At 40.7% G+C, this 144,179-nt stretch overlaps 2 protein-coding genes and 1 non-coding gene across 4 annotated transcripts in view; 1 reads left to right on the top strand and 2 right to left on the bottom strand.

Annotated features, from left to right (window-relative positions):
- The window catches only part of traf1 (TNF receptor-associated factor 1), a 34,371-nt gene extending 20,848 nt beyond the window's left edge, over positions 1-13,523 (bottom strand). The window contains exons 1-3 of one of the 2 annotated variants that reach the window (XM_017716094.2): positions 12,970-13,523; positions 7,058-7,142; positions 4,064-4,162 (exon numbers count right to left, since the gene is read on the bottom strand). In XM_017716094.2, coding sequence (XP_017571583.1) covers positions 4,064-4,162; positions 7,058-7,142; positions 12,970-13,142 — 357 coding nt within the window. In that variant the 5' untranslated portion in view covers positions 13,143-13,523. The remainder of the gene's footprint in view (positions 1-4,063; positions 4,163-7,057; positions 7,143-12,969) is intronic. The other variant, XM_017716092.2, reaches the window with a different exon arrangement.
- Positions 13,524-29,173: 15,650 nt separating this feature from the next.
- Positions 29,174-131,696, bottom strand: LOC108438350 (fibrinogen C domain containing 1). Its single transcript, XM_017716091.2, has 7 exons — positions 130,949-131,696; positions 107,898-108,377; positions 90,496-90,661; positions 90,044-90,180; positions 66,207-66,303; positions 41,096-41,275; positions 29,174-31,371 (listed from the first exon to the last, which is right to left on the bottom strand). Exons 1-7 carry the CDS (start codon positions 131,018-131,020, stop codon positions 31,109-31,111), a joined length of 1,395 nt encoding a protein of 464 aa, XP_017571580.1. The 5' UTR covers positions 131,021-131,696; the 3' UTR covers positions 29,174-31,108.
- LOC119262759 lies at positions 49,157-49,211 on the top strand. The gene has a single exon (XR_005129882.1). It is a non-coding gene; the product is annotated as a U7 small nuclear RNA (small nuclear RNA).
- Positions 131,697-144,179: the final 12,483 nt, after the last annotated feature.

Here is a 144,179-nt window from a genome sequence, read left to right as displayed (position 1 = left end):
ATTTCTAGTACTGCCATCTGTGTTTGCACACGTGCAGATTGAGAAATCCGAAGGAAATCAGTGAGCTCACTGAGAAATTACTGATCTAAAATCCAGCTCCCTTTATCGGATTTCTAGACCTTAGTCCAATCTAAGAAATCAGAGTGTGCTGTTTACATGAGCACTTGACTAATCAGGTAACTGCAGAAATCTGATTACAACTGGATTATTGAGTGCATGTAAACACACTGAGCCAATAAGCATGCTCATTCCAAATTCTAGACTTCTGCTTGGCTGTCTAAAATGCATACCGCATACATGTTATTAACATAAGCATTTCAAAATTAGTCTGTAGTTAATCTCAAATGGCTTAAAAAGTCTCCTGCACCCAAACAGCACATCTAACAAGGAGCCATTTGGGATCCAGCCATGTGTACACAATTCCCTACTGGACATATCAGCCCCATTTGGGTGCAGAAGCCAAATGTTTGTAATTGCACATTGTACACTAGGTAGAGAGCAGGTAGCAGTTCGACATTAAGCTTGTGAGGCACTGTGGTCAGTAAAAGTACCCACTTCCTGTGACTCATTTCTGGTTTAAGCAACACCCACTTTCGTTTTGTACATAAAAGAAAGCATCAAATAAAGTCTCATTCGAGAATCAGTATCAAAGTCAAGGTATTACTGTTGATCCGGGTATCGACTGGTATTAAGCGGTACTCTGCCATAACCACAACCACCACAGTCTTAAAGCCCTACAAGGGTTTTTCTATTGTTTGTTAGCAATGTGATGAAAAACATGCCTTTTCTATTCACAGTGGTACTGATTTGTTCAGAAGCTTCAACAGGTGTCACTATCCAAACTAGGTCCTATGCTTATGCGATTTGCACCTGATTTGACCACTGTTTTCACTTTTATACACTACATTGCTTTTTAAAATCATTTCCAGTCCATACACTGTTAGAAGTAAAAGTTCTGTGCATGTACATTTTTCATTTGTCAAAGTACAAACAATGTAAATGTTGCCTCAAAAGGTACTACAGTGGTTTTAAGGCCCAACTGTGCACCTTAAATAAGTTTTTCCTAGAGGAAAATCAAACATGTACATCTTTCCACAACCTAATGTTTTAAAACAGAACAGTAAAATAAAAAGCCGGGATATCAAACGGGGTGTGTGGAGTAACTACAGCTTAGAAAATATAATTTCAGTGGATTATGCTTCAGTTATGTTCCCTCACTAAAGGTACTGAGATGTACCCTTGAGGGTCCCACCCCAGTGACTAGAGGGGTCCAGCCCCAGTGACTGTTCTGGGAGTATACTGCAAACACATGCCATAGCTTTAATCACAGCATATTTTTAAATTTTCTTGTTTATTTCAATGAGTTTCCATTATAATGTGTATTGCGCAACACAGTGTAAATGTGACGTGGGACAAATAACATTTTGAGATGAATAACCTTTATAATATTGCAACATCTTCCAAAGTGTCCACAGAGGCTAAGCTGCACTTTAAAAGTTCTCTGCACAAACGTATCACAACAGGCAATTCTCCGCAGACTTTTCAAGCAAGCTCAAAAAGACAGATTAGCAGATCAGTCTTAAAGACAACCTCTGTTGCCTTTTCAAAACGTCTTCGTGATTCAATCATTAAGATGTAAGCAAAGTCATTCAGTGTGAAATGCTCCATTCTAGGGAAATGAGTCAGAATTGTTCACAGTGGTGGCGATAGGAACCAGGCGTCTGAAGATTTTAACCTCTAAAGGTTGCCTCATGGAAAGCTTTTAGAAGATTTTTTAAATCTGTTCATGGCAGAAAGATGTGTGCATTTAGGTTTACCACTATTTTACCAGCAACAACGTTACATATAAAACTCAGACACAGGAAGGTTCACTGGTCATTAAGGATAGTAAGTATATTGGCTACATTAGTGTTGTAGATATTGCGACCCCTGGTTCCCATCACCTGTAAAGAAAATATATAAAACATCAATTCACATTAAAACAGTCTGAATGACTGAATTACATAAAAATTTGGAAAAAAAAAAAAAAAAAAAAAAAATCAGTGGAATGCCCCTTAAGACGTCCTTACTGCTTACTCACACTTAAGTCCCCACAACACACTACAAAACGACCCAAGTAAAAGTGAAAGTATCGTTGCTGAAAACAACTTACATAGACAAACATACCAGGAAAGCAATAGTTACTGAGTAACTCACAGCATCAGAACTTATCGATCAGGAACTGAGGCCTGTTATGCTCTATTCCTGTTCTTCTATTTTGAGATTCTTTTGATCTAAAATAAAATGACACTGCGAGTCAGAGTGCAAACGTCACCAATAACAGGATAAAATGAAGAGAAAGAACTTAATGTTAATGACTGAAATGTAAAGGAGCAGAAAGAAGATTCCTGTTTCCACAAGCATGTGAGTGGATGTAAACGTATAAATTTGAAATACTCAAAAAAGTGTTTCCCAAGCTTTACTTAAAGGGCCCACATCATGCTAAATGGATTTCTCATTTTTTGAAGTGAAATAGTTTAGATTGTAGAACATAATCACTGCTAAAGCTTCTAAATCCATTGTTCACTGCCCAGTCAAACGGTTCATATAAGCAAAAACAGCCTATTTTAAATTCACTAAGACCAACACATTCACACACATCCATCTACTCAGCCTACAGCTCCACTCATTCACACTGAAGCTGTAAGGATTGTTTCAGCCTATGAATGAGCTATAAATGAGCTCTGTTTTGAATGCGGTCCTGATTTGTGACACAAAACAGAGCTCATTTATACATATTGGACTTAAAGGTACAGTAAGAAAGATTTGTTGATTCTAAGGTATAATAGAGGTTGTAAAACAGTCATGTAAAAATAAATTCTGATTGTCTGTAGTACATAAACTAGTAGAAATGTCAGAAGTGGCCATCAGAAAAACAAAGAAATGAAAAGAAATGAGTCACTCACCATTTGGAGTGGCAATTCTGGTGGATAGATTTTTTACAAATCAGTTTCTTTCATCCCAAAACAAAATAATATGTCCTTTAATATCTCCTATTATCATATGTGCAAAAAGGAGAGCATAATTCCAAACATATTTTACAGTCAGTGGTGTTCTATGAATATGGTGTAACACCAGTGACTGACTTCAGTTGCATCCTGGATAAAACTGAGGATTATGTAAATTAGCCGACTCATTTGTGGTCAGGTGACCTAGCACAACTGTTAAAAATCAGAAGAAAATGGTATTTGCCATTATTCTGAGAAAACAGACACAAACAGAAGTGATGAGCTGCCTGATAAAGAAACGACCCATAGAAGCAGTTTAATAGAGCTAAAAATGCTGCGTTAAAATGTGATGTGAGAATCCTGATAACACCAGTGGGCAAAATCTCTGCGACAAATGAATTATTTAAAATAAAACATATATTTTTTTAAATGTATAATGATATCAAAAGTAAACATGAATCTGTTTTATACAAATCCCGAAGTTAAACCTCTTAAAAATGTTGTTGGTTTCTCAAATGTTGAAAACATGTTTGACATACGCAGAGCGACTATGAAACAGGATTAAAAAAAGAAAAACAAGAGAAATCATGAGGGAAAAGGATTATTTAATCTTAGGTCAACTGTGTGAACGTGCATACTGACTTTTGGAGCTATGTCTGATATTTTAAGCATCTTTGTAAGCCCTGCAACCTTTGTGACATGGTTTCCCACTCCAAATGGGGAATGACCTAAATATGTAGGATATAGGCCCTTTAACTCCATGGAATTGAGTGTTACCGCCCACCTCTGAGAGGGATTATTGTTAATATAATAAATAATGAATTAAGTATTGGTGTATTTTATCATGTTGTATTTTGCTGTTGTTTTATAAAAGCAATAAGCACAAAGACTGGGCAGCTGGACAGGTAGTGATAACAGGTTTCCTACAGGCTATAAATGTTAAATTATTATAGCCAACATGGCCTTAAACATCTCCAGTTCCGTCTTTAATCGTGGTCAAGTCAACCCTTGTTTTTGTACTGGAAAGCAGTTTAGGCGTGACTCTGTGGTTTCCACTTGTGATGGAAGGAAAGTACCTCAAAGTCCTTGAGGGTGCTCCTCCAGGGACAGCCTTGGTTAACACAGTGCACCCTCAGCTCCTGAATCTCTTTATTGATGGCCATGTCGTTGAAGAACTGCAGTGAAAAAGAGGGGAAATTATGAATGCTTTCCTGTCAAAGCCTGTGAGTCATGACCTTATTGGTGTGATCAAACCTGCTTTCATCTACGTTGCTAGACCAAAGGTCAGGCTAGTGTTTTAGGGTCTAAGAACTCAACAGCTTCTTCACCTGCTGGCTCTTCTACACTCACCTTCCTCTAACTGGAATGTGAGTCATAACCTTGTCAGTTCATACAGTCTACTGAAATAAGTCATGCATGGACCTTGATTGATTCATCTTCCACGTGAACGAAATACATTAAATCAACACAAAAACTATTATTAATACATTATTAATATTTGTTGATACAAATTTTATGCATGTGGAGATCATGTACAAATGAATTAATGTGTTACACAGTAAATGAGAGGCAGTTGAACATCAACTGCAATAAGCAAAACCTTTTGTATGAATATATATATTAGGGATGCACTGATATGCAAACTGTGGGCCGATGCCAAGGTTGGATACATAGGCAGTATGTGTACCTACCTTTGTACCACTGCAGAGAAATATTTATTTCTGTCAGGTTAAACGAACAAACATTTGTAATATGAATCCCGAAATAATGCATATATATACACACATATACAAACCTTGTAATCCCTCCTAAGTGGTAACTTTATAGGAGGAACCAGACTTTTCTCCAAGCCATTCATCATGCAATTAACACAATGTACAGGGCAATGGGCATTTTCAAATTCTGCCATATATATATATATATATATATATGTATATGCGCCTCGAATCTCCATTTTTGCCGTATTATAGTTTTTGGCAGAGTTTGAAAGTACCTGTTACCCTTTACATTGTGTGTAAATTTCATGATTAATGGACTAAAGGAAATGACACAAAATGACTTGGAAAAAATTCTAGTTCCATTTACTTAGAGTAAGAGTAAAGTAAGTTTTTTCCTTCTCCTGTAAAGTTCAAAATTTGGAGATATGAGGTTTTCTTTTGACAATAATATATATATACATATATGTGTGTGTGTGTGTGTATGCATATGTAGTATCATACACTGGTTTGAAACAGCATAGATGAGGAAACAGCAAAATAGTAAAAATAGTCAAAAAAGTGTTTTAAAGTTTTACTTAACGAAATATCACGCTAATTTTTCACATCTGTCTGATGCCTGATCATAATTTTAATGCATCATCTGACATCCCTTATTTATTTATTACTACTATCATACACACTGATTTATTACACATGTGGCTACATTCAGACTGTGTTTCAATGGTCACTATGGTGACAAACTTTATTTCGTTTGAACTTATAGCAAACAGGCCAGCAGGCTGGATAACTCTAGCAACCAATGTTAGAAACTCAGAGAACTCACTGACTACTAACTTGAACAGCATCACTAAATCTGCAGATGGTGGTCGTGTGCATGAACTATCTGACTGAATTTTGCCCTTTTAAATGTTCAATGTTCACTTGAACACCTTAATACCTTAAGTGCGTTAATTGGAAATTGTTTAAGTGGAAAGTAAAAAAAATAAAAATCCATGAAGTTTTGGCACTTTAGTTCTCAGCGGTTCTAACGGTTACATTTACAGCTTTACATGTGTCTCTTCAGCATTTAACTTTTAGCTATATTTAAGATGCACGCGGTCAGGTGTCCAAGCACTAATAAGCTCGAACATCCACCACTGACATTTGGAAGGCCCCTTTTTCATTTTGTGAGATTTGTATCTGGATTGTAACGTGACATGCATGACATGAATGTGACATTCGTATACAGTCAGTAGTCAAACATGTCTCTGGTTAGTCAGATTGAAATCCTATTGTTATGAGGCACAATATGCAAGTCAGCTCTCATGCGGTAACTAACTGTTCATTTCCTCACACCAGCAGTCAGTGTTTACATGAATAAGGCAGTTCATAATGATTACTGTCCTCTACTCATCATCATCATATGGTCAAAGTACAGTAGTGAGATGATGAAAAACACTGAGGTGACGAAACATGCGAGCTAATAAAAATTGACTATCTGCCAATTTGGCTGTGATCTGTGCATCTCTAGCAAATGTAATTCAGCATAACTGTCACAGGGCTGGTTTCTCAGGCAGATTAAGTCTAGGCCTAAACTAAAAAGGCTGGGAAATTCTTATTGACACTACAATTTAGTTCTAGACTAGGCTTAGGCTTAATCCATGTATAAAAAACTGTCTGAAAAAGTAGCCTCTTAAACTCCTTGGAACCACTGGTGGTTCCAAAACACACTTTGTCATATTCATCATAACTTTCATATTTCATAAGATACACTCAGAAGGAGGGGGTCGTATGAGACTGTAACTGTCTTCTTTCCAATCAAAGAGATGGGTGATGTCATTTTAAACCCTTATAATAAAAGAAGCTGAACTCACAACTCTTTTTTTCTACTGAAAGTCGACCCATTATTCTTTTTTAAGAGGTTAATGACATTCTCGTCCTGGAAGATCCGTTAAGGCCCAAGACCAGGTTTACGCTCTCGTATGTCCGGTAAACCAGGGCAGAGTTTTGTGGTGCCCTTTACAAACTCCTTCTTCTTTAAACAGAATTTCCCTCTCTGTTCACTGTTTTGTGCGCACGTGTGGGTGTAGGTGAGTGAGTGTGCATATGAATAGGGATGACATGGCTGTGATGTCATATAAGTAAAACACCACCTCCACTTAAAGTCAAAGGGAAATTCTGAAGAAGCTCTAGAGCTCACTCTATAAGCTCTTGTGAAAGCACTGATGCACAATAAAGGTCGTTTTCATGAGGTCATCTGTTTGTCATCTTTAATACTTATTAGACAGGTGGGTGCTGCCCTTCTCAGTTCAACACATGCAAATCTGACAGTAAATAAGCTCATCTCGCAAGCGTAATAAAGAAGTTACTTACATGGTCCAGCGTCAGCATCATGCTGGAGTCACTCTCACTGCTGGGGTCTTGTTTACACTTTGTACACACCAGATCCTTATTGTTCCTGTAGTTTAAAAGCACAAAATATGAACATTACTTGTAAAAAGCTACAAAAATACAAAATATAGGAAAGTAAAGGATAAAATAATGGATAAAAAATCTGTTGATTTATACATATATAAATATATATGTTTTATACATAAAATGCAAAAACTAAGTTTGTGAGTGAGTCTGTGAACTGATCTGATGACTGAATGAGTGAGTCTGTAAACTGATGTGATGACCAAGTGAATGAGTCTGTAAACTGATCTGATGACTGAGTGAGTGAGTCTGTGAACTGCTAGTGAGTCTGTAAACTGATTTGATGACTGAGTGAGTGAGTCTGTGAACTGTTAGTGAGTGAATGAGTCTGTAAACTGATCTGATGACTGAATAAGTGAGTGTGAACTGTTAGTGAGTGAATGAGTCTGTAAACTGATCTGATGACAGAGTGAGTGAGTCTGTAAACCGATCTGATGACTGAGTAAGTGAGTCTGTGAACTGTTAGTGAGTGAATCTGTGAACTGATCTGATGACTGAGTGAGTCTGTGAACTGAATTAATGACAGAGTAAGTGAGCGAGTCTGTGAACATAGCTGATGACTGAATAAGTGAGTGAGTGAGTCTGTGAACTGAATTAATGACAGAGTAAGTGAGCGAGTCTGTGAACATAGCTGATGACTGAATAAGTGAGTGAGTCTGTGAACTGAATTAATGACAGAGTAAGTGTCTGTGAACTTATCTAATGACTGAATAAGTGAGTGAGTCTGTAAACTGATCTGATGACCGAGTGAGTGAGTCTGTGAACTTATCTGAGGACCGAGTGAGTGAGTGTACATCTTCTATCCATATCCTGTACAGTCTGGAAGATTGCTATATCAGTATCCTACACCTGAGTACCTGCATCACATTTATTACATACCTCAGACTAACTGCACATACAGAATGTGTACAGCAGCTCATTTCATAGTTTTATTTCATAAGTTATTACTATACAACTGTACATTGGCATAGTACAATACTAGTGTATATTGTGTATATGTATATATTCGGAGTCAGTGTATATATACAGGGTGGGTCAAAAGTCACAGGACACCGTTTTATTTTATTTTATTTTTTTATGCTGGCACAAGCCTCCACAATGCGGTGCTGAAGGTGGTGTTTGTTACAGATTTTCTCAGCATACACAATTTGTTTGAGATGACCCCAGAGATAAAAGTCAGTAATAAAATAAAAAACAAAATAAAATGGTGTCCTGTGACTTTTGACTCACCCTGCATATTGCTTTTTCTTATATATATATATATATATATATATATATATATATATATATATATATACACAGTATATATGAATATACTGACTGACCTGATGAATGAGTGAGTGTACTGGCCTGATGAGTGAGTGAGTGAATGCACTGACCTAATAAGCGAGTGAGTGTACTGGCCTGATGAGTGAATGTACTGACTGACCTAATGAGTTAGTGAGTGTGCTGACCTGATGAGTGAGTGAGTGTACTGACCTGATGAGTGAGTGAGTGAACTGACCTGATGAGCGAATGTACTGACTGACCTGATGAGTGAGTGAGTGAACTGACCTGATGAGTGAGTGAGTGAACTGACCTGATGAGTGAGTGTACTGACCTGATGAGTGAATGTACTGACTGACCTGATGAGTGAGTGAGTGAATTGACCTGATGAGTGAGTGAACTGACCTGATGAGTGAGTGAACTGACCTGATGAATGAATATACTGACTGACCTGATGAGTGAGTGAACTGACCTGATGAGTGAATGTACTGACTGACCTGATGAGTGAGTGAGTGAACTTACCTGATGAGTGAGTGAACTGACCTGATGAATGAATATACTGACTGACCTGATGAGTGAGTGAGTGTACTGGCCTGTTGAGTGAGTGAGTGAACTGTCCTGATGAGTGAGTGAGTGTACTGACCTGATGAGTGAGTGAGAGTACTGACCTGATGAGTGAATGTACTGACTGACCTGATGAGTAAGTGAGTGAACTGACCTGATGAGTGAGTGAACTGACCTGATGAGTGAGTGAGAGCACTGACTGACCTGATGAGTGAATGTACTGACTGACCTGATGAGTGAGTGAGAGTACTGACCTGATGAGTGAGTGAGTGAACTGACCTGATGAGTGAGTGAGTGTACTGACTGACCTGATGAGTGAGTGAGTGTACTGACCTGATGAGTGAGTGAGTATACTGACTGACCTGATGAGTGAGTGAGTGTACTGACCTGATGAGTGAGTGAGTGAACTGACCTGATGAGTGAGTGAGTGAACTGACCTGATGAGTGAGTGAGTGTACTGACCTGATGAGTGAGTGAGAGTACTGACCTGATGAGTGAGTGAATGTACTGACCTGATGAGTGAGTGAGTGTACTGACCTGATGAGTGAGTGAGTGAACTGACCTGATGAGTGAGTGAGTGAACTGACCTGATGAGTGAGTGAGTGAGTGTACTGACCTGATGAGTGAGTGAGAGTACTGACCTGATGAGTGAGTGAATGTACTGACCTGATGAGTGAGTGTACTGACCTGATGAGTGAGTGAGAGTACTGACCTGATGAGTGAGAGTACTGACCTGATGAGTGAGTGAATGTACTGACTGACCTGATGAGTGAGTGAGTGAACTGACCTGATGAGTGAGTGAGTGTACTGACCTGATGAGTGAGTGAGTGTACTGACTGACCTGATGAGTGAGTGAGTGTACTGACCTGATGAGTGAGTGAGTATACTGACTGACCTGATGAGTGAGTGAGAGTACTGACCTGATGAGTGAGTGAGTGAACTGAGCTGATGAGTGAGTGAGTGAGAGCACTGACCTGATGAGTGAGTGAGAGCACTGACCTGATGAGTGAGTGTACTGACTGACCTGATGAGTGAATGTACTGATTGACCTGATGAATGAGTGAGAGTACTGACCTGATGAGTGAGTGTACTGACTGACCTGATGAGTGAATGTACTGACTGACCTGATGAGTGAGTGAGAGTACTGACCTGATGAGTGAGTGAGAGTACTGACTGACCTGATGAGTGAGTGAACTGACCTGATGAGTGAGTGAGTGAACTGACCTGATGAGTGAGTGAGAGCACTGACCTGATGAGTGAGTGAGTATACTGACTGACCTGATGAGTGAGTGAGTGTACTGACCTGATGAGTGAGTGAGTGAACTGACCTGATGAGTGAGTGAGTGAACTGACCTGATGAGTGAGAGCACTGACCTGATGAGTGAGTGAGTATACTGACTGACCTGATGAGTGAGTGAGTGTACTGACCTGATGAGTGAGTGAGTGAACTGACCTGATGAGTGAGTGAGTGTACTGACCTGATGAGTGAGTGAGTGTACTGACCTGATGAGTGAGTGAGAGTACTGACCTGATGAGTGAGTGAATGTACTGACCTGATGAGTGAGTGAGTGTACTGACCTGATGAGTGAGTGAATGAACTGACCTGATGAGTGAGTGAGTGAACTGACCTGATGAGTGAGTGAGTGAACTGACCTGATGAGTGAGTGAGTGTACTGACCTGATGAGTGAGTGAGAGTACTGACCTGATGAGTGAGTGAATGTACTGACCTGATGAGTGAGTGTACTGACCTGATGAGTGAGTGAGAGTACTGACCTGATGAGTGAGAGTACTGACCTGATGAGTGAGTGAATGTACTGACTGACCTGATGAGTGAGTGAGTGAACTGACCTGATGAGTGAGTGAGTGTACTGACCTGATGAGTGAGTGAGTGTACTGACTGACCTGATGAGTGAGTGAGTGTACTGACCTGATGAGTGAGTGAGTATACTGACTGACCTGATGAGTGAGTGAGAGTACTGACCTGATGAGTGAGTGAGTGAACTGAGCTGATGAGTGAGTGAGTGAGAGCACTGACCTGATGAGTGAGTGAGAGCACTGACCTGATGAGTGAGTGTACTGACTGACCTGATGAGTGAATGTACTGACTGACCTGATGAGTGAGTGAGAGTACTGACCTGATGAGTGAGTGTACTGACTGACCTGATGAGTGAATGTACTGACTGACCTGATGAGTGAGTGAGAGTACTGACCTGATGAGTGAGTGAATGTACTGACTGACCTGATGAGTGAGTGAACTGACCTGATGAGTGAGTGAGTGAACTGACCTGATGAGTGAGTGAGAGCACTGACCTGATGAGTGAGTGTACTGACTGACCTGATGAGTGAATGTACTGACTGACCTGATGATTGAGTGAGAGTACTGACCTGATGAGTGAGTGAATGTACTGACTGACCTGATGAGTGAGTGAGTGTACTGACCTGATGAGTGAGTGAGTGTACTGACCTGATGAGTGAGTGAGTGTACTGACTGACCTGATGAGTGAGTGAGTGTACTGACCTGATGAGTGAGTGAGTATACTGACTGACCTGATGAGTGAGTGAGAGTACTGACCTGATGAGTGAGTGAGTGAACTGACCTGATGAGTGAGTGAGAGCACTGACCTGATGAGTGAGTGTACTGACTGACCTGATGAGTGAATGTACTGACTGACCTGATGATTGAGTGAGAGTACTGACCTGATGAGTGAGTGAATGTACTGACTGACCTGATGAGTGAGTGAGTGAACTGACCTGATGAGTGAGTGAGTGAACTGACCTGATGAGTGAGTGAGAGTACTGACCTGATGAGTGAGTGTACTGACTAACCTGATGAGTGAATGTACTGACTGACCTGATGAGTGAGTGAGAGTACTGACCTGATGAGTGAGTGAATGTACTGACTGACCTGATGAGTGAGTGTACTGACTAACCTGATGAGTGAATGTACTGACTGACCTGATGAGTGAGTGAGAGTACTGACCTGATGAGTGAGTGAATGTACTGACTGACCTGATGAGTGAGTGAGTGAACTGACCTGATGAGTGAGTGAGTGTACTGACCTGATGAGTGAGTGAGTGTACTGACTGACCTGATGAGTGAGTGAGTGAACTGACCTGATGAGTGAGTGAGAGTACTGACCTGATGAGTGAGTGTACTGACTAACCTGATGAGTGAATGTACTGACTGACCTGATGAGTGAGTGAGAGTACTGACCTGATGAGTGAGTGAATGTACTGACTGACCTGATGAGTGAGTGTACTGACTAACCTGATGAGTGAATGTACTGACTGACCTGATGAGTGAGTGAGACTACTGACCTGATGAGTGAGTGAATGTACTGACTGACCTGATGAGTGAGTGAGTGAACTGACCTGATGAGTGAGTGAGTGTACTGACCTGATGAGTGAGTGAGTGTACTGACTGACCTGATGAGTGAGTGAGTGTACTGACCTGATGAGTGAGTATACTGACTGACCTGATGAGTGAGTGAGAGTACTGACCTGATGAGTGAGTGAGTGAACTGACCTGATGAGTGAGTGAGTGAACTGACCTGATGAGTGAGTGAGTGTACTGACCTGATGAGTGAGTGAGTGAACTGACCTAATGAGTGAGTGAGTGAACTGACCTGATGAGTGAGTGAACTGACCTGATGAGTGAGTGAGTGAACTGACCTGATGAGTGAGTGAGTGTACTGACCTGATGAGTGAGTGAGTGAACTGACCTGATGAGTGAGTGAGTGTACTGACCTGATGAGTGAGTGAGTGTACTGACCTGATGAGTGAGTGAGTGAACTGACCTGATGAGTGAGTGAGTGTACTGACCTGATGAGTGAGTGAGTGTACTGACCTGATGAGTGAGTGAGTGAACTGACCTGATGAGTGAGTGAGTGTACTGACCTGATGAGTGAGTGAGTGAACTGACCTGATGAGTGAGTGAGTGAACTGACCTGATGAGTGAGTGAGTGAGTGTACTGACTGACCTGATGAGCCAGAGCACGCAGGCTCTGCAGTATCTGTGTCCGCACTGAGTCTGGAGCGCCTCGTTCAGCACGTTATTGCAGCTGCTGCAGAGGTAATGTAGAGGAGGCAGCTCGTCGCAGATGCTCTGAGGGAAACCGCAGGGAAACTCGTTCTCGCCGGGGCAAGACGCCATGGACACGGTTCACTTCACCTCCACCGAGGCCGAGAGCGTCTGGAGCGCTCACACAGAGAGCGGAACACTTATAAACCCGAGCGGAGGTGAATTTCAGCCGGGTTTCCCCTCAGAGCACCCGGAAACAGACGGCTCTTTACCACCAGTTACCCACATTCAGAGAGAGAGAGGGAGAGGGAGGGAGAGAGAGAGAGAGAGCGAGAGACTCACTCACTCACTCAGCGGTTAAAGTACATTGTTATTATCTCATTACTTCTCTCGTTTTGTTTTCGATTTCTTTCTTCTCTCTTATTTCCTGCGTCTATTTCTTTCTCTTTTCACTCAAATAAATTGACTTTCCTTTTGTCTACTCCTCTTGTCTTCGCACTCTCTATTTTCTCTATCAGCTGTTCTCGCTTTCTTTCTTTTTCTATGTGTTTTCTCTTTCTCCGCCTGTCTTCTGTCACTCTTTCTCTCGTTTTCCTCTCTCTCCGCCCCCCCGCCCCCCTCTGTTTTACACAGAATAATTCTCTGCTTGCTCCGTCATATCCGTGTGTGTGGAAAGTCCCAGTGTGAATGTACCTGCTGCCCTCTTTCCTTCATCTCTTTCGTACTGATTCTCACTGTATTTACTGCTCAGTTCATGATCTTTAACCAGTCTGTTTACAGTAGACTTACAGTAGTTACCTGCATAGCCTCATAATGTGTACGTGTTCCAGTTAAACTGCATTTACATTTACAGCATTTAGCAGAAGCTCTTATCCAGAGAGACTTACAAGAAGTGCTTTGTCAATCTAGAGAAAGAATCTTTGCTAGTTACCAATAGATTAGAGAGAAAGACAGTCCTGAGCTCAGATACTGCTAGAAACAAATATGTCACTGCAGACACCAAGAGAAAAAGAAACAGAGTTGAACGCAGAACTCTGTGCCATTCAATGCAATACAATAACAATAAGATACAATACAATACAATAAACTACAATACACCGTGCAGTACAATAAAAATAAGTGCAGCTTATAATTCAGTGCTCATTTATGTGCTGTGTAAAGAGACGTGTGTTCAGTCTACGTTTGAAGACAGCAAGAGACTCTACTGTTCTGACAGTCAGTGGGACTTCATTCCTCCACCTGGGTGCCAGTACAGAGAACATTCTCGACACTTGTCTTCCGTGCTCCTTGAAGGATGGCGGGTCAAGCCGAGCTGTACTCGAGGCTCGGAGGGCTCGTGGTACAGCTCGAGATGTCACCATTGCCATCAAGTAGATAGGGGCTGGTCCATTTTTGGCTTTGTAGGCAAGCATTAGGGTTTTAAATCTGATGCGTGCAGCTACAGGAAGCCAGTGAAGGGAGTGCAGCAGTGGGGTGACGTGGCTGAACTTGGGCAGATTGAAGACGAGTCGTGCTGCCACACTCTGGACGAGTTGCAGAGGCTTGATGGTCTGCATGGGAAGACCAGCCAAGAGTGAGTTGCAGTACTCAAGCCTTGAGATGACCAGAGACTGCACTAACACCTGGGCGGCCTCTCGGGTGAGGAAGGGTCGGATCTTAGGGATGTTGTACGGGAGAAATCTGCATGACCGAGTTAGTTTTGCGTTGTGAGTCGAAAACGATAACTGGCCATCCAGAGTCACATCAAGACATCTTGCCTCTACAGATGGAACAATCAGGGAGTTCTCATGATGATGGCAAGATCATGATGAGGACCTGTAGTTGCAGGGATGAATATCAGCTCAGTCTTGCTGGGATTGAGCTTCAGGTGGTGAGCTGCCATCCATGTAGAAATGCGACTGGAAACCTGTGTGTCAGAGGGAGAGAAAAAAAACATTAGTTGAGTGTCATCAGCATAACAGTGATAAGAGAAGCCATGAGAAGATATTACATCACCAAGAGAGCTAGTGTAAAGAGAAAAGAGAAGAGGACCCAGGACAGAGCCTTGGGGGACACCAGTGGAGAGCCTGCATGGAGAGGACGTGAACCCTCTCCATGTTACCTGATAAGAGCCACCCTCCAGATAGGACTTGAACCACTTCCACGGATAACCAGTGATTCCGAGGTTGTTGAGGATGTCCAGAAGGATTGGATGACTGTGTCAAAAGCTGCAGAGAGATCAAGAAGGATCAGGACAGATGACAATTTTGCTGATCTTGCAGATTGGAGGTTCTCAGTCACTGCGATGAGGGCAGCTTCTGTGATGAGTGTGCTGGTTTGAAGCCAGACTGGTTGGGGTCTTGGAGTTGGTTCTGTGTGAGAAAGAGAGAAAGCTGATTATACACTGCACGTTCAAGAAAGAAAAAAGTGATAACGGTCTGTAGTTGTTGACATCAGAGCTGTTAAGCATGGGTTTCTTCAAGATGGGGAGTACTCTTGCAGTCTTGAAAGTTGATGGAACTTCACCTGATGCCAAGGATTTGTTGACTGCACTCAGAGCTCTGGAGCCATGTGCAGCACAACTGAATCCAACTGCAGGCATTAAAAAGACACATTGTTTAAAATACATTTATTCTGGTAATAACTTTATTGCTATCTTTAGAATATATAGAAATAAACCTAAATACTGTAAAAAGTCACATTGAGTGCGTTTACAGGCATTCAATAATCTGATGATAGTCAGATTTCTGCAGTTATCTGATTATTCCAAAAGTCATGTAAACAGCATAATCTGATTTCTCGGATCAGAGTAAGATCTCCAAATCAAAGTTTGAGTTTTACATCACATTTATGTCACGCCTTCTTCTGTGAGTTTATCGGCTGGTTGCAAAGCAGAAATCCAATTACTGCCCGACTCATGTAGACCTGGAGTTTCACATTATCTGATTTCTCAAGTGCATGGAAACATGTTGATTGGATTACTGACAAAATCTGATTTTCTGCAGTTATCAGATTATTAAGTTATCAGATCATTAAAACAGTAGGTGATATATTGTGAGCCAGATAGGCCTGATATATTGATTAGCCCAACCAGATATCAGATGAACACCATAAATAACACTGGACTTCCTTGAGGAGAGGTCTGGAAATGGGTAAAAGAACACGCTAGGCCTCAATCACACATGAAGACATTCCTTCTTAAAACTCACACAGCTTTCATGAAGATTCTGACATTCACCAGTGTTTAAGAACATGCCATGAATCTGAAGCAGGCTTTTTCTTAGGACCTTTCTCAAGACCAAATTTAAGAAGGACTTGAGATTGGTCCACTGACATGTAAACTCACTACTTGTATTAACGTTATGTGCATTTATTATAATATACAGGTATTTCTGAGCAAATAAATGCATACAGACCAGATAAATGGCATTTTAATTGTATTTTTTGCACCGTGATCACTTTTTCCTTAAGAACCTGGCTTGCTGGTGCAGAGTTGGAGACTTTAGCCCTTCTGCTGAATTAATGGTCAGTTTCCAGCCACCGAGCCACTCTTCAGGCGACATTCCATTCCATCCAAGCCCTGTTTGATTACTGATAACTGCACTGTACACTGTACGCTCGTGAGGCTCTGCACAAATCCATCAAGATAGATAAAGGCTGTGAAAGTGCAGGGAACCGCTCTGCCTTTTCTCAGGAGAGCGGTCAGAAACCCCAGCAGTGCTCGTTTCTCTTTATGATAACTCTGAAGAAAGTAAATAAGACAGCCAGCGGTGATGCAACTTCGGATAAATGATGCAGAAGCCTGCAGTGAAGCTACAAGGTTTCTCCTTAAGTGTACCTCTTAGCCTATAGAGGCTTATTGTTATTGAGGCTTTAATCGACTGCCTGACCTTTTCTTCAAAGCTTCAAAGCACTTATTCAACCACATATTATTCTCTATTTGTACTACAGATGGCTGCATACATTAGTGATGGTAGAACTTTTAGAGCTCAGGTTAGATTTACGAGGTTTACAGGCCAGACATACAATGTTAACTCTGGAATTTTGGAGCCTTTCTGAAATCTGTTTGATGGAGTTCTGATGCACTGTTTTTCCCACTTATTACTCAAGACTTTACAAAACCTCAAGCTGATGTCCTGATAAAGCCTTGTTTGGCTTCCTGCTTCTTAAAGCAGTCTTGCTACAAGGCCACGTCTTTACAAAGCTGGTTTTACAGAATCGTCTTTAAATATCATAGAAATATCTTTTCTATTTTATTTATCATTTTCACTGGCATCAATATATGTCTGCGTACTGTTGCTGTTCCAAGAAAACCATGTATCTCTTTAACCATGAACACTCAAAGAAGCATTTGCGTGCGTATGTGGTTCTTTGCATGGTGAAGTTGACTTCAGATTGCTGGAGAATATGTTGTCTGTTGCTCTGTAAATAATTTTTCTGAAAGTGCTTCTACATAGCACAGAAAGCGTTCTGCTATTTTTATGATGGCAAGCTTGTAACAGTAGAAGAACCCTTTTTGGTACTATAAAGAACCATACACAACACGTTCACTATCAATCTGAAGAACCACTATGCAAAGAACCATTTAAGCATCTTTTTAAGAGTATGTTAATGTTAACAAAATTATTTTCCAAGTAATTTTGAACTATATCTCTTGGGCTAGCCGTTATAAATTGCTCACACAATGTAAAGAGCAGCTGCTGTGCCCAGATGATGTAGGAACATAAGAATGGGGAACAAGCACAGCTATGTGGTTTTGATATGATATGTAAAGTGTGTGTGTAAATGTGTAATGGGCTTTTGCTAATGTGATAAAAGCTTAAAGCCATAATATTTGCACACCTCGCTATCTACCACCTCCTTTAATGGGAATTACATTGACTACTGATTAATTCAGCCTTTAAGATGTAAACAGTTCTGAGTGGTTTGGTGTGAAATGCTCCAATTTAGAAATATTTTTCGTGCACAGAATTGTTCATAGTGGTGTTTTTTCATGTTCATTCTTATTGTGTAATTACAGACATCACAGAAATACCGTGCAAAAGTCAGAGACCACCATTCGTTCATTTAATTTCCAGTCAGACATTAAGCATCAGCAAAAAAATAGAACAGAAAATCACAAAGAAGCCTCAACAACTAAATATAATAGGAATTTTTTCAGCATTTATTGCGTCCACTCTACCTTTATCACAGCTTCCTTTCTTTTCAGGAGACTTGGGCCCAATCCCTTGCCCCTTGGAACTGAGTTACAAGGTTAAGTGGTTGAAATCTTCCCTATGAAATAGGACAACCCTCAAATAAAGAGAACAGTACTGCATTATCAGGCTACTAGCGCTGCTCTGTAGGTGACTGTGCCAGTCTGCAGTGATAGCAGAGGAGGGTAAAGTTCCCTCACTGTTGGGCATTTAGGGAATCATATACCTTCAAAAAAGGCAGGATGCCATAATTATTTATCACCCCTAATTCTTCAGTGAATATGAAGCTGAAGTCAGATTTTATACCAGCTTCTTGTTTAAATTTTCCTGTTCCACCTTAAATGGAGCAGCAGTTACATTCTGGAGCTTCAGGCGTCAGAACTGCTGGACTATTTAAGGTGGAACACTAAATTCAGCTAGCTAGCTACCTAGACATTAGCATACTAGTAGTGTTTTTTATGCTTATTAGGATCATAATACATTAAAAGACATTAAACTAAGACAATATAATGGTTATTGTAATTTTTAACAGAAAATACTGACATTTCTTGGTTTCTTTAGTCTCTTGCGCTGCCATCTTGTTGGTTTTTCTTCTCATAGCACTCGGTTTGGAGTGTGCCTCTAAAAAACTCTGTTTGGAGCACATGTCAGTCCATGTGGCCCAAAACACTGCAGACCTCAGCACACTGCCTCATTAAACAACACCTGATTCAGTTCATCAGCTAATTAGCAAGGCCTGAATGAACTGAATTCAGAGTGTTAGATGAAGGTAAACACTGACCCCCACATTGGCCTGGAGAGTCCCCAGTTTGACATGCCTGGTTTGGTGGGTCACATAGGCCTAACATACCTTATCCCTCCCATATCTTAACAGAAATCGGATGCCCTAACCCTAGACGTGAATGTGCAAAACAGGGGGCACAGGGCTAAGTGGTAGGGGTGAGGGATGACCTGGGATTGGGCCTTACTTTCAGTTATTTAGAGAAAACTGCAGGTGTTTTTATCCACAACTCCAAAGATCAGTCCTGGAAAATGGTTGCATTTTCTGCTTCATGAGATTTAAAAAATTCCAAATACAATTAATAATGTTGAGGTCTAGACTGTGGGATAGTCAATCCATTGTTTGAGAACATCTCCTAACAAATAAGTAGAATTTCTTGTTCTATACTTTTTTAAAAGTGCCAAAAGCAAGCAAGCAAAATGTATTTATATAATGCTTTTTACAACAGATGTTGTCACAAAGCAGCTTTACAGAACAATCAGTATTACAGAAAGAAAAGAAAAGGAAAGAAAATCGGGGTCCGAGCCTCCATGAGCAAGTCAGTGGCGACGGTGGCAAGGAAAAACTCCCTAAAAGAGGAAGAAACCTTGAGAGGAAACAAGACTCAGAAGGGGAACCCATCCTCCTACGGTCGACACCGGATAGCAAACATTATTATGCGTCCTGAACGATAATCCATTTCTTAATTTAGCGATATTGCAAAGATGCAGGAAAGCTGTTCTAGTAATATGAGTTATTTGGGTGTCGAAGGACAGATAAGTGTCTATCACGACACCAAGATTTTTAACAGATGAGCTTGATGCAACTGAGAAATTGTTTAGTTTAATTGTTTAATTGTTTAATTGTTAAGTTAGACCGTTTGTTTCTAGCTGCTTTTGGACCTAAAGGAGGACTTCTGTTTTTATCTGAGTTAAGTAGCAGAAAGTTACTTGACATCCAGTCTTTTATGTCTTTTACACAGTCCTCAATCTTGCTAAGTTTAATTTTATCATCTGCTTTGCTTGATATATATAACTGAGTGTCATCGGCATAGCAGTGGAAATTTATACTGTGTTTACTGATAATGGTGCCTAATGGTAGCATATATATTGTGAATAATATAGGTCCTAAAACAGAGCCTTGTGGAACACCACACTTTACTTTTACATGGACAGATGATTTGCCTTTTACATTAACGAACTGATAGCGATCATTGGGGTAGGACCTGAACCAGGAAAGAGCTATTCCTGTTACCCCTACAAGGTTTTCTAGTCTATCTAGTAAGATAGAGTGGTCTATTGTGTCAAATGCTGCACTAAGGTCAAGGAGGACTAGCAAAGACACATTTCCTTTGTCAGAGAATAATAGATCATTTACAATTTTTAAAAAAAATTATAAAAACAGAATACGATGATTTGCAAATCCTTTTCAACCTATATTCAATTGAATACACTACAAAGACAAGATATTTAATGTTCAAACGGATAAACTTTATTGTTTTTTGCAAATATTCACTCATTTTGAATTTGATGCCTGCAACACGTTACAAAGAAGTTGGGACAGGGGCGTGTTTACCACTGTGTTACATCACCTTTCCTTTTATGAACACTCAATAAGCCTTTGGGGACTGAGGACACCAATTGTTGAAGCTTTGTAGGTGGAATTCTTTCCCATTCTTGCTTGATGTACAACTTCAGTTGTTCAACAGTCCGGGGTCTCCGTTGTCGTATTTTGTGCTTCATAATGCGCCACACATTTTCAATGGGAGACAGGTCTGGACTGCAGGCAGGCCAGTCTAGTACCCGCACTCTTTTACTACGAAGCCACGCTGTTGTAACACGTGCAGAATGTGGCTTGGCATTGTCTTGCTGAAATAAGCAGGACGTCCCTGAAAAAGACGTTGCTTGGATGGCAGCATATGTTGCTCCAAAACCTGTATGTACCTTTCAGCATTAATGGTGCCTTCACAGATGTGCAAGTTACCCATGCCATGGGCACTAACACACCCCCAGACCATCAGAGATGCTGGCTTTTGAACTTTGCACTGATAACAATCCAGACAGTCCTTTTCCTCTTTGGCCCGGAGGACACGACGTCCATGAGTTCCAAAAACAATTTGAAATGTGGACTCGTCAGACCACAGGACACTTTTCCACTTTGCGTCAGTCCATCTCAGATGAGCTCGGGCCCAGAGAAGCCGGCGGCGTTTCTGGGTGTTGTTGATATGTGGCTTTCACTTTGCATGGCACAGTTTTAACTTGCACTTGTAGATGGAGCGACGAACTGTGTTCACTGACAGTGGTTTTCTGAAGTGTTCCTGAGCCCATGTGGGAATATCTGTTACAGAATGATGTCGGTTTTTAATGCAGTGCCGCCTGAGGGATCGAAGGTCACGGACATTCAATGTTGGTTTTCTGCCTTGCTGCTTACTTGCAGAGATTTCTCCAGATCCTCTGAATCTTTTGATGATATTATGGACTGTAGATGATGAAATCCCTAAATTCCTTGCAATTTTATGTTGAGAAACGTTGTTCTTAAACTGTTGGGCTCACGCAGTTCACAAAGTGGTGAACCTCGCCCCATCCTTACTTGTGAACGACAGATGCTTTCAGAGATGCTCCCTTTATGCCCAATCATGACACTCACCTGTTTCTAATTAATCTGTTCAGCTGTGGAATGTTCCAAATAGGTGTTTTTTGAGCATTCCTCAACTTTCCCAGTCTTTTGGTGCCCCTGTCCCAACTTCTTTGGAACGTGTTGCAGGCATCAAATTCAAAGTGAGTAAATATTTGTAAAAAACAATAAAGTTTATCTGTTTGAACATTAAATATCTTGTCTTTGTAGTGTATTCAATTGAATATAAGTTGAAAAGGATTTGCAAATCATCATATTGGTTTTATTTATGTTTTACATAACGTCCCAACTTCATTGGAATTGGGGTTGTAGATGATTCCTATGCAAATAGCTTACTTGTTTTGCTACCGCTTTTTCCAGGATCTTAGATATAAAGTGGAGATTCGAGATAGGTCTATAGTTTGATAGTTCACAGGGATCGAGGTTAGCTTTCTTAATCAGCGGTCTAATTACTGCAAGTTTAAAAGTTTTTGGGTTGTATCCAAGGCTAAGAGAGGAGTTTATTATTGACAGAATAGGCTTGGTTATTTCTGGTAAGATTTCCTTGAGTAGACCTGTAGGAATTGGGTCCAAAATACAGGTAGATGATTTTGCAGAAGAAACTATTTTAACTAGTTCATTTTCTTGAAGTAAGGTAAATGATTCCAGCCCATCTGCAGTGACTGTAATATTCTCAGGGTCTAGACTGGCATTATAAGCCAGCAGGTTTGTGGAGTTTAACTGTGTGTTCAGAATTTTTGGTCTATTTTTTTAGATTTTATCACTACAGAAATTCAAAAAAGGATTGCTGCTATAGGCTGATGGCATCTGGGTTTCAGTGACTGTTTTGTTCTCTGTTATTTTAGAAATTGTGCTAATCTAGGATTGTTCTTATTGTTTTCTATGAGAGAGGAGAGATAAGCTGAGCGTGCTGCAGTAAGAGCTCTTCTATAGTCTATAAGGCTCTCCTTCCAGGCGGACTGGAACACTTCTAATTTAGTCAGACGCCATTTTTGCTCTAGTTGCCTGGCCGTCTGTTGTAAAGCTCTGTTTCAAAACTCCCCTCACAGAAGTATCATACACGAGTGCATCTGGTGTTACTAGACATCATAACTGTTTTGACTGAACAAACCGTTCTCATTGTCAGTTCAACTACAGTGCCATTATATTTAACACTTTAAAACGTTTAACTCTCCCCTCAGGGTTCATGATGAATCAGCACATCTGCAGCACAGCGCATTTCAAACAGCACTCATGTCGACTTGTGGGCAATCATTTGCTCCGATAACACAGCTCTGCTCTTATTGCACTCTACCTCACTGCTCACGTATGATCATCATGATTCTGCAGGACTCATTAAGACTAATTATCACGTCATGCTAATCCGTTCTTTTACATGCAGTTTAAGAAATGAGCTTTTATAAGGAAAACCAGCGCTGTAAAATCTGTAAGGGCTGTGTTTCAGCAGTAGAGTATAGACATTCGGCACATGAACAGCTGCCTGAAACTGAGAGAAGAAGAGGCACAGATGGAAATTCAAACTGTTTGTGATCAAAATCAGTGGAGAAAGAGATACTCGGAGAAGAAGAAAAAGAACAAAGGAATGAAGAAGAAGATGAAAAAGAAAAAGAAATGAAGGAGGAAGAGAAGGAGACTGGAGGAGAAAACAGAAAAAGGTGAAGGCCATAAAGAAGAAGCAGGACCAAGAGGAAGACAAAAGTAGAAAGAAGAGGGGGAGAAAAAAAATAATAAGAGATTGCTGTCAATGCTGATGAAGGAAGAAGAAGAAGAAGGAGAATAAGGAGAAGGTAAGGAGCAAAAAGAATAAAAAAGAAGAAAAGCAATAAAATATGAAGAAGGAGGGAACGAAAAGTGTGGAGGAGAAATGAACAAGAATAACAAGAACAATAAAAAGATAGGGAGAAAAAGGAGAAAGCAGAAGAAAAAGGAATAGAACATGACAGAGGAGGAGGAGGAGTAATGGGGAGAAAAAAGGATGAGGGAATAATAAGAAGAGAAAAGAAGCAAGCGGGGGAAAAAAGAAAGAGTAGAAAAAAGAAGATAGAAAAAGGAATAGAAGAAGGAGGATGAGGAGAAGAAAAAGGTGGAGGGATAGGAGAGAGAGGAGGAGAAGAAAAAGAGGATGAGAAGGAGGGAATTGGGAGAAAAGAAGGAGCAGGAACAAAAGGAGAAGAAAAAGAAAGAGGAGGGGGAAGTGGACAGAAGGGTACAATAATAAGGAGGAAGAGGAGAAGAAAATCAAAGAGGAACAGGTTGAGGAGGAGAAAATTATAGGATGAAGGAGGAGGATGAAGGAGGAGGAGGAAATGGGAGGTAAAAGAATAAGAAGTAGGAAGAGGAATAGAAGAAGATCTAAAGAGGAGGAGGAGAAGAAAATAATAGAATGAAGGAGAAGGAGGAGGAAGAGGAGGGGAAGAAAGAAGAGAAGGAGGAGGAAAGGGGAGACAAAAAGTAGAATAGAAGAAGAATAGAATGAAGAAGAAGGAGGAGGAGGAAGAGGAGGGGAAGAAAAAAGAGAAGGAGGAGGAAAGGGGAGACAAAAAGTAGAATAGAAGAAGAATAGAATGAAGAAGAAGAAGGAGGAGGAAGAGGAGGGGAAGAAAAAAGAGAAGGAGGAGCAAAGGGGAGACAAAAAGTAGAATAGAAGAAGAATAGAATGAAGAAGAAGGAGGAGGAGGAAGAAGAGGAGAAGAAAAGGGTGAAAAAGAAGTATAAGGATGAGGAGGAAGAGGAGGAGAAGAAGAAAGGAATAGAATGAAGAAGAAGGAAGAGGAGGAGAAGAAAAAGAAAGAGGGAGGAGGGAAGGGGAGAAAAAGAAGTATAAGGAGGAGAAGGACGAGGAGAAACTAATAGAATGAAGAAGAAGGAGGAGGAAGACGAGGAGAAGAAAAAGAAAGAGGGAGGAGGGAAGGGGAGAAAAAGGAGTATAAGGAGGAGAAGGACGAGGAGAAAATAATAGAATGAAGAAGAAGGAGGAGGAAGAGGAGGAAGAGGAGGAGAAGAAAAAGAAAGAGAGGGAGGAGGGAAGGGGAGAAAAAGGAGTATAAGGAGGAGAAGGAAGAGGAGAAAATAATAGAATGAAGAAGGAGGAGGAGGAAGAGGAGGAGAAGAAAAAGAAAGAGAGGGAGGAGGGAAGGGGAGAAAAAGAGGTTTGAGGAGGAGAAGGAAGAGGAGAAGAAGGGAATAATATAAAGAATAAGGATGAGGAAGAGGAGGAGAAGAAAAAGAAAGAGAGGGAGGAGGGAAGGGGAGAAAAAGAAGTATGAGGAGGAGAAGGAAGAGGAGAAGAAAGGAATAGAATAAAGAATAAGGAAGAGGAAGAGGAGGAGAAGAAAAAGAAAGAGAGAGGAGGGAAGGGGAGAAAAAGAACAATAAGGAGGAGGAAGAGGGGGATGAGGGGAAAAGAACATCAAGGAGGAGCAGGAGGAGGAGGAGAAGAAGAACATGGAGAAGAAGAGCAGTAAAGGGGGCTAATCTAAGTGAAGGGGGGTCAGGAGGGTTTCAATATCAGGTTGAAGGGATTAATGACTTGAGCCAAAGCGCTCAGCTCAATGGGAGCATTCTTCACCACAAATCAATTACTGTGTAATAGGAGAGCCGCGCCATGCCTGCCTGTTTTTCATTAAACTGCAATCACAGCAGAGCTCAGTGCATCAGAATTACTGTTGCAGGTCGAGCAGGAGCGGGAGGTGAGGAGAGACCCTCAAGCCCTCCTAAATCACCATGCAAACATGCAAACCCAGTAATGGATCCATACAGCAAGGCTGTGACGCAAAAGCCTAAACCGCGCTGCAGGTTATCGATTGGCCCAGGCAGAAGGCCCGAAAGATATTCCGCAGGTGGGACGCAGGCCCTCTGCGAATTCCTCTCTCTTGTAAATCTAGCCCTCACTGGGGCTGGATAAGCGCTGGCGTGAAGAATGAAGGCCGCAGGAGAGAGGGGATGAGGGACGAGTTTGTGATTTGCTGAGTGTCGGATATTTAAAGTGGTCCGGCGGAACTGCTTTGCCCGTGATTGAACGGCCGACCTCACTCTGAACGGGTACAGTGAGCGCTGCCTCATGGCGTGTTGCATTAACACCTGCCTCCTACACGTACTCTGCTCATAGAGAACATGACAGTTTAGCAGGAAACGTTCTCATCACATTCAGCTCGCTGCACTAACCAACCCACGAGAAAGAGAGGGTAAGCAGAGCAAGAGAGAGAAAGAAAAAAGGACAGAACTTCTCCTCTGGTGTTACTGAAGTGAAGGAGTCACTTATTCTTGTAGGAACAGTGCTCTGCCAAAGTCAGAGACCACCCTTCATTTGAAACAGTGAGTTCATGGTATTCATTTTTCAGGCGATATTTCTGAGGAGAACAGATAGAAGATGATCCACTCGTACAAGGAAGGAGAAAATCAAAGAATGACTCCAAACAAAATGATTGCAATACCTGCAAGACCTGGTCGACTGTCAAAACTGTCCAGCAGATAAACAGTATTTTCATCTTTGAGAGAGAGGAGAAAATCAAGCTCACCCTTCCACTGTGAGAAGGAGGAGAAGGAGAAAAAGAAGGAGGAGGAGGAGAAGGAAATAATAACAGCAGTCATAAGAAGAAGCTGTAAGAGAAGGAGAAGAGGAAAAAGAAGAAGAAAGGGGTGCAAGACGGGAAAAAAGAAGAAATAAGGAGGAGGATATAGAGGAGAAGGAGGACGAGAAGGAGGAGTAATGGGCAGAAAAAAGAAAAGGGAATAACAGAAGAAGAAAAAAGTAGCAAGCAGGAAAAGAACAGAAAAAAGTCAAATGAATAGGAGAAGGAAGATGAGGAAGAGCAAAAAAAGGGACAAATCGAAGAAGGGTAGGAGGAGAAAAACGAGTGGAGGAGAAGGAAATAAGCGGGAGGATATAGGATCAAAAAGAGAAGAATAAAAAAGAAAGAAGAGGGAAAAGAGGAGGGGAGAAAAAAGACATACGGAGGAGGAGAAGGAGGGTGATTTTGAAGGTTTTGGTCATTTCTTTAAAAAACTGAAATCCCTTAAACACAAGTGGACACACTTAATCTGTATAGCACCAGAAATGGACTCCTCTTTTGCTGCAATGTCAAGCTTGTAGCAGGGGCAGAACCCTTTCTGGTGCTGTATAGAACCCCTTTAAAAAAACAATGTTATGTGGAACCATTTACAGCACATTCTCCATCAATCTGAAGAGCACTTTCACGATGCAAAGAACACTTTAATCATGCAAAGGGTTCTTTGAGAGTTCATGGTTCTATACATAACCATTTATTTTCTCGAAGAACCTTTTTTTTCAGTGTGTAGAGCTACGAGACTAATATAGCTGGCAAGTCTATATCACCCGAAATCACTTAATAGCCAATAACATCAGCCTCATAGCTCCAGTGCAGAAGTAAAGAAGCAAACATCTACATTTGAGGCAGAGAAGCTTGTGTAAACTTGTGTAAAATGTTTTCGCGGACCCACTCAAGCAACAGGATTGGTAGGATAATAAACTCATACCAGGACTAAAGGTGCAGGACAGACGTGGATTTTCCACCACGATAGGCCAGTGAAAGTTCCTTGGCCCACTTAAGAAAGCCCCACTGTTCCACTGAGTCAAATGTATTGACCTCCATTTAGCCTACCAAGACTAAGTTTCCCAAGATCATGTACTGAATAAGTGAAAACAACATTACCGAAACCACTTGAGAGTCTTTCAGGTATTTTCCAAACTCAATGCAGTCATTCACTACCATGCTGGAGAAGCAGCACTGTCATTGCAGGGTAAGAACTGCCTTCATGGACAGTTACAGCAAGGACAGCAACTCTTCAGAACATTCCCTGAGGCTGAGGGCATCAGCATTCATGGGAATTGATTTGACTGGCGCACCTGACTGGAACTATTCAGAGCTACTGATTGTAACTTAGGGTCATTGTGAATAATCATGACATTGTATTTAAACAGTGCTTATCACTTGCGTGACTGTAAAGCAGGATCAATAAGAACACGGCGTAGCTGTCGTCGTTATGATGTAAGGGGACATTTACCTGATACAATGTAAATATCTGAGAAATCTAAGGGGGTTTCCAGAGGCGTGTAGCAGGTCTGTGATTCAAACGCTGCCCTTTACTATTTTCTGACAACATCTGAGCACTATTCTCTTATAATTACAACATAAAAATGTCAAAAATGGTGAGGTTTGTCCTATTTTATACCTGGTTCTTCAGGGAGGCTCTGAGTGCTCCTTTGTCATGTTGAAATATGGCTCGTCGCTTGAAACGAGGCAGTCACATTGACTTCAAGTGGCTTTCATAGCTACATGAATGTTTTATGCCTACGGATTTTTAATGAGCCTCATCGGTCCCCATCCATCCTTACACAGCAACAGAACAGACCAAAAAAATCCCCCCGTTTCTCTTTCTGTCATCTTTAATGTCAAGCGCTGTGCCATTTCAAACAGCGCTCACCTGAAAGACATGACTGCAGTGCTCCTCAGTGGAACCTGAACTCTGCTTCGCTGGACTTTTCTCTGTAAACGGCAAACAGAACTGACTGACTAATATAGAAGAGGAGGCGATATGTCCACAACGTCTACAGAAGAGGCTTTGGCTAATGATCTATGCCTGGCCGATCTAGTCAATTACTTACTAATGAGCTGACCCACAGCCTCTGTGTGCTGGCTGACCACGGAAGAGTAATTACCACACACTGATATGCTTACCTCAGCCTCGGAAACACACCAGACGCATTACGCGGGGGTAGTTTAGAAATTCTGAAGGTTTATTAAATGTCACTCAGAACACTGAAACACATTTTATAGATTAAAACAAAAAAGAAAGAAGGAACAGAAACCCAAAGAAAGGAAGAAAGAAAGAAATGTAGGCTTATAAAATAAGAAAAAATCTTAAGCTGGGATATGAGAGCCTGTATTGGAGCATGCCGAATGCTGAATGATTGAATTCCCTCTAAGAAAAAAAGTGCTGATCTGGTTCTCATCCTGGTCCATTCATTTCCAAAGCTCAGCATCCCTCTTTTATTTGGTCATAGAGATGGAGGGGTTTCTGTTCAAGAAGGTGAAGGAAAAGCAAAAGCACCCGTTCATATTTCTGCAAAGCAAAGACAGGGGCAATTTCATGCTCAGGGAATTTGCATGGATGAGTGCTAAAAGCCTATGGGAGACTGGTGCAGCGTGAGACACCAGTAGGGGGTCCTGAGGCCTAGGGAGTCTCAGAGCTCAGCCGTTCCCTGGAAAGACTGTGTTCTCTAGCTTTACATGGTGAAGTGACTATAAGCTTCTGCCTATTTGGGCAGCTTAAATTAGCTGCAAACTACTCTCATCTTTAGCAGTCAAAAGCAAGGTAAGGAGACTGAAGCGAGCTGGTCTGTGAAAATCTTTTCCCGCGCCGCTAAACCTGGTGAAATAGTCCAGGTAATGGCATTAGGTTTGTTGTCGCATGCTAGAATATGAGAACACTTGTACCACAAAAAGCCCTCCACTCATGTCTGAGGGGAATATTTTAGCTGTCAAACCCATTCCATCTATAGAGCATCATCCTCTGTAAAAAATCATTTCATCTTGCCAGCAATGACTGCTAGCTGAGGCCCCAGGCTCTGCTTATTCAGAGAGTTAATGTGTCATAATTTTGAAGAAAAAAAAAAAAAAAACGTCAGCTTGCCTGAGTGCATTACTTTTGAAGGGCCACTGACAGTTATTCATTCGACTGTAGTTCTGAGTTCCTCTGACAGTGAGTTAGCTTTTCAACACATAAATACTGGTCTTTTACCAGGAATAAGCACAAATTTCTTCTTCAATTTTCAGTGTTTGCAAAAATAATGTGACTGAAATTGCAGGGCTTCTTCATTTCCACTATGAACAATGAACCTTTCTCACTTTTTCAATAGAAATATAAAGGTGACACATTGCTATGGAAACACTGGGTTTTTAAGTTTAAAGTGCAGACACCTTCCATCTCAGACAATAATCATTTTACAATTACATCAAATATCATCATAACAAACAGCTAAAATAAGAAAACAGACGTACACGTTTCTCAGACTGTAACACTGAACTGTGCGCCATAACCCATTCAGTATGAGCTGAATTCAATCAGGGAGAATTTACAGTGAAATCAGCAGTAATGTCTTCAGTACCAAGGTACAAAAGCAAACTGGTTGTTTTAAGTACTGAAACTGACAACCAACTGCTTATAAATTAACTACGAAATAAGTAAATGGCTGGGTGGAAGCTGTAAACTCGCTTTGATTAAGAGAAGCATTTCTTTGCCAAGAGAGGGGTGGTTGTAACTGCCCAAACTTTATGAGGCATAGGTAGTTTGTATTTGAGCAATATTGCACATGTCTCTACCAGCCCGGGGAACCGAAGAGCTGAACACTATAGTAGACCTCCTGATCTCTCCTTATTAGATGCAGCTGAAAAAACAAGACATACGCCTCTCATTGACCTGATGTATGCGGGTAATATACAGCGGATGAGATGCGATGGACATTTTTGCTTTACAGTGTAAATAAAGACAAGCCCAGTAGACTCTAAGGGCTAGTTTCCCAGACCTAGATTAAGCTTAAGCCTCAAAATGATTTAAATACTGATATCTCCAGTCTGCTGTGCTCTGTCAGCCATCTAGTAGTACAGTCATAGCATTCCACCACAAACTAGTATTATGAGAACATTTTGATAAATTCCAGTATCTTCAACTCCATAAAATGCTACAGTGATGCATCCACATTTTCAACCTTTGTCAGCATGACGAAACGAACGCTCCATGAATAGTGGCATTGTATCTTTGGAGCACCTCACCGCTCCATTGATAAGCCTCGCAGTAACCGTGCTGTACGCTTTATGGTGCCATTGAGTTGTCAGAGTGAAAAATTGCTCTGATTGGACCCATCGCTCTGAGAGTCTCCTTCGACTGTCTTCCTTCTCAGCATCCCTGCAGGTCAATTATGCATTTTGGTCGACGTGGGGGCAGCCGGTTTTCTCCTAGTTATCAAAGCAGGGGTGGTATGCAGTGGCGCAAACCTGACACACCCAGCTACCTGACAAAGCGTTGGCTGAAAAGATGACAGAATAAAACAGAATAGAAAAGCTTGTCTTCGGTCTTTAAGACAACCCTGGATCTCTGTGGGTAAGAGGGATAATTCTTTGTCTTTTGAAACAAAAGGCTACACATATTCCTTGCTAAATTCCACAGCTACTGATTTTTTTTTATTTATAAATTTTATCAACAATTATTTTTTTTTAAAGGACAAGAACTTTATTTCATAATAATATTCAGAGAGGTGACCAGGAGAGCGAGAGCAAAACAGTTGCCTAATGCGCTTCAGCACTAACACTGCACTACAAGATGGGTCGGGATGGGGTACTTTGGAAAGAGGGCTTAAAACAGAACCACGCAAAATTGGAGGGGTCGGGGGGATACTACATCATCACACAGTTCTCACACGTTTCTGTAGTTAGTGTCTCTAACACCTACAGGCCTGCTCTCCTCCGTTTCTTTTGCATGGTTGCCTTTGTTTAGTCCATCCAGTGGTCCCCTCATTTATTCTCCTCCCGGGTGGGCCTGATCTTCATCTCGGTGAATTTGAGTGAGTACTGCCACCCTGTCCAGGAGGACCACTCAATGCCATCAGCGTAGGACGTGTGCTGTCCGCGCAGGTACTGTCCGTTCAGGTTGGACGTGTGGCAATTGCGATACCACCATGCTCCATGATAGAAGGAGGCACAGTTGTTCTCCGAGTGATCGTTGTCCTTGTCCTTTGTAGTGAACTTCATGCCATTGTGTTTGAGCAATGAGTCACCTAAGACATGGGAGAGAGAGAGAGAGAGAGAGAGAGACGATAGGGGTGTGAGAGAGTGACACAAGGTAGGGAAGAAAAGGTAAAAACACTACTGAATCACAGGGTCCAATTACATTTTATTATGCAATTTAATGACTGAATAAATGAGATTGATTCAACAGCGGAAACAGAGCTGAATGTAATTCACTGTGTCAAAGCACACATAATCCTCATAGGGTCTTTGCTTTGTTGCACACAATCTGCTGATACAATGTTAATTAGCTTATGAGTACTTAAAACATGCCAACACAGCTTAATCTACTAGTCACAAACTTGTACTGCATTTATATTATGATAGTAGACAAACAATCGCAAACCAAATACTCCCTATTATTGAATGGAGCAGCGAAAGAGAATTCTGCCATGACAAAAGCAACATATCACAGCAGACAAGAGCTCTATTTTCCCAACTTTTGCCCTCAGCCACAGCAAAGGAATAGAACAAATGTTGATGTTTGTGGAAACGTGGGCTCCCTTACTCGAAGTCTGGATGAACCAGTTCATCAGCAAAATGCAGCATTAGAAACATTTGCATGTGTTCAAAACAATTTTTGCATAAAACAGGGCTCCAACGTCCAACACAGAGGCAGGAACACAGAGATGTGCATTCTGAGTAATTTTAACATCTGAGTGTCTGTAATCAAATCAAATCAAATTTATTTGTATACTGTCACAAAGCAGCTTCACAGAATTCCAGGAAAGACAAAGGTTTAACAAGAATGTAAAAACCTCCAAGAGAGCAAGCCAGGGGCGACGGTGGCGAGGAAAAACTCCCTTAGAGCTGAGGAAGAAACCTTGGGAGGAACCAGGCTCACCAGGGGGGGACCCATCCTCCTCTGGTCAGACTACCTACAAGTGATTATACTACTAATATTAATAGTAGTAGTATTAGTAGTAGTAATAGCTAGGAGTCTATGAAAACATCAGTGTAGGGTGGGCAGCTAGTCCAAGGTAGGTGGCGGTAGCTGGTCTGAAGTGGGTAGCAAGAGGGCTCGACAGTCAGTCATCCTTCAGTGTCTGGCCGGACACGTGGGCGGTTGTATACTCGGAAAAAAGGCAGGGAGAGGGAATTAGTTTTATTCTATATGTTTGTATGTAAAACAAGAAATGCGAACATTTCCAGAGTGCGGCTAATGACTCCGGCAGATCTGACTATGACAGATTAACTAAAAGGATAGAACCAGAAGGACACAGACACAGGAGCACTCTGAATGGCATCCCTCCGCTCCACGGTCCCCATCCTGAGTGACCACGGGAGAGCAGCAGGACGACAGCACCAGCGTCTCAGTTTACTATAATTCCGTGTGTCTATGGACCCCTGGATCTGCTGCCTTTATCTAAGGGGGAACAATACCTTCCAAAATCTAAACTGAACAAGTGAATTTTCAGCCTAGTTTTAAAGATTGAGACTTTTTCTGGAAGATCATTCCAGAGTTTGGGGGCTTTATAAGAAAAAGTTCTTCCCCCAGCTGCAGCCTTATGAATTCTGGGGACTATTAATAAGCCAGCACTCTGGGATCTGAGTAGTTGTGATGGCTCGTAATAGGAAATCAGGTCTTGCAGGTACTCAGGAGCGAGCACATGTAGGGCTTTATACGTCAATAAAAGAATTTTATAATCAATATGGAATTTAACAGGCAGCCAATGAAGTGATGATGGCACTGGACTGATATGATCAAATTTTCTAGTTTTAGTGAGGACCCTGGCTGCAGCATGTTGGACTAGTTGAAGTTTGCTTAGATTCCTGCTCGTACATCCTGACAGTAGTGCGTTATAGTAGTCTAGCCTGGAAGTAATAAAGGCATGTACTAGTGTTTTAGGGCATTTCTTATCTTGGCAATGTTGTGAAGATGTAAAAAAGCTGTTCTAGTGATGCTGCCTATGTGTTATTCGAATGATAAATCTGAATCAATTATGACACCAAGATTTTTTGCTGCTGAGCCAGGTGTAACTGGAAAGTCAGCAAGATTTAAAATTAAATTAGGTAGTTTATTTCTTGCCAATTTTGGACCCAGAAGGAGAACCTCCTTTTTGTTACTGTTTAGTAGGAGGAAATTAAGTAACATCCGGCCTTTCACATCTTTTACACAGTCCTCTATTTTCTTTAATCTGTATTTGTCATCAGGCTTGGCTGATATGTACAGTTGCGTATCGTCTGCGTAACAATGAAAGTTAATGCCATGGCTACTTGGCATAACTGTGCCTAACGGTAACATGTATAGAGTAAATAATAACGGTCCTAAAATAGAACCCTGTGGAATTCCAAATCTTACTTTTGAATAATTGGAAAATAAATCGTTTACACTGACGAACTGATGACATTCTGTTAGGTAAGACTTGAACCATGATAGGACTGTCCCTGTGATTCCAACCATGTTTTCTAACCTTTCTATGAGAATATTGTGGTCTATTGTATTGAAAGCTGCGCTGAGGTCAAGTAGCACTAACAGGGATATGTAGCGTTGATCAGAGGCAAGAAGCTCTTAACTAGAGCGTCTCAGTGCTGTGATGTGGCCTGAATCCAGTTGTTGGGCCACAGCTTTTTCTAAGGTATTAGATATAAAAGGTAAGCTAGAAATAGGCCTGACATTACACTAACATCAAGATTTGGTTTCTTGATCAGAGGTTTGATAACTGCTGGTTTAAAAGCTTTGGGCACATGGCCGAGGTTAAGGGATGAGTTTACTACAGTTAAAAAAGGGTTTATAATAACTGGCAGTACTTCTTTGAGTAATTTTGACGGATTTGCATCGAGTGTGCAGGTTGTGAAATTTGCAGAGGAGATAATCTTCTCTAGCTCTAGCTGTGGGAGTGGGTAAAAAGTTTCTAGCCTTTTTTCTACAACTGTGTTTTGTTTTATATCAGCCAAGTCAGATGACAGCCAAGTTGGATTAAACACTGTGGGTTGAATTTGTTGTCTAATATTTTCAATTTAATTATTAAAGAAGTCCATAAAAACTTCACTGGTGAGAGTTGCCAGAATTTGTGGCTCAGTTACCTGCCTGATTTTTTGTGATTCTGGAAATCACACTAAACAGAACTCTAGGATTATATTTATTATTCTCGATCAAAGAGACCAGATATGCTGAGCGAGCTTTAGTGAGAGCATTTCTATACTCTATAAAGCTGCCCTTCCAGGCAGAGTGGAACACTTCCAGCTTGGTTTGTCGCCATTTCCGCTCTAGTTTCTGAACTGTTTGTTTTAAGGTGCGGGTTTTATCGTTGTACCATGGGGAGAGCTTTTTCTGTCTTATTCTTTTTATTTTAAGTGGCACCACATTCTCTAAAGGAGATCGAAAGGTATTTTCTAAATAATAGAAGCAAATCTAGTAAATCTAGCTCCATTGGGTCTGATGGAGTGGAAACTGGGGTTGATAGTTCTCTTAATCACCATTTAAAAACAACTACCCCTTACATTGTGTTCAGAATGTACAATGAGTGGGAAACAGAAACTGTGTAAAACCCTTTCAGATTTGTTTATGTTAATAACGTTTTTAATGTAAGATATTTTTTTAATTAAAGAGTTGGATGTTAATACACAAACTATAAACTTTCAAAACAATTCATCCCTCAGTCCATACAGCTCATACATGGAAGCTAAACTGCAAATGTGTTCAAATTTTGGTTGTTTTGGTTAGTCATGAAAATCAAGGAAACAGAGGTCGGAAAATGGTCAAAAAAATGAATTAGGACTGTTTTAGGGACACAAGGCCACACAAAAATGGACATCAGCAAACAAATAAAATACAATAAAAATGTAGGACATAGCCACTTAAACTTTTTTCTTTCTTTTCCTATAGACATATCCTGTCTAAGCTTTTCATATGAATGCAACAAAATGAGAGAAGAATATAGGATGTGTGCAGCAGGAAGACAACACTTCAAGCCTGAAGAGGAAGAAGAGAAAGATGGAGAGAGCAGAGCGGTTAATGTGCCCTTTTTAAGCGGTGTGATGGACTGCATGGCTCGTGAATGTAATGTTGCTGTGAGCGCTCAGGCTAATCTAATCCCGGCTCTCTGCCTGCACACTGCCAGGCTCTGCTGAACCCAGGCCCTGCTGATGAGATCAGCTTTTATTGCCAGCGTTACAGTGAAGCCATGACTCTGCGCTCCACAGATGCTGATTCCATTCTGCAGCAGCATGGATCACACTAGCCCTTTTATTTCAACCAAGGAGATCCCATTGATATAGTTATGTCATATCATAAAGCAGAGTTACACGTCATAAATTCGTTTCAGGTGCCTCGTGGATTCATCAGCGTGTTCTATGAGGTGATGAATGACCAAAGTGATGGTACCAGTAAAACAACTGAATGCTGGGATGTAAAAAGGGATTGCATTTTTTTTAAGTAATGAGAGTGACTAAGGGTCTTTTGGTTGAAATATGGTACCGTCTGTCTCACCCTGGCATGCTGTCCACCTAATCTACTTCCACTATGTAAAACCCCATTAGTGCTGGGTGATACTGGTACAATATCACGGTATTAGAGGATATTTAAATTTGCACTAACACAGTGCATTAAGCCATCCTGAACACTCCATCCAAGAGAATGTCTTATAAACCTGACATACAGTATGATGAAAAAAGCCAGAGACTACCCTTCATTTATCTAACTTAGTCAAAACAGCTATTAAGTACAAGTTATTCCTTTCAAAGGATTTCTGGGGAGATTCAGTATAAGATTATCCAGGATCTTATCTTAGGAAAATGGATTCCTAAAAAACATAGAAGACCTGGTAAACCACCAAAACCATCACCATCAGATAAACAGCACTTAAAGCTTTCATCTTAGAGAGAGAGGAAATAGTCAAGCTCCACTGTTGCTTCAGTCTAAAAAAATCTCACAGATGTTTCTATCCATCCTTCCACTATACGAACAACTCAGCGCTATGAGTCTGAAAGGATGTGAAGCTGTCATGAGGCTGTAAACTGAGTGAAGGAAATAGAAATTTGCAAATCAAGCAAAGAAGCTGCTGGTGTTCTCAGAACAATGACCTGACCACTCCAGAGGCCAGACCTCAGTCTCATGGGGTATGTTTGGGATTGCTTGGATCATGAGAAGCAGAAAATCCAACCAACTTCTAAGACTAAACTTTGGAGATGTGAAAAAAATCTCCCTGCAGATTTCTCTGAAGAACTGGAAGGAAGTCTCCTGAAATTAATGGAAGCTGTAAAAAAGTAAATATAAAAAAAATATAAAATATGTTACACCAATATTGCTATACAAGTATAGACATCATGGCTTCCCTGCAGACTAAAATTATTTTTTCACTTTTCCAAGACTTTTATTTCAAGACCAGGCGTGATGGCACAATAACCCACCTGAGCTGATGGCTACTGCCCTAAGCAAGATGGCTAACCTGTGGCTAACCTCCTGCTGTGGGAGGCTATCCTAAATTTGCTCCAGGCAAAGCATTAGGTAGGTTCTCCATATTGGAAAGTATGATGCAGTTACATTCTTTTTCCTTCTCAACATGCTGCACTTTTAGGTGGAATCCTGCTTTAAACTCCCTCAGGAGCAAACTCAACTGTAGGTGGGTATTCACGAGGCAGCGCATTTCAAAGCATAACACATCTTTGATCGTGTACAAATTGATACCAGAATATTCTACACATACACCGAGTCAATCATTTTACCAAAACATTTTCTCTCAGTAGAACAGCCTTCAAAGCTCCAGCACCTGAAAGGCTGGGTGAAGCGTGTTTGCACGAAGGTAGGCCACAAAATTCAAATCAAACGTCTTGGGATGGACCCACCTACCCATGAAAGCAATACGAGTCATTAGGCATGCACAAGAATCCATAAACAGGCTTGCGATGAATATATTAGAACATCAGAGGAGAATTATGCATGCCTTCACTCGGACAAGCATTGTTACAAAATTATCAAAAGCTGGCGTATAATTCAGTTCCTCTTTTCCTGGCCTTCCTAATGGCAGAGAAAACATTTGCGTGTGGCAACAAAACTGTCATTAACACTACCTATGAGGTTGGAGTAGCTGAAGCAACTCAAGATGTTTGCTAAGAATGATCTATGGAGGTTTAGAACCCATATCTCACATTTTCACACACCTTCTGCTTCTTCTCTCTCTCTCTCTCTCTCTCTCTCTCCACTCCTGCATCATATGGGTGCTTCATTAACGAGCACATCATTAAAGATTGTGAACACACATACTGTTTGCTCAGAACGGAATTATGACTCAGTGGTCCCATCGCAGCAGAACAGTGTGTGATGTACAACAAAAGACATTTATGCAGACAAAAGGCACCTATTATCTGTCCTGACATCATGGATTAATGGGCAAATTACACCAAGTTTAAGAGAGTCAATCTAGTGGAGTTAATGTACAGGCCTAGTGCACACCCCACCAATATCTTTATTGGAGGTCTTTCAACGAAACTACTGCCACTTTCTATTACTTTGGGCAGCCGCTAGTGCCTGGTTGGCCCACACAGAATTGCACATGCAAGTACGTCCTTCCAAACAATAAGCCTGGGGGGACGGTTGGTGAATAACTCCCATATGCTGAACTGCTGCCTGCCATTGGCAGCTCCAGCAGGCCTCATCCCCTCAACCCCCTGTCGGGACTTTTCTTTTCTCATTTCAGTGATGGCTGAGCTCTCTGGAGCGGCGGCCTTCCATTTGCTGGACAGACTATTATTCAAGTTGTCGAGGGTACAGGGCTTTTCGCCCCAACATAACCTTAATCTGCCTTTTAGAAAAGTTGCTTCATGGGTTTGTGTTTGTTCTTTTTTCTATGATCCCATTTTAGTCATCCAGCATTTTAAAAAGCAACGTAGAAACCCTGAAGTTTGGCAGTTAAGTTGAAATATGTGTAAAATCGAAATGAAGCATTTCACTGAAATGACCTTTTCTATTATAGCCTTACTTACACTTCTTGTATTTGATAAAATCTCCCTCTCTCTTGCCTCCTAAGTTTGGCTATATTAATACTTAATTAATACAACCATGTGGTAGGATGATCATTATGCCATATTTCCTTACATTTTATTATATATGGCATTTGATGACTGTGACAGAAGCTAGTAGACAAGACCTTTAGACTGACTCAGACATTTATAAGCATGAAAAATGACCATTATTTTAAAATATTTTCCCCCTCTGTGCTGCTTAACAGCCCTGTGGATCTAAAAACAGTGTTTTTGCATGTACCACCTAAAAGGAACTCACAAAGGCACTCCTCTTTCTAACTTAATTAGCATTCCCACATAAACAGTTATATTTATGTTTACATTTAGCTTTTAGCATGCATTAAATGTTTAGCACATGCAACTTTAATGACTTTAAAGATCAGTGACTAGATCTTGATAAATGTCTTGCCAGTACCAAGCTTTGTTAGAGTTTCAGCACAGTCTGTGCAGGACTTCACCATTAATACATGCCTTCAGAGTGCTCAAGTGTACTCTTCCAGATCAGAAAACTGAAACAGCACTCAGCTGTTAAACAGAGTTTTAAAATGTGAGGATTATTAACTGCATGGCTTGTTGGCATTTCAGCACAACAAATAATTAATAAATTCCAGTGTGTTCCAGATACGTGGAGAGCAACATAAGCTTGCATAACATATGTTAATCAGCCAAGACAAAATTTAGCTTCTTTAGCTTAGTGCTGGAGCTACTAGGTTAATGTTGCTAATAATCACCAAAAGTCATTGGTCACCCAAATTGTTTCCTTAAATACACCCCTAAAACTTACCTCAACCTGCCTAAGCCGCATACAGGCCTTCATCAAGGCAAAGCAGACTTGGCATTGTGGTTTACGGTGAAATATGACTTGTGAACAAATCAACAGATCCAATCATTGATCACATCAGTGTCTGACCTCACAGATGCTCTATGACTGAATGAGCACAAGGCTTCCCAGAAGAGGCTGTTAAAGCTGCAAAGTGGCTGCCTGCTTCATATTAATGCCCATGTTTTTTTAATGGGATGTCCAAAAGGCTCATATAGCAGTGATGGTCAAGTGTTCACATACTTTAGACCATATAGTGTATGAGTTTAAAACTGAAACGTTTATATGCCTGTGTGAAATGCTGGCACGTAAATGGGAATCAGATTCTGCAGGACAGTCTGAATTTGGCACAAAACACAGTTGTCTAATATGGCTGCCCTCTGCGTTCAGCTACACACTGAATGTGGTTTGTTTCACAGGTCACAGTACGTCATGCTGTGCTGTAAAATCTGTGTGACTTCAATGAAGTCCTGAATGCGGTTAAGTGGACTGAGAGATGTTTTGGGGTTGTATTTATGAAAAATATTTTTAGGGATTGTTGATATTTAGTGTTTGTAAGCAAAGTTAGCCGTGTAGTTCCAGCATTAAATTTAAGAAGCAAAATTTGGACACCAAAGATGACAGCTTATCTGGTGTGGAAAACTGTGTAAATGTATTGTTTATGCCCTTCTTCCATTTGAGTGCACAATGCTAACCAACAAAGTGAGAATTACATGTGTTGTGAGCACACCTTGAATTAAAATGCAAAAAAAAAAAACAAGCTTGAATGCTTGAATGGATAAAAAAGAATTTAATGCTGTGTATGTTGTGACGCAGGAACCTAAAGGCATCCTGGCTAATTAGACCAGACCGGAAGCAGCATTCTTGCCCTGATTTATGTTAATAGGACTGTTTGTTTATGTCTCCCATAATAAGCAAACTGCCCACTTTATTGGGATGCCACAGATGTATTCGGCCGCTTCATTATCCCTGGCCTTTCTGGCACACCCCGAAGGTCAGCTGTGAGCCCTGGCCCGGTGAGAAGGCCAGCAGCAGGGGAGCAGAACCCGGGGATGACAGAGTGCGGGGACCCAATTAATGTTAAAAAGAGGTCCTGGCGGCAGCGCAGGTGAAGCATGGAGAATCGCTCCTCTCTCTGCCTCGCCACAGACTGAGATAACCAGCACCCACATGCATGTATGCAACACAGCAGAAATATGTACCTTATTGTACCAGCATTGACAGGGATGGAGGCTTTAAATGAATCTATGGATTTTTATTATACTTTCTATTCTTAGGTTTCTGTTCTGAGCAGAGGAAAATTAAAGCTCAGTCTCTTCTGAATGTAAAAACTCATTCTTTCTTGAAACAAATGCCCAAATAGGCTGAACAGAGAATGGATACCACATCAATATCCAGTGAATTTTAGAATATCCTCACACTACTCACTCTTTCCAGTAAAGCGTTCACACTTTATGAAATATGACCCTTCTAGGCACTGTACTAAACTTCCCGTCGATAGAAAGAAGCAAATTTCCAGAGAGCCTGAACTGCTCTTGCTCAAAGCCGTGTACTGTTTCAAATTCACAAAACAGACTTTGACGGAACATAAGGTAATGTATTATTCTGAATTCCATTTTAGCCCTTTAGCCAATATTCCCTTTTCCATCTCATAATGACAGATGGTCTAAAAATAAACCACTTTTGACTCCAGATTTTTCCTTACAAACAAATGTTGGCCTATACTTAAAATCTTTGTTCCAGAGGAAAAAAAGCTGTACAGAGTGCAGTTTGGTTTTACCGTGTGTGACTTTAGAATAAAGAATGCATCTCTGAAAGGGTTCCTCCTTCCCCATAAATCTAATAGATGCAGTCTGGAATATAGAGCTCTCAGCACAGCAGCTGAACACTAAAACTCTTGGACAAAGAGGGACAAGGGGAGTGTACCATACCGGCTGTGCCAGAGTAGTCTGTTACGCTCAACGGGTAGCCATCCTCGTCTGGGTCGACCGAGAACAAACCCACTCCAAAGGATCCGTACTGCGCGAAGGAAGTGCTGTTCTCGAAGTCCTCCAGGTCAATCCTCAACTCGTAGTTAGCTTGAATGGTGAGAGTGTGGATCCGCTTCAAACCTGAAAAACAATAGTTAGTTCAGGTCAGAACCTGCTAGGCTGGATATAAAAAGGAAATAATACATGTTTAAGTGAAAGTACTTGTCGATACAATTTACAAAGTTAGTCTGTGTTATGTGGTGTCAGGCAGTGATCCCCAACCCCAGACCTGGAGATCCACCTTTTTGCAGAGTTTAATTCTATACATGAACTAATCGATATCTTTAGATGGCCCTGATTAGTTGTATCAGATGTGTAATAGTATCACTAAAGCATGTAAGTCTTTTGATATTAATTATTTTTCAGCAGATTCTGAACATTTAATGGGCACCACATAAATGTTTGTAAATACAAGAGGAGACTAGTTCACCTGATTCATCCTGTTCACAGCTGCTAGTGATGGTTTCAATTAAAACGAGGGCGACTCCTGTTTAACAGTGAACAAAACAGCACTCCAAAGAACTCAGGCCTTCCTGGGATCATTACTTCCATAGCAGACTCTGATTCCAGTAAGTTTTCACACTTAATATGCTTGACCCTGGCTTCATGGAGAGGAGGTAGGGCATCTGACAGGAAACTAATGTACTTGCCTACATATGAATTCCCTTTGAAGACCATGCAGTGGTCTGAGAGTGTATGTGTGTTACAACAACAGGACAGAAAATCGATATGGCCGAGTTTTGTTGGGCATAATCGAGATTTGCTGTTGCTGTGGAGTTGTTGTATACAGTAGCATAAACTCAGCCGGAGTGCAGGGGAAGGTGTCAGGTAAGTGTGCTCCATCTGCAGGGGGCCAGATTTGCTAACTGGAGAGTTTCTCATTTCAAAAACAACATATTGAGCTGAGCAGATGCTACAGAGACGCCAGGAAGAGCTGAGTCATTATTAGCATTAATTGTAGAATTACTAAGAAGGGTGTCTTTGGGGCCAAATAACTTTCTGAAACACTCTTTAATTTAAAAAAAAAAAAACCCTCCACAGTATTCCAAGCACATTTTCAGATTGGTGATTCGCACCAGTGGAGGCCCCAGATCGATTTCAGATTAACGAAAATTCCTGTAAAATGACCTCAATAATAAGAGACTCCAACTGAGTGAAAACACACAGACCGCATTTCTATTCTAGCCCAAGGTTTGTGCTGAGTGAGCAATGCTTGGTGAAACTATGGCTGTGCCTGAAATGGATCCATATTTGCAGTTCAGGGACACATTTACATTCAAAAAATGAAATGACTGAAACAGAACCAACAGAACTTACAGTTCTAGCTCTAGCTTATTTTCCACCTGCTTGAGAGACAGCTGGAACCACCATAATAACCACAATTAACAATTTAGTTGTCTTTTTCATCATGTAGTTTGGTAAGTTAGCTACCTAGCTTGCTTGTGAGCTTAACTTATTGGCTGACATGAAATATTATAATCCATCTTTCTGCACTTGTACTCACACAGACGTCTACACACATGGAATCACACACAGCTTTTATTTTTCTTTGTTGAGTTAAAAAAAATCAAACAAAAACCCTAATTTTGTTGAGGCTAGCATGATATTAGCATTAGCATCACCTTCTTCTAAAATTCTATCCATATCAAGTAGCAATCAGCACATCAATATGCCATTCTAGTTTACAGTCTAGGGCACTTTCTGATCAGGTGATAGTGATTTATCTTCACCTGGAGGAGTAAAGAATTTGATAAAATGTCATTGGCTGCAGCTTCACAACAGCCTTAAGAACTATTAGGTCCCTTTGTTCTTGAGCAGGTGCCAAAAGCCATAAAACTGCAACCTCTGGTACGTGACCAAAGGAAAAAACACAGCTCCAATTTTCTGGTGCCAAATGTTTTGGTACTCCTGGAAAAATTCCATTAGTGTCCAAATTTTAAGATAAAATTTCACAGTGACTTTTCACAGAGATTTCCAAAATGTACTCGTAATTTCAAGTGAATACTGTAGATCACCAGCTGAATGTGCGCCAAAGTGCACTGCGAGTCTCAGACAGAGTAAAGTCATCTAATGTTAATGACAGCTGCTGAGCCACTAAAAACTAAACCCACTGACACCGGATGATAATGCGAAAGTTCATTCATTCACCCCTGTATGACATAATACTAATGAGGGCCTGGGATCTGTTTTGCTCACAGAAAGATGGTCATAATCTTTCTTATCAGTAAGAAGATGAGTGTGGCAAGTCCAACCAGCAGCTGAGCATGTTGGTGGAAACTGCCAAGCATAAATGCCACCCTAATGACCTCTGCATGGAGTAAATGGATGGGTCATTCACACTGGAAGGTCACTACTGTTTCGACCCAGGCACCCGCAAATGGAGCACAGTGCCAGTCCAAGGTTTAGAGGGATAATACATCAGAATCACCAGCCGGCATGCTGTTTTGATTTTATGTGATTTTTTATACATCTCTTTAAGACTGTAAAATTTGATTTGTTGTGTGTTTGTGTGGAAAAGCTGTTTACAGAACACAACCGGGTGAATCACTGCCGTTGCCTTGCTGATTGAACATCAAACACGGTCTGTTTATGGTATTACCATACAGCTATATATTCAGAACCGCTGTCATCAACTGGATTACGAGGATGTAATGAAGTCATAGAGGAATAGTTCACTCCCTGACTGAGCTGTCCATATCAACACACCTATATATCAGTGGTTCAGTTTTGTTTGGCTAATATTTTCAAAACATTTTCAGATCTTTGATAAAGCAGTGTCAAGGAGAATGACTTGCAGGATTTCTTTAGCATAAAGAAAAATGCAATATCATGAAACAACCCTGGAGAGGTTATACCATATCAATTATACCATATTTATAGCCTTAAGACATTTACTGCTATACTGGGAGCGTTGCAGTTTCAAATGGGTATTTCTGAACTTTAAGACTTTGCATGTGGAAACATGCCCCATTATCTTGAAGTCTCACTGCTGCTGTAAATTATTTATTACAGATTCCGACACAGAAATTAGTGCCTGTGATGAAAGACAGACAACATGCTGCAGACACCAAGATATAGGGATGTAGTTTAAAAATACTGAAACTAGCCTTTAAATATATGTCTCAGCCATTCTGCTTTTGGCAGAAGTTTGAGCTTTACGGGAAGTTAATGAAAAGTCATGTCTTTCAGTCAGTGTCCTCTCCACACAGCCAGCGTTGTTGACACAAAGCCAGTTTGAAATCTGCTGTTTTGGGCATTGATTGCTTTCCCTGACAGGCTGCTTTCTCCTATCATTCTCCTGGGCCTACAAAGCACCCAGCAAAATCAAACACAAACCTTTTGCCCTTTAATATTCTCCGATTTGTAATGTTTATAAACCAAAGAGCTCCTCTGAATTCCTGCCATTATTCAATAAAAGAGAGGTTCTATTTTTTTTCTTCACAGAGAGCGATGACCTTAAGAGCTGGGCCTTGTGTGCATTCCCAATATGAACGCTGTCTCTCTGGTAAAAATAACTTATTTCAGTGAAAGAAGTTTGTTAATTTCTTCAATCCAGAATAACAGCAGGCAAAGCTTTTCCGAAATGAAGCTATGTTGCTGCCTGCTCTCCACTGAATGGAACTAAATTATAGACAAGGCACCACAGGAAAAAAAACGGTTACATTAAAACTAATCCTACTTTAAGCTAATTAGGAAATTCGTCATAATTGGATAGCTTAATGACAATGACAAAGGGTAGTCTCAGGACCCCTTCATCTAATGAACGCTCGCCAAGACTTGCTTACGTAAATGGAAGCTGAAAGCTTGGTCTCTGAAGCGGAGTAGTCTAATGATATTAGATAACATAGGCAACTCGAGGTCATTAAAACTGCTAGCTCACTTGATCAAATGTAAAAGTAACCTTACTCAAGCCGCTTCTGCAATAATGGAAGTCTGGCATACATAAAGTCAGGCATATTTTAAGGGAATGCTTAAAAACTACATGATTTTGAAAATGAACTACCATGAGAAGGTGGAGTTAAACCCTAATAGTGTGTAAACGTCTATATATGCAGTATACAGTTCTAAATTTGACTAATAGCAGCTCAAAAGCATGACGAACAGGTTAAAATGTTAATACTGATTCTATATAAAACAAACCCCACAAAAAGATAAGAATCCTAAGAAATTACAAACGATGGCGCTACACTTGTTTTGTTGTTTTTTTTCTATATAAATCACAGTTATATATAAGAGTTTCAGTCCAAAATGTTGTGTATCCATTTCGGATATTGGTCATTCTACAGAAATGTCCATTTTTGTGTCCCTAGCTAGATATATTACGATAAAAAAACATGTTAGGGTTGCAATTTATTTATATTTTAAAATAAAACAATAAGTTATTTTAGCAATTACACCTTCTTCAGCCATCAATTTAGCAAGAATGTCTATTAAATCAATTATCTAGAATTCCAAGCACCACAGGAGTGCTTGTCCTCACAGTCATGTTTCTTGAAGAAAAAAAAAAATCAGCAACACATTTTTCTGCCATTCTAACTACAAATTAAATGACATAAAGAAAACAAATGCCAAATAAACATTATAAAGTATATAAAGAAAGTTGTTGTCCTCAAGAGTCGTGTCACTGGTGTTACCGCATTTTTAAAATATAAATCAAATAGATGACATCACGTCCTTTTACCTATTTTCTGAGGATCTGTGAAGAAAGTGCATAGTAAGGCTATTTTTCATTTAGCTCAGGATTTCATATGAAGCTTTTAGTTGAAGTCTTTAGTGTGATCTACTTTATTCTAAGGTAATTGTAAAAAAATAGAATACAAATATATCAAAGTAAAAATGACATATTTTTGTGGATGTTCCATGATTGACAACATGTGGTTTGATGGTCTGTAGCAGTCATTTTCAAAACTGTATTTTTTTTATTTTTGTTAAATCAAAAATGTCTCTGGTGTTACCTTTCTTATGTGCAACACCAATGAGGATTGGTAACACCAGTGACAACTATGGGTAGATAGAAAAGTAGATGTTTCTGTAGAGTGACCCATATCTCAGGTTTCTGAAAAGAATCACAGCTGATGTAGAATTCAAAACATGTTTTTGATCTCTAATAGGTGGTACTGATTGTAATACACCATTAATATTTTTTGCATGTGTAAAGCCCACTTCTTCTTGAAAATGGTCTATAATGTGTTCTAATCTAGAATCACTAACGTGCCTCTGCAGCCATAATCTAAGGCCGCTCTCATTTAATGATGTAACTTTATGGAATAAAATTTTACTATACGCGCCAATTTTAAAGACTTCTGCTACGGCTGTGCTTAGCCAATTATAGAGCACTCTCAGCCAAGTGCAAGTGAGGATGGCTCTTGGCTATTGAGTTGGAAGAATACACATCTGTAGGCAAATCATTTAAAATTCAAAGGTATCAAAAAAAGAAAAAAATTAAGTGCGCTGCTTATATTTAAATAGTCAGTTTCCTCAGAATTTACATAATTTAAAGGTTTAATTAAATCTCCAGAGGATCTCTCACTTCATGAAGTGAAGCAATTTCTTGGAGGAGATAAATCAAAATGTGAGCCATTTTTCTGAATTAAAGCTGAGTGTCAGGTGTAGTAGCAATAACTACCTTTACAGTACTTAATTAACTTGTCTGTAAAAGCCACTTTAATATTGCATTTTAACTTCAAAACACTCAGAAGTAGAGTGAAAGGCGACAATCGCCTACTATGATTATAGCATAAATCATGACAGTCAAGGATGTGTCATTAAGGCTTTCCACATAAATAAAGTGCATGAATGAAGGGGGGTATGTTACGGCCTAAAATGGCTGATTAAAATGACTGTTTTGTGCATGCATATAGGCATAAACAATATGACAGACTTAATTATGTGCGAAGGACTCAAGGACTACCTAGACTGCTATGAAACGAATTTTGGTATGTGTGGTATATGGTCTGGCGGTTAATAGAATAAAACTGTTTTAGAAAAAGAGACGAGTCTATCTTTTTGCATCACGGTAGCGAAGCAGTCTGGCGTAGTCAGGGCTACTCTCCGTTTCTCCCCATGCAACAAGGCTTTGCCATTAATTTTTAATCAGGCTTCTCCATCTGTGTAGCAGGAGGGGCTCTGCTGCACATTTAGGAGGAAGAGGAGGAGGAGGAGTGGGAGTAGACATGAGCTAGAATGATATAGAAATGCTTCACTTGGATTAACAAGTAAGATACAATAATCATAACAAGACTCAAAGGTTGTTTAGTGCCATTACAGGACTTAAGACTCTGCCCACATGGCGCACGCTTTTTACCAGATGCACATTAAAAACACGCTACTGGTTACAGTGCTTTCTCCAAATAGACAAGCTGGCCCTGATAGCCAGTTGTTTAGCCTTTTTCTTCTCCTGCCCAGTAATCCATAAACCACACACATGCGTACATGTTCAAAGCTACAAAGCTTCCTGCCACTGTGCCAGTGTAACCAGATGTGTTCAGTTTTGAGCTGATATTTTAAATCTACTGTGAAAATGGACCCTCTGAGCAACACATTTTCAAACACATTTTCCACGCATTGCAATGATTCTGACACTGTTTAAACAGGCACAACGTGAATTATGAATAACTATTATATAATATATTATATAATAATCGTTATAAGATTGTCCCATCAAGTTGTGTGATTTGTTCACAGTAGATTTCAGATTTTAGAAATATTTTGGACAGTTTTCAAACAGCAGTTTTAGCAGTTTCATTAATGTCTGTATTAACTACTGACTGTTTTTGTAATATAAAACCAATACAGTGACTCATAAACATAAAAATGATTCTAATATATGAATCTTGTATATCTTCACTGTTTCAAGTAGTTAGTACAACGCTACAAAGCTGTAAATAAAAACTGCAAAATGTTAAATGTGTCCACAATGAATGGTGAGTTGCAGACGATTCTAAAGTAAAAGCAGTCTAGCACTGAAAATGAAGTTATAATAAAATTCACCAAGAATGAATAAAATGAATCTAGAATTCATTATCTTTCAAAGACGGGTCAAATCTCAAGGCAGATAATATAACAAAAACATTACATTCACTTCATTTCATTCCTGAAATATGAAATAATATATATAATAATACATAACCGACCATTGTACAGGTTAGCATTGTATTTAACCCCTTAAAACCCAGGCTTATTATATAATAAGGCTAATTATTAAGTAACTACAGGGACTTCAGTACAAACCGGTTGCACTGTTTTTACGTTATAGATGTGTGTCTGGCCATTTAAGGGGTTAAATTGCTGAAAAATTTTTCCTGCAAGTGATTCCAAATTTTTTAACACAGGTATATATCAGAGTTTAACGGAATGAATGTTTACATGGAAGATGAAAGTTGAAAAACAGCCTGTTTTAATAACAATGTTTATCCTACCCAGTAATAACAGCACAAAGAATCTTGATGTCTGTTAAGGGCCCTTTGAAACAAAAAGAAACACTTCAATTTGGAAGAGCACTTCAAATGGCTACTGCATTCATTCTCCGTTCAAAGTCCACTAAGGAGCCTTTATTTGTGCTGTTTTGACCACACAGGGTATCAATCTATAATCGGTTTGTCACTGACTTCCTCCAGCTGCCCCTTTCCACTAGTCCAGCTCAGCTATATGTAAGCGCTGCTGCAGAGGTTGTTTAGCTCAAACAGAGCAGTCTGGCTACTCCATTACCATTTGCATATTCTACCACTTTCTAAGGATGCCTTAAAGGAGCATCTAAAGCTAGAGTTTAATATATTATTTCTTGTGTTATGTAGCACAGAATTGCATCCTTCAGCCTCATCGATTTGACAGAATTCAGTTTTATATTGTTTTCAGACTTTTGCTTGCTCATCAATGATTTCTCATCACAGTAAATACATGATCAACCATTGGGAATCCCTGTGGTGCCATCATGACTCCTAGCCCAGCCACTGACCTAGAGGCTAATAATTTGCTTTTAGAATTTGTCTAGTAGGTTTCTTCAAAAGAAGAAGTCCTCCAAGGGGGCAGTCGTGGGCTAGAGGTTAGGGAAGCGGCCCTGTGACTGGAAGGTCACAAGTTTGATCCCCAGCCAACAGTACATGACTGAGGTGTCCCTGAGCAAGGCACCTAACCCCCAACTGCTCCCTGGGCGCTGTGGATAGGGCTGCCCACCGCTCCAGGTAAGTGTGCTCACTGGCCCTAGTGTGTGTCTTCACTAGCATGTATGTGGTGTTTCACTGCACAGATGGGTTAAATTTCACTGAGGTGAAATTTCACCGTTGTGGGACTAATAAGGGTCCCTTAAATTTAACCGAGTTAACATTAGTGTAACTCTTTCCTCAGCTAACAAACAAAATAATAAAGAAAACAAATATTCTATCTTTATTCAGCACAAAACCTACACCAGTTATTTTAGACAGAGTAAAGAGGTCAAACTCAGCTGAGGTATCTAGATAGCCAGGTATCTTGCTAACTTTGTTGTCCTCCTCATCTAGCGAGCAAAGTCCACTGTAAGGATGAAAGTTCATGCAGCTATGTGGCTGCAATAAGATATTTGGCTGCCTAGTTGAAATTTTAGCCATCTGCTTTCTGTCTGCATTCACCAGCTAGCAAAAAAGCCTGCTCCACCCCAAAGCCGTTGTAGCTCTTCAAAAGATCCTGCCACCTTCAACATGCACCAGAAAGGGTTTTTCCGAGTGTGTAAACCAGAAAATCTCACTCTGAGGACTACTGCGCACCACTGTAGGATGCAAGTGAGCATGTTTACAACAAATGTAGGAAAAGTTTAAACAGTTTCATTTTGGCTGAAGTGTCTCAGACTTTAATGTGTTGACTTTACTGAAAAAGGTGATGCAATGAATTTCCTTGCCACAAATCTGCAACACTCTTATTGGCAAAACCCAGTAAACCCAAAGAAAAAATGGTGTTAATGTCAAATGTTTCACTGGTGTGGAAATTAGGTAAACATTTAAACCAAGTACATTCAATGCTTCACTTTTTCATTATGAGAATCATTCCTAAGGTTGCCATAATGCAGTCTTCATGTTGCAGATAAGACAGGTCAGGTTTAGAAACCTGTCTTCAGTGCAGTGTATCAACATTCGCAGGTGGCATATCGCCTACACAAACACATATGACAAGCTTATACACACACACACACACACACACACACACACACACACACACACACACACACACACACACACACACACACCAGCCTCCATGAACGCATACAAAGTCATTCGCCCTCCAGCACTCAACACACTCCTCTTTAGTATACACATGCATGCACTGTGGAGGTGACTATGCTGTCCCTCTGAGCTCTCAGGTCTTGGTATGGGGTCTCTGAACACCTGGCATCTGAGTGACAGTAACTTTCCAGAATGAATCATCCTCCATAACAAGCCTGGCCCCACCCGCCTAAACCTCCCCACACATCACAGCCACCTCTGGACCAATATTGATTTCACTCATTTTCTGAGGCTCCACATGAATTAAAAATGCTCAGCACATGCATTCCTTGCTCTGAGCTGTCTTGGCAAATACATTGTCTGCCTTGAGCTCAATTATATGCAAATCAGGAGAGAGAGATTTAATTAGGTTCTTGTTTTTCTGTTTTTTTCCCCCCGTGTACAATTTTGCAGGCTGAAATAACGTCTCCTAGTGTCAGTGGTTTTCTGGTTGAGGCGGTCACTGCTTGACCCCGTACGACTGAGGATAAGTCCATTCAAAGGAAAACAGAGTGCTATGAAAACAGACAGAAAAGGAGAAAGATCAACAAGCTCCAATTGCATAGAACATACAATCAACAAAAGCCTCTGCACATGCAGAGACTGAACTCAAGGATCAAAACTAAAGCTGGTCTGAAAAGGCTTAATCCCAACTGTCTTCATTCACAAAGATGCCTGTAACTGCTGTAGTCTTGCCGTGCAATTCAGTGCAGGGGCAGAGCAAAATAGCTGAGATTTACAGTACTGTGCAAAATCACAGACCAACTTTCATTTATTTCATCTGGAGTCAAATGGCCATTAAGTACAAGTTATTCTTTTTTCAGAAGATTAAATTTAAGCTTGCATGTTTAAGGGGAATGCTAAAGTAAAATAAGTGAAAAATGGGACTCCTAACAACTGTGTAAGACCTGGTAGACCACCTACTGTCCCCATCAGATAAACCATTCTTGAAGCTTTCATCTTTGAGAGAGAGGACAAAATAATCAAGCTCCACTCTTGATTCAGATCTGAAAAAATCCACAGGTGCTTCTGTCCGTCCTTCCACTGTGAGAAGAAAACTCAACACTATGGATTTATCAAAATGTGTAGCTGTCAAGCAGCCATTACTAAGAAAAGGAAACAGACAAAAAAGAAGAAAATTTGATAATTAAAAAAGGTTCATTTTTGTTGGTGTCCTCAGAACAAGGGATTGGCCACTGGTCACCCCAGAGACCAGACCTTAACATGACTGAATGTGTTCAACATTATTTGGATTATAAGATGCAACCTAATTCTTAGACTGAATGTATGGAAAAATATACCTTTGATTTCTTTGGAAAACTGAAAGCAAGTCTCCTGAAAACGGAAGCTGTCGTAAAGGCAAAATGTGGACAAAGTAAATAAAGAAATATTTAATATTCGACATATCTATTTTCTGTGTTCCCCCAGTGCTGAAAGTAAACGGGAATACTTTTCCTTAATGGCTGTTCTGACCGGAAATGAAATAAATATTGCGTGGTTTCTGACTTGCACACTGTACTTCGTATTCTGGCTTTGTCGATTGTGGCTTAAGGAGTGAGTGCAAAACTGTAAAAAGAGGAAAGAACATACAGAAGTCGGGCTACAATTGGTCTAGAAAGCCAGACCCACGAAAAAAAAAAATCACGCTTCTCCTTCTGGTTGAAATGGCCAGATCAGATTTGACTCCACTCTCTCCATTTTAAGAGCTTGTTTCCAGAAATACTTATGATAGTTCAAATCTACACTTCCATTAAAAAAGTACCAGGACCAAGTGTAGATAGACGCTGCATAAAACAACAATGCAATTGTCTACGTTGACTTAATTACATGCACCCAGCTTGTTTATGTCATTAATAGTGTGGTAGCAAGCTCTGTCTCTGTTCCTCTTCTTCTTCTATGCTTCAGTGCTGCACTAATGGTCGATCATTTTGTGATGAGAAATTGGGCTGAGCGCTTCTTCTGATAGCATCAAGGCAGCACTGTGTCACCACCAACGGAAATCTTATCAGGGACATCAGCATTACGCTGTATCTCTCAGAGTGCTGACCCGATTTCCCCTCTCCAGCTGGCTGCCTCTTTTTCTCTCTGAAACGCTTCACAAAATACACATTACTGTTCATTACTGCTTTCAGGTTCAACTAAATAAATGGGCACCATGGGGCGAAGAAACATGTGGAGCATCCAGAAGGTTGCAGAGACTAAGAAAATAATGGCCTTTGAAAAATCACTTCTATTAAGCCTTTGAATCATGAAATGGAGTACAACTAGTTACCTTCAAAACAGTGCTCATATCTCAACAGCAGCATGCTCTGCATCTGGCCCTGTAAACAAAAGAATTTCAGGCCTTGGCTGGATAATCTCTCTAAGCTTCACACAACATGTAATTCAATTTTGCTTCACTGGAATAAAGAAGGCCAGTTAATTAATCAAAGTATGAACCATGGTTGTAATCTTTCACTTAATTTACACGTCACTTCGAGTAAAATGCTGCAGGAGTTAGAGCGTAAAGCAGATGCTTACTAATGGTATGAATAAATACTGTGGGTGTGATATCAGTGCTCTATGGCTTGTTTTCTTTCAGATCAAGGGAGAAACACTTAGTCACCCAATTCAGATGCCTAAAAAAGCTTAATGTCTTATAGTGTGTCAAGTAAAGCCTTTGGCTAAGATCAAATCACCATTACACTGAAATAAAGATGAAAAAAAAAATGGGTCAAGAAAATGAAACAACAACAAAAAAAGATCACTGGGGTTTTCATTGTCATTCCCAGCTTCTGCGTAAAACTGGAAGCCATTAAAGCAAGCAGTGTCTGCTCAGTGTTATCCAGTGGAAAAAAAGATAAGTAGTGAGCCTCAAACAATCAAAATGAAGATTACTGAAACACTGTGTGGAAGTTGAACAAAGTCGTGTTTAATTCAGGGCCTCTGGTGGATCATACTTGCAGATAAATCACAGATAAAGCAATATTTTAATAGTGCCCAATGACTCAGCAGGGACCACGCTGATGTCATGTGTGTATAACTGCCTGCTGAGGTGCGAATTCACTATTTATTATTATTTTTACCCAATTATCTCCCCATGATTAGTATTTTCTAAACCTCATGCTGCTTGATCTCCACTTGTCATGATATACCAACCAATCAGAAAGCATGAAAGCAAGCAAGTGCTTCCTCCAAGATGTTAACTGTATTGAAACTGCTGCTCACACAATGATGTAGGGCAGTTGCATTCATTTTGAGAGCGCTGAGCTGACAGACTGCAAAGACTGGATACTGATTGATATGAACACATTAAACCTCACAGCAACCCCAGGTGCACTATCATGGACTGCTGTGGCATCATTGGGATTCAAGCTAAGCCCCCAGAGAAAGGATGCAAACTTCTTAAAGTGCATTTACACTGGTCTGGCACTGGTGTGAACACATTCCCTCCCACCAGTTTGCCATATACATAAATATGTCAATATTCGAGCAATTTATAATTAAAGTCAATATTTAAGTAGTTAATGTTTAATATTTTTTGAATACTCAGAAGGTCAGCACAGTATGTAACGCGTGGGAGTTGTACCGACATTTGGTTTTTCATAAACGCAGGCTTACTATAACAGCATTTTCCCCAGTGTGCGAAATGTCCCTTGGTATAAGGGGTGTCCCATGTTGGTTGACTTCTCCAGCGTTGGCTGGCAGCTAACTCACTCACCATAGCTATTGATGCTAACTTAAACTGAAATTAAAAAATGTTTGGTTTAACGATTTCCAACTTCAGCAAAAGCTCTTTTCTAGTTTGGTAATGCACTCTTCCACACACTAATTGGGATCGTACACATCTCCACTTTTGTCGTTCATCTTAGAATTGAGTAACAATTAATCAAGATACTTGATTAATTAATCTTTTTTCAAATGTAAAGATGCACTAAATTACGATCCCAGGGCTGGAGAGGATCGGAACACTGAAGCAAGCTAGTTTGTGCTGAAGAAGCAGCATCTACCTGTATTTTGTAGCACCTGATCACAAAAGGCTTTAATCACAAAACTTGTGGCCCGAAAAACAGAAAAAAACAATTTATGCAAATAGAAATTTTAGTTTGGGATGTTTTTGCTAAAATATAGTGCTGCTCATCTTAATAGAGGGTAATAAAAGATGTGAAATCCAAGCGCTGTGTTTCATCTTTGCTGTTTTACCAATGAGTAAAATCATCAAGAACTCCCCCTACTGGATGTTTGCAGACATAAGCAAAGCCAAGAAGGAAGGGATCCATATTCTGTCAACTAATGATGGGTCTTGAAGTCGTGTGAGGCAAAATTAAGTTTTGCCTCACCAAATATCTCCTTATCCAGTCAGCTATTGTGTAATCATAACACTGTAGCAGGATGAAAGTTCATTTTTATTAATCTATTACTCTAGCAGGAGTTTGCATGTTCTCCGCGTGTGCGTGGGTTTCCTCTGGGTATTCCGGTTTCTTCCCAAAGTCCAAAGACATGCAGTCAGGCCGATCGGACATGCTAAATTGCCCCTAGGTGTGAATGTGTGTGTGATTGTGAGAGTGAATATATATGCTGTGTGCTTTGAGATGGAGTATCCTGCCTTCCACCCAATGACTGCTGGGATAGGCTCCAGCTCCCCCATGACCCAGGAGAATAAGCGGCGTAGAAGATGTGTGTGTGTACTACTTTTGCATACTAGAGTTGAGAACAGGATTCCCTGAAGCTGTAAACTGACAACATTTACTGCAAGCATATGATGGCAGTCCCCTGTTCTTCCTCTCTGTTAAGCGATACATTAGCCAACAGAGAGTACAGCCCAGCCAGTGAAAATGGAAAGTGGCATGTGAAAGTGATCCCTAAGACAAAAGTAAAACGTGCAAATATGTTGAGCATTCACAATGAAAAGCATCATGTGTTTCATTCATTCTACAGCTGTGTGATGTCGTTCAGCAATTACTGGCCACTGTGGGTGGAGAACAATGATGCTGCACTCATTTAAAAAGTGACCAAAATGTGTTGGCGGATTCAAGATGCTACCTTTATAAGGAAGAGGCCTGCAGTGGGAAATGTCTTCTAAACCGAGCAAAAATAAATAAAATATAGCCGAGCCGTTGCTATGTTTCATCTTGAAATGTCAGTCTCTTCTCCACTAGAGAGATTCAATGGCTTTTTCCTCCCTGCTGTGATTCAGCTAACAACGACACGAACTGTACTTTAGCTTCCTAAAATATTCATTCTGTATTAACACATTCTGGCAGAAACATCACACTTGTGGCTCTATACAATAGAGAGTGTCCGCGGATTGTACCAGTTCTTTGAAACTTTTGGGCTGTGAAATATTAAGGAGGTCATTCTGTAGCTGGCTGCTGCATTTTCTGAAAGTAAACAATAGAAGTGTCATAACACAAAGCTTCACAAACACTCACACTCACTACACATATACACAGGGGTTGACAGAGGGGGGTGCAGAGACTAGGACAGAGGGAGGGGGGAAGGAACAAAGAGAGACAGAAAGGGAGGAAGGGAAGAAGAGATGTACAGTGAGTAGGTAATATGCTTGTCAGCAGAATCTGTGTCACACAACTCCGGTAGATTTGGGCAGAGTAGCAGGGAGAAGACGGAGAAAGCGAGGGAGCAAGACCAAGCCATGTGTTTCAGCAGGAAACAAAGACATGTGGGAGCTGAAAAAGAGCGTGCACAAGCTCTGGCATGAGAACTCACTGTCTGCTCTGGCATATCTGATGCTGCGAAAACACAGGGTCTAGAACATATAACTGTGTCACAATCTGTCACTTTCTCTTGAGGATATAAGTAAGTGCGCAATGATGACATGAAACTGAAAGAAAAGATTCTTATAGGGTGTTACCAGAACTACTTACTATAGAAGGCTAACAAGGAATATTTTATTTAAAAAATAACTCTATTAATACAACAAATGATTAACGTCACTTATTTGTTAACACCTTTAACATGCTTTCATAGTTTGATGCTTCCTGACACTTCCACAATTCCACCCTGAATCCAAACTGCTCACGCTGTATGCTGCTATCACAAACCTCGCAACTGTAGTCCTTTCAAACAGCTTTTAAATGGCAAGTTCCTTTGACAGCTGTCTTGATAAAACTAGTTATTTCCCATTGCTGGTATTTTTTTTAATCACTGAAATACGTTGCGAATTGCTGTAAATATTTTATCACTGAAATACGCCGAGTCTGGTATTTCATTTACAAACAAAACACACTGCCGATGCTGGAAATATAAGTAATTCTGACTATGCTGGACAAGGCTCATTGGAGAACTATAGATAAATTAACAAGCAACAAACTAACAAAAGCAATAATAAAGTGGACAACTACAGTTTCACTTCAAACAACGTTCAGTAACAGCATGATGGAGGCAAACATGGAGGAATTACATCATGTCGTCACTGTTGCTATTACTGGACATCAGTGAGGAAAACTGGAATGTTTCGTCATATGAACACATACAGTACTGTGTCAAAGTTTTAGGCATCTAAGCTAATTTTTAAACAATTTACCTCAGCAGTGAGTTTATCATAATATACATTAGAATAAAGTCATATTCATAATTCAAATAAACATGAAAACAATAAAAAATAACAAGAACTTCTTGGGTCCATGTTTCTCCTTCACACCTTCACAGCTGCCACAGAGACTTGTTAATATCATCAATTACATCATGAGCTCAATTTACCGAAGCACTGATTGGTCAAACCAGGAGTTGCTTTTTATCTACATATAATAACGGGCTTCCTCACATATTACAAAAATAAATCGATTTTGAAAATGTGTCTTGGGTGCCTAAGACTTTTGCACAGTACTGTATATATCACTGTTGTTGGAACAAAACCTCGGATCTCCAGAATGGTAGCTTTACCTGAGAAGGTAAAAACATACATTAGTTTTAATGTAAGTTAATGGAACCAGAATTTTTTCCAATTCATTTTTGGCCAATTATTATGGACTGTCCTTAATGAAATTCACACTCAGTATAAAGGCCAACATGTATTATCAAATTATGCCAAAAACTGAAAATCAACAAAAATGGAGATATAAGGTTTTGTTCTGACAACAGCGATATGTATGTTCACATTGCACATAACAAAGACATTTAAGTGAAGCTTATTTTGTCATATTATACATATATTATAAAAGCATTGCTTTTAAATCCATTAAAAAAACATCATTAGTGTCAGATTTGAGCAAATAAAACAACTGCAAATAATCATGATTAACTACACAAAGTAACGCAATTAATCACAATGAATATTTTGAACAGTTCATGGCTCTACAAAAAAAATTATAATAATGTGGCAAAAAATGCAGACATCAATGTGCCAATCAAGCTCTGTTTCGAACTGTGAGAAAGGCCAGCAGAAAAATGGTAAAAGAGCCATTAACAACTGTCCACTAATTGTCACTGAATCATCAAAAAAGGTCCATTTTAATCAAATATTTTTTTAAATTAAGTAATCGTGTTTAATCGACTTAGACCTACATTCCAAGATAAATTCAACCGAGGGCTATTTCTCTGTCTCTCATGACAGTTTATAGTTCAGTGCTTATATAAGAAGCACATAAAGCAATAACACCAGAGCAACGGATCACGCAGCCAACAGCAGAGACAGACCGTGGGCCGTGGTGGGCTCCCGTGGCAGTACGGCTCATTTTGAGGCTGGCACGGCTAATAGGATGCACAGCAGTGTCTTAACTGAAGCTCTCTGTAGCATAATGAATCAGCGGGCAGTAGAAGAACACCCCAGAGGAGACGCCATCTTTTTAACCCACTTTTTGAAAATGTACTTGGTCAGACATGGGAGAGCTTGGATCAGTGAAGAACTCACTGAAATCAGCAGGACAAGAGGAAAAAAAAACAAAGGCAGTAGGAAAGTGAGAGAACGCAAGAGAAAGAGAGAGAAAGACTGTAAAGAATAACAGATTACAATATTACTGGAGTCAGCAGTATGTGCTGGAGTGGAAGTGCAGTAACTTTAGCAGGGCAGCGGGAGAAAAAATGTGTAGAAGCACTTTACACCTCACACCCTGATTTCTCAAGACCCCAAATCTGCACAATGCTGGTCTGAACATTTCGTACTTGCACAGAAGTCGACGATATCCATAGTCTGCGATATTCAGAATGTGGGGGGCAGAGACCGAGCCAAGGTGTGGCCAGAAGGTTCATTATAGGGTGGTACTGGCCAACTCTGGCCACCCATTGCCTACATTTCTGCTCAGTTATGGAAGGTAAGACAGTCAACCATCATCAGTCAGCCTTCTAAAATAAAGCATCAATTGTGCTTGATGGTGAAAATCTGCAGCAAAGATGCAGGTGCAGGGTCCCATCAGCAGTGCTGCTCTGTGAGCTACATTATGAAGTAAGCTATGTGATAATACGATGAATTAACTATCACTCTATCACTATCATTCAGATATAACTCTTTATTATTGTAACTGATTACTTTTTACAGTTAAACACATGCATCTGTTGTAGATTATCTTATACAGTGCTGTCTTGCTAGCTGTCTATAATAATTGTATCGCTTGTAAAGAGAGCAGCCTAAATGAATAACTTGTGTGGTCTGTCTATATGAAATGGTTTTCTTAAAGTTAACACTGCACTGAAAAAAAGTATTCTTCATTATTCATTATTCTTAAATTGAATGTAATACTTGATTGTAACACATCATTTCCTTATAAATGACTAAAATACATCAATGTTTCACGCTACTTCAACACAGCTTAGTCTTTTAGCTTACTTCTGGCATTAAATGTACTGATACTATTTTATTCATGCTGAAATAGCAGACAGATTTAATTATGTACACAGAAAAATAAATCACCTTTTATGTTTAATTTAATATAGCAACATTGTGTTTTTTGTTTTTTCCTATCAGTGTGTCACCCCAATAAAATCTTTGGGTTTTACCTGGCCACCCCATTTTAAAAGGTATAGCTATGCCCCAGGTGGGGAACACATTAAAATCATTTTCACATTAGGATGGGCCAATATGGAATTTATAGACCAATACACTAACTTAAAATGAACACCTTGTTGTGGACAATACCAACAATAATAACCAATATTTTGCTTTTTCCTGTATTTTAAAACAGATCTATAATCCACATAAATGCAGTGTGTTTTTTTTGTAAATGTCTATATTATTATAGAAATATTTGATATTATTTTGCATTATTTAGGCTTCCAGATCTGTTTACAATGGAAGATAAAAGTAATGTTAGGACTAGATGTGCTCTTGTAATGAGAATACCCATCTGGGGACATCTTGTTAAACTTTGACACTGGATTGCCAAAAGCAAACAAGGGAATGCTTCCTCTGAAAGCAGCTCCACATTCCTCTAGTCTGTGCCCTTTTAACATAATCAATAACACAGGCACACCAAGCTAACTAGCAAAACCCTATTGTTGGCTAACAGAACTGTTTTTCCTTTCCTCTCTGCACATGCAACACATATTTACAGGATTATTTAGTTATACATTTCCATTCATTCTGATGATCAAGACTCTGTAGGCAGACAGACCAGCTGTATGTCAGGCATTCCTCATGTATTTATGGATGCTGCAAAGTTTTCTACAACTAAATCATAAAAAAGAAATACTGATTGTTGGTGCAAAAACTCAGAGAGAGCTGCTTTATGAGAAACTTGGTACTTTAGCCTCATATACCAGACCTGAAGTGCAAAACCTGGGTGTGATCTTTTGTCCCGCATGTAAACGCAGTCACTAAAGCAGCCTTTTTTCATTTGAGAAACGTTGCAAAATTCGGCCTTTTCTGTCTGAGAGTGATGCAGAGAAACCTCATGCATTTGTTACAGCCAGAGTTGATCACTGTAATGATCTTCTTATTGGACTTCCTAAGAAAACTATACATCCCTTACCACTCGTACAAAATGCAGCAGCGCGCATCCTAACAAAAACAAAAAAGAGAGATCACATCACTCCTGTGAACTGCACTGGCTGCCTGTATCACTCAGAATAGATTTTTAAGTTCTGCTACTAGTTTTTAAGGCTCTGAATGACGTTAAAGCACCACTAACATCACAGAGTGTCTGTTTATGTTTGTTTATGTTTATCTTAGATCTGTAGATACTGAGCTTCTGCAAACACCTTCTGTAAATAGAGAAAACAGAACAAGAGAGACTTGTAAACTGTGAAACTCAATTCACCTGTTATTAGACAGTCAAGCTCAGTGCTCACTTTTAAGAACATCTAAAAATGTATCTCTTTAACAGCATTTAATTAAAACTACGTCTCATGTTATTTACCCTTTAATTTGATCTGTCATTTTCTAATAAGATTCTACATTAATACTTATAATATAACGTAATACTGTTCTCACTTTATCACTTGTCTGTAAAGCACTATGCACAGCCACCGGTATGAAAAGTGCTATGTAAGTAAAAATTATTATTATTATTTGGATTTTTTTTCATCAAATTCAAAATGAGTGAATATTTGCAAAAAACAATAAAGTTTATCCGTTTGAACATTAAATATCTTGTCTTTGTAGTGTATTCAATTGAATGTAGGTTGAAAAGGATTTGCAAATCATCGTATTCTGTTTTTATTTATGTTTTACACAACGTCCCAACTTCATTGGAATTGGGGTTGTAGCAGGGGCATTCTACCCATTTCAGTGAGAAAAGAATGAAAAAAAGGAAATGTCCAGCACAAGTGAACTTCTTTGTCAATCCATATACAAGATAAAACAGGGCATCCCTATACCTGTTGGGTGGAAAAATTATGGGTGAAAATTCTGATATTGGACTGATAATAATAATTAAATCACACCGTCTGCCATCTCAGCCCCATGCCCATCATCTGTTCCTCTCCAAAGCCTTTACCTCATGTAACACAATCAAGCTCCTCTTCATGTTTCATTACCATGTTGCCTTAAAAAATTTAAGGAATGAAGAAGGAGTAGAAAGCACAAATGCATCACAAGGAAAATAAGGATGAAGGAGGGTCTTGAAGAGAACTGCACAAAACTGCACAGCATTCACTGTACACTGGAAGATGTGATTTTCTATAAACAGACTCCTCCCACACACATAAAACACACTTTGAGTAGTGCCTATTGGCTGTGCAATTTAATCTAAATACATCCTTTATATGTGTCTACAAAAATAAGCATGAAATTCTCACCCAGCGAATTAATTAGGGATGTCAAATAATTCATTATTAATATAAAAAAACTTTTTGAATCACTTAGACATCAGCTATTAATGTGCGAGTATCAAGAGTTTTCTTTTAAGTCACTTTAATCATGCTTTCCTGTTCACCTCAACAGACACCAGTCCGGTCTTTTGGGGCACACTTTGCAGAACCTTTATTCTTCAGTGAAAGCACTCACATAATTTCCACAGAGGCTTGTGATGCAACCATGAACTTAAACAATAGACAAGAAAGCTAAACTTCATAATAGGTAAAACCTGAAGGACAAGATGTGCAATCTTTCTCTCTGGCAATGCAAAAAATTAGAAGGTCTGTGCTGTATTACTTGCAGCAACCTGCTTTATTTGAGCCCAATAAAGAAAAAATGAGGGTCCATCATTAATGTAGTTGTAGTATATTAATTAGTGCTAAGATTGTGCTTAGATTGAGTGTAACTAGGCTACAAAGTGTAATGACCACTGGAATGACTGAATGAGAGTGAAAGGTACTACTAAATCTGAAGTTCATGATAGAGTTTGGAGGAAGGAAGACTTTTAATCATGATTTCAAATGCTAATATTTTACTTGTTCTCAAGACTCTTTCTGATTTCCCTCAAATTAAAGTTTACTTATCTATATAGGACCCACAACTGGGGCACTTTGAACATTCCAAATTTTGCAGTAAAACAGCACGATCACAGTGCATAATCAAACGGCACCGTTGAAAGCTGTTGTTTTAATACCTTAGGGAATGTGAGAGTGCTACTGATGAGACTGTATTGGAAATCAGCATAGTCGCTAATGAGCAATGAGGCATCACCTCTCAGCTCCAGCTCAATACGATGAGAAGCATCAGCGTGCGCTGCCGGTGTCATTACTGCACCAACATTTCAGCATAACGGCTCTGATGTGGCCTCCTCAATGACACTTTCATCACTGCTACGAAAGCACTGCACTATAAACCCTTTACAGAACCTGATACCATATAGCTCCTTTCCTGGATGAAGCTCCACACCTAGAACAAGGCAACGGAAGGGTCAACTATGTTCTGACCAGAGCACAGTGCCGACCTCTGACCTCGTCGATGGGTTTGTCAGGGAGCGAGTGCAGGTCTGAATCAGTGAGATTATGGATTAAGGTTCTGGGGTTGTGCTGATGCAGGACTGGGCTGGATTTCAGCAGTGCAGCGTGACGGCTCTGGGGACGCGTCCAGGATCAGGTTAACGCGATTGAGAACATTCTTTTCTTCTTCCTAGACAGGATCCGGCGGGATAAAGTTTAAGGTCGTCTTTTTTAGGGCTGGTCATCATATACCAGAGCACACCACTAAAGAAGAAGAGCTCATAAATGGGATTCTAACAAAGCCAAGAAGCTAGGCTTTTCAATCCCTCTCACCCCCCTGGATTCATGAAACAGTGTATGTTTGTGAACGGTTTGTGAGGGTACTTGAGAGAGCAAGAAAGAGAGAGAGAGAGGGAGAGTGAGAGAGAGCTTTTGATGAGCACTTGAGCTTTGTATTAGCACACTGTGTAAATATCTAGGAGGGTGCTGAAGGAGTAGGAATGACTTATTATAACCATATCCTGTGAATTATTTCAAAATTACTGATAAAAGGCAAAATTTATTTATAGTGTTCTGCTAGGTTGATTTTGAATGGATATGATAATACGCTACAAAAGAAAATTATGGAATTATGGTATGGTAATTCAAACCTTCCCCTTTGATGACACAAATATACACTCCCATTAATATTCATATCTCCCCCCCAATATTCAACTTACATTTCTGAGCATTTGTGTATTTCCTGATGATTGCTAATGCGCACACTAAAACGATCCCCATTTGAATATTCGCTATGAGTAGTGGCAGAGTTTCTGCAACACTGTGAAACTTCAAGCTGTGCTGTCATCCTGAACAGTGTTTTTTGTCCTATTTTTTCAGAGTTGAGCTATCGCTCTCTCTCTCTCTCTCTGTCTCTCTCTCTCTCTCTCTTTGTCTCTGTGGAAGATTGTCTTGCTGAGGGGGCTGCGGCCCCTGCGATCTCTTTGTCACCTCTTCCTGATGGCTGTGTATTGTTGATGTTTTTCTTTTTTTCTTTTTTGCTTCTCCAGCTCATCTTTCTGGCCCCAGAGGTTAATTGTTCTCAGCTACCTTGTGTCTCTTATTGATTACAGTGCGTGGGAGGTTTAGGCTCATTTTCATTGACGGTGGTGGCATTCTGGAGCTCAACTCTACCATCAGGCAGGGCCATCAGCCTCTTCACCCCAGAGACGAGTGCTTTTCCTGAGCATTCCCACAAGGACTGGCACCTGTGGCCACCAACACAAGCACCATGTCGTCGCTCAGTCTCCGAGGCAGTGCTACAGGCCAGTTTTACTTACAGCGCAGGAGCTGGAATAAGCAGGCCAAGGGAAAAGTCATTTCCAGCCGCAGCAGGAGCAAGAAAGGGACGTTAGCCTCCTCTCGTCTCCTCTCATGGAGCCCATCAATCTCAGGGAGATGTCACTCCCTGACAGGCCTGTCACTCCGGATTATCTTGCCTTAGTCTTAAAAAAAAGCAAACAAAAAAAAACCACACAAACATACACACACACAGACGGTCCACGACAGACCGTGGCTCTCGCATGTGGCGCTGCCTGTGCAGAATAAGACAACAACTCTGTCCCTGAAATAGTGGTGTCAGGCAGAAGCAGCTAAGACCCAGCGCACATCAACCCTGTCACTGCGAGAGACTCTTCCCATCTTCTGCTGTTGATGAAGTAGAAGCAACCTTGCAGTAAATAAAAGAAAATGCCATTTATCTTGTTTATGTTGGAGGCGTCTGAGAGTAACCGTCCATCCCATGCACGCATGCGAGCCTGCACGCCCACAAAAACACACCATACCATGCTTTTTTCTTCCTCCAGTTATGTGTCAGAGACAAAAAACAACACAGAGATATGTTTTTATACATGCTGGGTATATGTGAAAAGCTGAGAAGACACACCACCAGTCCAGTATCAAAAGCAACTGGACAGATCAGCGATGGCATTTGCCTCAGTGGACCCTATGGAAGACTATGTTCATTACCTTCCCCTTGCAGCAATCTACACTTGCCCCTACCCCGTTCACTGCCACTGCAGAATTAAAAAAAAATTTACTCAAAACTGCCACTGTTCCTAATGGTGAATCAATGCTAGAAGAACCTAGTTGGAATTATGCAAAAGGCATCATGGTCCCACTGGCTTTAAGTCACCATTAGCAAAGTCAGCAGTTTTGAGAGAGGTCTTCCCTTCATTTGTATCTTCCTTTACTTTGATGACAGCATATGACTGCATCAAAATAATTTACAGTAAATTACTGTAACGACAAGGAGCAAAAATAGCCCCTCTTTAACATAAATGTAGTCCACAGTTTTTAGTAGTATTTTTCAAATGTGGCACAGCTGCTTTGTGTCGGTTTTAACGTATCAAACCTCAGAATGCTTATATCACAAAATGCTATGATATGAATTCTGTATCAAGAAAATGTCTTTAAATATCATGTTACATTTTTGCCATATTGTTCACCTCTATTCTCCTTAATATCTCTGTTCTTCCTCATAAACAACAATGAGATCAGATAGAAAGACAACTGAGACTTCTCTCCAGAGCAAAAGACCTCAGTAATCTCATGTCGCGTGAGTTTTAATAGAGATCTCAAAGTCACACGTTGTGCTCAGATATACAGAGATAATAACAGTCATGTTTATCTGCAGCTAAACTAGAGACAGAAGCTCAACCATCTGTCAACCAAAGCAAACAGTTTTGATATTGTGAGTAACTATTATCATTTTTATCTGGTCCAGAAGAATCCTTTGTCTCCTTTTTGTCTAACGCTACTTCCCCCCAAGGAATTTTAAGAGAATGACAGCAACATTTGAGCAATGAAAGTCTCCTCTGGGGGATTTCATCGTAAGACGTCTGGATATGTCATGGAATCAATGTAGTTCTATGGAACTAATATTTGTAATTGAGGTGAAATTGAAATAAGTCACATGTATGACACTGCTCATTCTTGTTGTTTTAAAAGATGCTTTTAAATGTATTTTTCAGTGACTTGAAAATCAGGGTAATTCTCCCAGGCGAATGTCGGCAGGTATGAATTTGGAGCAATTATCAACATCAAAATACAGTTAGCTGCCCAGTGGGGAGATGGAAAATCTACTCAGCAAGCTTTTGTGTGTCTTTACGGCAAATCAAGGACACTAATTGCAGTTAATCTCTCTTCAGAGAATTACACTTATCATCAACAGTTATTTGTGAGGACAGCAATAATTTCTCCATTTACTCAAGAATAGCTGCTACTCTGGCTTTCTCACATATAAGAAGCATTTTTAAATGCAAAACATCATCCTCAAAGACATGAATTTAAATGACAAGGGCTGTATTTAGTGCCCAAAAATGCACAAAATTTGAGTGACAGTTATAGCCCTTAATTGTGAAAGCCTGATTTTGATAATGCTTGCCAGCTGTCCACACACAACTCTGATACTTGCAGCTAGACTGAAGCTACCTTGGTCTTCTCTGTACTTCAAACAGCTCTGAATAGTATTTCTTGCTTGCTAGGCTGAAAGGAGAGCTTACCGAGCCAGTGTTCCCCTGTGATCTTGCCGAAGCCCTCTCGATAAGCAGCCCAGTCCCTGTAGAAGTTTACGGAGCCGTCCTCTCTACGCTGGATCACCTGGGAAACAGACATCAGAAAAAAGTCTGTAAAATATTACAACTCTGATCTCAAGAGGGGTGCACTCGGAGCGACATGATATATATATAGAGAGAGAAAGAGAGAGATCATCAGAGCAATAAACAACACACAAAAAATAAAAAAATAAGCAGCCACAGAAACATAATACTCCCATTATGGGACATTTTAGCAGCCCCCCAAGACACTGAGACAATAATTGACATTAGATGGTGAGATTGCTGATGTTTATTTGAGCAGTATTTAACTTGAATAAAACTGAGTAGGCATCCAGCTCCCCTGTCTAACACTCAGACCTCACCTGACCATTATGTGGAGAGCAGACCAAAGCACCATCTGTCATTATCCTCCATCAGCCCTCTCTCCTGTTCCTCTCTCCAATCCGCTGAATCCTCAGAAAACTGATCCAACCTTGTGTTAGCTAGCTCAGATCCTCACTCGCCTTCAGGTGTGCCCTCTGTCTGTGCCACACAGTCGTATGCAAAAGTGTGAGCGCCCCTGGTAAAATTTCATGTTTTGTTGATTTTCTAAAGTGAAAATAAGCACCGTTGTCTAAAGAGAAAACACTTCTATATAATACCTGTTCATTTGCTGAATTGAACAGTTTTATATGTAGATTGTAATATGTTAAACAGCAAATGAATAGAAATCATGCAGAAAATGGCATATTTAACTTCAAGTTCCCTTAAAAAGGATGAGTACTTACACCAATCAGGCAACAGGTGTGATGAAGGGCCTATGCAGCCTTATGAACACTGCCCTACAGTGAAGTGTAACTGAGAGAACTCTAGTTATGTGATATTATAGCCACTCTGGTGTGACTCTACTTAACTAAAGAAGCAAAAATGGGAAAACATCTGAATATAGTGATGGCAAAGATTTGGCATTTGTTCTATAAATGATAAACAGTGAGTGTGGAAAGTTCCCAGCCCTTGCAGAGAAACGGTGGGAAGGTGAGGCATGGAAGGAATTCAAAGTGAAATTCAGACACTAATTGACTGCTGATCCCGTTATAGAAGATTAATCAGGCAGGCAGTGGATCAATGGCTGCTGAAAATGCCAGCAAAGGCAAAGCCTGGCCATCAATGTAAATGAGCCAAGAACAGCGCCCTCCTCATGCGCTCAGCAGCTCTTGCCAAGAAGAGAACACACACACACACTTATACAGGCACACACACAGGCGCAAACACCCCAGGGGACACTTCCCACACGCCACTCCTCTTCCTCCCCAAACTAGACAAGAATGAATCCACACTGATGGAGAAACATCCTCCGGCCTGAATTAGAAATAATGACATTGTCTTCTTGTGTGCGTGGTGTCAGGGATCTGTTGCCTCCTTGTCACCTGGCATACATTTCAAAATAAAGCCTCTGAAAGTTCAATCTGTCTGCACCTCGGCAGGAGCTCATTAGGGTCGTTTAGCTCTGGGTAACTGAAGGCGAGTTTATTTGCAAGGATGTGTAGCATATAACCCATATTCTACAGGGAGGTCTGTGAGCTGGACCTTTTGGGCATGAGATCTTGGAAAACACAGCAATTCTCTCAATAAAACATGCCAGCGCTCCATGCAGGTGCTTTGGGCCGCATTCAAAAATTAATGGCTAAGGCTCGACTCTGAATAAATCCCCTCTCTCTTTCCTTCTTCAATCCACAAAACAACCAAAGAGATTTTAATTATTCACCATAATCTCTGTAACTGCTCGCCGAGTCACCTTTCAGCGGCAAGTGCTCTAAATCTTTATTGTACCTAGAGTATAAAATGGGTAATTAAAGCACAGGGAAATTCTCGTGTTTCAATTAATATTTCATAAGAATGATATGAATATGCTCACCAGGATGCCGTCATGTGTGCTGGCCTCAATCTAAAAAGCATTTATATTGTAAATGAAAAAAAAAAAAAAATTCTACATTTTGGACTGGCATATCTCTGGGCACTCCTGAGGTAGATAGATGAGAAATTTGGTGTGATTGATGGGTATGGCTATGAGGCACTTGTAATAACTTTGCAGCAAAAATGCTGACTGCATAGTCCCATATGCTTGGTGCACAGAAAAAGAGAAGTATGTTATAATAGCATTAGATCTAGTGGGGGTAAATGTGTGATGTGTGCTCCCTCCATCTCCCTTCGTGCCCGCCATACATCTGTTTCGGTTGAGCCTGTCTTCACACAGTGTGTCCCCAAAGCAATTTCTCCAGTGATAATGAATGTCCACTGCCAACAGAGCACACAATAGCAGACACTAGTCCTTCAGCCCAGATGAGCCTCAGCACCAGATTACTCCGCTTTGCCATGCACGATGGCCCACTTTGTCTGCAGGCATAACACAGAGGGATGACCTTGTTCCACATGCTACAAACTGTTATTAGACAGCACGATCGCTGTAGAAAGCCCAGCTTTGGACGTGTGTACAGCATAGCAAGTGCGCGTACAATGAGTTTAACGGCTCCACAGCCTTCAGCTCCGATCTGTACGGCCCCAGCCACCAGCTGGAAGCGAAGAGTCAACTTGCCCAGTTATCTGTTAATTAAGTACTTTTTGATTTGTGGTGGCAGACAGAGCAGCCAGAGGCAGCAGGGTTAATAAAAAAAAAACTCCTTTGAGAGGGTGGGAATGAATAATTGCTCTAAAGGCTGAACTTCCCTCCTATTAGCACCACTCCTTTAGCTTCTGGCAATGTGGGGAAAGTATGAAATATGAAGAAGATAAGAATTGTGTTAAATATCCAAAAACAAGGGACAATCCTTGCTTTTCTTCACGTCAGCAGTTATGTTTATCTCTCTTTGAACAAGGAGTATATTGCTTTATTTCAGAACGCTCATTTTGACAGGACCATTGTACTGCAATGTAGAATGTGAACTTGCTTGTCATTGCCATCACACTGGTGAATATGCAATCCCATTAGGAAGAGAAGAGCACAGGAGCAAATCATTTACAGAGCTCATAACTAAATGGAAAGTGATGTACCTGAATTTATGTTCTGCAGTGTTGGAAATGAGAGCTCCAATTTCCCAGGCTAATATCTCTGCGCAATATTCTTCTAGTTGAGTCATTGTTTCACTTGGTGTTGGTATGAAGTCATTTGATTTTAAGTTCAGAGCACATGGTTTAGATAACATCTGTTCCTGGCTCTCTGTAAAGCATTACTAACTTTTCATTTGGAGCCTGTTGAAAGCAATCTATTAGCCATGCTAAACTGATTCTGAATGCATGTATATGAGGTGGCAATTATGTTTAGGCAGTTAATAATTGAAAACCACCGCAAAAAACAGGCAAACCATGAATAAAAGAACACGATTATGCCTTGGAGACACAGGACTTCTCAACGCCATTACCACATTTTCTGGTTTCAAATATTATCAGCATAAATGCTATGTTTCTATTGCTATGTGAAAAAGGGCATTTTGATTTTGAACAGTGAAATAAATGGATGTAGTTTGTTTGTATTGTTTCTTCTAGTTGAGTCAAAGCCAATCCCCATTGTATTCTGTCCCCAGTTGCCTGACAGTTCCACCAGTCTGCACACACTGACTCCACAGTGTGTGAAAACTGCTATTGTATCTGTTCCCAAGCTGCTGGGCTCACATAGCATCGCTGGGCGCTTCAGCGTTGCATGACTCTGCCAGGTGACCACACAGGTGTTTGACTGGCTGTTATGGCTGTGAACAGTGATAGTGCGTACAAAGTGTGTAATCTCCATGGAAGTCTAAGTTTAAGGAAATTTAAAGTTTAAGCCACCAAAAAATGCTGAAATTTAAAGTTGCTGTGGGATGATGTGACATGCTGAATCGGTAAATCTGCCTGAAATTGACTAAACTTGTCCTCATTTTTGCAAACTGCATGACAATAACAAAAAAGTACAATTATTTTTTAGAAAAAATGCTGTTTAAGTCATCTCTAGTGACTCAAACAGCATTTAAAGACACTAGAGAAACACGAAGTCAGAATCATTCAAAGTTGTGGTGATTGGACCCAGACACTGAAGAGTTAAATAAGATTATGCTGCCTGATGCCTGAGAAATGGTGCCAATTTAGAGAGGATTTTGATCTAAAACATATTTTTTCATTCATTGCAGAGAGGAACGTGGCAGTGTAATAGTCCGTAAATAAAAGTGTAATAATCTGTAAATAAAACATGTTTTTTTAAGATTAACTACTATTTTACCACCATCTTCATTGCATATGAAAACATATAAGACATGTGTAAGTTCACTGGACAGTGACACATAGTAAAAACAAAGACACACATTTTCTAAACTGCTTATCCTTCAGGGTCACGGGGGAGCCAGATACACCAATCACCAGCCCATCGCAGAGCAGACTGACAAACAGATATATACATCCAAACAAGCATGTAAATAGTAAATGATATGACTACATTTGTGGCCGTTCCAATCACCACTACTGTAAAGAAATCTGAATCAGTAAGTTTCTCTACAATGAACAATTTCACATCAAACCACTCTGATTTAGCTTACATTTCAATCTGCAAGTTATGCAAGAAAAAAAAATCTATGGAATTCCTCCTATAACTGGTCTGACAGCTTATAGAAACAAGTTCAAAATCAAAAGAGAATGAAAAAGTCACGTAAATAATGTGTCATAACAAGCAGAATTTTGAATGAATGGCATTTTATGAGACCCCTTCTCAGATGTGCACACGTGTGTGGCTGCAGCAGAGGTGTGCTCTTGATTTCATTGGGGAGTTATTGGGCAATAGCAGGCTTTGTTTCATATAGCTGTGAGAGGGGAAAAAAGGAAAAAGGGAAAAAGAGGCTCTGCAGCAAAAATAACAGAAATCAAATCATGTTGTTGCCTCGTATTCCCCAGCAGGCGCCTCCCATAGCCAGGAGGGCACAGCAGTCTGAAGATAACAATCTGCTGGGCTGGAAGAGGAGAGGACATCTCGAGCCAACAAACATGGCCTCCTCCCGTCACCCTGACAGGCAACAGAGCCCATCCGCTTGCAGGGCAGAGCACACTCGTCAACACGCTCCCTGAGGGCTGTCAATCAACCCCACTCGACGGCTTCCTCCACCTCCTTCACGTCTCCGCGGCGAGTCAGGGGGTCAGAAGCACTCCCGAGGAGAGAGGAATGAGGAAGTGATTGAGGAGGCAAGAGCATGCCCAAAGCCACGCAGCTGTGTCCTGTCTGACTCAATCGTACGCAGCTATTGTCTCCCAGAGAGCTGCGAGCCTCCTCCAAGTCGGCCTCACCACACAATCAGTGCCTGAAGTAATCAGTCCACTCTATTAAAGGGATGGGCTGTGCCACAGGGAAGGAGCAGAGCCTTCAGACCCCAAAATCCGGCAAGTCTGATCTGTACAGATGCGGTCAGAAAAGGGGACAGGAAGATGGTAGACTGAAGGTACTGCTTTAAAACCCTTGTTTTCTTTCCAATTTACTGCCTCTCCCTAGTTCCCTGCACAGCCCAAATTGCCCACCTCCATCAATGACGCCGTTTCACCATGAAAACAAAGCTTTTAACTTTCCAGGAAGACAGATGGGATTCACAGCGTCTCCGAGACCCTCTTCTGCAGCTCTCTGACCCTCAGTAATTTGCACTGACGTCACAGCTAAGGGAAAAGGAGAGACAAAAATGTGGGGGAAAGCGAAACAGACTGATGCACACTGTGAGTGAAGACCATTCTCTTTTTTCTGCTTCCAAACAAGAGAGGAAGAGAGGAGATATGTAGGAAGAGAAAAGAGGACTGTCTAATTCCTCAAAACCATTTCAGTCTCTCCAACAAATCAAAGTTATGCTTAATTGCTGCACTGTACAACTCATATTCAGGGGTTCATTTTCAAACTGGAACACAAATGGACATAAAATACACTGCATTATACAGAAAATAAAATGAGTCAATTTAGGCCACATCAAGGCACCTAAGCATCACAATCAGGATCATTTACATGGTAGTGGGGTAAATGAACACCAGTTCATAAAGGACATTTGAGGTCACTCCTCTCTAAGAAGGCCATCTGTCTCACAGGTTTCTGGCGACCCTGATCCTTACAGGTTACAGTGTTAAGCTCTTGGGATTAGAGGACCAGGCTGTTTAAAAAGGTGGATAGAAGAGGCTCGAAGCCATCTCAACCACCTGTGAAGAGCTTCTCCTCTGAACTCTACAAATGAACATCCATGTAATCCCATTATTACAGTAAACGACTTAACGAGCAGCATAACCTGCTCAGAGGCTAGGTTTGCTTAAGGGCCTAGTCTAGAGCTGTCATTGGTCAGAGAGGTGGTGATCAGAAGAAAACCAGTTTATTCTCTACGTCACAGTGGCCTGACAGCACTGAATCGCAACCAAGAGACTGTAGCATGCCAACATCCATTTGGGACGTCTCGTCCTGGCTGTGAACACAAGCGATCAAATGGGGCAGGCAGCCAGAGAAAGAGAGACAGGAAGGACGAGAGAGAGAGAGAGAGAGAGAGAGAGAGAGAGAGAGAGAGGCAATAAGTAGCTTTTAAGGTATTATTCACATTTTGAATGGACGAACTATGTTGAAATACATAGAGCTTAATATGTGGCTTTTGTCCACAAAAGAGTGACGGCATTATTATGTACAATAACTATAGACAGGCTTTAGAATTGTGCTTGGACACACTGGAATATAAATATTGATTTAGAAACATTTTCGCCCTGAAGAACTTCTTTGAAAAGGCAATAACCTTGGAAAAAAGCAGGTCACGCTGTGATAATTTCTCAGGCGGTCAGGCTAATTAAAACCATTCACAGTATCATTTCATACAGACACCTTTCATTCATTCAGATACGAACAATGCAACCCACACCAACGTGCTCGCATCAGCCTTCCATGTTTTTCTTGGCATTCCAAATGTTCTCCAACTCGTGATAAATTCAGCATTCTTGTGCCTATTGTCTTCCATTTTCGGAAGACCGAATTGGTCCAAATACACAATGCTGTCCGGACAGCGCACAGATACTTCAAAGGGCTAGGCTTTCATAGGCCGCTGAGCCATTTCACACCTAATCAACTCAGGCCCTTAATCCAGAGCAGGCTCCTGTAGATAGCATACTTTGAAGTGAAGCAGTGCCACTGACATGAGAACTTGAAACCGAGGATGAAGAATTCCATCTCACGGAGACTCATACAAGCTTATTTCCCTTCACCTTACGAAACATGTTTATCCAGCCCTGTACAATGGTGCCAGAGCTTATGCATTATACTGTGCCCTGCTCTCTCTCACTCTCTCAGCCTTCAAACCATTATACCAAAAACTAGAGAGAAGAACTGCAAGCGCTGAACAGTTATTACTACTATTATGAACCAGATTTAATCTGCCATCCATTACCCTGCATGATTTCTAATTTGAAATGACATTTAGAGAGCTTTCCAGTCATAAGACTCGGAGAAGTACATGGCAAACACATGACTCAAGGGTTAATATGCCCTCAGCATAATTTTGTAAATACTCATTAATCATGTAATATGCAGAGTGTGCAATTAAATCAGAGCAGGGAAAGTGCCCAGTCAAAATCATTGGGACCATCTGCAGCCCATCAGCAATTTAACACCCGCTAATGCGCTTCAAATTGAATTGTGGCACTGGACATTCGCAGTTCCTCCACCAGCAAATCAATAAAAGCCAGTCACGCTATCAAGGATTATACAGATAGCATCTGGGGCGAACGACTTTGCAGATACCAGCTGTGTCTCCCCACCACTTTTTCACAGGACACTTAACACTCTACAGCTACATTCGTCAAATAAATGGGCACGGTGGGCACTCGGAACATAAACTGTGGAAGGGTAGCTGTAATTATAGCAGCTGAACTCTGACGTACTAAAGCATGGCGTCCCCAAGCTTGTGATGGTCCTTTCCACAGTCTTTATCAGTACGTATCTGAAGACTTGGTCACATAGTTGGACTACTTTGTCTTTAAGGCACAGTGCTTACACAGTTGTACCCTTTATGTCTCAAGGTTAGTGCTGGCTTGCCCCTATTCTATGAGCTACATTAATCATCAGAGCTATATAAAGAGAGCTGTTTTGCTTCTGAATGTATTCAGGACATTAAATCATGATATGCGTTTCATGGAATGAGTCAGGAAGACATATATAGCCCTTGAGTTCTTATTCTACAATTAGTAAAAAAGAAGGCTTATGATGTCTACTCTCAACAAAAGAATAATTGTTGACTGCACAATGGTACAGCATAAGCACGGCACTATCCAAGAAGTAGATTACCATCTGATATACAGTACTGGAGGTAGCTGATACATTTTTCCTTCACAAAAACCATATTTACTAATTTCATCCCAGAAAACACTGCCTTCAAATCAAGGAAGGTTAAAAGCAGCATGCAGCTCCAAGAACATACAGTGCATAAAACCTGCTAAATTGTTGGTTAGAGTATATTAGTTTTCTCACAGAAGTGTATCTTTACTAGTAGTGTCAAAGCTAACATCTTAGAATCATGCGTCAACATTTAAAACACAGATAATATTTTCCTAGTTTGACCTTTTAAACCATCTGAAACTCAGCTGCTCTTGCGATGCCTCCGCAGCTGTAGAGATCTTGTTGAAATATGGCTTTTAAATGGCAGGTTCCACTGATGCAACTGACACTACTGATGCCAGCAATATCAGTAATTCAGCAGACTATGCTGGACAGCAGTCATGGCAAAACTATGAATAATACAACAAACAGCTGTGCTATAGTGGAAAGGTACACCGTCAGAAATGATGTGGACCTTAAATAAGTTTTTCCAGGTGAAAAGCACATATTTGCGCATTTCCTTAACCTAATGTTTTAAACAAGAACAATAAATAAAAGCCTGGAGACGAGACGGGGTGTGTGGAGTCAATACAACTTGACTGAAGGTAGAGATGTACCTCTGTAGTGACAAGAGTGACAGTTCTGTACCATTTTTCTGACAGTGTAAAGTCCATGTTAAATTATTGAAGGTAATAAAGGTAACGCTCTGATTAAGCTTATTTTGCCGCACACAAAGCTAAATGCACTGCCTTATAAATGAAAAACAATTCTCTGTATGGGGTTAAATTTGAGCAGATTTGATTAATCATCTTTAACTACACAAAAATGTTTTTAATGATTTAAAAAAAAAATAATTCTCATTCCTAGTCTTTACATTTACCGATTACTGCCTACTTTCTGGCAACGTCTGTTCTTGTATATATCACAGCATACAGCGACATCAAAGAGAACTGCACAGTTATTATTATGAAGGGTTAATTTCCCAACAGGATTTGTCAGCAGGCTGTCTATATGCACGTATTCGAATGTCAGAGATGTGAAGCGTTTCTCACTGTCAGGTTGAATTCTCACATCATGTCATTTTAGATTCGGTGGGAATGGAAATTCACTTCATGACTACAGACATTCTTAAGTGCATCAAATGACCACGTTATCATGCACGCGAGGTGCAAAAACACACCTCCTCGAAGAAGCACAGTTGGAAGAGATGAGCTTAATGTTTCAGAAATAGACTCAGGAACCGTCCACAGCTCTGTACATTGTTATTGTCCCTCCTCTTGGATTTATGCAAATAGCTCAATCCTTAATGTCTTGTGGGATTAATGACGCTGTAAAAAGGTGACGGCGGGAAACTGGAGCCAGTGATAGATAATGGAGTTGGACAGCAATAATGTCCTCAAGGCCTGCAGTTTTATTGAGTAGATGAAAGAGCAGAGCGTGCTCTTCTTGGGAAACAAAGCTTGTGGTGAAATACGTCCAGACGTTTTTCACTAACATTACAAAACACAAACTCCCGTAGAGAAATGTTTCGAGTTTGAAAAGAAAGCCAAGGAGCTTTTAAACTCAAGGGCACTTTGAGAGTCTTCTAACCACTTCTACTCCAGAAACGCAACACAAAGTGCATGCAATCGTAATTTTGACCAAGCATTTGTATGATTCGCTTTACAGAAGAGCTAAATATTTCAGTAGAGGCACTTTACCTTCAGCTGTGCAACTGCAGGATATAAATAAAGCATTCATTTTTGCTCTCTTCTTTTTACCAAATAAAAATGATAATACTAATAATAAAAAATTGATTTGCGGGTGGAATAAGTTTGGGTTGTACATGTAGTTGCCAAAGTAACTGATATAGATGAACATAATTCTTTTTCCTCTCATCACTGAAACCAGCAATACAGTTTCCCTCTGTCTGTAATTGCAGAAAATCACTACTTTCTGTGGGATCAATGGCACGGCCGCGTGCTTAAGTATGCAGAATATAGTCATTTTAAACGAACCTTAAGCTATGGGCTCACAGTGCCAGCTCTTAGAATAGAAATAGAGCAACTCCAAGAATCGTTAGAGCTTCAGACCTTTAGTGGTCATGTAAAATTCAAAGCGTCAAGATGGAAAAAGAAAAGGAAAGATATGCCAGGACTTCTCCCCACTCTGGTATTAATGTTACTTTTATCTCTCATCACCTTTTAAGCTTCACCATCAAAAATGGACCCTTTTTTCACCCATCTGCTGAGCTGCGTACCAGAGTTTTGAGTGCAGAAAAATACAGCAATTACTGAAGGGCCAGGACAGGACTAGAGACAGCAAGAGTGAGGACGAGACTGGAGACAGCCTTTAATGGAGGCAGGAAGCGTAAAAAAACTATCCAGGATCAAACTAAATTGAAACTAGATTGATATATTTCATTCCCCTGCCATGTCTTTCTTTTTTCCAAACAGGTAAGACACTTGTGCTGCTGCAATTTCCACTCCGATGCTTTGATTGCAGCCCGTGTCAGGCTATCTTTCAAAGAGACTCTTGTAACCGGGCCAGCTCAGCTGACGCCTGCCCCTCTAAAGTTGTCTGCAGAAGTCAGTGGAAGCCAAATTTATGGGAATCTGAATTCTGTGCTGCTGTGCTGCGGGGGTTGCTGCTGCTATCACTTCCACATCTTCACTATAACCCGTCATAGCTAAAAGGCTTCTTTAAGTACCTTGTAACCTTTATTTTTCCTCCCTTTTTTGCTTTTTTCCAGTAGCACTGGGAAACACCACATGCCATTTACACTGTGTGAACATTATATGACGAATGTACTAACAGAAATATCTTCAAGTTTCAAAATACAGCACTGCGCAAAGTCATAGACCATTTATACCTTTTTCTGTTTAAGTTCCCCTTGTTAGTCCCACAACAGGGAAATTTCACCTCAGCATTTGAACCCATCTGTGCACTGAAACACACACATACACACTAATGAGTGCACACACATTAGGGTGCAGTGAGCACACTTGCCCAGGGAGCAGTTGGGGGTTTAGTGCCTTGCTGAAGGGCACTTCAGTCACGTACTGTCGGTTAAGGTGATCGATAAATGAATCATTAGAAAAAAGTAATATATATATATATATATATATATATATATATATATATATATATATATATATTACTCAAAATATTACTTTTTTACAACTTTTTCCAGATTATAGTGTGTTTACTCTTTGTCTTTGTTACAGCTTCCATTCTTCCCAGGAGACTTGCTTTAACTTTGACAAAGAAATCAAGTTTGGTTGTATTTTCTTCTTCTCGATCCAGGTGGAAAGTCCAACACCAGCAGCTTCTGTGCTTGAAAAATGACTTTTTTTTCTCTACGTCCTTTTCTCAGTAACAGCTTCCCAACTCATAGTGGAAGAATGGACAGAAAAACTTGTGCATCTCTTCAGATTTAAGAAAAAATTGAAGAAGAATTTCCTTCTTCTCTAATGTTACCATTTCAGAAATATGTGTTTTTGGACCAGTTCCCGTAAACCACTGCTTTAAATGTATAGTCGGTGTGTGGCTCCTTCATAGGCTGAGAAAGACTTGAGGCCTTTTGTCAAGGCTAAAGAGGGACTGGCATTCAATATGTAATAAACTCTTTATTACATTATTTTGCTATTTTTAAGCAATGTGCTTTACATAATTTTTTTCTACAAAGTGTCCCGTTTAATAAATATATTTTTTTAGGGTGAAGAGGGCATTAGAGATGAACCATGGCTGTAGCTTTATTTGGCCTGAGGGCATTACACTTAGTATTTTTGTCCTATGTTAGCCCTGCATAAGTTCAAGTATGGAGGGAAAAAAACTTCAAAACAAACCAATGCACTGAAGTATGAAGTAATCAGAAGTTCTTAGAAAACGCTGGAGGGCGAGTGAGAGGGAAACAGTGTGTGACCCTCAGTGTTAAATGAGCTTTGAAGCTCCAAATGTCATTGCTGCCATCCCGCAGAGCAGCAGGAGTCGGCCGCGCTATTAGCCAGGCTCAGCGGAGGCGCGAACCTGACGCAAACGCAGTGTGTCAGTGTGTGAAAGAATCTCCTGGAGCTTGTGCCATCACATTGCACAGCTGAGGCAATGCCCTGCCACTGAGCTCCCGACGTGAAGCTCAAATCCTTTCAAACGCCCTACCGGCCCATCTCAGCCTATGCAAACAAAGTCTAGAAAAGGCTTTCCAACCTTAGGTCTCAAACGATAGACCCTAGATCTGTACGGTCTCACCACTTTGCTCACTCTTCGCCTTTAAAAAGCCAACAAAAAACAGGTTTAAACCAAGTGGTGGTCATGTCATGTTCTTTGCCAAGCAGCAGGGTGAATGAGAGAAAGGCCTTGAACATGAAGCTTACATAAAAGACCCCTTTGAGCCAGTAGAAATACGCAGACCACTGCGACAGCGCATCATACTTGTTGTTCTCGCCATAGCTCGGTAGTGCTTGTTGATCCACGGGAGTATTGCAGGCTGTAGAGTTTCAGGGACTCTTTCAGAAAGTGCACCTGTGTACAGACAGAGGTAGAACAGGGAGATTATCCCAGACATGCCTGACAGCCACAGCTGCCCTCCAGATGTTGATACATCTGATCATGGCATGAAAAAAGTATCTGCTCCAATTAACCACTGTTTGCTGCAGAGATGTCCTGATTCCCCCATAAGCCATCGGTCTAGGCTTGTTTTTCTCTCTCCAGCCTTCTGTGCCTCTTTGTCTGACAGATTTCGTGTATGTATGTCTGTCTGACTCGCTTCTCTCGCTCCCCTCTTCCCCTGTCTCTCTCTTCTTCCTCTGGTTCTCTCTAACCCCTCTTTCTCTCTCCTGGCTTTCCCCCTCTTTCTCTCTCTCACTTTCTGTCCTATTCTCTACCCTTTTCTCTCTTTCTCTCCCCACCTTCACCCTCTCTCATGTTCTCTCCTCTCTTTCTTCATCCCTCTCACTATCATTGTTTCTCAGTCCCTACCCTCCATCTTTCTCTCTCTGACTCTCTATCACCTCTGCCTCTTCCTGATCTTCTATCACTCTTTCGCTTCTCACTCTCTCCCCTCAACCTCTCTCACTTTCTCTCCCCCTCACTTTCTGCTTCTCTTACCCTCTTTCCCTTTTGCTGTCATTCTTTTTCTCTAACCATACTGTCTTATTCTCTCTCACTTTCTATCATATTCTGTTTCTTTTTCTCAGTCTCCCCCTCTCTTTGACCCTCTTTCTCTCTCACTCTTGTTCTCTCCTCTCTCTTTCTGTCCCGCTCACTATCATTCTGTTTCTCTCTTTAACCTCCTTCTTTCTCACTCTCCCTCTTTGCTCCTCTCTCACCCTCCCTCTTTCTGTCCTTCTCACTATCACTTTTCCCTCCCCACTTTCTCTCCCTCAGCTGCTCTCTCTTTCTGCTTCTCTTACTCTCTGTCCCTCTCGTTCTTTCTCTTTCTCCTCCTCGCTCCCCTCTCTCTCTTTTTCTCTTTCTTTTCCTATTCTCTTACTGTCCTTCTCACTCTTCTGTTTTCTTTCTCTTTCCCATCTTCTTTTCATCTCGATCCCCTCTCTCTGTGCCTCTATCACTCTCCCATCTAATTCTTTTTCTGTCTGTCTCATTTCTTTCTCTATCTCTGTCTGTCTCTATCTTTCTCTTCTTCTTACCTTCCTTTCCTAGTCCTCTCTCTTACTCTTCCTTCTTTATTTCTCCTTCTTCCCCTCACCCTCTCTTTTTCCCTACCTTTCTTTCTTTCTCTCTTTCTCTGCCTCTTGCTTTTTTCTCTCTAATCTTTTTCTTTCTCTCTCCTTCTCATCTTCCCCTTTTCCCTTTTTCTGCATCTCTTACTCTCTGTACCTCTCACTATCACTCTTCCTCTCTCTAACCCTCCCTTCTTTCTTTATCTCTCTCCCCTCACTCTTCACCTCACTATTACTTTTTTTCTCTTTGTCCTTCTATCACTCTTACTTTCTCTCTCTAACCTGGCTTGATTTCTCTGTGCATTTCTGTCTCCTTCTCTCCTTTGCCCCCCCACTTTCCTTCTATGTCTCTCTCATCCTCTCATTCTTTCTCCCTTCACCCTTCTGTTCCCCTCTCTTGCTCTATTTCTCGCTCCCTCTCACTCTCTCCCTCTGCTTTCTTGCTATCACTCTTTCTCTCTCTCTTACCCCCTCTTCTTTTTTCTTCCCATCTTTTTCTCCCTCTTTCAATGTTGTTTTCTGTCTCCAGTCCTCTCTTTCTCTCTCCCCTCACTTTCTTTTCCTGTCTTTCTCTGTCTTCCACTCACCTTCTATTATGCTCTCTTCCTCTCTTTCTCTTAATCTCTCACCTCCTCTCTTTCTCTCTGGTTCCTCCTCTAATCCTCTCCCTCGCCACCCCTCCTCTCTAATAGATTTCTTTTCTCTCTTCATATGCCAGACGCAGGAATGGAAATGAAGAGGGAAGAAAATTTAAATTAATCAAATACCACAAGAGAACTTAAGTGAGGGCAGAAGAAAACAGTATGAAGGCCGTTAATTTGTATGCGTCTGATAAATGAGGCCGAGAGAGCTGCAGCGTGTGCACATCAGAGAAGGAGAAAAATCCTGCACTCTCCTCTCTTCCTCCACCTCCCACCACTACAATCTTCACCTTCTCCCTCTGCCACCACTACCACAACCACTCCTCCCTCCTTCCTCATCTATCCTCTTCCCTTTCTCCTCCTCTGCGTTGTCTGAACCCAGTCTGTTCCTTTCCAGCACCAGCAAGCCCCGCCGCATCCTCGTCAGAAAAACTGCTGGAGGCCAGAGATGATGAATAGATGCACTGAAACTATTAATTCCCCATAACAGCTCCATTCTTCCTCTTAAGGCTCCCACTGCTGGCGACGTGCTCATGAGGGGAAGAAAGTTCGCTAAGCTAATGCTCTCGATGCGCAAAGCAGCTTTGACTGCAATCACTGAGCACAATATGTCGCCCTTTCAGACACGACAGAGAGGGCAAATAAAGAAAATATGTTTCCTGACAGCTTAGAATCACTCCTAGCGTGAAGAGGCCACGCCGGGATGCTTTGCTTAGTTTGCTTGCACTGTTGAAATTAGAAACAGCTCTTGGTCGTCTTGTTATCTTTCCAAACAGACAATACACTGTAATCAGTCTTATTCCACCTTGATCAGAATCCTCATTGCCTGAACAAGGCTGAACAGATACCGTATGCAGCCCAATGGATCCTTTTGTCACACAGGCGCTTTAAAACTGCCTTACGCTGACAAAGACAGGCTTGCATAAGGCTTTAGGTATCCTGTGGTATTGTTCATGGAGGTCGTTTCTGAGAGCACGCGTTAGTAACTGAAAACAGCCATGTTCTGTATTTTATGTATCATTTCTCAGATTGAGAAAAAGGCCTACAGTCCACTATAAGTGCTGTTGCAGAAACCTCAAACAACCAGTGTCTATTCAGTCCACATGCACAAGGCCATTTTTGTTTCCATCAAAAAATCTCATATTCTCACGAAAAATGCATCACTTTCCAGATGCAAATATTCTGCCCCAGTCAGCCAAAACTCTACTGCAAACATAACTAATTAACTATTGCATAATCTGTGGTGTCAGTGGTAATGCATTCATTTCACCCACATAATAAACTAACATCACTATGTTTTTCTATATATTTCCAAAATGTCCTTGTTTCACCTTTTGAACAATCCACAGTAGTGCAAACTGAAGCCCAGCTGCTCACGTTATGACAAGTCAAGCCAATTTTTATTTATAAAGTGCTTTTAACAACAGGCGTCGCAAAGCGACTTTACAGAAAATTATGGATCCAAGCCCGGATGAGAACAGTGGCAAGGAAAACCTCCCCATGAGTAAGAGGAAGAAACCTTGAGAGGAAACAAGCCTCAAAAGGGGAACCCATTCTCCTCTGGTCGACACTGAATAACAAACAGTAACATAAGATGAACAGAGGATAAGGTTTTAACATTAGTATTAAATATTAAAATACAGAAATGTGGAAAAACTTGTGAGGCAATGGTTATAATGAAATCATTTGAGTCTGTGCAGCAGCAGCATCTTTAGAAATTTCAGTTCACGCAGATGAGGTTTGGACAGTGTTGTATGGCGGGAATCTCCATGGTTGTCAAACTGGTCCAGAAGGCTGGTGAGCAGTGGGCTTGCAGTCAAGGCCAAAATAGCAAAGGCATCACGTCACAGGATAAGCAGTTGTTTAACTACTGATAATGACAGAATCCACGATCTGTAGCCCTCACATTCAAAGACAGCTTTTAAAATTCTTTTATTTCTTTTACCCAATTTTCCCCAATTTAGTCGTATCCAAGTTAGGACTCTAGGAGGGTGAAGGCTAGCACAGGGTGACCTGTGAAGCACAACCGCATCTTTTTGAACTGCCGCTCACGCAACGTATTTAGACAGCTGAAAGCGCTTGGAGGAAATGCCAGATCTGTTACGTTAGCTAACAGACGCCTGCGCTGACCACCATTGCGCTGAGTGATGGGGGATCACGATCTCCTGATGACAGGGTGAACGCTTAGATGGTTGTGCCACTTGGGAGCCTTAACCTGGCTTATCAATGGCTTTTAAAGAATTAACTTCAGCATCTTCAGCAGACGTCAATGGACACCTCTCGCCAGCATAATAATAAATACATTTCAATGAAGCTTATTTGTCAAATCATACAGCTATAATAAAATGCATCCCTTTTTAATAGTTAAAAATCTTTTTTTTTTCTTTTTTTTTACTATTCTAAACCAAATTTGAGCAAATAAGACCAAACAATTAATAGTGCTTAACTACACAAAATAGACAGCTTAATATAAATATAAGCGATTTAGAGATTAGAGATTTTTTTGTGCTGGTTTTCTGAGTCACAGCTCTATCTGTAAGTATTTCCAAGCCTCTCCTTCTGTTCGTCTCTTCTGTTTCAGAAAAAACTCACATGCAGGGCTGCTACACCGCTGTTCTAAAATCCCTGACTGTGTCTTTTTCCTGTGTAGAGATGAAGGATTGTAGAAATGCAGGAGACAGCAATAACCCAGTAGCTCTACACCACAAACCAGGCACTTGAGACCACCAGCTTTTTTTCAGCTCTTTGAATATTACCTGACATTTGCCAAGCAAAATCCTAAACCTGAAGCTTAGTTACCAAAGCCCTAAACCACATTTGCAAAAGTACAACAGTATGACTCCTGTGCACAAACTAAGTCATACAACTCTCAAAACTTTCTATACAGTATTATTCACTGACACAGAATTAAAAGTAAGTCCTCAAAGCCTCGTGATTTCAGCACTGTCATGCACTCTTTGTCAGTTTTTGAATTTTTGTGAACAGATTAGTTCTTTTTCTTTTTTAGAGAATATGAGACCAGCTCAATGAAGCACCTTTCAGCACCTGAACAGTCGTAGTAAGGCAGAGTCTGTAAGCCTGGGTGAACTTCCCAAGCTTCTCCAGTCTCAGACACCCATCCTCATATATATACATCCACCCATATATATATATATATATATATATATATATATATATATATATATATATATATATATATATATATATATATATATATATATATATAAATATATAGATAGATAGATAGATAGATAGATAAATAATACAACTTGAAAACATCTGCTCAATCAAGTCATCACATCAATCAAGTGGAAAATGCTTTGATGTATGTTTCATGTATGAACGCAAAATACTTCTTTCACACACTCTGTTCATGACGCCTTGTACTTGGCTTTTAGTCTGTAAGTAGCTGTTTTTGTGTTAGGTGAGAAAGGTGTGTTGGTGAAACAGCAAGTACATGTACATTCACCAGCCACTTTATTAGGTACACCTAAAAGTTCAATTGCTTGTTAACATAAATAGCTAATCAGCCAATCACATGGCGCCAACTCAATGCATTTAGGCATGTGGAGGTGGTCAAGACAACTTGCTCAAGTGCAAAGCGAACGTCAGAACGGGGAAGAAAGGTGATTTAAGTGACTTTGAACGTGGCGTGGTTGTTGGTGCCAGATGGGCTGGTCTGAGTATTTCAGAAACTGCTGATCTACTGGGATTTTCACACACAACCATCTCTAGGGTTTACAGAGAACGGTCCGAAAAAGAGAAAATATCCAGTGAGCGGTTTGAGATGGTTAGAGATGATAGAAAGGCAACAGGAACTCAAATAACCAACCAAAAGCTCTGAGGAACGTTTCCAACACCTTGTTGAAATTATGCCACGAATAATTAAGGCAGTTCTGAAGACAAAGGGGGTGCAACCTTTTACTAGAAAGGTGTGCCTAATAAAGTGGTGTGTAATAAAGTGAGTGTATTTATATATTAGCATATGAAGTTATCTTTATGTGTGTGAGTGCATGTGACCTGTGGGTGCATGTTATTAACATGAGTGGGAGTCGGCACTGCCTAATGTACGAGTCATTTTTATGTAGGCATTCAGATTCAGCACATACAGGTGTTGGGTCAAGTCTCGCTATCTGTTTCAGTTTATTAGTTGATCAATCTCTGGCTTAGAACTGAGTTACAGCTCATTATTATATAGTTCATTTTTGGTGACTGCAATGGCAATTCTCTCAATTCCTTAATTTTTTTTAACTTAATATTAAGCTGCAAAACTAATCAGACAAATGGCATCAGCTACTAAACAAAGCGGCAAATCAAATGTCTTGCATCCCCTTTCCTGCTCAGAGCCAGCAAATCACCAGTGTATCGTCAGCGTAGTAAACTGTAGGAAACAGCTTGAGAGCTGCTTCAGCCCCAAGGGTTAATGTGACGCACTAGGTATGTGTTTCACTGTGGTAAATATTATTATATATATATACAAATATGTCAAAAAGTATGAGAACAATTCATTTGTATTTTATCAATCCATCATACCACAGGGGGTGGAAACAGGCCACTGAAAAGAGGCTAACTACAACAGACAGACCACTGGCATGTGGGTTACATCATTAATCTTACAGTTTTCTTACTGCAGCAGAAATGAAGGAAATGATTCAATAGGAAGCATGTGAGCGGAAATATGATCATGCTCAATACAAATCTTCTGTTTCTCCAAACGTCTTCTCTTTCCTCCTCTCTGCTTGTTTGTCTTATCTGTGAATTGCAATTGATTCCCATGTGAGCTGCCCTACCCAGGTGTTGACAGTGTACAAAAAGGGGTCAATTCTATTCACGATAGATGGTCCATTATGAGCCCAGAGCATAATAAGTAAGTGCTTATTTGTATGTCTATAAGCAAGACAGGCAAGATAGAACACCAGGTGTGATGTGGATAAGAACATGTGGCCAAATAATGCACACCAGGTAAACTAAGCATTTACAGTATCGGTGACTATTTGCTAGATAATGTCGAGTACCAGATATTTTAGTTCTTTTATTTCATTTGTTCCTCTACAATAAATCCCATTTTCATGTTTAATGTTTCTGATGTAATTATTGTTTTTTCACTCATTGTAAATAAATGGCTTGTCAATTCAATCAAAAAAAAATTTCATGTAATTCCAAGAAATTTAAGCGGTTTAATTCAAATCACACACACATTTTCTAAGCCACCCTTCTCAGGGTCGCAGGGGGAGCTGAAGCCTATCCCAGTTGTCATCGGGCGGAAGGCAGGATACCCCCAGATACACCCCAAACAGGTCGCCAGTCCATCGCAGGGCAGACAGACATACAAATTCACACACACACACACACACCTAGGGGCAATATAGCACGTCCAATTGGCCTGACTGCATGTCTTTGGACTGTAAGAGGAAACACACACAGACAGAACATGCAAACTCTACACAGAAAGGACCCTGGTCGCCCAGCCAGGGAATCGAACCCAGGCCCGTCAGCGCTACCCATGGCGCCACCATGCTTCAAATCATTTCAACAAAACAATCCAAAGCAACATTTTTAGTTTAGCTGAGCAAAATCAACACTGTACATCAATTCAAACCTCAAAAAAACCCACTTAAAATCTTGCACAAAATGTTCCACTTTTTCGTTCTGTTTACATGATCAGCCAAAGAATAATATAAAATAAATCTACAGAGCCAGTAACTCTTTACTATTCATAGATTTACATAAAATCATGGATTTGCCTTAATGTCAACAACTACCAGTGTTTCTGAGGTGACTGCATACAAGAGCATTACTCTATTATTGTTTTGATGAACAGATGTATTTTAAGATTTTTGTATTTAAGTACAAAATGAACTACAATGCTGAGCTGCAGGTTTCTGTGGATGGGGCTGTGAAGAGTTTGGAAGTGAACTTGGTACTGAAAAATGTGTCTTCATAATTGTAAAATAAATGTAATCACCATATTTTTAGAAATTGTCTCCAGTGTTAAGGTCTACCTCTGTGTGATTAGACACTTTCTAACTTTTATCGGTTAGAAATTTTATCGATTCCAGAGACAACTGTTTTGGAGGCGATGGGCATGTAACAAACATTCTTCTGGATCTGACTCCAGAGTACTCCAATTCCCAGAACTCCCTTGGAGATCACGTGACTGCTGCTCAACCATTCATCACCTGAATACTAATCTGTCATACCTGTTCTGTTTATCTCATGATTTACAGTAGTTAGTATATGAGTCTGGGCTTTTAGGTTCTAACTTGGTGAGGTATCAGTGAGGTATTGCTTCTTTCCTGTTCTTTATAGTTCTTTTATAGACTTTCAACTTTGACTTTTGCCTTTAGATGTCATTTGCCTGTTTCTGTGATGTTTGTCTTTTAGAATTTTTTGGATTTGACCTGTTCCTGTTTTCTGACAACAAGCTTGGATCATGTTTCATACAGTAAAGGCTCTTTTTCTAACTGCGAGCATCTGATCGCTTGTGTCGCGTTACACTCGCTGTCAAGTTGTCCTAGCATTTTGCCTGTATACACTATAATTTAACCATTACATTTTCAGAATGTGCGCAAATCTTTATGACCAACATTTTATTCCATATTAACAAAACCATTTCGATTTAAATGCAAAAAACAATGTAGTTCTTTGCCAGAGAGCAATTTTCATGACACATTACTGTTTTGTGATTTAAATTTACATTTACCCCAGAATACATATGAAAAACAAGCTCACATTTACAGAGAACAATCATTTATCTTCATGTAGATTCACTCAGTGCAGTCTAACAGTAAGTAACTGTGGGCTTGAATAGGCTTGAGACGACTGACAAAAGTATCACCAATAGAACGCAATTTAAAAAGCACAAAATTAAATCATGTTTGTATGGTAATCTGTAGTCCTTGTCCAGTTCATGCTCTATAGCAGTGCAAGGCAGCATTTTATTTTCATTCTATCTCTTTTCTTTTTTCACCATGAGACAGCTAGTTAAACAGCTTCCATGCACAGAATGTCTTAGTTTGAGAAAGCTTAACACAGGCTTAAATGATCAATGATTCTGACCTCATAGTTACATCAACATTGCTAAAAATACTATTTAATACAGCCAAGCCTTCCAGAATGATAAAGATAATAGGCTACAGTGATAGAAGCCTTCAGACTAACCCAAAGATCTGGTCATATTATTACTATAAGAAGAAGCAATTGATAGGCTACATCAAGTTCTTCCAAACTACAGCACAAACTACCAAACCACACCAAGAACTAAGTTAGCTTACAGGTTTCTGAGTAGAAACCCAAGCTTGTCTATTTTCCCCTTAAGCAGGGTTCTCTGTGCTGTTACCACATTACCGGCCATATTGAAATGGGTTACTGGAGACAAATGCTGTGGATATCAATTCAGTACACTCTATAGTAGTGCACATTCACTTGCATGCCATCATGATACTACTGCCAATCAATGATGGTCAAGGTACACGATCAGACAATTGTACACAATCTCACCAGCTTAAATTGTACACAGATAGAGTTTTTGGCTCTGTGCAATGAATAAAAGCAGAATTTCAATGTGATTTAATGGTATTCACAGCTATACTGGCTGAACCACAAGGGAATCCACCCTTTTTATATGTAGTCCACCATTTCAAGGGACAAAATGTAGTAGTAAATTGGCTGCTCATTTTCTTCTTGGCAAGCTGAGTGTCATTGCATCATTAGCTCATGCATTAGAGAGCTAAAAAAAGTCTAGAGTTTATAGATTATTCTAGATGAGTTAGGGTTGGTTGTGGAGTCTGTTGCTGTTTCTCTCAAGACGAGAATCAAAGCAGTCATGAGACTTTAAAAAAATCATAATAAATCAAAGCCAGTGCCAGAGTATTAAAATCAACTGTTTGGTACAATGTAAAGAATCAAAAACTGATGAGCTTAGGAATAGTAGCAAGATGAGAGAAGAAAGCTCTCACTTGTAAAGATAAAACTGTCTTATAAAATTCCACGACACTCAAGTATCTAAGTACAGATGTGTCATCAGCCCTGCTCAACCCTGAAGTTCATACCCATCTCAGCAAAATGCATAGTGGGTTGCATCATCTAGCACTTACATGGATCATGAATGCAATAACCTGTGATTGGATTTTGTGACAGGTGGAAAGGTACCATGCACATTTTACCTTACTGTGTTTGCTTTCAGTAAAAAATGCCCTGCATGTCAGTGTCTAGGTTATTACAAACATTTAGATTGTAAGGATTCCTATTGCAGTGTTCTAATAAATGGGCGAAGATGCAACAGAAAGAAGCTTCTTTCGTCTCTATTGTGATGACTGATTAAAATGGTCGCTTTAGTGTTCACACCACAGAGAAGAAGTACGAAAATGTTAAAAAGTTCACAGAAGGCCTCTACAGTTCTGGGACAAGGTGTTATTGATGTAGATAAAGAGATGTAGATAAACATGATCCAGAGAGTTGGACTGAGGAAAGTGTGAAGAAAAAAGTAACAGCTCACGATCCAAAGCATATCACCTCAACTGCCAAGCATTGTGACTTGTGGCATGTACGACTGGAAATGACTCACTTAGGTTTGCGACTGCCTCGACAGCAACAGGATGAATTTTGAAGTGCATTAAAAGCATTTTAATTGTTGAGGCTCAATTGCAACTGCCAACTTAGTAGAACTTATTGCAGTACTGCTCCTGACTGGCTAAGACACAAGTGGGAAACCAAAATGGCTGTATTCCATGCTTGGCAGAGCATCACCATGGAAGACAGCCAGCATAAGGTGATGTCTTGGGATAGCAGACTTCAGGCAACAACCGATTGTAAAGAATTTGCAATGTGATCATTTTATGTATTTATTTTGCCCAATTACTTGTTCCGTGGTATGGGGAAACACACTGTGATTCACCCATTATCAAAGTAAAAAGCCATGAATTAAAGCTAATGTTCTGCTCATACATTGCTTCACCTCAAATGTGATGTGCTGGACAACAGAGCCAAAGCATGAGAAACCCTTCACTGCATGGTTCATGGTCTAAGGTCTTCCCTGCAGTAAAAAGCTAATTATCAAGTTAATTATCACGCCTTGCATGTGCTGAGTTAAGTGTGTTAGTCCAAGGACAACACAAAATTGTACAGTGCCAGGACTAAAAATCACTGGTTTGGCGAACACAAGCAGCCACTCACCGTCCAGCCACCTCCATCAGTGGTCATGTCACAGTAGACCTGGAAGCCTGCAGGGTAGTGTGTGGGAAACACAGAGTAAATCCCGTCTTCTCGCTGTCCACTGGCATAGATGTCACTGCAGTCTCTTGGTCGGGAGCCTATGAAAAAGAAACAGGACATGCCAACATCATCATTATCCACATTAAGAACTCTATGCTGCACTTTCTTCCCAGCCAGCGCATCTGAGGTGAGAGAAAAAAGGCTTTTTTTTTTCAATACAGCAGCCTCGACATGTGTCATCTTGCACATGCAGTCTAAGCAGTGGCATCTCTGTGTGCCTCTGTTACTGACTTGGAGAGCCCGCAGAGAGAGGCCAGTGGAAGGGTAGTCTATAGAGAGACTGAATCCACTGTAGGGCTCATTACAGCTGGTTGACCGGTTGAAGACGGCAGGGTAATGAGGAGTTGCTTTACCCTCTCCGTTGGCACAGCCCTTGGGCCGGAGGCTGCGGACTGGAGCCCTCTGGAGATCTGCTTTCAGGCGCCCCTTCGTATTGCCGGTTTCCTTCTGCATAGAGTTGAGGGCATCACTCACTGAGTTCACAACCTTCACCATGTTGATCTGGCTCTCCGACAACAGCTGGAGAGAATGAGACAGAGAGGAAAGGAGAGAGAGACAAATCATTCAAGGATTCATAAAGTAATGAGGCATTGTATTTGGTGCCACTGGTTTTCTTGTGATAACAATCACAATGAAAATCTTTTATAGCCAATAATAGAACAGAATAGCTGTTCTGTTCTTTGAGCTGATGTCTGTCCTTAGCAGTTTACCCTGTAATTCACAGTATGTTGAGGTGCAAGTTCCTTTAAAATATTTAAGTATATAATGTTATTACACTTTCTGTAGTCTTTGGCTGTGAAAACATGTAAACTATTAATGTAAATGTGCAGACGCATTCTTTTCTACAACAGTCACTATAATTTTGTTGTCAAGGTACTGCAAAATGTCTAATTGACCAGAACTGTATATTTGCAGTACTTTACTGGCAACTAAGTTGCTTCACAGAGGACAACAGGGAACAATCTAATATAGGGTGAACTGGGCATGGGGTAATGTGGATATTTCATGTAATTAAATATGTTTATGTGAAACTTGCTTTAGTCATGTTGTCTTCTTCCTATCGCAATGTCATCTGTACATTTTGTATTACACAAGTAACTTCTTTATCATTACTGAGCTGTGTATTTCACAGAACTCAAGCCTACATTGTTTCATTTGCCTTTTTGGTGGCTGTAACATAACATAATTTTAAAGCATGTGAACAGTTCACAGCAAGAACTAGCCAGGTAAATTACAACTTTCACACAGTGAAGTTAGTTATAACACAGTGTTCCAAACAGTTGCAACATAGTTTTCCACATCCTTCCAAATAAATTCAATAAATGTTTTTTTGGAAGCTTCTTTGTACAGACCCAGCAAAAAATAGTATATGTCGTCATGTAAATAAAATGCAGGTTTTTAATGGTGCTGCCATTTCGGTTGGAAAGCTCACCTACGTCAAACTGTATATAACTGTAGTGATTTATTTATTATGATTTACATCTATTTGCCAGACTTTTTAGCAACAGTTATTACAACTAGTCCCTCAGAGTGTGACAATGAATCCCACCCATGGGGTGAGCTGTAATGTTTGCATGGCACTGGAAAAAAAGTTTACATTTTTTTAATTTGTAGTGGAGATGTGTAGGTTTCTTGTATAAAAGTGCAATCTTGCTCACTTTCAAAATTAGTTAGCAAAAAAAAACCAAAATGTGCCTTTCGCTCTCATACAGTCATTACCACAGTGGTCACCAACACTCTTTTGTGGAGATATACTTTCCTGCAAAGTTTAGGTAACCAGCATTTAAGAGCTCCCCTCTCCCCCTTATTTAACATCTAGCCAATCAAAGACTTCTGAAGAAGTTGATTAGTTGAAGCAAGTGTTGTACACTGTGATTAGAACTAGACTCTGCAGGAAGGAAGATCTCCAGGACCAAGGTTGATGACCACTGCCTTACTGCTTCCACAGTACTATGCCCACTATTTTGTTACAATACATCACTAGGCACTGCATTAAAAATAAAAATAAAAAAACCTCACCAGAAACGCTCATTTGGCTAAAATGAGCACTAGGTGAAGCCCTTGTATTTGCATAATGCTAACTGGACACTTAGTGTTATGCAAATAGAAGAGCTCAGTCATTTCACACATTCCCTTTAAGCATGTAAAATTACACTATGTCAGACAGTCTGTGCTTCAGCACAGTGGGAGGTGACAGCGGGATAGAGGTCTTTCGTTTTTTACAGCCAAGTTTTTTGTGTCTGTCTCAGCAAAGCTGCTAAGGCCTGTCTGCTGCTAGACAGTCTGGTGCAACGTTAAACGCTGACTCTGAGTGATGCAGACTACACTTCAGTCGTGTCTCACTATGTGGGGCAGGTGGATATACGTAAATTCCAGGCAACAATTAGGAAAAATGATCTCTGAAAGCTCCTCTCTTTCCTCTGGACACATGAAAAATTTCAAGCCATCTAGGGACGTATGAACAAACATCCAGCGTGGAGTTTTTACAGTGTTGTGTGCAGCACCATTTTAAGCTAAGTGTGTGTGGCCGTTGGTGAGGTTGATGATGATGGCAACTGACGTGCTGGTCACCTCCTGAGCGGACAGTGGGGACATTAACGCTCTCTGCTCTCACCACGGATTCATCTCACACACCCTCTCCTCATATGTTGCCACAGCAACCATGTTTACCTGTCATTTATGAGTAGCTTGGCCCACTAGCAAGGGTTGGGGGGACTACTAAATGATCAAAAGAGGAGAGGCAGCGTCACCTGTTGATGCTTTTCTCCAATGACTGAACTTGTTGCCTTATGTACCTGGATTAATGGAAATAAGTACCTAAAAGGAATTATCTTCAAGAACCAACCAGCATATATAATACATTTGCCATAAACAAAAACTCAAAGGATTTCTGATGGTGCTTGTAAAGCCCAGTTCAGCATGTCTGGTGGATCAAGAATAGAGGCTTGGAATAAGAACATACCTAATTAAAACATCTAACTTGTATATCCACCCTGCTTTTATTAGCAGGCAACAAGGATGCCGTTTCCGCCATTCCTGATCGGGTCTTTAAGTGCAGCCCCGAAAAAAGAGCTGGATTTAGATGCCTTTCATTATAATTCAGGTCGCACCTCTCTGCTGGTCCTCTGTTAGTAGATAAAGCATGCTTTTATATCTCTGCTGCCCAGCCTGCTCTGTAAACATACTATCAGCTGCGTAGAGCACGATGCTGATGGCTGCTGTTGCTGCATTGAACATTATTTAAAATAAGTTCGCTTGGTTGAGGTGCATCCATTAATCACAGACACATTCAAAGCTGCTTTTCGTGCAGCCTCGTGTATCATCAATAATCTCCCTAACAGAGTGGGCATCTGAGTCTGGAACATAGCTCTCACTTAAAAAAAAATAAGGCTGATGCTCACTGGAGAAGGAAAGATTAATGAACACAACAGCATGGGTGGAAATGGAATAGAAAATAGCACTCTGCACCGTACAATCAAAACTTTCAATCTTACAGCATGAATGATTGAAAACACACAAAGAGATTTCTACAGTCTATTACAGCTTACTTTCTTCTTTCCTCTGTTCTTTTGCAGAACTCTACGATGTCCCTTAACCAGCTATTACGACTGAAAAATGCTGTTTTTTCCCCTCATCTGTCATTTAAATACAGATGGAAATGTGCAGACTGTCTTTCATTTTAACTAACACAACCTCTGTAAACATCTGACCTTCAATATGAAGGACTCCTTCATTAAAACACCATCACTACATCATCATGACATCACTAACTGGCATCCTTGGGGGCAGAATGCAGTTCTGCTGTTATCTTGGTTTCAAGGAGTAAGTCCTTCACTGCAACCCACTGTGTTCTGGCTGTGTTCTGGCTTTGCTCTGCTACATTTTATTGGACTAAAACCCCTCAGGCCACGACAAAGCAAGCTTAATGCACACCCACTCTAATGAGGGCTTGAAGACATTCGCTACATTACACCCCTACTGAAGCACGGCATTATAAAATACAGCAGCTGAGTTTTCTTTCAGTCTCTCTGAAGAAAATCTGAAAATCCCTGCCAAGTTTGACGTGGTCTAAATATATATCCGGTTTATATAAGTTGAGACAAGGACATTGGAAATGGTCAAGCTGGTTTAATGCTGTGTCTTGGCTTGCACTCCATCTTTAAAATTAGTCTCTGTGCTGTCAAAATATTTCTTGAGTTGATCAGGCAGCCTGCCTGAGGCTGATGTAGCCTGGACTGTTATTTCCAGAGAGCAAAATCTGAGGTTCGCCCTCCAGAATCAACAGTCCAATTGAATAGTGATTGCTCGCATCTCTATGCATAGCGTAAATTATTGAGGTCAAAGAAAGTTTAGATGAACCATCTCTCTTTTTTTTCCAATTCCGCGACTACAGTTTCTGTCAGATGACAGACGTGGCTTTGCCAGGAGATCTGGAGAAGTGTCAGTGCGTATTAATTTCACCGTCTGTCTGACAGATGAGTCAACAGTCTCTTTCTTTCCAGCCACTTCTCCAAGGTAAAGGGCAAAAGTGAGTTGTCTACGCGACAAAGGTTTATCACCAGGCGATGAGTGGAACGCACGTTGTCCGACTTGCCAGGCAATTACCCGTGGCGCTCGTTCTAATGAGGCCACTCTGATAATTAACTAGAGGATATGTTAAGTACTCCTATAGGACTGATCTCGACTTGAATCTGTCCTTCGCCAAAGCGAGGATTTCAAGACACACTGAAAAGTCTTGAGATGCCCTTAAACTTAGAGAACAGAATGTGAACTACTTCCTTTAACTTATTCCACTGATCCCCTCACCACCTCAGATCTGCAGCCAGATCCACAACCGTGGTGGTGACCTACTTGTGTTTTTCCCAGCCTCTGGAAGACTTGAAATGGGGTGAGAAGGGGAGAGGTTTCAGCTACCTCTTCTCCAGCTGAATCAGGCATTCTGTCGGTCATTGCAGCCACACGGCCATAAAAGCAGCAAACTGATCCAAGGTTAAAATACTCATAAAAAAGCGAGCATTGGTGATTAATGGGGTGATGTGTGAAGCTTGGAGGTTATTTTTAGATTCTGTCTTACTTATAAATTCCTTATACTTTTGCAATAAAGTAATTCAGCTCTATTTTCAAAGAAGAGTTTTCACATTCCTAGGTTACAGTGGTGAAACGCAACAGAGTACACTTATTCACAAAGTCATCAAGTAGCTTTCAGAGGATCTGTACATCACTTGATCCCTTTTTGCCAACTTTAATGTCTTCACCACCACCATGAAAGTACTTCATATTCCATCCATCCATCCATCCATTTTCCAAGCCGCTTCTCCGTCAGGGTCGCGGGGGGGTGCTGGAGCCTATCCCAGCAGTCTTCGGGCGGAAGGCAGGATACACCCTGGATGGGTCGCCAGTCCATCACAGGGCAGACAGACAGTCACTCACACACTCACACCTAGGGGCAATTTAGCACGCCCAATTGGCCTGACTGCATGTCTTTGGACTGTGGGAGGAAACCGGAGAACCCGGAGGAAACCCACGCAGACACGGGGAGAACATGCAGACTCCACACAGAGAGGACCCCGGTCGCCCGGCCGGGGAATCGAACCCAGGCCCTCCTCGCTGTGAGGCGACAGCGCTACCCACCACGCCACCGTGACGCCCTACTTCATATTCCATTCCATCTAATTATTTATAGATTCATATTTCAGGGAAGCCTTTTAAAAATGTAAATGTTCTGGACACCAGTCTTAAACATAATATAGTGATATATTTTTGTTGAAACTGACTTTAACAGATGATCTAGTTAATTGGCTGACTTTATAACCTTGAAAATTTATGTAGTTATGTTATAACTGAAGTTGGGGAGTGGAACATGGCTGAAATCCCTCTTTCTTTCAGTCTAACACCCTGTAAATTCCCATCCTCACCTGCCGTTCCCATGACGAAGTGTTCACAATCTCAGTGTTCTCTCCCTCCCTCAAACAATCCTCCCTCATACTACCACCAGATATTGAAGCCATGGTCTAAACTTACAAAATACAGTTTAAATGTTATGTTAACCTAATATAGTGCACACACCCTTATTAGACATGGTCTGTTACTACTTTTTCAGAATTCACTGATATCTATGGACATTAACACTATTCTGCACCACAGAAAATGGATTAGAATAAGCACAATGGCATAATATTTGTATGATATGCAAGAATTCTGGAAAACTATATACCAAAGATTATATCGATGACTGAAATAGATAATGGACTGTGTTAATGCACACAGTATGAAATGGACTAGGTTAACGCATACAATAATTAATGTATTTGCGTTAATGCATATTTTAATGTAACGTTAATCTACTTTAATCCAATTAGGTATTAAAGTAAACCCTGATGTTTTTACTGAACAATTCTTCTATCAGTGTACAGTCCTGTGCAAAAGTCAGAGATCCCAATTTATTCATTTAAACTCCAGTCAACTGCCATTACAGGCACTTCCGGTATGGCGACGGTAGGGGGAGGACGTGTGTGTGAGGAGCTCCAAATATTACTTTCTCTTTTAACTTTTATTATCATGAAATTGATGCCTAAAAACCTCATAAACTAAAATATAAACCCCTCATTTGATATACACTGATCGTGATGAGCAATGTAAAGCAGAAAGCACAGAACACCCAAACAGCGACCAGAGGTGGACGAAGTACACAAATCATGTACTGGAGTTAAAGTAGAGATACCCAAGGTAAAATATCACTCCAGTAAAAGTAGAAGTTCTTAATCTACACCTCAACTTGAGTAAAAGTACAAAAGTATTTGCCTTCAAATGTACTTGAGTATAAAGTAAAAGTACTAAAAGATTAATTATGACTCTGATGTCCTGTTATAATTTTTATAACAAGACTCGCCTCATTTACTCATTTTAGGTGTAAATACTCCAGCATCTCTCTTGGTAAACCAGTCTTTTAATAGAATGTCATTAATTAGTAGGTAAATAAATGTCATTAATAAAAGGTAAACAGTTTCCATCAGGGAGAAACGAGTGGCTCTGAAATCACTTTTTACAAACAAGCAAAGTTTCACTTTAAGATTATTTTGTAAATTAGTTACAAGTTGAATAAAAATTTGCTTTAAACACAGGATCACAAAGAAATTTACTTTATTATATTGATCTGTAGGCCTCTGTTCATAAACATAAACCAACCAAAACTAATTTACTATAAAATTAAAGTGTTTGTATGAATTCAGAAAAAAAGAAACACGCCAGTCACGACTGCATATGCATACATTGACTTTGAAATGTAGTGGAGTGAAAGTAAAAAGTCGCTCAAAATGGAAATACTTAAGTACAGATACATTAAAAAAACTACTTAAGTACAGTAATGAATTACATTTACTTAGTTACTGTCCACCACTGCCAGCAACGAGGGCCTAGTCGGCAAATTAGCATCCATGGTGGCAGTAGCCTCTGCTAAAAAGAGGGAAAGAACAGGACAAGGTGAGAGCAAGCAGCCAGAACCCCTCTCAACTGGTCAACTAGTTGCCGAACTTGCCAGACATTGCGCTGGTCTACTAGAAGACATCACAAACTTACTTCAGAACTTTGTTAGACCAGTGCAAAATGCTGTGGAAGCACTAAGCGACACAGTTAACTCATTTAACTCATTTTCACTGCAACAGAAGTCCTTGCGGGTGAAAACTTCGAGAAGTTTGTCCAGGCTGAGACCACCACTGCAAATTTGCAAAAACAAAAAGCTACACTGCTGGACTTAGAAAACAGATCGCGCAGATCCAACCTGAGGACGGCCAAGACCCAACACAGTTCAACTCCGGCAAGCTGATGGAGGTTTTGTGAGATGAAGTGTTTGATAGACCGTATGTTGTGTGTTTTCACCGGTACAAGGAGAGGTAAAAAGTGTTTAAATGGGCAAGAGAGCACAGAGTAACTTACAACGGAGGTGCTTTGAGATTTTACCCTGATCTGAGTGCGGCCCTGTCAAGGAAACGCACAGCATACAAAGAGATTAAACACCTCCTGTTTGAAAAGAAGGTTCGCTTCCAACTGCTATACTCAGCTCGTCTGCGAGGGAAGCTTGGGATGGAGAATTTTACGTTTGATACCCCAAAAGGAGCTCTGGTGTTCTTCAATGAACGGTTCTATCCAGCTTAATGAGGTCATCACTGCCAGGTCTGATTGGTTTGGCTGAACGGTAAACTGAACTACGGTACTCAAACATGGAACTAGCAGCGAACTGTTGTTTGCGGACTGTTGTGTGGGGACTGTTTACTGCGGACTATTAGCTGCGAACTGTTAACCTGCTCCTTGTTGGATCTTGGACTGGCTTATTTAAATGATCAACATGATAATGTGTTGAATATGAACTGGTAGGCGCTTTCTTCTTTTTATTACTATTACTATTGTTATTATTCGGATTGACACCATTATTCTGAGTGGGCTCGTTTTCCAGTTGGAGATCACCACTATGGCTAGATGTTGCAGAGGCGTGTCAGCCAAGACAGCCCTACAACATCCAGAGCCCTCAGGAATTCCGGGCAGATCTCATCCACCCCCGGTGCTCTGCCACCAAAGAGTTTTCCAACCACCTTGGCTACCTCAGCCCGAGTGATGGAAAGACCCTCGCTTGGATCTCCAAGCTCTGCCTCCTGTGGGGAAGGATCATTGGTGGGATTGAGAATATCCTTGAAGTATTCCTTCCACCATACAATGATGTCCTCAGTCGAAGTCAGCAGCAACCCAGCCCCACTGTATACAGTGTTGGTCGGGAACCGCTTTCCTCTCCTGAGGTGCCTGACGGTTTGCCAGAACCTTCTCGGTGCCTGTCGACAGTCTTTCTCCATGGCCTCACCAAACTCCTCCCACACCCGAGTTTTTGCCTCAGCAACCGTGGAAGCCGTGGCCCGCTTGGCCCTTCGGTGCCCATCTTTTGCCTCCAGAGTCCCAAAAGTCAACCAGACCCTATAGGACTCTTTCTTCAGCTTGACTTTTACCTGAGGTGTCCACAACGGGTTTGGGGATTGCCGTCACGACAGGCACCTACGACCTTGTGGCCACAGCTCTGATCCGCTGCATCGACAATGGAGGCATGGAACAGGACCCACTCGGACTCAATGTCACCAGCCTCCCTCGGTATGCAGTCGAAGTCTGATGTGCGAGTTGAAGATCTTTCTGGTAGGTTTCTCTGCGAGACGTTCCCAACAAACCCTCACAACTCGTTTGGGTCTGCCAGGTCTGTTGAGTATTTTCACCTGCCATCTGATCCGACTCTCCACTCCTATCTTTACTCGGGTGTCTAAAACACATGGTCGCAAATCTAATGACACAACTACGAAGTCAATCAACGAACTGCGGCCTAAGGCATCCTGATGCCATGTGCACTTATGCACACCTTTGTGTTAGAACTGCTTTGTGTTTGTTATGGACAGACTGTGGTAAGCACAAAACTACAATAACAAAACACCACTCGGGTTCAGATCGGGGAGGCCGTTCCTCCCCATCACGCCTTTCCAGGTCTCACTGTCATTGCCCATGTGAGCAATGAAGTCACCCAGCAAGACAATGGAGTCCCCACAGGGGGCACTTTCCAGTACCCCCTCCAGGGTCTCCAAGAAGGCTGGGTACGAACTACCATTTGCTGCATAAGACAACAGCCTGTTCCCTGACCCGAAGGCGTAGGAAAATAACCCTCTTGTGCACTGGAGAAAACCCCAACGTACAGGTGCTGAGCCGGGGAGTTATGAGTAAGCCCACTCCTGCCCGAAGCCTCTCACCCTGGACAACTCCAGAGTGGAATAAAGTCCAACCCCTCGAGAGAGAGTTTGTTCCAGAGCCCCTGCCATGTGTTGAGGTGAGCCCAACTATACTCTCAGCCTTATACACTGACTCTGGCTCTTTCCCTGCCAGAGAGGTCACGTTCCATGTTCCGAGAGCCAGTTTCAGTAGCTGAAGATCGGAACGCCACCCGATCCACATTGCACTGGACCCCCATAAGTGCCTCTCCCACGAGTGAGGGTCCATGGGAGAGCGGTCCCATATAGCTCTTTTGGGCTGAGCACGGACCCATGGGTAAAGGCCCGGCCATCAGGCGCTCGCTGAGGAGCCCCTCCCCCAGACCTGGCTTCAGTTGAGTTCTATAAAAAATGTGCTAACAAGTTAGCCCCACTTCTTCAAATGTATAATTATGCATTATAATCTGGCTGTTTACCCAAGACTTTAACCGAAGCCTCCATTACTCTCCTTTTAAAACCAGGTAAAGATCTAGTGGAATGTAGCTTATATAGACCCATTTCATTACTGAATGTAGACGTCAAGATCTTGGCTAAACTTCTTTCTATTAGATTGGAAAAGGTTATACTTAGTTTCATTTCTCCTGATCAGACTGGATTTATGCAAGGACGTTCTTCATTTGCAAATATACATAAACTGCTCAGTGTTGTATATAGCACCCCACATTCTGAATTACCAGAGGCTATTGTTTCGCTCGATGCTGAGAAAGCATTCGATACAGTGGAGTGGGCATACATGTTTGCTGTATTAAAATGCTTTGGATTTGGTCCAAAATTCATTTCCTGGATACAGCTGTTATATACCTCCCCTACAGTCTGTGTAACTACCAATGGATTCAATTCTGATTATTTCCCCCTTTCTAGAACTACTAAGCAAGGGTGTCCCTTGAGCCCGAGTTTGTTTGCATTAGTTTTTGAACCCTTATCAATCTCTCTCAAGACAACAGCTAACTTTCAAGGCATATGCAGAAGGGGAATATAATACAAGGTATGCAGACGACTTACTATTATACATATCAGACCCATCATTTTGTACACCCCAAGTTAATAAAATGTTAGACCAGTTTGGTAGTTTCTCTGGTTATAAAGTAAATTATTCGAAGACTATATGTTTCCCTTTAAATTGCACAGACATGTTTAAACCATACTCTGTCTTACTCAGGCTTTGTACATCGTTAACAGGATTCAAATACTTGGGAGTATACATCACTCGCTCATTTAAAGAACTTTACTCCAAAAACTTTACACCTCTTCTAGATAAACTCAAACAAGATCTTCAGAAATGGGATGCTTTACGTCTATCTTTAGTAGGCTGAATAAACTGCATTAAAATGATGACTTTGCCAAGGTTTATGTATTTATTTCAAAGTCTTACTGTTTTTTTAACAAAAACCTTTCTCTATTCCCTAGATAAACAGTTATTATCATTTGTCTGGGAATTGCTTTTCCTTATTATTGGTCAGCCAATGCACAAAAGATAGTTCTATGGTATCAGTGCCCTCAGTTAGACTGGTGTATCTCAGAAGCAAATTCCTGTATTAATACCCCACTGTTAGCCCTAGTTACTTCTAATTTACCTTTACCCATCTCAAATTACATGTCACGTCCAGTTGTTAGATCTACTTTAAAAATATAGTTTCAATTCTGACATCATTTTGGCTTTAACAAGTTCTCTACCTTGGGTCCCATATGTAATAATCACATGTTCATTCCTGCAAAAATGGATCAAACCTTTAGTGTCTGGCACAGGAAGGGTATAATTAGATTCACAGATTTTTTTTTTTTTCAGAGAGTTTTTGCCTCTTTCACTGACCTTTCATCTAAATTTCAGTTATCACCCTCATCCTTTTTTCGTTTCCTTCAAACATGAAATTTTATACGTAGTCAATGTTCAAACCTCCCAACTTTACCTTCTAAAAACATTTGGGAGAAAATTCTTGAATCGTCAATGCCTAGCACGGGGTACATATTTACAATATGATCATTAATACTGATAATGCATGAATGGAACGAATATGAACTGCGTGGAGTACAGAGTTAGATTATCGGATACAACCTGGGAATATGCTCTGAATATGATCAATAAATCATCATCTTGTGCCCGACGTAACCTCATCCAGTTTAAAGTAATCCATCAAATGCATTACTGCAAGACTAAATTGCCAAAAATTTACAGTGGGGTAGATGAATTTTGCGATCGCTGTCACACTGCTAAAGCTGACCTTATGCATATGATTTGGTCCTGCCCAATGTTATTGAATTTTTGGCTCACAATTGCAATATGTCTATCAGCAGCATTTAAATTAAGAGTACTACCAAATTTTCAATTTGCTATATCTGGTTTGATTAGTGGCAACACTCATATTCCAAACAGGATTAAAGAAGCTATCACATTTGCTTCACTTCTTGCTAGATGAAAGATCCTACTTAATTGGAAATCACCTCATCCCCCATTAGTTTCACAATGGCTTTGTGACCTTTTGCTTTTCCTTGGGTTGGAGAAGATCAGGTTTTCCAGTAAATACTCAGCAAAAAAATTCTATGTGACATGGGACCCAGTGATCTTGTATTTTGAAAAATTAAAAAGTCTCCCGAACACCTAGGCTCACCCTTCCTCTATCCATATGAATATGACCGATAATGACCTTTGCAACAATGACCTGATCTTATTTTTCTTTTTACTTCTTTAATTGACCAGCTAGATATAAGAAATGTGACAAAAAAAACTGCCATTACAGAAAAGTGTAATTCATTTTCAGGATACTTCTGAGGAGACCAGATATAAGGATACCTATAAGGATAACTTATATACTTGCATAAGCAGTGGTGAAAGTCACTGGAAAATAAATGAAGAAGAGTTTGGAAAACTGGGATTCAAAAAAATCTTAAAGGTTTTAGAAAACCTGGACTATTCACAACTATGCATGATCTGGCAGACCACCAAAACTGTCACCATCAGATAAACAGCAATCTGTCAAATCTGAGCAGCTTTCAGATTTGAGAGAGAGGACATCAAGCTCCACTCTCACTTCAGATCTGAAAATCCACAGCTGTTTCTATCCATCCTTCTATGTAAGAAGACAACTCAACACCGTGAGTCTGAAAGGATGTGCAACTGTCAAGAAGCCCTCCAGAGAAAAGGAAATAGAAAAAAGGTGGTTAGAACAATGGACTGACCACCTCAGAGTCCTGACATTAATGTCACTGAATTTGCTTAGAATGATTTGAATCAGGAAAAGCTGAAAATCCTACCAAAGGAAGAACTTTGGAGGTGTGTAAACATATCCCTGCAGATTTCTTTAAAAAACTGAAAGCCAGTCTCTTGTAACAATGATAAAAATTGCACATACCAAGTAATGAAAAAAGCAATATTATATTAAGTAGTAAAGAATTTTGTGTAATTTACTGTTAAATGTTAATATGTTTCCTGTTTTTTCTTCTGATACTAAAAATGAATATCTTGAACTTAACAGCCATTCTGACTGGAAAAATGAAGTGTGGTCTCTGACTTTTGCACAGTACTGTACCAATGTTGTAACTCATGTGCAAGGATTAGATAATACTTTCTTCCCTAATGCTGAGACATCGCTTACCTGCTATATAGCAGCTCTCTTCCAATTGAAAAGGTCACACACAAGTTACTCTGGAGTAGCATTAAGGTTACTGAGTGAAAACGGGACTATTCACAATGGCCAGTTTGCGCACTTCTGTTGCTGTGGTGTTTCTGGAAGGGAGGAGGGATAATGAGAAGGGAGGCTGTGCTTCTTTAATAACCTAGCACTTGTGGTACCGAGGAATCCACAAATTAAAGCTTTACCTCTTTCACTTCAAAGACACCCAGAGGACAAAGCAACATAACATCTCAGCAATTTCCTTCACTCTAGGAAGAGCCCTTTATTGATTAAGAAAGGACAAAAATTCATAATAACTGGGAGGTACTATAGTTTCATTTCACTCATTTTACAGAAATATGACCAATCCTACCTTTTTTAGAGCCTAAGTGGCTGACTCAGTGAAAGCAGTACAGTGCAGAGATGGGAACAGAATTATAGTTTGGGATCCAGCTGAGGAATGTGTTGCTCAGAGGCTCAAGAGAAAGCAATTGGACAAAATCTTGCTGTGTGAAAGGAAGGTTTTCCTGTCTTCCCATGCCATTAGGCAATGCTCCAGACATCATGGCTGCTTGGTACATGTCAGAGTCAGGATCTGAGACTTCTTCTTTGGAGAGGCTGAGGAGCTTGACAGTGCTGTGTACTTGTTTGCTTAAGGGTTGTAACAAAAACATGTGCCTCCTTTGGCCCTCTCATACCAGCTTTACTGTTGTGTAACAAGGGAAAAGCCTACTAAATTTGCAATAGGCTACAACTAAATTGAGAGATAAATGCAGAAAATGTGTTAAAAACAAGTACAGTAAATAAACAAAATACACCTTATTCCATTAAGTAAAAGGCTTAATCCTGAATACTCTTATTTGCTCATACACTGTATTTCCAAAAGTATTCACTCACACATCCAAATCAATGAATTCAGGTGTTCCAATCACTTCCATAGCCACCGTTGTATAAAACCAAGCCCCTAGGCCTGCAGAATCCTTCTACAAACATTAGTGAAAGAATGGGTCGCTCTCAGGAGCTCAGTGAATTCCAGCGTGATACTGTGATAGGATGCCACCTGTGCAACAAGTCCAGTTGTGAAATCTCCTCACTATTAAATATTCCCCAGTCAACTGTCAGTGGTATTACAACAAAGTGGAAGCAATTGGGAACGACAACTCAGTCACGAAGTGGTCGGCCACATAAAATGAGTGTGGTCAGCGGATGCTGAGGGGCATAGTGCACAGAGGTCACCAATTTTCTGCAGAGTCAATCCCTACAGACCTCCAAATTTCATGTGGCCTTCAGATTAGCTCAAGAACAACATAGACAGCTTCATGGAATGGGTTTCCATGGCCGAGCAGCTGCATTCAAGCCTTACATCACCAAGCGCAATGCAAAGCATCGAATGCAGTGGTGTAAAGCGCCGGCAATGGACTCTAGAGCAGCGGAGACATGTTCTCTGGAGTAATGAATCACGCTTCTCCATCTGGAAATCTGATGGACGAGTCTGGGTTTGGTGGTTGCCAGGCAAATGGTACTTGTCTGACTGCATTATGCCAAGTGTAAAGTTTGGTGGAGGGGGATTATGGTGTGGGGTTCTTTTATGGAGTTGGGCTCGGCCCCTTAGTTCCAGTGAAAAGAACTCTTAATGCTTCAGCAGACCAAGAGATTTTGGACAATTTCATGCTCCCAAGTTTTGTGGGAACAGTTTGGGGATGGCCCCTTCCTGTTCCAACATGACTGCGCACCAGTGCACAAAACAGGTCCATAAAGACATGGATGAGCGAGTTTGGTGTGGAAGAACTTGACTGGCCTGCACAGAGTCCTGACCTCAACCCGAAAGAACACCTTTGGGATGAATTAGAGCTGAGACTGTGAGCCAGGCCTTCTCGTCTTCTTCTTCTGGAAGAATGGTCAAAAATTCCCATAAAGACACTTCTAAACCTTGTGGAAAGCCTACCCAGAAGAGCTGCAAAGGGGGGCCGACATCATATTAAACCAAATGGATTAAGAATGGAATCTCACTCAATTTCATATGCGTTTGAGGGCAGACGAGTGAATACTTTTGGTAATATAGTGTACGATGGTTGTAAATGTTTTAATATAAATTTTTCATGTAGTCAAGAAGAAAACTTTTATTGTATTAAAATCATAAAGCTTAGCTGTTCTTCAAGTGAGGCGCTACACCACATAATAAAGCTTGTTCAAGAGAATATGACAAATAATAACCAAACAAACCACAAAGGTTTATGGGAAATGGCCTCGCTCACCACCGATAGAGCCTTGTGTTTATTGCCTGGCGGAGGAAATCTAATGAAAGCATGGGCCTAGTTCAATGGCTGCATTCATAAAATGCTGATCTAAATGCTGGAGCTGCTGGTCCCATCTGTCTCTTAGAGTGCTGGCTGTCTCTGGTGCCGGGGTGGAAATAAAACTATTACAGGTTAAATTTTACAGCTGTGGCATAACTCATACAAACAGAATTAAGTTTGGCTCAATTTTCATACCAGAAGGATCGAAGCATAGCACAGTGTAAGTGTCCCGCATGCTCCAACACATGCCAGTTCAACTGAATCAGGTGTGCTACAGTTAGGAAAGCACTAAACTCTGCAAGGATTTGCTGTAGGAGTTAGTTTCATTGGATAAGAGCTGAATTAATTTCGTCTTTTACGTTATCATTTGAGTAAAACACATTTCCCAATTGCAGGGTGACGTAAGGAAACTATTTTGTGTTGCTGTTCCAGCACTACAGTGTCAAGTGGTATATGCACCCTGAAATTAGTTTTTACTTATTTCCAAGTGCTACCTGGAGTACGTTAGGTAAATGACTGTTACAAAGGCTTCAGAAAAGGTTTTCAATAACAGCTTTATGCCTCTTAGTTAATTGAGCTCCGGGTTGTTTTGTTTTGTGGGTGTTACTCAGTGATAATTAACTATGCCTCACACATATTAAGACAATGTTCTTGCAAGGGAGCTCAGCTTCCTGACAATTCTCTAGACACATATTGCACATTGAGTAAGAAAAGAACCGCTGGTGCTCAATACACTTTTAGCACAATGGCAATTAATGCCTGCTGAGAGACGAGACTAAAATAGTAAGCAATGAGAAAATATTTTCTGAATATACGTGGAGCAACAAAACAAACGTAGTAAAAGTAGTATCACGCACACATTAAGAAACTTGCATGAAGCTCCACATACACCAATCAGGCATAACATTATGACCTATTTGTTTCTACGCTCTTTTTCCATTTTATCAGCTCCACTTACTATATAGGTGCACTTTATAGTTCTACAAATACAGACTGTAGCCCATCTGTTGCTCTGTGTTGTGCTGGTACAAGTGGATCAGACACAGCAGTGCTGCTGGAGTTTTTAAACACCTCAGTGTCACTGCTGGACTGAGAATCTGCCACCAACCAAAAGTAGCTAGGCAACAGCGTCCTGTGTGTAGTGTCCTGTGACCACTGCAGCAGCAGATGAGCTATCGTCTCTGACTTTATCTACAAGGTGGACTGACAAGGTAAGCGTGTCTAATAGAGTGGACAGTGAGCAGCACTGCTGTGTCTGATCTACTCGTACCAGCACAACACACAGTAACACACCACTACCATGCCAGTGTTACTGCAGTGCTGAGGATGATCCACCACCCAAGTAGAACCTGCTCTGTGAGGGTCCATGGGGGTCCTAACCACTGAAGAACAGGGTGAAAGGGAGTAACAAGGTATGCAGAGAAACAGATGGACTACGGTCTGTAATTGCAGAACTACAAAGTGCACCTATATAGTAAGTGGAGCTGAAAAATGGACAATGAGCGTAGAAACAAGGAGGTGGTCATAATGTTATGCCTGATAGGTGTATGTCTTATAGGTAAACTCTTCACCTCATACTTTCAAAGATTTGCAGCACTGCATATATGGTTCTTTTATAAGTCATAAAGTTAGAACTTAATCTACATAATGTGCAATGAGGCTTAGCATTCTCTTTGTTCATATTGTTCATATCATACACATTATATCCTACACCATGTTATAGGGTTTAGTAATATGCTGACACAGAAGGACAGAATATAGCTGGTGCCCCTTTGTAAAGTCAGCATATGATCTTCATCGATGATTACTTCTATAAGTAGCAGTTAATGATAAATGCTAAGAGTTGCTCTGTGGGAAGACATTTTGGGGGGGGGGGGGGGGGGGGGGCAGATTTTGTAGGGGGAGTCAGACTGCGACTGGCCTATTACAATTATGTTGTATTACTGAAATGAAAGGCAAAGCTAAGGTGTGGGAGTGCACAGGTTTAGGTCCGTCTCTTCCCATCAGAGCAACTATTCGTCAGTAAATTAGACGAGTGAACAAATAAGTGAACAGCTCTAACCTGGATGAGTCTGCCTTGTTCAGACTGGAGTGTGTTGATCTCCTGTCCAATGCTGCCCTGGCCCTGCCTCAGCGCATTGAACTCCATCTTCAGCTGGCTGGCATGGGCTGACAGCTTGGCCACTTCCTCTGCCAGTTTCACTAGCAAAGCTCGGTCCTGCCCCTTCACTGACTTCAGATCCGTGTCGTGGTCGGTAAGTGAGTGCAGCAGCGATGTCTGCACCCCTTCCAGCCGCAAGAAATTGTTGTTGTAGTCGGGGCAGTTGGGGTCGATGAAGATGTTTATGCGTGAACCGTCGCCTCTTTCCACTGTCACCAGTGCGTTGCCCTCGTCCTGATTGGTGCTGATGAGAGGAGGGGCATCAGGGCCAGAGGGTGCCTGGTAGTGGTTCATCAGAAGGATGGTACCAGTTACTGTGACAGCCAGTAAAACAGCAACAAAGAGCAGGATGGTGCACAGGAGGTAGCTACAGCTCATCCTCTGTGAGACAGAAAGGGAGAGAAAGGGACGGAGAGAGAGAGAAAATATAGCTCAAAATTGGGAACGCAAGTATCTACCATGAACCTGCACATGCATTTCCTATCTCAGAAATAGCAGGCAACAAAGAAACACCAGCCCACAAACACAGATACATAAACAAAACAGAGATGGTTAGACTGAAAAGAAGACATCAGAACTGACATACGAACATAAAGTCAGAACTATGTTCCATGAAACTCCAGCATAAGAAAGCCCATATTTTAAACTTCTGTGCATAAACACAGAGGGAAATGGAAATGCATGCATCTGCTATTATACAAGAGCTAAAGAAATCGACAAATTGCTTGTGCGGAACTCCTTCATTTTGATAAAGTGATGTTTTTGAACAGAGCGACAAAGCCAGTTTCGCTGGTGCTTGAGATCCAATTATCATAAAAAAGACAGGCATAGTTCATTTCATAACAACAACAACAGCATAATGCGCAAAGCCAATCATCTTCATACATTTTTTAAAGTGTAATTTAAAGGCACTCGGATCCCGGAATTTAATTTTCATTTATTTAAATTGCTCTCACGGCCTGGAGCTGATTTAAACACGTTCTGATACGACATACATTGTGTGCAGCGCAGAATGTGTGCGGGCGTTCGGTGCTGTTCATGTAGCAGGTACGCACTGAAGGAAGTGAATTGGGGGTGTTGGGGGGGCTTTAGCTAGTTCAGTGAGGCTTTGTGCTGATTTCTGTGATTGCTCTGGGCCTGCGAGTGGTGGGCTGGAATAATAAACTACAGGAGGTGCTTTGTTTCTGCAGCTACTCTGTGGGACCGGAGAGCGAAAATCCCCACAGGGCAAGAGACCGAGAGAATGAAGGAAGATACTGATACAAGCCCTGCAGCTCAATCCATTCAGGTTTGCTTAAGTGCCTGGAGTTGACAACTCTCTCCTCTGTGTAAGAACTACAGTGTGTACATACAGCAACAAAGGCAGCTATAGTGACAAATGAAGTGAATAAGATTTGATGGGCAAACACTGAGGCTTAAGGAGACTGGAGCCGCTGCACTAGAGGCCCTGCTTATCTTTTTGTGTTTTTTTTTTCCTTTTTTTCGGAGTGGCCTTGTTCCTTCTCTAAGATTTTCCCCCTGTTTGTTTTATGACTGCCACTTCAATATTTCATTTGACAGCGAATGCTGTGCTCTTGTGCAATTGCTGAACACATTTTGAAGACTTTCATTGTCTTGCTCTCTATACATGCCAGAGTGAGTCAATGCCCATGTGCCGGACTGCAATTTGTGTACAAAATTAAGTCACTGAGAGGTATGGCATAACCACAGTAATGTTCTGCTGTTTATGAATACAATGGATCCCCTATGGAGCCTATTCAAGAGGTATCAAATCTACAGTTGCCATATACCACACTACAATTCAGGTGGCAAGTTGCCCGTTACATTTAAATGTGTACTATGGCTGTGCCTATGTGCTGAATAACAGCTGCTGAAGAACAACAAATATATGATCACTGTGTTTTTCCCCCCACCCATGGTGGAAATCATTAGGCTTTAGCAAGGCTGCAAACTGAATTACTATTACCCCGTTGTGTGGTGGCTGTCTGCAATGTGCCCATAGAACGAAACGAAGCATAGCACATGAGCAGAGCTCGTTTTTCCATACACCACAGCATCCTCTGCAGGCACTGTCACATTTATTTTAAAGATAATTAATGTGCACAAAAGATTCCAGTCTCCAGTTATCACGAAACAGCAGAAGAGAGCAGTTTCAGATCAATTTGTTACAATAAAGCAACAACGTCTGCTGTCTGCAGGAATTAGGAAGCCTGGTGTCCAGCCCCTGTTTAGCTAGTGCGCGTGTCACATTTGGCGACAAAGCAACAAAGGCACACTGATACAGCGTCTGATAGCAGGTGTGCTTATCTAGGATCAGATGTTTTTTGTGGTCAGGATCACCATAAACAGAGAGTGTAATCTGATCGTAGATTGGCTTTCCTTCTCTGAAATGATTTGTTTACACTGCTAGCAGCACTATAGTAGAAAATCCTAGCACTCTGAGCTGAGCAGCACCATCACAAAAGCATCAGTCTTGCTCTTCCACAATATGAGCACGAGGGCCTTTCGAAGTGCTCTTCTGGGGGATAGAAAGATTAAGCAGCCGCTTAGACATTCTACCAACGAACCGCAACCTGCATCCCAACCAGGCAGGCACTGACCATGGAAGGCCCAGAGGGGTCCTCACACCCTCCCACTTCCTCTCCCAGCCGGGCAGACAGTGGCTGCTTAGATGGCACCTCTTGCTACGGACAGCGACAGGTCAAGATCGGAGGGCCACGCTCGGCTGAGCGCAGACAATATTTGATAAGAGCTTTTATGTGTCTCCACTGAAGCGACGCCAGCAAGGCGGGAGGTGGGGGGTGGGAGTGATGAGGAGAGCATAAAACAAAAGCAGAGTGACTTCTCTTCAGCTCGTCTTTCAGAGCCATAGCACCCACTGCGGGCTGACACTGATAGCAGACAGGGCAGGCTAGGAGTGGGGAGGTCAACCACGTTGACACACAAGGGACTGCACATGACGGTGCCCATGATTACTCATTTGGGAAGGTGAAGGTGAAGTGTCAGGTTTAAAGATGGGAGAGTGAGAGTCACATAGGGAGGCCTTGAGTTGTGGTCTCACCTTGCTGTTGCTTTTGATTTAAAGCTAAACAAAGTGCAAGACACTTTGGAGAAAAAAAGGGTCATTGAGAGGACGGACATGTTTCCGTGGTAAAGAGGAATCACCAATGCCAACGGTCCTCAATTCTCTAGCCACATGTTTTATTACATAACCCAACAATGCAATACTATGAAAAAATATTTGGCCCCAATATTTAATGTGTTTGGCTACCATAAGCAACTCTGTGAATACAGATATCAGTACAGAGCGGTTTGGCACTTGGATACAGTGCCTAGGATTTAGGGGAGTCAGATTCATTTTGGTTTCTCACATATTCCACTCTCTTCCAAGTAAGCTTGTATTATAGGCCAGTGGTCCTGACAGCTGTAAGACCACTTCTCAGTGTCCCACTGGTCATTATGCACAATAATCTTCTTGTAATGATGACACTGAAACTGATCTGCTTCATGTTGAGCAGAGTGCCTATAACTGTGTTGTCGCTTTCAGTTGAAAGATTGTAGCTGTGTATACTTATAGTATTGTTCAGGCATAACATCTCTGGCTTTACATCTACAGGGTGGACCAACAACGCAGGTGCGTCTAACAGAGTGGACAGTGAGTGATCGACTAAGACCAACACAATACACGCTAACACACCACCACCACATCAGTGTTACTGCAGTGCTGAGAATGATCCACCACCCAAATAGTACCTGCTCTTTGAGGGTCCATGGAGGTCTTGACCACTGAAGAACAGGGTAAAAGGGGATAACGAAGTATGCAGAGAAACAGATGGACTACAGTCTGTAACTGTAGAACTACAAAGTGCAGCTATATAGTAAGTGGAGCTGATGAAATGAACAATGAGCATAGAAACAAGGAGCTGGTTAGAATGTTATGCCTGATAGGTGTACATTCTGCATAGAAAACGGAGAATTTACTGCATTTTTAAATTTTGTTCCATTATCATATTGGTAAAGGTTGCTGCTTACTTCACTACATCATAATTCATTTGCATAAAGTTAAGAAATTTAAACTTGACTTAAATGGCACCTATAAATCATATGCTCCCATAGGAAACGACTGGTGACCAGACACTTTGTTGTCTGCTAGTGTGAACATAGTGCCTCTCATATGACTGAGAAGACCTATCTTTCACAGTCAGGGATTAAATGCAAACACTGATCCATCTGCTAGCTGTACACACTAGAGACATTACCATGGCTATCTCATTATACTACAGGCAAGTGAAATAGCAGAGATTCACCTCTGGATACATTCAGCAGGTCTTGAGATTAAGCCTTTAGCCATCCAGGAATATTTCACCATGGATCTCATATCGGAAACCAAAACATTACAGGATTATCCATTTCTAGCCTTACCAGACATGATTAATTCCTGAATCTGGATAATGGACTGTATTTTTCCCTACACAGCAGATTGATGCATGGACGGGTGGATGAATAAATGAATAGGGCAGACAGCTGGAAGAGCATTCGTCTGGACAAAATGGGGACCTACTAGCTGTAACATTACTTTATACTGCATATAACAACAATAGGCCTTTTATCTTGTAGGGCTTAAGCAGAAGATGCCTCATCTGAAGATTCAGGCTACATTAGCACCTTCTGAAGAGATGTTAGGGTGAAGGGCGGGCCGTAATCTTAAAATGACCTAGTCCTCTAATGCAGAACCTCGTCTTCAGTTCTTATAGTACTTACCGCAAACAGCTGCTTTCACGTATGTGCACAAGCAGTCTGACATCTAAACACATGCAGCAGTTGGTTTCTTATCCCTGGTGTATAGATTTGCTTTGGGTTTGAGAGCCAAGTCAGAAAGCACTGTAATTACCATTGAACCACAACACTAAGCTTGTGGTATGACCTTTGGATTCTTGTAAGGCATACGCTACTGCACAATGACGAAAGACCAGAGAGTACAAAAACATCTGACGGGTAGGATGTCACCGTACTGAGAAATAATTAAATGTTTCTGCATATCAGCACAAGCCATTTCAAACACAGTTTCCTGTGAGTAATAAAGAAGTCGCAAACTCCAAAAGAAGGTGTAATCTGAAGACACCACCAGTGCTCCAAGACCTCAGCAAAGCACACATATCTAAAAAAGTGGTCAAGCCCCAGTTGCTCTGCAAATTAGACACTAGCAAGGGCCAAAATCCCTGAAAGCAACGTCATTCGCCCCCTGGATTAAGAGGTCTTCTATGCAATGCTACCCGCCACAGCATTACCCAGAGGTCTCCTATCAAAAAAGCACATAAATAGAAAGTGAGAGTAGAAATCCCAACAAGTAGGTCTTAGTAATATGGGCAGAACAGATGCAAAGGATTAGCCTTGATCTGGAAAATGGCTTTACAAATGTGCATTTCCTCTTTGGCTCTTTTGCTGCTTATACTGGATGGCAGAAAGAAGCGAGAGGCACTGACTCAACAGTAGCTCAACCAAAGCTCACCAGAGCAGAAAACGCTACACACACACACACACACACACACACACACACACACACACACACACACACACACACACACACACACAACAGGACAGTTTGTGCTTGCTCTGAGAATACAGCTTCATTAGCTGGTTTGAGATGATAAATGCTTACTAAAGAGAGCACAGGGAGATCTTTCTCATGCTTCAGGCTGTCAGAACTGCTCCAGTTCTACCTGCCCCACAACTCCTACACCCACACTGTTAACATTGCCCAGCTATGTAAGCTTGCTCCACATACAGAAGGGCATGCCATATCTGAGATCAGTCACCCTAAAATAGGGATGAGCGATATGTCAAAATGTGATATCTTATTATTTAAAGGTATATCTTGTGTTTCATGATAAAAATGTCACAGTGTTATTTTTTTCTAAAATATTATAGGTTAAAATAGACAAATTAATGCCACCTTTTAAAAATATTATAAAAAACTGTGAATCCAATTGCTCATATTCAACATTTCACATACTGTGCTGCACTAAATCCAATCAATCAGGACTAATTATGTGCTCTTTTTTTATCAAACACGAATGTTAATTAATTTAAAAACAGACCTTACAGAGACAGCTTTGCAAAAAAACCTTTGTACAAATGTCCCATTATCCCTAAACAATCCATCAGCCAAGATACACTATATTGCCAAAAGTATTTGCACACATCCTTCACACACATATGAACTTGAGCGACATCCCATTCTTAATCCACAGGGTTTAATATGATGTTGGCACCCCCTTTGCAACTATAACAGCTTTAACTCGTCTGGGAAGGCTTTCCACAAGGGTTAGGAGTGTGTTTATGGGAATTTTTGACCATTCTTCCAGAAGCCCATTTGTTAGGTCAGACACTGAACGCCTGGCTCGCAGTGTCCACTCTAATTCATCTCAAAGGCATTCTATCTATTGAGGTCAGGACTCTGTGCAGGCCAGTCAAGTTCTTCCACACCAAACTCACTCATCCATGTCTTTATGGGCCTTGATTTGTGCGCTGGTGCGCAGCCATGATGGAGCAGGAAGGCGCGGTCCCCAAACTGTTCCCACAAAGTTGGGAGCATGAAATTGTCCAAAATCTCTTGGTGCTGAAGCATTAAGAGTTCCTTTCACTGGAACTAAGGGGCCGAGCCCAACTCCTGAAAAACAACCCCACACCATAATCCCCCCTCCACCAAACTTTACACTTGGCACAAAGACGTTGGACAAGTACCGTTCTCCTGGCAACCGCCAAACCCAGACTCGTCCATCGGATTGCCAGACAGAGAAGCATGATTCGTCACTCCAGAGAACATGTCTCCACTGCTCTAGAGTCCAGTGCTGGCACTTCACACCACTGCATTCGATGCTTTGCATTGCGCTTGGTGATGTATGGCTTGAAAGCAGCTGCTCGGCCATGGAAACCCAGTCCATGAAGAAGATGCTAATCTGAAGGCCACATGAAATTTGGAGGTCTGTAGCGATTGACTCTGCAGAAAGTTGGCGACCTCTGCGCACTATGTACCTCAGCATCCACTGACCCCGCTCTGTCATTTTACAAATTGCTGTCGTTCCCAACTGCTTCTATTTTGTTATAAATACCACTGATAGTTGACTGTAGAATATTTAGTAGTGAGGAAATTTCACGACTGGACTTGTTGCATTGTTGTGGCATCCAATCATGGTACCATGCTGGAATTCACTGAGCTCCTGAGAGCGACCCATTCTTTCACAAATATTTGTAGAAGCAGTCTGCAGGTCTAGGTGCTTGGTTTTATATGCCTGTGGCCATGGAAGTGAACACCTGAATTCAATGATTTGGATGGGTGAGTGAATACTTTTGCAGTTAAGTTACAAGGTCAACATAATAGAAGTTATGAAAGCCTATAGCCCACAGTTTTGTGACAACAGAGAAACAATTATTTAAAAACTTTTTTTTTTTAATTTTTGTAGCTTAGTCTCTATATAAGGACTGCACAGACTGGAAAGAGAACAGCATGTATGGAAAAGCGAGTTTTTCAAAATATGGGCCCTTTAAGATGAACAGACAAATGTCAATTGCTTTGTTTTCACCTCAGCTAACATTTCTAGCCTAGTCACATCATATTTCACCTTAAACCTTTGAGTTAAAACACACTGAGTTCATAAAGAGTTAGAGAACTTCAGTTTTTGGTTTACCAGTGCTTTTCTGCAACACTTCCCATGTGGTATAGCTGCACTATCTGCGACCTGCTAGCCAGTGCCAAAGAGCTTCTTTTATGCCATCTGAGAGTCTCTGTCATTGGGCAGCAGTGCCAAAGGATCAGTGTGAAGCTTCTCCTTCGCTGTGCAGTAGCCTTTAGCCAGCTGCAGTAGTCTTTCTATGTTTCCTTTAGACTAATCAAATAAAAACTCTGACCTAAACAAAAGATGCAGGCTCTACATTGAAATGTTAGAGAGAAACTAATTTACGATTCAAATACTATTGTATTTTACATTTTCATAAATCTTTGAATATTCAAAGATTCTGACCCATTCCTAATGTCATACAGTGTCAGAATGTGAGATTAATTAACCAATATTAAGTCTATTTAAGATGACTTAACTACATGACATGGTTTGAGCTAAGAGTGTGATTAATTTGACATGCAGTTCACACAAGGCTAACTGAGGTATAAACTTGTTTATACTGAGGTATAAACACTTGTTAGTCACATTAGCTTTGCAATAGAAGCTTCAGACTTCAGACACCATATTATTGCTGACTGACTATATTTGAGGTAATGAGAAAATTGTGTAAATGATTTTATTTATTTATTTATTTATTTTACCAAACTATAGCTGTAAGGCTATGAAGGTTTTAGAACCCCCATCACTGGGCTATTGAAGCTCATAGTCACAACTAAGAATTAAAGACTGTATAGTAAGGTTCCATCAGAACCAAAGGCAAGTCAACAAACTGCTTAACTTTTGAGCAATTTAACATCTGGTTTTCCACTTTGCATTACTAAAATGTGTCAACAGGGCAATGAAGGAAGATCAAATATGCTTTACCTCACTTGACTTGACAGTGAGGCTAAAGTAGAGAGAGACAGACAGGTAAGAATGTTCAGTGAATTGACAGTGTACTTTTTCGGGGTAGGTTATAGCACGCTCTGAAAATAGCAAGCATGTAATGGCCCAATAGCGCATGTAAAGGTATTTACTGACAAGGTGTTAAAAGCTCTGTGCACCATCTCAAAGGAAATAAGAGGTTGTGGTCGTGCGGCGGGGAAATCAGTGCTTTGGCAGCACCCTCTCGCTCAGGAAATTGCAGGCATCTGCGGCTGGAGTGGAGCTGCAAACTCCCGTCATAACATTTTAATCATAGACCACCAATGCTGACCTCTTTGCCTCTTACAGCTCTAAATGACTTGGAGTAAAGAACTTCTACAGGGTGCACTTGCGTATGTGGTTGTGAGTGTGTGTCTATTCATGTGAAAAACATTGCAGTTGTTTTCATATGAAAGGGATCTTCAGTATTTGCTGTCATGTTTTACATATTTGCAAGCAACTAATTAAGCCTTGATGACTGGCTCCACTGTGTGCATGTGACTCTGTGTGTGTGTGAGACTGTGGACTGTGTGTAAATCTGTGGCGTATCAGGCTATAGCGACGCTGCCTACTCTCGGCAGCTTTCCCTGTCAGTGCACTCCAAGGACAGGCAGTGAAGTGTGCAGGCACAGATTTGTCTTTTAGCCTGCACTGGGGCTGCAGAAAGCACTGTCTGCGGGGCTGCTATAAGTCACCATGCTCTCTCGTCCTCTCTGTCTCCCCTCCCGCTGGACAAGCACACGAGACACAGCCCACTATGCTCTGTCTCACTCACCAGATCAGAGGTACTGGAGGACAAGGGATTCACTCATACAGCCAGGAAAGAGCGTGCACACACACACACACACACACACAAAACCTAGAGACATAACCTGTATTAGTTCTAGGCCTGGACAATGTCTCAAAATAATCAAGACAATATTTTCTTGTTTAAGAAAAGAGACTACTGATTACCTTGGTAACCTCGTCCCCCTACCCCCTGCAAACACACACACACACGCACAAACACAGTGTGTCAGGGTGAGAAATTATCATGTTAGACATTAGGGCTACAAAAAACGACTAATTTGACACTCAAATAATCTATCGATAATTGAAATGAATAATTGATTATTCGGATTAGCTCTTATGTAGCTATCGGCTTTTAAAATTCAAAACTTATTCAAAAATTCACAGTTTTAACGACCTTTCCTGTTAATACAAAAGATAAAAAAAACCAAGGATGTGCAAAGTATCAGCAATAAAATATCCATCCATTCGCTTCTCCATCAGGGCCACGGGGGGGGGGCATGCTGGACAGTCATCAGGCGGAAAGCAGGATACACCTTGGACAGGTCGCGAGTCCATCGCAGGGCAGACAGACAGACAATCACACACCCAGGGGCAATTTAGCATGTCAAATTGGCCTGACTGCATGTCTTTGGACTGTGGGAGGAAACCCACGCAGACACAGGAAGAACTTGCAAACTCCACACAGAGAGGACCCTGGCTGCCCGGCCGGGGAATTGAACCCAGGCCCTCATCGCTGTGAGGCAACAGTGCTACCCACCGCACCACCAACAAAATATAACAAAATTAAATCAGTTTTCCTTTAATCAAGCAAATAAAAACTAAAATCTAAATTTGAATTTTTAACAGTTCTTTCTGAGTTTTGTGCCCTTTGTGTGTGATAGACAGCAGTTAATCTAATCCATATTTTACACTAATGTTAAAACCTTGTTTTCTGTTCATACTGCTCTTCTGTTATTGTTTGCTATCTGGTGTCGACCAGAAGAGGATGGGCTCCTCTTTTGAATCTTGGCTCCTCTCAAGGTTTCTTCCTCTTGCCTTTACGGATTGTTTACTTGCCACTGTTGCCATTGGCGACGCTCATAGGGGCTTGGACCTGGATTTTTTCTGTAAAGCTGCTTTGCTGTAAAAAGCACTATATAAATAAACTTTGACATTTTTTGCTGCAACTAAATACTACAAGTCAGCCTCTCTCTGTGCCCCTGTGAGAGGTTTGCTCTCCTCTGAGAGCAGAGAAGATGTGCTCTGATGGAGTGGATGGGAAAGTGGAGAATGTTTGTGGCGAACTTGTTTCCTCTTCAGATGCTCCATCATGGAGGATTTGCTCTGTGCCAGCTAAGGTCAGCTTTACAAACAGCATAAATGACAACCGTTTTTCTGAGTTATGCATGAAATGCTCCCACACTTCTGCCAACGTGCTTTTGTTAAGCCTCCAGTATGTTGTAGTGTCAAAACATTCCTAGTCAGTGCGAGAAACACATTTGCGCGATGACGTGACCACGAATCGATCATTGAATTAGTTGCCAACTAATTTGGTCATCAATTTTAGTGGACTAAGTCGAATAATGGTTGCACCCCTAATAGACCAAATATATCACGATATTTTGAAATAGACAAAAAGCTCCTATAGGGCCAAATGGGGCAAAAATATTATCTCACAATATTTCAGGTATACGAAATACACAATAAAATTTTTTCATTTTTCTGAGATTTAATTCGTTGGAAGAGACAATGCCACATATAAAAATCCTATGATAATAATTATGAATAATTGTTAATTGTATCCAAGGCTTTACACAATATTTGTACAAAAATAAAAACTTGATTTCAGGAGAACCAGCAGAGTGACTTGCATGAGCCCCCTGCTGGAAAAAGCTTAGACTGCTGCACATGCTATGAACTCTAAAGTCATGCTTATGTGCACTACAAATAAAAACAAAAGAGCAGTTTTTCATCGCTGCACTGGGGGTACTATAGTATTCAGCTATAGACGTCTGTGAGAAACCATGACATTACATTTGCAGCATTTTACATGTCGTCTGAACCAGGATTATTATAGTTTTGTCATTTTTCTTCATTTTGTTTTCTTGTTTTGAAGTTTAGTTTCTGTTGGCTTTAAGGGTGCATTAATAGATTTTTTTTATTTTAGTTTTTAGCATTATGAGGAACACTGATATAGTAGCCTGAGCTCAGCTCAGCCCCAGCTTACCTTAAGGACAACCATATACACTTCTAAACTCCCATTAAACTCTCATTAACACACTGAAAGTTTGTTTTTTTTCTTAGTACTTCCTTTTCATTTTAGCTTTGCAGTGGACATAGTTTTCATTCAGTTTTCCTGGATTTTTGAGAACTGACCATTTCATATTTACAAGCCAATTTTTTCATTGATACTTTTTGTTTTGGTAATAGTTTTAACTAGCAATTATAACCCTGGTCTCAACCACTGGGACACTTAAGTTATAAGGAACATGGTTACATTTTCTTCAGACAACGAAGAAAAATCTCTCTTGGACTATTTACTTAGAAATAAGAACATTTACTGTAGAGTAGCCTAACAGATTACTAATGCTCTGAAGACCTTCACTGCTCAGCTGAATAAGGGAACAAATCATTGCATGCACATATTTTTTTACTGTTATTTAGCAAGTGGTAAATAAGTGGTGGTGAATTTAAATAAGTCCTTTTTTTCACTTCTTTCAGTTTTCTCTTCCATGTCACAGTTATCACCTTTAAAGCACGTAACTGGTAACTGGCTTCCTTCATCACCAATATCCAATTACATCAGTCAGGCCTTAGTTCACATATCAAGTCACTGGCACCAGAAAATGGCATACACACAAACACACAAACATTGAAATTCATACACACACATGTAGTAGGCAGCAGAGCGACTATAGTACTAGTGGCAGAAATTAGCAGAAAATCACACAAGCCAACTTATACAAAAAGGTATTATTATTATTATTATTATTATTATTATTAGGGTAACCAGATCAGAACTAGTCAGTTGCAGGATAGCAGGATAATACAAGACAAAGGGGCTGTAAATCAGTTGAGTCTGTTTATTATTTTGTTTGAACCTGGGTAATCTGCGGTATACAGACTATTTATATTCAACAACATGAATAAAGTATAATTACAGCACACCTTTACAGAATCTAGCAAATAAGACACATCTTGCGTAGGAAAAGAGTGATATAAATAACCTTCACACACTTATTTATTGAATAAAGGCCATATGTTTGAAGATATTCAGTGTATTTTGTGACCCGAATCTTTAGGCTGCTTCAAAATGACGTTTCTCCATTTAGCATCTTTATTTGGTTGTTTACCTCATTTTCTCATTCTAGATTTTCACTCCATAAACACTTTCAACTGTTTTGACACTTTTTCATGCTTGCTCAACAGCAGCATATTTGTGTGCATATGATTACTGAAGCAAAGCATTATAAGAATATTATATATATAGCATTATAATACATGTTCATTTTTTGTTAGGGCTGTCAAGTGATATAGTTTTAACCAAAAAAACTGCCCCAAAAATATTATTGTGGGTTTCTCCTGAATATGTTTGAAATGTGAGATTATTTTATTTATTCTGGACAAAAAGCAAGCAATAAAATGAAAATTTGCAGAAAAAAGTTAATAGATTTTACTTTAAAGCAGCTTGTTTTAATTATACTGACTTCAAAATATTGCTAAATTTCACATATTTATGTCCTTTTCTGAAAAAAGTTGACTTCACAGCATCACTTTTTCAGGTTTATTAATATACAAAATGTTGATTTCTTGATTTGACATAACCTATTTAATTTGTTTATTTGATTTTAGTTTTTTTATATCATCACTATTATAGATCACATTTCACTGCCATTTACAGCTAGCTGTGTGAGTGCTTTCCATTCAGAAAGGCTGTGGCCTTTTCCGGATATTCCTCTCTGTTAAAATACATTTTAAAAGGATTCTTGTCCTCTTTCATGCATAAGAGGCATTTATGCATAAATGCTGTGTTATTCCCAGAAAAATCCATGACAGTGTTAGTTTTTGCAACATTTCAATTTGTCCACTAAAGTTGAATGGAAAAACTTTGTCAACATTATTAAAACACTTAAAAACAACTTCTTAAACATAAAATCATTTGGATGCAAAATTATCTAATGATTCATTGAAACATAGTATGTTTTATTTGTAACACAGAATATTTTACTAAACACATTACTAAAATAACATATTTAAGAAGTTGAATCAAATGAATTATCAGGACTTTTAGCGACTTATCTAGTTTAGTCTAGCTGGGTTAGACAGAGTTAGTATCAGGATCGGCACAGTCCTTATAGGAAAGTCAATCATACAAGACAGGCACCTATTTCTGGGAACAGGGAGACCCCTAGAAAAAGTGTAACGCACATTAACATTTCTAAAATAATGCATAAAAACATGTTATTCAACTTGTTCTAACTACTGCACATATCGCCACAAAGGGTTTTCCCCCTTGTGGCTTTACCTGCAATCAGACCGATTCTTCTTAGGGTGGGAGGGTGGAACATTCCCCATAAAAGCCGCAGGGTTGAACGTTGCAAGCTTTCCAATTAATTTTTAAACTACTGAACTGTTACCTCTTTTACAATGTCCCTGGTATTGTTATCAGGAGGGAAAAGGTTGGTATCAGTGCATCCCTAACACACACGGATCACCATGTCAAGAGAGGCCACACCAGTCATTGATAATTGCACTGTGAACATTATCATGAGTATGTGTGTGTTACTCCGTCTATGTGTGTGTTTGTGCGCAGTGAGAGGAACACTGTGTACCTTTGTACATGAGGAGAGTACAAGTTGTCTTTGACTGCCTTCATACCCCAGTTCAAAGGAGGAAAAAACAACCAGGGGAAATAAATTTGTGACATTTTCGTTTGTGACTCTCAAATGAAGAGAACGCCGCAGGAGCTATACCTAATTTTACAAAGGAAATTGTGATGTGCTTCCAATATTTGACAGAGGTAAAATGGAGCAAGTGATACAGAGGCAGCTCTTGCCATGCCCTTGATAAGGAGCTGGTTCACTAGTTTAGAAGTCCCGGAGGACACTGCGCTGCACAGCAGCACTCACATGCACACTGTCGCCAAATTTCCCAGCACAACAATATGAAGGTGTCACAGTAAATTGTTTAAACTCAGTGTCTGAGAAGATAAATGCTCAGCGAGGCAGCACTTTAAAGGAAAAGCAAATGGTAGCATTTTATCACCTGGAAAGTCATAGCCTGTGTTGGGTTATCAGGGTCATTCATTTCAGTTACATTTTCATTGCTCTTCTCCAGAGCCACATTTAGCGGCTTTGCAGCAGCACATACATACACACAAACAAGAGAAAATGCTCTACGTATTGAAGTAATAACATAATTTGCTATGGAATTAATCCACTGCTCCATACATCACTGCAATAATCCTTATGAACAAATATTTTAGCAGTCCACTGAAGGTAATGGAGAGTAGTTACTTCACTTAATAGGCTTTGTCAAGGATCTGCACCTAACGGACATATTCCTGTGTATCCTAGCATTTAACATTTACCCCTAAACCACTCAGGAGAAAATAATCCACTTCTGAACCATTTATTCTATTTGCTGTAATGCTAGGGGTGTAACAATGAAGAGAACGCCACAGGAGCTAGAGTGGTTGGTAGAGTGGAGTGGGTAACAACTCTGCCTTCTACGCTGTAGGCTGGGGTTCAATCCTCACTTGGGTAAACACCCTAAACTATACCAGTCATTTGTCCAGCATGAGACAAGAAACAACGACAAACAGACAGAGCAGGCTAGATAATCAGTTTAACCACATAAATAGCCACAAATCTATTCAAATTTAGCAGAAATCATGACATACATCGCCAAGTCGTTAGTCCAGTAGAAGATGCCTGTCCACCTATCAAAGTTATTTCACTTGCGGTGGAACTGAACATGGTGCTGTCCATTTACAGTAAACCAGCTGAACTAACTATGAAAACATATGACTAAACAAAGTTTTTAAGAGATTTGATTTTTTTTTAAAGAGATTCTATTCAAGAATAGATTCTTGAACTTACTACTGTATCATTGCTGCTATGTGGATAAGCAAAATACCAGTCAGACTCCTCTGTCTCCTCATTTTATTTCATACTGCAGCACTTCTGTCTCAAGGCATGTTTGAGATGCCGATCATAAAAAGGGTGTATACATCTATAAGGCTATTTATTACAAACAGAAAACCGGAATATTCTGATAAAAAAAAAAGAATGAACATCCTTAAAATAATAGATTAAATGAATAGTGTTTCTGAGGTTACTGAGAATAAGTATTAGTACTCATTCAGACACACTAAACAACTATTTGAAGCCTGTGAAATGCTGATCTGGCCAGTGCTACAGAGTTGTGAATCAAACTGAATAATTTGATTACATTGTTTTTTGTTTGAATCATATCTTTGAATGATATTGACCATAATAATGACGAAACAACGACAAAATCACTGTCTATATTTTCAACCTGCATCCCACAGGTTATATGCTATAACACTGTAAGTTAAGCATGAAACTAATATGTATTTATTTCCATATGACAAAAATGAAAGTACATTAAAATACATTATATGCCTTTTTACAGAATATTAGTCCAGTCAACGAAAGTAGAATCAATATATTAAAAACACAAAACAAAAAAAACATACCATTAAATTTAATACGTTTTCTGCACTGAAGATGTTGAAACCAGTACCTTAAGTGCTTACCAATGCCGATAACTTAACTTTAAGACAAGGACCATTGTGGATTACCCAGTAATTTGCCATTAGCAGACATGAACTCTGCGTTATTCACACTAGGAGGCGCCGAGCTGATTAAACGACAGAGCTTGTTATGGTCTTAGGATGCAGAGACTAATTAGTTTGTCCACAATTAATTCTATTTCTGTGTCCACAGTCCCAGATGAGAGCTGTCAAAGCTGCTCTGAAGTATAAAACAGACTTTGTGTCTTTGTGTCTCAGCACTGTAATTCCCCTCCCCTTTTAGCATTTCAACTTGAACTCCACTTTCATCTCCTGCGTGTTTTTACTTTAAATTCTTGAAAGTCAGTGACCAGCTGCCTGCAGAGGTCACAGCTATTTGCACCTCCTCCGGGTAACGTCAACAGGGAGACGACCCCCAGTGTTACAGTGCCTAAGCTAACAGGCCTTTAAAAGCAGCCAGGGAATCCCCGGCAACATGCAAGATGTTTGGCTTATTATGGAAACACAAACGGGGAATAAAGGGGTCACGTTGACTGGAATATAAACAGAGAGAAGACTGCAAGGCAGAAGTGGAGAAAGCAGTGAATATGTAGAGTTTAGTGAGAAGGAAGGACAAAGTGCTGAAAGGAACAGTTACCTTTCTTCCTCATCAGCTTGGACTACACCTCTGATGTGCTTTTAAGTGCTGTTATTTTCTCCCACGCTTGTTTACAATTGTGCCTTGGAGTCTTATATGGATGAGTTTAATAATAGATTCCATTAAGCTACTGGTCCTGGTTTAATGACTATAGGAACAATGCTCAGCATATTATTACCCTTTACCTTTCACTGCTTTCCATCTCCTAACCCTGACAGTGGTATCAAATTGTAATTGCGCAAATGGGATGGTCGTTGTAAAAGTCATGCCTCATCAGGTAGCACAGTAAGTACCTGGCAAACAGTCATAAATATGAACTTTTGTATGTATTGGAATTACAGTTTATAGGCATGGAACATCATTGCAAAGGGTTGCAAATAGGTGTTTCTAAAAATCTTATTTTTCATATTTATGAATCTAATTATTCTCTAGAAAGAAATTAATACCATAAAACATCTGACTAGGTAGGCACAACGTCTATAAAGCTGCAATAACAATTTTCTGACTTGCTGACTGGTTCAAAACAGGCTCTCAGCACTCTCAACAATAGCAGATGGGACTGTTTGAAGGAGAAAAACAAGAAAAAAGGTCCATGCACTGCATCACTGCATCACACAAAACTGATGACAATCAACTGAAGGGGGGAAAATCAACCATCCAGTCCCTTTGGCAATACAGCAGAATTATTCTGGATCAACTGAGCTTTCAATTCAGTTGATCTTTTCAACCTAAAGAACCTCCACTACTGTGAAAAACACAGCATTCCAGTCATGCTGCTTCACTTTCCAGTATTTTACATTTTCAAAAACTCGTTGCTCTTGCTCCACAGGGGTGTGAGCACAACCAGCCCTTCGGCACATTTCTCTGCAGTCTTGGTGCAGCTCGGGTATATAGCTTCTGCAAATCGAGGGGAAATTGGTTCATGGCTAGTTTGCTTAAGATTGACTCCTCTATTCGGGCACGAGTTCTGGAGCGTCTTAACGACTCTGTAGGAAATCTATGCTGGCAGTTTGTAAGGGAACGAGTGTGTATGTAAGCAGCAGAAGAGATGCTTTAATGAGCAATCCTTCAGAGCTAACAGGCTGAGCGACATTACAGAGGGCAAGCTAACCATTAATATCTGCTCTTTATGACTTCAAATGGAGCAGCTTCCAGCAGGGTTCCAGTGCTCGGCTCCTCTGTGAAATACAGCGCGCACACATGCATGGCACTCTCTAATGAAGATCCCATTTTTGAGCATGTCTGGTCAAACCAACCTGCTCCCCATGCCTTGATAGCACTACAGCGTTTGGTTATAAGGAGTCATGCTGGGTCCTTCATCAGTGCTTGAGAATTAAGTGGTGCTTTGAGACAGAAATCAAATCCGACACCATCACATGCTTTGATTGATCCTAAAAGATGTCAACTCTCACAGAGTGTTCTTCCCGAAAAGGTCTGGGTCGGGATTCATGAAAGACGCCTAAAATAGGAGCGCTGTTTCAGGATCAGCTTTCTGACTTCTGGTTCTTTGTAAGTAAGAGACGCTGAAACAGCACTAGTACCAGCGCTGAGGCTGAAGTCCATGAATTCAACCTCAAATTTAGTTTACAAAGTGAATAAATTGCCTGAAAACTCTTCTTAATAAATATCAAGGAATGTCAATGACAAACTGAAGTTCAGATCCCTGGTGTGGCTGACTCCAAACCAACGTGAATGGATTTGGCTCCAGCTCTAAACCTTTTTCACTCTTATAAACAGGCCTCTGGTCACATCCAAGTGTTTCATTATCGTGTTTTTGGCACACTACTGCCATATTCAGTTGAATGGGAATAAGAACATGCTTCATTTCATGAAAAAAATTGCGGAAGAAATATTGCCAAAGGAAATAAGTGAAAGCATGGCAGTATACTGGGGGTGTATCTTTCACAAATGTCAAGAAGACAACCTCCAGCAAATTAGCTTGTTTTCTTTTTTAGTTTCACTGTCTGGTAGGAGACAGTGAAGCGTAATTAAAACTTATTTATCACTAATCCTGGCTATGAAAAGGGGACGTGAGAGAAACGGAGCAAGAGAGACACATTGAAACTTATGTCAGAGGTTAATGAACTAAAACACACTCACTCCAAGCAACGGTGTGCCACTCACAAACCTTACTGTAGAGACAAACACAGGGAGAGAGAGAGAGAGACTGATGGCATTTTGATAAACAACCACCATGCGAGAGAGCTGTTGATGTCCTGCAATCATACTCCTTTGATCTGCTCTGTTGGGGGAGCACATGCATCAGATTTTGTATCTCCTCTTACTCCCTTGCAACGCTATGATGGATATTCAACACAGACATCCACAGAGGCGCAAAAGACATCCATCAGCTGGAGACTCGGTTAGATTTCACACTCATCCACAATCAATGTGCTGAAACCAAGGCCAGAATATTTAATTATACATATAGGCCTTGGCTTGGGCTGAGGTGAGGCTCTGAAATCAGGGAGATGCCTTCGAGGGCTGAGAGGCATCACTCTTAGCCAAAGAAGGAAGAGTCCACAGAACGCTGCAGACACTGACAGGAGCTGAGGTGAGAAATATAATTATGTGTTGATTTAATTTGCAAACCTCAGTCATTCTGTCACTGATGTATTTATCTGAATTACAGATTTAAACAACCTGTCACTGCACATCCTGCTGAGTGTGACGCATAACAGCCCTTAGATTTGTCACCACATCAGCAAAACGCCATTGTGTGAAATGAGTATTAGACAGTATCTTCTTTTAGCTTAGGAGTTATTAAAAGCACCACTTTCAAGAACTCAAGGATTGAGGCTTTTAGCACGCGTACATTTCTCAGCTTGCGCCAAATAAATAACAGCAAATAGCTGGGTGAGGAACTTGTCACAGGCCACTCATACCATTCACATTAGTGGCCAGCCATGCCATTTGTGGACCTGCATGCAAAGACCATTTCAGCCATTTCAACATGTGATAACAACCTCAGTAAAGCTGGTCTCATATAGTGGCTTATATGGTGGTTAGGAAGCATCTTTCACTGCTGCACGTTTCATAACACTTGGAATTAGCACCTTTTCTGCATGATGTTCAGCCATGCAGTTAAGATTGCCATTACTGTACATTGGTGGTTTGCATGGTATAAAGTCTATAATTGGCACTGGCATGCTAGACAAACATTCCTTAGAAACAAATTTGGACGCAAATGTTTGAAGTGTGCATTATAAAACTGCTTCTGGGTCTATTGTGTTAGACAAACAAAAAATGCACTTGGTAAACACCTTTTGTTTGCCAATCTCAGGATTAAGTTGACCTCAAAAGGCTGTTTGCAGCAGGGGAGAGAGCTTTGATGGACAGAAAAAAAAGACAGTGGTGGTCTACAACATCCCAAATGTCTTCAAACGTGTGCTGAGCTCAAGGACTGAATTTCTTCCACAGATTCAAAGACCCACTTCATCAGGGCAAAAAGCTGTTCAGCCTTGAGAACTATCCAAAACCAGCAGTTCCATCTCCAAGTGCTAATAACAGCCACAATTTAAGTAAAAAGGCCCATTTTAGACCAGAAATGAAATGATAAAATCCTCTTCAGCATTCTGAAGCTATCATCCACGAACAGGAGTGTTTCCCCCTTCTAAAGCTGTCTGGAAGTTATAATTGCTACAGCTCATGTCTTTCTCACTGTGGCAAATGCATCTCCCTGCTTTTCAGAAACCACAAACCGCAGGATTTTCCATGCAACATGCCTCCAGTTGGAAAACAGACAAATAAACCAATTATCATCTTTTAATATGTGCTTAATGGGAGGCTTACATTTGCATGCGAATAAAACTAATAATGTAGGTCTAATTTCTGGATGACAGACATGGCTGAACTTAGCTTTCTGCCATTTGGTAAGCTTTAACAATACTACTTGGGGGTTCACTGCCCTGGCAATGAGTTCTAGTGCAAAGAATTCCTCACTGATCCTTTGTCTTCATTACCATTTGCTACACAAATTGCTTGCACAATGCTGCCAATATGACTCTGTGTGTTAGGCATGGATCACTCAGAGTGTGAAACACAGATGCTTTGTGCTTACACTGTAACCCTGCTGCACACCGCTGAGAAGAGGCCTTAGCAGGTAAAACGCTGCTGCCAGCCTGCGTCCCTCCGGACCCCACCAAGCCCTATTTTTACCCGTTTTTTACAGGTACACTACTAACTGGACAGCAGCCAGCTGCTTCGTCCCATCACACTCAACTGGAAAATCATGGCACTAAGAGCAACAGAAGGGATTACAAAACGTGTCCATCAAGCGTTGAGCATTCTGTTGTACTCCGCTCAGGCAGGTGAGTTTTATTCGCCCCACGAGGGCCGCTCTCTCCTCTGGGAGAATATTTTATTAATAAACACCAGGCAGCCAGAGTGGCAGATGAATTCACACTGATTAATTAGCAACCCCTGAAATAACTTATGCTGTGTACAACAGGAGCAGGATGTGGGTTGAGCTGGCGAGAATGAGTAGCTCCGAGTGCCGTGTGACAAAAAAAACGCTTGGGAGAGGCGAGGCAGGTGAATAAAAGGCAGCAATTAAAAAATGTGGTGACACACAAAACAAGGGAGTGAGCCACAATGCAGACATGACACCCAGAGTAGGAAGACTGTTAAAAATGACATCTTCCTGTCAGGATTCATCGTCACATGGTGCTGCCAGACTAAATAAGATGAGTGCAAAGAGAAATCGCATATGGCTTGTGGTACTAACGAACAGATGTTACAGCCTTTATCCGATCCCTAGCTCCAGAGGTATGTCGATCCCTCTAAATCCTCACACCAGATTACAGTGGCTGTGAAAAAGGAGACAACAGCCAGACCATAATGATTTTAACTAGAACGCCATCGAGAGAAAAACAAGCACTGCTGCAAAAGCAGACAGAGCTATTATGCCCCTTCGTTTGAACTGACCAGCATAGCGACTGCGCACAGATTCGCTCTTTTTCTGTATTGCCCTCTATACGGGAAACAGCAGCAAGAAGTTCCACCACTCAGGAGTGAAATCAGACACGTTGAGATCAGCATAATCCCTCACGTCTTCCTTTGTGCATAAGTGTGCGGCACATAACAGAAACAAGTGTATTCTCTGGTGGGCAGTGGGCAGGGAGTGTAATATCCCCTAGCCATGACAACAAAAAATGCTTACTGTTGTTTATTGCTGTTATCAGTTTGTTTCGCCTTGATTGGTGGATGATATGTCACAAAATATCATGATACATGAAGACATAGGCAACAATATTAAGGTTTTCTGGGGTCTGATGAGTTGTAACCAACACAATGCGCCAGTAATGCTATCAAAATTACGACTAATATTACTTTTACTAAAACGGCACATGTTACACTGCACCATAGCCAATTAAAGCGGACTTTGCTCTTTGTGGTCAGTTTTCTTTGACTATCCATGATATACTGTGACATACTTTACCACAAAAACAGTGAAACGTCATCATATTGCCCACACCTGCTTGACCAGTGCCTAATGATTAGAAATCCATATGACGGTTAAAGTTGGGGGCAGTGGTCACCCTGATAATCTAAAGGTCCTTTTGTATTACCAGGGCTTATAAGGCAAAGGACATCCTCATGGCCATCGCAAGACTATTATGAGCTTTATGGTATAAAGGACATTATCAAATGACATTATCATGGCTACCATTAATCAAAGGGCAATATCAGGCTATTATAAAACCATTAGCTGGCAACCAACTTTCCACGGTCCACCGTCGTTGTAAATGACACTAATGCAGCTCGTCCCCAAGTGCGAGCTGACAGCATCTCCTCTTTCTGTGGCTGATAATTAGGTGCTGCCATAGGTCGAGATTTATTGCATTTCACACACAGCTGTGTAAACAGGCATGTCAAATGAACCGTTTGTTTTGATTATATCTAAACCCAAAGCGTGAGCACAGCTGATGAGCATCTGTCGTGGTAGGTTCAGAAAACAAGTCACACTTCACCATCACTGAGGTAACTATGCTGAGCCATTAGCCTCGCCAAAGGGTGGGCGTGTTTCACAATACTCTGAACTAATATCAACACATTGGGCATAATGATCTGACACAGGGAATCTAATACCAACTCGGTCTCCTCGCACAGGACTGGCCGTGCGCCAGCGAGCACCATTAGCCTTTACTCATCTCCAAATTGTGCCTCATTTCTTGTTGCCTACCTGCGATTTGTGCTGCTGTCCATCTTCGAGCTCTGAAACACTGTTCATGATTTTCCATCGATCGTTTACCATTCTCTGGAATCCTTAAAATCCGAGAGTTTGCGTCATGGGTGGGGGAGAAGAGAGGGGGGTCAGTCTTTCCTTAATTTCTCCATTAACACAAAAAGAGGCAATTTTTCTACAGGAGCTGGAAACTACTAACGCTAGGTTAACTAACTAGTTACCACACTATTTTCCCACAGACGGGGAGCTACAGCTGGAGCTACTGAGGACGCGACTGGAGCTCTAGCACCACTGCGTTCATTTTGCATACGTACTTAGGGGACTTTTTCCCCGACAAACCGAGAAAGAAAGAAAAAAAAACGTCCGAAATGTAGTTTCTTAATCTGGTGAACGGGAGAAGCTCCCCCCGAGTCCCTCTCACACGCCGGAGAGACGAAGGTGTGACACTTTGCGGATCATATGCTAAACGGCGCCCGAGTGATACTGACAGGGGCTCCTCAGGCAAAATATAAAAGTTCCTCGGTCCGCTCTGAGAGAAAAAAACGCAGTCTGTAGCTTAGAAAAGATTAAAAATAAGAGTTTTACGCGGTCGTTGCAGTTGCCTTATCCCTAACGACCGTTAACGTATTTAGTGACCGTTAATATAGCCCTGGTTACCGCTGCTGAAACCTCTCGCGCCGCTGACAAACACGCACAAACCCGCCTCTCGCTTCTTGCTGGAGACGTTGCTCAGCCTGAGAAACCGTTATTTTTTGCCCACCCGTTTTCAGGCAAAGCCTCGGCCGACTGCGTAACGATCGCCTAGGTCCGGCTCGCGACCAACGCACTGATTGGCTGGTGGACTCCCGCCACCATCGCTTGGATTGGCTGGTTGTTGAAAGACAAACGCGAGCCTATCACAGCTCACGGAGCAGCACAGCAGCCAATCCGAGCGCATAAAGCAGGATTCCGCTCCTCCTATCTCAGGAGGCGGGTTTTCCTCAGGAATATGGGTGGGGAAAAAATAACGCGGGTTTTCTCTAGAGACGAGAGAGAGAACTAGCCCAGCGGAGTGGACGACTCGAGTTGTGGTTCAAGCCCAGGTTTTTGGAGCCCTGCGGGGATTCATGCTCCCTGCTTTCACCCTCCACTGTATATAAGCTTAATTTGGACTGTTTATCAGGAGCAAAAGCATATTTGTTTATTGAAACAGGCTCTGTGCAACGCCCATTTTAAAAAAGACGGTTTCTATCTAGTCAGGTTCTTTTTGAGTTGTTTACGGTTATTTTAAGAGACCTGCAAAGTCCAAATATGACCAAACAAGAGATTTCACATGTTTCAGCTCTGCCAGTGCTGGAGCTCTGGTCTCTTTGCAATTGTTAACTGAGTTTTTGGAGATGGCATCAGTAAGAGCCATGTTTTGGTATTAAAATAGGCCTTCTGTCTGCCTCAGACGAGGCAGATGTCAGAGAATGGGAGCTCTGATAAGGCTTTAATGAGCATACAGCAAAAAAACTGAGTCCCGCCTTGTGTGGTTTAACTGCAGGAGTCTGTGCGGCGCTATGTTTTATTACTAGGCACTTTGGAATCTGTCCCTGTTGATATCCAGCCATCAAAACAAAACGTGACCTAGTGGTCTCAGACATTTGCCTGACGTTTGTGAACCTTATTCGGATCCCAGATCTAAATACCAGTGAGCTATGGAGGAGATCTTGTTTGTTTTGCAGATTTAAGTATGTGACATTAAGTGCAGTTGTCCATACATGCATTACAATCCTATTCAGAGACATGGCCATCTGAAATATTCTTAGACAGCGTATTTGGAAGTGCAGAAGAAGATGCAGTAGAAGTGGACCTTGAGCCGAATGTTTTAATGTTGCTAGTCTCTTTTACTGTGTACATAAATTACAACCGAACCTGATGAATCTTTTAACATTTCCTCTGAACACACGACCTTTACATGTAGGTTAAATTAACATAGCAGCAACGTACAGTATGGCCTGTTAAAAGCTGCCTGCCTTTGTTATAAACCAACCACAGTGAAAGCTCTCCTTCAGCATCATTACAGATGAGCATTTATCACTCAATTTTTAGTAACCCATATACCACACGTTGTCCTTTCTGTGCCTCAAGTATGTTGGACTGATGAGGAAACCCATTCCCAGGTAGAAGAGAAAAGTGCCATGTGTGTTCTGGTAGCAGTGTGTAAAAATGTTGGCTTAGTATCTCAATTTTTTTTTTCTTCAAAATTTTGACTTGCTGTGCCAAATAATGATTATCTCAAAATTATGACTTATTTTCTCAATTTTTTACTTATTTCAAAATAATTACTTACCCCAAAATAATTACCTTTTTTTTTTTTAAATACGTCATTACTTTTGACATATTAAGCCATCATTTCAAGAAAGCAAGTCAAACGTTTGAGAAAATAAGACATCATTTTGAGTTGAAAACTGGATTTATCTCAAAATTATGACTTACTTTAAAATAACGACTTACCCCAAAAAAGTATGTACTTTTTTTAAAATAAGCCATTATTATTTTGACATATTAAGCCATCATTACAAGATACCAAGTCAAACTTTTGAGAAAATAAGTAACTATTTTGAGATACTAAGTCAAAAATTTGACATACTGCTGCTAGAAACAAAGAATTTAAAAAGCACAGTTTTTTCTCCTCTACATAGAGTGAACAGGCTCATAGAGCAAATGTCTGGGTCTCTATGGGCCTCCTTTCCCATCTCTTCAAAATGCTCAAAATAGTGAAAAAAAAGAGCTACACTAAAAAAGTGGTGCACTGAGTTTAATTGTTGCAAATGTGTACATTATTTCCACATGTGTAAATCACCTCAACACAATTATTGCCAATTAGAAGTAAACCGGTGTTGTTGTATTTTAGTCCTGTGGCAATGATGCATGCATTTCACTCTAGGTACACACTTTTACAGTCCCCCCCAAACTGAACCACCACCAGCACAGGCAGATACACATGCCATGCTAGATCCAGCAGTTGTAGCAGACAGGATCTCTTCAGCAGAGATTTGTGTGGTGGAGGGGAGTGAGGGAGGCCGACCTACTCTGCACACTTCTATTCATTTGTGAAGCTGTCACACGCCAAGAGGCAGCAGAGCCGGAATCATCAACCACAGTGGAAGACCCTTTGTCAAAACGCAGCCTGTCGCTCCGTGAAGTGGCTCTCTGAGAAAAGAGAATAAGGCACTTTAAAAAAAAGGCACCAAAATATAGCAGCTCGAGGAGCAGTAATAAGATGCGCATCACTGACAGCTCAAATGTCCGACTGACATTTGTGTTTTTGTTTTCCCACCTCGAGCACGAGGAGAACGGCTTATCTGACCTTAAAAATGTAAAGAGGAAACATCAGCCTTCGTTTCGCTGGGTCCTGGAGGTCGCACTGTAATAGGCTCCTGTCTTCCCAGGCAAGCAATCAGGGCTGGCAATGAAATTATGAGCAAACCTGCTCTGACTCAACATATTGAATAAACAATCAATGATGCAGCCAATCTATAGACCAATCAAGCCATCGATAAGCTGGTTTTCTGTGTGTCCATTTACTTGGCATCCATCAGAATTCGCTGTCACATGCATGAGCACACACAGATTTGTTTACTGGCCACTTTATGAGCTCCCTTCCATATAGGTCACTGTAGAATGTGTCATCCCCCACTCTCCTTTCCATTATTGGTCAGTTTCTAACCACAGGAACAGGTAATGGCAGTGATACTGACATGGCAGTGCCATGGTGTTGCTAGGGGTTTTATGCACATCAGTGTCACTGCATGGCGTAAGTATCCCACCACCCAAAAATACCCAGCAAAGAGCAGCTCTGTGGTCAGAAACTGGCTAACAAACACTGGGCATCAGCAAATGGTCTACAGTCCCTAACTGTACACAAGCAAGGCAGAATTACAGGGTAGGTTTTTCTAATAAAGTGTTTGGTGAGTATGTATGTATGTAGGTACATGTATAATTTTAACATGTCCCATATGTATTACATATATATACATATATATAGGTGTAGTTTGTAGTTCTACAGTTACAGACTGTAGTCCATCTGTTTCTCTGATACATCGTTAGCCCTGTCTTACCCTGTTCTTCAGTGGTCAGGACCCCCATGGACCCTCACAGAGCAGGTACTATTTGGCTGGTGGATCATTCTCAGCACTGCAGTAACACTGACGTGGTGGTGGTGGTGTGTTAGTGTGTGTTGTGGTAGTCTGAGTGGATCAGACACAGCAGTGCTGCTGGAGTTTTTAAACACCGTGTCCACTCACTGTCCACACTATTAGACACTCCTACCTTGTCAGTCCACCTTGTAGATGTAATGTCAGAGACGACAGCTCATCTGCCCCTGCACAGTTTGTGTTGGTCATCCTCTAGTCCTTCATCAGTGGTCACAGGATGCTGCCCACAGGACGCTGTTGGCTGGATGTTTTTGGTTGGTGGAGTATTCTCAGCTCAGCAGTAACACATCATTTGAAAATGCCTCTTGCCCTTTACATTGTGTGTAAATTTCATGATGAATGGACCAAAAACAGCCCATAACTACTTGGGAAAAAGTCTGGCTCCATTGACTTACATGTAAAATCACCATTTTGGAGATATGAGGTTTGATTCCAAGTTGCAGCAATTTGAAGTTGCCATTAAAACAGCACAAAGCTGGTATAGGAAACATGTCTGTTAGGGAACATGATTAGCTGCTGTTTACGTTCCTGAGACACAGGCTTATGCACCAAGGATATGTGTGGGTGATGTATATTAGAGGTAACACACATGGCAATTAGTTCAGAAAATCCCTACTGCTCACCTTACATAGCTATAGCTGCAACCATGAAATTAACGTATGGAAGATTCTCCATTTCCAAGTATGTATCCGTAGTTTTTCCATGGGATGCATGTCACTGGCTGAATTTGCTGGTTCAACTTGTACTTGGTATTTGGTGCCAAGAGCACAGATGCAGCTGATGCAACCATCATCCATCCTTAGCTCAGACAGCGGAGAAACATATGTTGGTACTGCATAGCGTATACGTTACATGGATGATCCTATTTATTTCTTATGGTGTCTCGCATAGAGTCATGTACAGGTGCATCTCAATAAATTAGAATATTATCGAAAAGTCAATTTATTTCAGTAATTCAATTCAAAAAGTGAGACTCATATATAGATTCGTTACACACAGAGTGATCTATTTCAAGTGTTTATTTCTTTTAATGTTGATGATTATGGCCTACATCCAGTGAAAACCCAAAGTCAGTATCTCAGTTGAGGTGTTATGGAAGCCCAGGTTGCTTTGATAGCAGCCTTCAGCTCATCTGCATTGTGGGGTCTGGTGTCTCATCTTCTTCTTGACAATACACCATGGATTCTCTATGGGGTTTAGGTCAGGTGAGTTTGCTGGCCAATCAAGCACAGTGATACACTGTGGTTATTAAACCAGGTTTTGCTACTTTTGGCAGTGTGGGCAGGTGCCAAGTCCTGCTGGAAAATGAAATCTGCATCTTTATAAAGCTTGTAAGATGGTAGATGGCTGCGCTGACTTTGGACTTGATATAACACAGTGGACCAACACCAGCAGATGACATGGTTCCCCAAACCATCACTGATTGTGGAAACTTTACACAAGACCTCAAGCAGCTTGGATTGTGTGCCTCTCTACTCTTCCTCCAGACTCTGGGGCCTTGATTTCCAAATGAAATGCAAAATTTACTTTCATCTGAAAACAGGACTTTGAACCACTGAGCAAAAGTCCAGTCCTTTTTCTCCTTGGCCCAGGTAAGACGCTTCTGAAGTTGTCTCTGAGTCATGAGTGGCTTGACACAAGGTATGTGACAGTTGTAGTCCATGTCCTGGAGACATTTGTGTGTGGTGGCTCATGAAGCACTGACTCCAACAGCAGTCCACTCCTTGTGAATCTCCCCCAAATTCTTGAATCGCCTTTTTTTGACAGTTCTTTGAAGGCTGCGGTTATCCCTGTTGCTTGTGCACTTTTTTCTACCACACTTTTTCCTTCCACTCAGCTTTCCATTTATATGCTTGGATACAGCACTCTGTGAACAGCCAGCTTCTTTAGCAATGACCTTTTGTGGCTTACCCTCCTTATGAAAGCTTTGCAGGTGTTTTGTGTTGATTAGCTGATTAGGGTGTGACACCATGAGTCTACAATATTGAACCTTCACAATATTCTAATTTTCTGAGATACCGACTTTTGGGTTTTCATTGGCTGTAGGCCATTTAATGTATGTAATTGTGCATTTTTACATTTTTAGTAGTATACTCTTAAGCATTAATATTTTAGTAGCATACTTTTAAGTATTAATATTTGGAGTAGCATACTTTTAAGCATTAATATCAGAAGGCATTAACTCACGCTTAGCGTTAAAGAGTTATGACATTCGCATGGCAGGGCAGGCGACGAACAGAATGTATGTGACAAGCATGCAGAGATGTACGCAACAACAGGAAACCAGCCAAGGCCAAAAACTGAAGTAGGTCTGCGCTTAACCGTTAGAACATGAGGTTTTTGTTAGAACATGAGGTTTTCGCATCCATATATGGTAAACCATATCTCCATTGCACCCACTAAACAGGAACATGTACACATTTAGGTTTAGCTTATACGCACACACATTCAGCTTCAGGGTATAAAAGGAGTCAGAACACATTGGGAGGTCAAAGCTTACTTGAGAGATACATGATGCATGTTCTCTGTTTGTAACCTCTCCAGAATTCTGTAATAAAACTTTGTTTGTTTCACTTCAGTCTGATCTACTTGTCTCATTTTTTTTTCCATCAACGAACACGCAGGACTGGTTTCGTCCACATCATCAACATTAAAATAATAAATGCCTGAATCTATATAATATACGAGTTTCCCTTTTTTTTCAATTGAATTACTGAAATAAATTAAACTTTTGATTTTCTAATCTACTGAGATGTACCTATATGTCTGGTCTTTGACCTGCTGTGCCCTTAATGAGCCCAGATGTGACTGATCTTCTACAATCTACTTCTTCATTTTCTATTTTAGAAGTGTATGTGTGTGTGTGTGTGTGTGTGTGTGTGTGTGTGTGGGGCACACGTTCCACTCTGCAAGAATTCGATTGCCTGTCACATGCACCCCATTTCCAACAGAACCCTTCCAAGCAACATAAACACAGGGTCATTTTATTGGTCTTATCGGTCAGCCCTGCTGTCCTCTGGTATCCCAGCCAAAGACATTTTTGTCCTAAAAATGTGTAAAAACAAACACTCGCACACTGTTTCTGCTTTTAGCACATCACAGATTCAAGTCATGCTGATGTTCTGCATTCTTGCATATTTGCTGGGTTTGAGGCTGAAATCCAGACAGTATAATTGCCAATTACCTGTCATCTTCCCCTGAGTCACTTCCTCTGGCTCCAAACTCACTACATTTACAGCAGGTTTACGCACCTTAGAAAGGTAATAACCATGAGGAATGAATCCCTACACAACAAATGAAAAGCTGACTCAGAAACCGCAAGGTTATTACTGCATAGCATCAGATTACACATGAATATGTCTTTAATGCTTCATGAAGTGGATGCAGGTCAAGGTAAGAGAAGAAAAAAAATCACTTCTACATGTTTTTTTTTGATGAAGTTAAAGATACGGTTTGATAGAGCATGCATGAACAAGCGACGGCCGCCCTGGTACGCCTGCAATGTAAGTTACTTGGAATGTATTGCATGTGTGACATATAGGATGTTGTTTTTATGGAGTATTTTTATCTGTAATTGAACACTGTAACATGCAAGGCAAAGCCATTCGTCTGTTTGATGATGTATGCTGGTAGCCAACAATATCTTCACAGTCAGCCCTGATCTCACAGCGCTGATCCAGGATTAGAACGCATTAGTTGTGCACGAACATATGTCCATATGGGGTGAAGAGTCAAACTGGTGCAGGAACTGCACTCTTATAGCCAAAGCCTTGGCTACAATGTCACATAATTAAACGAAAAAACAACGACGGATTAGCAGATTACAGGTTACAGATGCCAGGGTGAAGAAGAATGCGGTGTAAAAAATGATTTTCACATCGGATGAAACACTTTCATCCTGCTTCTCTGGAAACTTTGCGTTGTTTCTATTGCAATCTTTACTAACTGCAGAACACAGAAAAAGGCAAGAAACCCTTTCTGGGGCAGTACCCCTCTTGTCACTGGGGTGGTACCCTCAAAGGTGCGAGAGGCAAATGTATCCCTGAGACAGTACCTTTAGTCAGGGAACATAACTGCACCATAATGCATTGAAATGATATTTTAGAGTTGTATTGACTCCACACACGCCGTCTCGTCGCCAAGCTTTTTATTTTATTGTTTTTTTTTTTAAATATTAGGTTACGAAAAGGTACATCAAAGTACTTTTCCACTGGGAGAAACTTTCATAAGGTACACAGTTGGACCTTAAAACCACAGTACTACATTGTTTGTACCTTGATGAATGAAGACCTGCAAAGGTTCTTTCTTTCTAACAGTGTATGTCCAAAAACCTAGAAACCTGGTTATCCAGCGTTTCTTCTGAATTCAAGGGTATAATTAGGGAGTTTGACCACCTTTTCTGCAGTAACAGCCTCTAGTCTTCTGGGAAGGATTTGCACTAGATGCTAGACCACTGCTGTGAGGATCTGGCTGTATTTAGCCACAAGAGTTTTAAAGCACAACACTCTCAGAGAAAAAGGTATGAAACCGTCACTGGGGCATCAGGGAAAAGCATAAAACATACATTTACTGTTTTATACAGTTATATTACAGCTTCCGTTCCTTTTGTGAGACTTGCTTTTGGCTTGATTTTCTCCTCTCTCTAAATATGAAAATTTAAGTGTTGTTTATCTGATGGGGGGCAGTTTTGGTGGTCTACCAGGTCACGGACATATTAGGCATAAAATTTTCTCTGTGTCTTTCAATCAGTTCTCCAGTTTTTGAAACTCCTGCTTTTTAACTTGTTTTCCTCTGACTTCCTCTCTCTTTACACAAGTGTGGATTATCTTTTATGCAATTCCTTTAGAAATATTGCACAAAAATGATTAACCTGTACTTAAAGGCAGTTGTGAGTGGAAATGTGGTCTTTTGCACAGAACTGACTAGCTGAATAATATATATTGCTTAAAAATAGAAAGCATAGATTAATTGCACTCCATACATAAAAATTTAATACCAGAACAACAACAACAAATAAAAAACCCTGGACAAGCCTGACAGAAATCTCTAAACCCATTACATGGAAGAGCACTGGAGCAGTAAATAATAACATTTGTATCAGGGGAAATCTCTGTTAGAATTGATTTTTGTTAGATAGTATAGTGGATAAAGTATGATGCATTGCACTCTGTTGCAGGAAGTCAAATATTGACTTTGTTCCAATATTTATTTTTCTGCATTGTCCTGAAATACCCAGCGGGAAATATTTCATAATATTAGATAGAAGTGACCAGCGCAGTGGCTATTTTACAGGCTGCTGGCTGGACTGTCACCCGGGAGAATCATAAATTCAAGTGGGAGGGTTAGAAAAATGGCCAGTTATGCCTGCAAAGCTGTGAAATACTACTGAGCCTGCTGTAATTTCATCTATTGACAAGTTTTTGCGTATGAGAAGGGAAAGAGATGGAAAAAGAGAGAGGCAAAGATTGAGAGAGAGATAGAGAGATAGAGAGAGAGATGTAGACACACAGGTAAAAACAGAAGGAAATGCAGACAGATGCAAGGCAAGAAAAGAGAAAGGCAAGGAAAGAGAGAGAAAGATTAAAAATGGTTTAAAATGTGCTTAATCATTGTTGTATTTCATGCACACCATAACAAGACTCCCACACCTGAACTTCACTGGGCTTTTAACCCCTTACCAAGCCTTGGAGCTACAGGCCCAAAGTTTTATTACACACTTCTATAATTTAAGAAAAGCTCCATTAGTTTGGAGTAAAGTCCCCATAGTTATATGACTGCAGATGTTATCAGCCATTTGATACAATGGATCCAGAAGATGTTTCCTTCTTCAGGAAGCAGACTTGATTATTATGGATAAATTGAAAAAATATAGATTTTCTGTGTATGTAGTGAAGGAATTTAGGTAACACTTTATTTGGATGGTCCATTGAAGATGCTCTGTAAACGCTCAGTATATCTTTAGGTAAAATTCAACTAAACATCCATTAAAAATACAATTGAACTTCAAGTTCACCGTGAAAGATTTTACCCTTACCCTAACCTCAAGGAAAAGCCTACAAAGACTCCTAACCCTAAACCTATCCTAAATGTTGTTGATCAACTGAATAACACCAAAACGTTTGTTCATGATTTAAGTGTTCGTAAAGTCTCTATATGGAACCATCCAAATAAAATGTGACCAGAATCTCCTGTATATACATAGGACATGTGCTGTAATTTAACAGAACTATCCATTAAAGCAGAGATGGAGTCGGCACATTTTCAGTTTTTTTTAACATGCATTTTTACAGTGTAACAGATTAGATTTTGTAAACACAGATGCTGAGCCGTGTTGATTGAACACACTACACAAATATCCTACCTGTACAAAAAGCCCCCTATGCTATACTATACATTTAGGATATTCTCAGATCACAGCATCAGAGTTCAGGTATGTTTTATTATGTTGTTTTATTTTAGTAAAGATTAAGATTCAACATACACACTATAACTTGCGGCTATTTCAGAGTCTACTCCTTCTGGACGCATAATCAGTAGCCAAGTTTACATGCAGCCTAATAACCTGTTAATAATCTGACTAATAGCTCAATTGGAATAGAAAATGTCCATGTAAACACCTCAATTGGAAGAGAGTAGTTAGATTGAGGCCATTCAGAATATAATTTCTGTCCAATTGAAGGAGGTGGGTAAATAATCTGTTTAATAGAAGAATAATAACCATGAAGCACCTGTATCTGATTACATTCCCCATCAGGAAGTTTAAGTATGTTTGGCGCATTTACGTGACGTCACAGCGAATATTTATGAAGTTCATGGTGGGAGCAGAAACTGGTCTGCCGAAGAGACCTTTAAAAGAGGGCAGTGGGATGGGCGTCCAGCTTATGTGTCTCAGTACATGACGTCTTCCTCTCCTTTAATAAGTACATGTTAAGTACATTTTCCTGAGTCTGACATCATTTTAAAGTAATTACAAACACAACACTGCTCACTGCTGCTCATCTCACTCTGACTGGACATGATGTTCGTTGTCATGGTAACGTCTACACTGAATGGTACTTCTGGATCGGATTACTTGTAGTGTGCATGTAAACAGAGATTTTCCATCACATTATTGAGTAGAGTGAGCATACAAACACCTCAGTCTTAATCTATAATTGGAATATATTCAGTAGGATTGTCAAAAATCTTTGCAGGTTAACACAGCCAGTGATGTTCTCATTGTTCTAGATTAGAGATAATAATAACAGGAAAACATTTTCTTCCAGGAATTTTGAGTCCTTTCCTAATACTGAAGTAGACGGTGGAGGAAAGTGGATGGTGGAGCACATCTTTGTTCAAGGTTCCCCGCAACTGGAACCCAGTCTGACCATTTACTGTGTTTTTTTTCCATGTGGTTCTCCAAAAAAGGGGATTCTGTCACTGACACAGGCCTAAGAGAAAGAGAACAAATGATGCCGTACAACAGGAATTAGCTAACAGATATAATCAGTATTATAACAGAGGCTCAGATTATATTTCAACAATGAACATAATAGAGCTCTCCCACACTTTGTAGAAGCAGTTATCATAGAACTAAATGATGAGCCATTAACAAGCCATTAACTGTTTAGGGAGAGAAAAATGACCCACTTCACCGACTTCTGAGATGGCGGAAGCCTCCAGTCTTCCTTTATATCATTTCCAGCGCATAAATAAAAGTGCAAATTGTCGATGAGTGAAGACAAATAGGCAAATGAAAATTGCAATATTGCACCAGGGAGGCTGTGGCAGATATTTCATGACTACAATGAAAGGTGATTTGGAATAATAGCCCGTCAAAGGCAGAAAAGATCAGTACGCAGGCAAAGTAGGAGTGGGCGTATGTAATTTCTTTGGATGTGTTTCCGGCCATTTAGAACTGAGAGAGAATGGGCCGTTTTCACTCATGTGCGTAACATCTTCTGGGACTGGGGGATGAGTGATCGTAGAGTAAAGCGGAGGGAGAGCACTGATTTTAGGTTAATGTCACAGGAGGAGCTAACCATTTACGCTCATCTAAAACCAGTTACACTTTCAACTACTGGGAAATCTGCAGTAAAATCATCCAGGCCTGAAAGTAGTTACTTCTACTATATTGGCACCAACTGTTAAAGCTGACTTGTCTGGGGATCTGCAGGGTTGTTTAATTCAAAGGAAAAACTGCAAAACAGTCATCAATCAACAGAAAAAGGCAAGCTCTTCAGTTTTAGTGCTGGATTTCTGTGGCACACAAGCAGATGTTCCTAACGCAGTCCACTGAGACCCCCAGTCAGTTCACAGTTTTGTTTTATTCCACTTACCAACACACCTGAGCCACATGATAGAAAACTCTGCACACTTTTGTATTACTCTGATAACCTGGCTCAGGTGTGTTGGGAGCTGGAGTAGAACAGAAATATCTACTGGCTAAAGGACTGGATTGAGAAGCTCCCCTAAAAAACAGGTTACACAATGCAGTGAGACTACATCATGTAGGCAGTTATTACAGCCTTTGTGATGGTGCTGTGTTATGATGTATTGATGAAACTAGATCCTCCCAGTAGTGATCTGCTGTTTGAGATATTTCCATATTGTAATAGTTACCCTTAGTGGTGGTAGTGTGCTCGCACTACAAATGTCTCAGGGTGTAATTTTAGTACCTGGGAAATTTACTAGAATTATTAAAAAATGAAGTGTGGGACATTGGCCCATCTGTAATGCCACGCAGTACTGTGCCATCATCAGAATAAGCGTGTTATTCATTCTTCAGCATCAGAAAAAGTAGGAAACTGTTTTACAGAAAAGCCCTCAACACTAAGTGTAATATCAAATCTAGCCATATTAAATTCGTCCACTCTTTACTTTTGTGCACCTACTGCCAATTTAACTTTTGTATCTTCCTAGTCTTGAAACTACTGAATCACAACAACTGTGTCCTCTCAGCAAAACTTGACATTGTTAGCCTTTAAAGATACACTAACATTTGCACAAGAAACTACCTAAACACACCTCAGCTGCCTTCAGATTTCATGTTCATGTAAAATATAAAT

The sequence above is a fragment of the Pygocentrus nattereri genome, chromosome 28 (genome assembly GCF_015220715.1).
Source record: "Pygocentrus nattereri isolate fPygNat1 chromosome 28, fPygNat1.pri, whole genome shotgun sequence".
Taxonomy (NCBI): domain Eukaryota; kingdom Metazoa; phylum Chordata; class Actinopteri; order Characiformes; family Serrasalmidae; genus Pygocentrus; species Pygocentrus nattereri.
The sequence above is the reverse complement of the archived record's forward strand: the minus strand, read 5'-3'. Positions and strand labels throughout refer to the sequence as shown.

Excerpts from the sequence above, each read along its gene's own strand:
- LOC108438350 (XM_017716091.2), bottom strand. The coding sequence starts at position 131,020 with ATGGTAAACGATCGATGGAAAATCATGAACAGTGTTTCAGAGCTCGAA. Across the intron at positions 90,662-107,897 it reads AACAAGGCAGACTCATCCAG|CTGTTGTCGGAGAGCCAGAT; the intron begins GTTAGAGCTGTT and ends CATTCTCTCCAG. Across the intron at positions 31,372-41,095 it reads AGACTACTCTGGCACAGCCG|GTGACTCATTGCTCAAACAC; the intron begins GTATGGTACACT and ends CCCATGTCTTAG.